Source organism: Dermacentor andersoni, chromosome 8 (assembly GCF_023375885.2).
Source record: "Dermacentor andersoni chromosome 8, qqDerAnde1_hic_scaffold, whole genome shotgun sequence".
NCBI lineage: Eukaryota > Metazoa > Arthropoda > Arachnida > Ixodida > Ixodidae > Dermacentor > Dermacentor andersoni.
In genome coordinates this window covers 113,382,672-113,507,258 of record NC_092821.1, presented here as the reverse complement: position 1 = coordinate 113,507,258, position 124,587 = coordinate 113,382,672, and the positions used below count along the sequence as shown (strand labels likewise).

The following is a 124,587-nucleotide window of genomic DNA, read 5'->3' as shown; positions in this document are numbered from 1 at the left end:
ATATAAGCAGTCGTTGCACCCTCTTCCTGCCATTCTTCAATAAAGCCCATTGACCAAACTTGGGTAGCTGGGTATGTGCAACTAGCTAGTGCCGTCCCTCAATAAAACTCTTTGACAACTTCGGTCCCTGGGTGTGGGCCACTGGAAGTTCGCCTCATTTCAATTAACCTCGCCAACGTACTTGGCTCTTGGGTATGCGCAGTCTCCAGTGAACCTGTTCGACATCAACTTGGGTAGCTGGGTATGTGCAACTAGCTAGTGCCGTCCCTCAATAAAACTCTTTGACAACTTCGGTCCCTGGGTGTGGGCCACTGGAAGTTCGCCTCATTTCAATTAACCTCGCCAACGTACTTGGCTCTTGGGTATGCGCAGTCTCCAGTGAACCTGTTCGACATCAACTTGGGTCAATGGGTATATGCCACAGGGTATACACCGCTCCGATACCACGATACACTCCGATACCACGAACCCCAAACCGAAATCTCCAAAGGAAACATTGACTACAAAAAGCTCTGCTGAAATCCTACCTGCCGGGGGACTTTCACGTAAGGAAAATGTGGCGCCGACGTTACTGCAGCAAGCTGCTACAAAGCCGTTGACCATTGGACCAGTTGGTGCATTATGTTCTGTCGTTGAGGGCAATAAGGGTGGTGAAAAAGAGAGTCTGTCCTGTACACATCTTCTTGCACCCTTACTCTGCTTAGTAACAAGTGACATAATACAAAGCGTATACTACTTTCAATCTCTGAAAAAAGAATATCGCAAATAAAAAATTAAAGAGCTCAGCGCATATAAAACTGCGACGTGAAAGCATTCGCCGACAGATGTGGTGCTCATGTGCAGAGGGGTGTGTTGCTGTCCGATCGTCGCTTCAGGTGCACATTGACGATCTCGCGATAGCGAAAGTGGTTACAGCACTAAGACAATAGAAACGCACAGGACTGGCGTGGGATCTAGTGCCAACTAGTGTTACTTCACACAAAATGACACTAAGCAGCAGAAAAAAAATGAAAGTGTCAACCAAATTCTAACGCTAAAGTCGACGTACATGGTGGCTCAAACGATTCGATGGTTAAATGTTGATTTTATCTCCCTGTTCCATCTGTTTCTGTCTTTCTTTCGTGTTCATTATTCACCCATTTCGCATCATATTCGTATCCCATTTCGCATGCAATTACGTCGACCTTATCTTCTTTGCCATTGAGTTGGTTGACCCAATCCTTTTCATTTTTCTGGAACTGGTTGCAAGGCAGCCAGATCCCAGAAATGCCAAACACGTGTGAAGTCAGCAAAGAGCACCTTGTGACGTTGTCTTCAAAAGCACGCAAACTCGACACGCGCTGCGAAAGTATAGCGTGCGGGAACATCTGGCCTACTCCGTGTGCGCCTGTGTAAAAGCATACTTAGCAGGTGGCGCTAGTAGTAAAATAGCACGCACTCCATTAGCCTCGAGTGCTTAAGGCTAATTACATTCCTTTTAAAACGAAGCTTATTTTGCTCATCCTCCTGCGCCTCTATGGTGATGTGGCTGCCGCCTGCTGCTGCTGCTCGTGAGTTCTCGCCGAATAGCTCACTCGCCTGCGGGACGGCGCCGCAGTCTAGGACAGATGGCTCACACTACTTACATGAGCTGCGCACTCCCGGATATAAGGAGCTTGTGCATCTTGACATTCACCAGGCCTGTCACATCTTGCTTCGTCGGAGGCTATGCATTGTAAGGCAAGCCACCGGGATTCCTAAATGGCAGATAGCAAATTGTGCACGGTGCTATGTCTATACCTTCCATTACTGTTCTCTGCAGGATGTGCCAAAAGAACAGTGTCCTGACATTCCACAAAACAGTGATCAACCTTTTCAAGGACACAGGAGGCATCTTGTAGACCACAGAACGAAACTGTTTTTGGTTATAAGTAGTTTAACTGGAAATGTTGCCTACTGTCATGGAAATGTTGCCTACTGTTCCGCGAAGGTGTTTGTTGCCTACAAGACCGTCTTTGTCCCAAGAGGAATGCACATCCGTCGGACTTGCTAAGGAATGCCCCGATAAAACATTAAACCTAAAGATGCGACATCTGTCTATATTTACAGGTGCTGAAGCTTGCAACACAGTAGACACCAAACTTTTTTTTACAGTGAAGCTGTTTATTTATGGTTAGGGTTCCGTGAAATTTACATATGTGAGAGGAAAAGCTGTCATTATCAGCAATGGCTCATGTCACTGTTCACATGTTCGTCATCGTCTTCCACAGCTGGCTCCTATGGTGCTCATCATGCCAGCGTTCCCATACTGCCCCTCCAATTAGCAAAGGTGCCGACGGCACCTTCGCACTGACGGCTTACTGCCAGTCAGTGCGGTGATTTCGGTCTCAAATTATTTGCATCAGTGCATCACAAAATGAAAACACATATGTACATAACAAATATGTATAACGAATGTATAACACAAATGAACATGAATGTATAAAGATATGTGCGTGTGCACACCTTTCGTCACGGTGACCACCGACCAAGACAATAACTGTGTTCATACCTTTGTTCAAAATTCTGTCACCTTTTTGTCATTTGCTACACAGTTTTGCTGGCCATCCACCTTCACAGAGTGGAATGGCTCATGACATTTTTCTCTCTTTATTGCGCTTATTGGTCGATTGAAGCTCAAAAATACGATGATAATGACACAATACAAATGCAAGTAGAGCATATTATAAACCCCCAAATGACGGCATATTATGTTAGCTGGGCATAGGCTGATGAATGATAACTAATACTCTTTCAGTGTTCTCAGTGCTTCAATGCATGAAAACCAGTCCAGTACATGGTTCTGTAACCGAACAGTTTCTACATAAACACCAACAGATTCCTTAAAAAATTCATGCATGACACACGTGCATCCAGCAGCATGACGCACTGCCATTCTACTTTGCTGGGAAACATTACTATACATCGTATGGGTGTCCACAGTCATCTTCGACTGGGAGGTATATATAATGCCATGTGGGTCAAACGGGAGGTATATGTAATGCCATGTGGGTCAAACGGGAAATCTTTTTTGATGGTCCTCTGAAGGACATCCAAGAAGAAAAACCCCTCCTAACAGTTTGAAAATACATGTTCCATATTCTCCTCGTTTTTACATGGCAAGTAGTTGACACCCCAATGAAAGAGCAGCAATTTCTCGCGCATCTGAATTTTGATCAATAAAGTACTGTAAGTTTAAAGAATGTCTTTAACCCTGGAGTTATGAGCATGTTTTTCACCCTCTTTAAAACATCCATGGCGGGGCATTTGCTGTAATTTGTTTGGTACACATGTAAGTAGTGGGAGGACTGAATCACAGACGTCTCTGTACACTTGATTTCGAGTCACTTCATTCAGGTATGCTCATGTGAAAACCGTGTTGACAGAAATCGACATGAGTTGACAAATTCCTTTAAATAGCTATAAGTGCCTCCTGCACATAACCTGTGGAAACTATGAAATTAGGCAGGGCGTTGCTTAGTGTCAACTGAACGAAAGTGTGCAGGAATGGATCGTGACCCTCTCGAATAAATAGGAAACAGCTAACAAGTTGACGAATGCACAAACGCACATGTACTTCTCTCATGCCAACACGAACTAGTTCCCTCAGATGGTCGCCACATGTTGATGGTGATTTCTATACTACGGCCCATACCCACAATGGGAGATTGGCCAAGAAGAAACCAATATATTTAATATATATAAGATGGAATAAAGAAATATAGTCCAACTTAAAATTTGTGACACTGCATAGCACAGGTGAGTGAGATCACATGCACGCGCCAGATGAACCGACGGAGAACCAAAAGGGGCACATTTACAGCGTTTCATTGACTGCTTCATGAAAGCTTCGTTTCATAGATTCCCACTGCCTTTTTCGCTTCATTGCCCACTTCTCGGAGGTCGGGTGGTAGTTTTGTTTCGTGGTGGGCGCCCGCAATGTATGTTTCGCTGCAGTGCACGTAGCGATGAACTGCTTAGCCAGTGGGGGAAAGGGGGGGTAAGCTTGAGGCACTCCGGATGGCTGGCCTCGAAGGTTTTGGTCACCTCTTCCCATATGCCATGGAGCGTGTATGCAAGCTTGCCAAAGCCGCAAAAAAACGACACTGCATGTTTCAGGCCCAATCGGCTCGGCGCGCGTGGGCGTCTCATGCTGCAACGATCCCCACTACGCTTTGTATTATCTGCGGTGAGACTACCCAGTCATTTTAGAGCAATTTTTGGAACAAGTAAATTTGCGTTTTGGAGCAGTTTGGAAGCCGCTGCAGCATGTACTTCCCTAATGCAGGATTCTTTCGCATTCCATGAAATCAAAGTTTTGGCCGGCACATCATTTCCATAATGTAGTTACTGTTATACCTTTGTATGTAAGCTTGTGTACTGTCACAAACATATGAAATGTGAAAGAGAAATCACAAAGTAGAACACCTTTCTTAAGTAATAACTCGCTAGTACGATCTCTGCCACTACTTATCAGGTTGGCAAAGGTCACATAGGGCTCACACTACTCACGCCGTTCTTGTCTGGTTTATAAAGATAGCATAGGGCTCCCACTAAGCTTGAAGTCAAAATTATGCCGACATTACATATTGGCGAAAACAGACAGGAAAGAATGTGTTCTAGTTAGCGCCATCTTGTTTAACTACCATACTTGTATAGCCACGTACTTTATCATTCTCGTTCTAGGTATGCGTTTATTAAGTGGTTTAACTCTACGCAAGAAATAATCACATTTCGAGACTGTTCCACTGCATTATTTCGTTTACATGCAGTTTGGGTGAAACTGAGAACATTTGTAACAGTAGCTTAATTCAGAATTTGAAATGTACGCATGGCATTACCCCATGCTTAGAAACTAGCTAGCAGTCAACGTCCAATTTTTCTGACTCCCTAGGGGCTGCGAAAACATCTGAAAAAATTAATGCATGCACTTTACTGCCCCAGAAGCTCAAATCCCCAAAGGCATGGCCAAAATAGCTCAGAAGGCATGTCAGTACACTTCTTAGGCGTATAGTAGCTCATAATTCGACAGGAGATGGCGGGTGCCTGCATGTATAATTAAGGAATATACACCATGTTCCATGAGAGTTCCCCTTTACTCTCGGTATGCTTCACTGCAATACACATTGTATGCTTGACCTCGTAACATTCCTGTATTGCGGCGAAGCTGACATTTGGGAATCGGAATTGTAAAACAGTTAATGACATCTTAGTTGAAATCAAGAAAAAGAAATGGGCATGGGCAGGACATGTAACGAGGAGGGAAGAAAACCGATGGTCATTAAGGGTTACGGACTGGATTCCAAGGGAAGGGAAGCGTAGCAAGGGGTGGCAGAAAGTTAGGTGGGCGGATGAGATTAATAAGTTTGCAGGGACAACATGGCCACAATTAGTACATGACCGGGTTTGTTGGAGAAGTATGGGAGAGGCCTTTGCCCTGCAGTGGGCGTAACCAGGCTGACGATGATTGTAAAACATGGCATGCTTTCTGCGCTTTGAAGCCATCAGTCAGGATCCCAAAGGTGGAGTCATGCATTGCTGACAGCAACAAATTCTTTCAATGAAAATAATGGCACCGAACAGCGACAAGCTTGACAGCAAATGTCTGAAGCAGCTAGGCCTAGCGTCCCTGCGGTGGGGGCTGCCAGCGAATTAGCATGCGAGAGCGCTGGTTCAAGGCTGTGATATAATCCAAATGGCAGTGGCTTCGATTACTGCTGTTTCGGACCTGCAGCCACGGCGATAAAGTCTGGAATATCAGACGGCAAAAATTTTTGCGTCCCAAATTCCAGCCGTTCTTACACATAATCTATGGGGCACATGGTTGTTCCGCGAAGGTGTTTGAATTATCAAGCATGTCCAAAAAAGTTGGTCCTTGACTGTCATTACACGTAAAAGGCATTTGTTATGGTACGCATTTCTATTCATGCAAACGGTGCAAGAGCAAAAGCAGAGGCCACAGGAGTAACAAGATAATAAAGCACTGGATGCAAGGGAAAAATAGTTGAAAAAGGTTCTAGTTCGCTCGCAGTACTTCAGTTTACGTTTCGTTGTTTTGCACCTCAGCTAGGGATGCCATGCCACTAAATACAGCCTCCTTAGCCGCTCCAACAGCAGCGACGACAGGTGGGAGTGGCGGCCCGCGCACCGGCCACTTGTTGGAAGCACTGAAAAGTCTAGTGTTAGTCGAACCTCGATATATCGAAAAGTGAGGTGATCGCGAAATAGTTCGATATTGCCAGAATTCGATATATAAAACCACAAAAAATCTTCTGCAAATCAATAAATGAACCAAGGGCACGATCGGGATCGTTGTTCTGAGCGCGCGATAGATTGCGCCGCACGTAATTAGCGCAGGCTGCGCCTATTTCGTCAGCCGTGTGAAGTCGGCGCGGTCTAGGCCGATTGCGCGCGGCACAACCAAACACGTGCTCCAAACGATCCCCGATCGCAGTAAATACTCACTTAAAGCTCCACACAAAGTATTTATTTGGCTAAAAGTACTGCAACAATGTAGCCTGCTTCTTATCGGCAGCCGCGTGCTTAAACATGGAGCCCTCAACCACAAGCGATAGGTTGGTAGCGGCATAGAAGGGCCAAAGCAGCTACAGTGTCAGTTGAAGTCGGGGGCGGGGCAACATCAGCGCTTGCGGGATCAACCTCGGCAGCACCTTCGTTTGGCCACTATTTTTGCTGCGATCTCCACGTCCACCAATCGAAGCATTTTGAAACACTGTCAATAAGAAAGTATGAAGTGGCGTCTGTCAAGGCGTCTGAGTGAGCCCAGTGAACATGCGCTGTTGCACGTCTTTGCCGATGCAAACCGCCATTCCTCGCAAAGCGCAGCAGGTGCAGGGTGCGGCACCGAGGAGGAGTCAGTGCGACAAATGCAATGCGTTGTTGACGTTGACGAGCCAAGCCGCCTCGTGTCTACGCCAAGTTCATAGGACACATTCGGCGCAATCGATGTGCGCAGCAGTCGGGAACACCCATCCCGCCACCGCTATCTTCGAGAGTGTTGTGGGAAAGCTCACTGCCTGTCAACAGAGCGCACGTGGTCTAGGGTGGCAGACTTTAATACATTCATTTTACGTCCGATTGCGTTCGAAATAAAGAATTTAATATACATACGATTTTCCAGGTGATATAGAGAGTGTTCGATATACACAATAATTCAATATATCCCTGTTCGATATATCAAGGTTCGACTGTATAAGCGTGAAAATTACGAGAAACTGTGCGGGAAGCGCCGTCGCGCGGTGTGCAGAATGTGAACGGCTGCACTCTTTTTCGGATAACGAATCCACTCGCTGTTCGCGGCCACTGCCGGAGCACACGTGCCGAAGCTGTTCTGCAGCAGCGTGATGCAATTTCGGTCAATTTTCTGTGTTTGGCACAGTCTGGCGCACGAACTGCCGTTCGTATCAAATGGCGCAACCCCTGCATTATGTAGATAGCAACTGCAGTTGACTCTACTGAACCTTTTATTCACTTTGTCTCGCACATTTTCCAAGTCAGTATGTTTTCTTACATTTTTTCCAGAACATATGAAGGAGGTTCTGCTGTATCTGTACCGAGGCTGCTTCGTATACAGTCGAACACACATAACACTATTCAAGTGCCACGAAAATTCCATTGTTATAACCAGATTGCATGAAAAAATCAACATAGGGGGACGGCAGAGCTGATGTGAGAAAACTATAATCGTGGGGAGGCCGTTCCTCTCCCCACCCCCTTCCTCCGCCTGGCTGCTCGATTGTGTTCACTCGTTTAACTGCTTCATGGGCGCTGCGGTCGCGTGTAACAAGCCGCAGCTGTTGGCGTTCAAGAATGGCACTGCTATAACAACTGCAAAGAGGTGTCACGCATGGCAAGCGATATGTGAGCACCGCCGAGGCATCGCTTTGGTGGCCCCAGGAGGGGAGGGGGCTTTTAAGAATTCCGAGAAGGCTGCCGCGGCAGCCCGTCAGCTTGAGAAATCCAGAAGAACTGTTGAGGAGAGATCGCCACAAGCATCTAGCCACAGACTTCTTACTGGCTTGCATGAGAAAAGCCTATGTGTGTCAGTCTTGCATGCTTTACGCAAAGCTTGCCGACGTACTTCTCCAAGGCATCCAAGTGCTCCACATAGTGCAGCAGAAAGTTCCACACGAAAACGAAGCCCCAGAGGGACTGAATCATCTGTCGGGCCTCCTGTGAGGACGTTGAGGTAGCCTGCTCTACCACGTCATCGCTGCCGCCATCGCTATCTGATGCTAGCACGTTCGCAACGATCGTCTCATCGATTAGGAGCACTTAGTTTCCAAGTCTGTACCCATGCACTTTTGTTTCACTGGCAACATTGTGCATTACCGATGATCAGCGGGCGGATCAGCCATCTTCTGTTTCGGCGGCGAGTCAAGCGAGGCTGAGCAACTGCGCAGCCAAGAACGACTGCAACGCAACCAACAAAGACAAACATGAGCAATTAAGCTGTTCGCAGAACTGCGCTGGATGAGGAGCCAGCGAGTAACATGCGAGCAATCTGCTTGCAGCCCAGTCGGCGGGGTCCATTCGTGTTTTGGAGGGTGGGGCGGCGTACAGCTATGGGTGCAGCCCATTCGTGTTCAGAGGGGTGGAAGGGCGATGGGCGAGAGCTGCGCAGAGACGGCTGGAAAATGAGCATGCAGTGGCTGTTGGAGCAGCTGCCCATCGTACAGCGGCTCCAATTTCTCGTTTTCTTTTCAAGGATTTCGTACTTCACTACCTTTGGGCTTGGACACCTAGCAGCCAGACTTCATTGTTATAACCGATAATGCAGCATCGGGGCATTGTAGTAAGCGGGTTATTTCACCATGGAAAACATACAAAAGTATATGGTGCAGCGGCTTCTCATTGTTATAACCAATATACATGTATTATTAAAACCAGTATCACTATAAGTGGGTTCGACTGCATTTCCAGATCCCAAAGTTTTGTAGCGGTCAAGTCTCTAAACGGACACTAAAAAGGAACACTTGGTTTATATAAATAAAGTAGTTTAAAAAAAAATGTTTTGTTAATTTTATGGTAGGAGGTTGATTACTAAAAGTGAAAATGAGGACCACGCACAATTATTTTTTTACATCCATGCCAAAACCCCAGTGCCAGTACACCAGAGTGAAGTGACGGATATCAATGTATTTTCTTGTATTTGGGTCACTGTGGCGCAGTAAATGTTCTCTTACCCTTTTAACTTCAGTCTTTGGCTACTTCAGAATCACATACAGTCTATCTTTACTGGTAAACAACTATGTAACTAGGCCTCAGCAAATATTGTCAAAATCGATGACATCACGACGAACTGATGCAGGGAGGGTACTTCAAGGCAGCATCCCCAGCTGTCGTTTGCTTCTGCATCTTTTTAGCTGATCAAGCCTTCTATCGTGATAACAGCAGCTTATTTGGCATTATAGAATGCTAATTTGATTAACTGATACAGTTGAACTTATTTGTCTCTTTAGTGTCCTTAACGCATTTTCTATTGCCGACGAGTATAGCTGTCACCAGAATTTCTACAAATAAAGCTGATGACTAATACAGTTGTAATGAGGCAGTGTTTACGGAAATCTCCGTGGAATTTGCTACACTTTTGTTGCATGGTAGAATGCCAGCAGACAGAAAGGAAGCCAGGAAAACCCGAGTAAAAAACAAAGACACAGGTCAAACACAGAACAAAGAAGACACCTTCCTGTCACAGACAGAAAACAGAAACGAGCAAACGGAAATGAAACCAGAAAAGAACTTATTTTTTTTTTCTAGTTTCCTTTCTGTTCACTGGCATTCAACTATGCAAAAGCGTACCATCTCACCCAACAAGTCGCTCTCATCCTGCATTTTAAACGTCCTTTCCAGTGTTATGGAGAGGGTTAAGGCTTCTTGATGCAACTTTTCAAAGTCTAACTTGGGAAGATGATTGCCTCATCTATAACGCATCAACAGAGCAAGAGCATTTTATGTCTGCCAGTAACGCTCATTTCTTGCAATAGCTTTCTTTTTCTGTGTGTTTCTGTATATTGTTTTTGTAACGTATGTCTTTCCCTCTTTTCCCTGTAAAGCCCAACGGCCCTGAGAGAAAATTAATAAACATCAAAATAATATCAGTGCAACACTCCATGTCTGAGAGAATGTATTTTATAATGCTGACTTAAGTATGCGGATGAGTGAGGTGACGGGTGGAGGATGGAAATCTCTTGCAGTTGTCCTAGCTCCAGTCGTCGTTTTCTTCGAAGAATTTTTCAGTGACAGCAATTTGTACTGCCGTCGTCGTAGTCATCTTTTTCACCAGCTTCGGCTTTGGCTTACCTGGAACAGACGACGGTTTTTTTTTTTAGGCTTCGTGACATAAGCAAGACAACAGACAGCACCACCAGCTTACCTTCTTCAGTTTGGCTGGGGAAGGAAGTGAATGTGAAAGTGATTAGGTGTTATAGAAGAGTAGTTATGAGGAAGCTACGGATGGTTTTTCTCGAGTCACACGTACAAGGAATCTTACAGGATGGAGAAGTAGATTAATCCAGGCGAGCCTGTTCGTTGCTGTCACAGAAGCCTTACACGGCACAAAAGACATAGAGGCAGACTAGGGCAAACACTAGGGGCATGCAAATATTTGAAATTTCGAATATAAGTCGAATAGTCTTTGCTATTAGTTTTGTATCTCATTTCGAGAATTCCTGGTTCGAAGTTGTCGATAGCAGTATTTGTTTCGTTTGAACACTGCAAGACAATTGTTGCTGCAGCCTACAGAGAGAAAGACCAGTGAAAATGCAGGTTTGTCTTAATGATTTTGGGGAAGGGCTGTGGTTGCTGCGCAGATGACCCAGCTCCTTAATAAACATGTGGACGAGACCGCTGATTCCTAATAGTTACTAGCAGTTGAGTAAGCAAGTCTTGCCTTCGGCAGCCTAATGTTTGACAGTCGTTATTTAGACAAAGCAATTTATTATCTGGCCAATCTCATCATAATTAGATTCCTTCAAAGTGATGTGTGGAGCTGTAGTGTAGTACTGTCCTTAGCTCAATCAATGAGTACTGCTATCTACTGCGTGCATTTGGGATGTGCTGTCACTTTCTTTCATTACTGTCATTGCCGCTGTGAACCAGATAAGAACGCACTTTCCGTTATTGCTCAATTACAAGCTTCTCAGTTCAGTAGACATTTAGTTGTTAATGGTATTCCAAGTATCAAATAATGTAAACAAGCCTTTATTTCTATGCAGACTCCAGGGAACATTTCATTTCACTTTTTTTTAAGGAATTGGGAATAGTGGATGCTTTATTCCCCATTAACATGTCATCTTTCTTGAATATTTGCAAATTCCATTTAACACACATGCAAGTGGTGCTTGTGTTTGTAGTGCCTACGTGCATTTTACCTGCATCTACATTCTTGAATTCTGTGCTGCACAGCATCTATGACAACTTATAGGATGGCACAGTAAAAGCTGTGACTAATGAAATGGGCAAAGCCCTCTCGTAAGTTAGTAAACCATGCCTAACACGTTGGCCACCCAGAAAGGTACACATGGTGCTTTCTTTTAGGTTATGCGGACTCATAACAAAAAATCACTTGTCCCAGATGCCCCAATTCTGCTGTGTCATCAGCACTATTACATAAACAGGTGGATAGTGTTCTCATAACCAAAAGCAATATTCAATCAACTCATAAGCAAATATAATTTATTCAATGTTTATTTATCAGAACTCCTTAAACAAGCGCACGAGTTTCTAGGTATCTATCTCCAGACCATGTGGGGAAATAAATTGTCGTTACACTCTTTTCTACTTTGCCAATCTGCAGTCATGGACTGATACCACTGCTGTTATGTCCACCATGACGCTATGCAGCTTTCGTATTGACATGGTGTCCAAGATGGGTCTGCTGTGTCCCCCAATCTCGGAGGCCCCACAGGTGTTGGCAAAGCAGTCTCAATTTCTGCCATGAGATGGCACCACTGACACATCCATCCCCAATATTTCCATTTGTGGCATTGCCAGAGGCACCACTTGCGTGTGCTGTCTAAACAAATCTAGCCTGCAGCAATTACGCTTACCGACGCATCACAATAAACACAAGAATGCTGAGGGGATTTTGGGAAGCTGTCAGAAGGAGCAAGTGCTCTTTTCAGCAAAATGGTAGACGTCATATTTTACATACAAGAACGATAATTGGCTAATGTGTTTAAGAGAGCATGGCCCAGCAGACTGGGCAGTTCTATATATTATATTCAATAACTGTTGCAACGGCAAACCCTTTAACTATTTGCAGAATTCCTTACTGAAAGTTACCAAATTAAACGACAAGCTTTGTAAATACAAGCATCTGCAAATATATGAATTACCAACTACTGCTGCACCTGACAATCAAATCAATCAACATTCTCAAGAGCATCTCCCAAGTCGCCCTCTGTTCTTTCCTGCTTTGAAACTTCCAAAATTGCAACAAAGGTGTGCTCACCGCTTTCGTCTTTCGACATTCGAGGGGGGCTGCTAGGTGCCGAAGATGTAAATGAGGCAGATCTGCAGGTACAAAGACAAAGGTTGGAATTGTACAGATACGACAGAAGCAGGAAGAGGTTAATGCCAGATGCAACAGCAATTCCATTCCATGTATTAGTCTGTTCTCTCAACAAAGTCTCAATGCGGAAAACTGAACGGGATGCTAATGGTTGCATTAGCCCCGGCAGGCTTCTCCTGCGGACTCAGTTTGACAGAAGACATGGTATTCATAGAGCAAAGATACAGAAAGAAAAGCAAAAGTATGAATGAAAACAAAGCACGGTGCAAAAGGCTGGAACAAGCATGAGGAATATAAACGGAAAGGGAAATTAAAGAAAGGAAATGACAATCATTTAATCTATGCCATGTGTGAAAAACGTTCAGCATGTTTGTTGAGTTTACATTGGGCTATCATCATGCATGCAAAATGACGTAAAATAACATGAATATGTACAACAGCAGAAAGTAAAGATGTAGCAGTTCCACACAACAAGGATGAATCAACTATATATAAAAAGAAATATCATTTAGAATCAACAAAGACACACTTTCTTAGGTATTCTGCTAAAATCAATCAACTGGTATTAGATGAATGCACCTATCAAAGTGGACCAGGTTACTTGTAAACGCACTACTTATAGACCTTTGACAGCAAGCAGTCTACGCACCATGCACCAGGGGCCGCCACAGGCGAGCAGCCATTGAGCGCCTTCTGAATGGGGAGCGAGCAGGCATCAGCCACCTCCAGCCGCTCCAGCAACGTTCTGCCGAGAGGCCGGGGATCGCTTAGTACTATTTATTTAAAATGCGGAAAAGCCAAAAGGAGACATGCTCTGTCATGAACTTCGAGAACTGCTTCAGAGTCTTGATGGTGTGGGATGAGACTGTGTACGAGCTTCATTGCTCTCAGTTGCAGAAAGAGGCTCGCGTTTGTGACCTTTTGTCATGCACATCTTTCCGCAAGGTGAGCACAACAAATTGAACTACCTGCGCTGGATAGCCAATTGCCGGCAATGCCTGCCAAGCTAACATCGCCTGCAGTAACAACACAGCATTACCCCCCTGCAGGGGCAAACTATCCCAAAATGTTGAACTTCGATAAGCATGCAAGTCAGCACTACGTCCCTCCCACGCATGCACGACTGACATAGTCGAGCAACTTAACTTCATATAGCAGTGAAGTCAAACGTGGAATGACAGGTGGGCCCTGTGCATTTTCTTTCTGCATCGGGAATTAAACAGCGGGCAAGTGATCACTCTCTCACTTGGAAAATTTTTGTTCATGGGTACACAAACACATTTTAATCTGCGCTGTAAGTAATCAGAAAACCACACCCAAGTTTACCTGATAAACACCAGCGATAGGAATCACGCGGGTGGTACCAACCACCATGGTTGGAGCATGTCGCAAACAAGCGTTTTCTGTGTGAGCACACACCTATTCCTGAAGGAACTTGTTGCACATACAATTAATGATGACAAGTGCACGGCTGTAACAGCCTTACAATACTGCTGTAAGGACTAGAATATACAGGGCAAAAGCAATCATTAGGCAGCTTCATTCGTTGCTTTCACTCGGTAAGCTTGCACAAACTATGATTGCAATGAAGACGAAACGGATAAATGAAAGGCCTACTTACACTGCCTATGCAGCTTTGACCAAAGTTTTGTGCCATGTGGCAGAAATAGCAGCTGTCTGAGCCATGCCTAACCACACTAAACCACACTAAACAAGCGAGCAATTGTCAATCAGAAGGCGCTCAATGGCAGGCGCTGTCACATGACCAGATATGGTGGCCCCCATGGGTATGGCGCTGTGAAAGGTATACAAATCCAGCTCTCTGATTATCACAGCTAGAAATACGATTTAATGTCCTTGGGGACAACCACACTTGTTCTACAAGGAGCAATCTGCAAAATAAAGGAACTGTGACGAATTTGTTCTTCAAGTGAGGAGCTTTCTCTGGAATTCGGCGGGCATTATTTAAAGGCCAAATGCAATGAAATTTTGAGCCATGTAGCAGGCCCTGTTTCAGATAGCGTAGATATACAGAGAAGCCTCTGAGCAAAATTGATACTGAAACTGAAAAAAAAAAAAAAAAAGCCGTTACTGTTGCCGGAAGTGGCGCATAATTTAGAACATGTGGCTCATCAGCATGACCTTCGAGACTGGGCGGTGCGCACATACTGCGGCGAAAAATTTCTGAACCGCTAACATCTGCTAACCACCAGCTGCACACTTTATCTGCTTAGGTGATAGTTAGAAACTGCTAATAACAAAATTAAACCCTTACCCGCCCTGCACCTTTGCCAAGATTGCTTCAGTAGTATATACCGCTCATTCATTACAAATTCAGACAAAGTGAAAATTCCTCACAGTTGGCCATTAATTAATGTTCCAGCACTTCAGCTTGTCAATTAATTTGTATTCACTTTACCAGCTGTAAGCCCTCATTACCTCAGTTGGTGGAGTTGAGCTAGTTCCAGATTTCTTTCTTTTTTCTTTTATATATTACGCCGAGATGGACGCTTTACTGAGACATTGCAGGTCATATATTAGAGAGTTTGAGAAAAGGGGCCCCAATAGTGTGACGCCCCAAAGAGTTTTGCAGGTGTTAGCATTGGGACACGCAAGAGTGAAGAATATTTAATAGGGCTTTGCGTTTGCGGATAGGGTCTTGTGCTTGCAGTGCCACTACGGTGTCAAAGAAAAGCTAATATATAAATAATCAGATAAAATATGCCAATTTATTATGAGAAGAGTAACTTTGACTTTTGTGTTTTTGCATTCAATTACAATTACAATCTATTAGCAGCAAACAATCAATCGCACCTAGTTTTGCGTAACCAACTTCACGTGCCTTCACCAGCCACCAGACTCGTAGGCCCTGCTAGGCCTACGAGTCATGAAATCAACAATCGGACTCGGAATCAGCGGCATTAATGAATCAATTAATCTTCATTACAGTTGAGAGAAAGCAATAACCACAGTCACTTCTCCTAGCTTATGAACTTCATGCATTACCACAAATTGAGCCCAGTTTGGGGCTAGGTTAGAGCCCTCGCTTTGATGGGTGACACCACGCTTGCTGATGCAAAGGTTTTGGGGAAGCTTTTGGGGCTCTTTTAGGCAGCTTTTAGCACACCCGACGCAAAACCCAAATGCAGTTTGCATCTCGTGCGTGTGCAGTGTCTTCGACGCTATTTCTTTGGGGCCTGAAAACGCTTGGGGCCCCTATTCTAAAACTCTGTATTGACTCTTATTGCAAAAGTGAGGACTCGCAAGCAATCTGCCTTTTATACGCAATAATTTCGTGCACTGTCTATGGCTGCACTTAAAAAGTTGTCAAAATGCAAATCCAACCAACTAGTCAGATTGACCACTTTGTTGGTTAGTATAACCATGCCTGCCAACTCTCCCAAGACTTTTGTGAAGTTTACAAACTTGAGCTCGTTTTATGATTTCACAATTGCTGCGTCTACTTTTACAAAAAGAATTGTCAAAAAAAGTTTTCAGGATCTTGAAGGATGGTGTCAACAGCAAATGACAAAAGAATGGATACAATAAACAAATTATGGTAGTATTTGTCTCACCCTTTAGCGGCAGCACTAGTCAACACTACCATATACTAGAGGGGTTCTTGTTTCAAGCAAGCAGGTGAAATTGGCAACAACATAGTCATTACAAAGCCACTGTGATCTGAACATTATCCGTTGCATCTCAGTCCAAAGGTAAATCATTCATATTAAAGTATGTACGTATCCCGTAAAAGGTGTGTTCTCAGGGTAAACTTTAATAAAATGCTGGCTTTTACCTCACCCTCCTTGTCCTGTCTGCGAAATTTTTACAAATTTTAATGTCCACAGGTTGACAGGTATGGTATTGCATCTCGATTCAGCCAAGGATACCGATTATGTTAAAGCCAAATGTCTGAAACTTGCTTTACTCCAGGCATTTATAGAGTCTGGGGGCTTGAAAATGGAGCCGTGATGGCTGGGGTGTGAACAGACTAGCAAAATGACAAAATAATGGCACGCTTAGTTGGTAGGCCTGGTTATGTCTAGCTCCATGATGGCGATGACGATTAAACGGGCCTGCCGTTAGTCGCTGTGAACAAGCCACATTGCAATCATTCAGCGACACTCTCAAATGAAAATTCCTAGGTTTGTTCCCTTATAAAGAGTGTCCATGGCATAGCCCTTGTGCAGAGTTTGTTACTTTGAATTATGAAAAGTTGCCCCAACCCCAGTTTTCAAGGAATCTAAGGAGCACGTTTATTTTCAAGTAGTTTTAAGGGCCCTCGAATATTCTTTTCCAAATATGAGGGTTCTCGAGGATTCCAAGGAGGTCTATGAAACCTGCCAGGGAGGCCGATTACAATTCAAATTAAATTCTGGGGTTCTTACGTGCTAAACCCATGACATGATTAAGAGGCACACCATAGTGGAGGACTATGGCGTGCCTCCACTACATTACATCATGATGTGAATCTAAAACGTTCCTTGTTAATACCTGGCTCTTGCATCATGAAACCCCATATATCACCAGTGTTTTAAGAATATACGGGTATAATGAAAGTATTTTGTGCGCTGGAGCTGTCAGCACATCCTTTAAGTTCACTTTTGCTACAATACAACTTACAATATGGAAAAAAAAAAAAAAAAAAGTAGCTATCCGGTATAGTCAAACCTATATATAGTAACATGAATCAAACAAATTAGTGCATATAAAAAAGCATATGCAACATCTGGTTGGCCTTGCCCTATTTCAGCAAGTATTCTGTTGCTATAATGAGACCAAACATGCAAGATCCAAGACAACGTTGGATACAGCGAAGTGAATATATGTTCACATGGCAGTTCATTAACCCTCTGAGGGTCAATGACAAATACACGGCGCTGCGAACAAGTCTGAAAATGGTTGATGCCGCATATTTACAGTGCCGTCTGCACGTTTAAAAAGCGCGCCAATTTCCGAACTTTTTCTTTTCCGTCATGTGCTGCCACTATGTGGGAATACAGGGAATTTTTTTCGCATGCCTCCCCTGGTCTCCCTCTTTCGGTTTTCGTTGCATGGTTTGTTTTAGAGCTAGTTTGCGCCAGCGCGCCCATATACTACCGCTCGTGCATTGGCGTGAGCGTGCAGGCGGCGGTTTGGCTTTCGTTCTGCGGACGGTTTCGGTTTCTTGCGCTTGCAAAACTGATGGCTATCTCGTAACTAATCACTCAAAAGGCTACCGCTCCTTTCTCGCTCGTTTAGTGCTCACAAGGGTGCGCATAGGAAGGATGCCGCCGTGCATGCGTTTCCGTTGCATTTCTTTTTTTTGACACTCGCGAAAACTAATTGCTTCTGGTTGGCGTTAAGATGAAGATTAGCAGAAGTTTGTCAGACGTTTTGCTTTTTTGATGGGCACACAACCACACAGTTTTCTTGAGTGTGGGCACCTAGGCAGTGTGATTACGCTATGAACATAAATATTAGTTTAAGAGCAGCAACAGGTGAGAGTTGCAAAATATTCTCATGTGTGCATTTTCAAAGCCTTGAACTATGTGTATAAGAATGCATCACGTTTTTAATTTTTATAAGTTTATTTCCTGTTTTATTGTTGTTATTGATGAATGAAAAGTATTATATACCAACGCAAAATAGTTTTTTCTCACTTTACGGTCACCCTAGAAAAATTACGGTAAATTTTTTTCAAAATAAGTCCCTAAGAAGAATTGGAATCTGCAATTAAAAAAAGAAACAATTGACCCTGGGCGGTCGCATATGGTGAAAAAAATCAACCCTCAAAGGGTTAAAGTTTATATTCTGGTAGCAAAAAGGTGAAATAGTACTCAGCAGAAGCAACTTCAGGAACAGCACGCTCTGGGTGTGTGTGTGTGCATTTTGGCCAAAAGCCTGGCTCGGCTGACCAGCAGCTGGCAAGCCAACGGACCAATCCAACATGATCACACCGTTGCATGTTATTGATCGTGCAAAGCATATATTTAATTTGATGTTGTTCACATGCCACGTCTAAGCACAGCAACAACAAGCTATAAAAATAGACAGAAGACCCTTTGCTGGCCCTTTGGAGACAACCGGTGTACTTGCATGTCATTCACAAACTTTTTTTTCTTCGCCTGATATTGTGCAGTGCTGACGGAATGCAGTTTAACCTCATAAAGCCACAGCACAATTTCACACCATAAAATTAAAACACCTTTTCACATTTATTGCTGATCCCAGGGAGTATATTGGTTTGACGAAAACAGTGAAATTACCTTTCAGTAAAAATGAATAAGTATAGTAACTACTTAGCAATTGATTTCCTAAACTATCCACAAATGAAAACTCCCTCCAGCACATAAAAAATGGTAGCATGGGCTCTACAATCGGTTTCCAGTACTACTTAAATCAGAGTTTGCAAGGATCAAATACCACTCTTCAATAACGATGGGTTTGGCTTTGTGGGATTAAGCAAAACATTCCATACGTGCAATCACTCGAGAGTACTACATCACGTCAGTATGAATAAGGTCATAAAAGATGACGCAGAGTGTAAAAGCCAAAATTACGCCAATGTCACACGATGTGCTGACAGTGGAATTGAAAGTATGCACATTAGTTAGCCTTAAATTGATGCATTTCATTCCGTGAGCACTGTACAACTGTAATCATTGCTCCTAGATATGCAAAAGACATTTTAGTGCTGGATGTGACCTCACTATTAATGCGGTTCAACTGCAACATCAACATTAGATAAACAAAAATATGCATGCGCTAGGATCTCTTTATCAACACTGTTCTTGCTTTGCAAATATATACCTCCCTTAAAGTTCAGCAAAACCTTTATATTAGTAAAAATCCTGCAGACATGACCCTGAAGAGGAGAGGGCTGGAGAACATTTTTTTTTTAGTTTTCTCTGAGGTACATACCTGTTGCGAGATACATCTACATTTCATTAACCTTTAGGTGTAGCACACAAGGCGCCACAAATGTGAAACAGCATAAATTGAAAAGCACTACACTGTTTTTTAGATAAAAGTGACTTTGGCAGCGACTCTGATGTTGGCGATTTTGTATGCGATAGGAAATTCTCCGAATAAACCTGCTCGAAGCACGTATACCTCTGCTGTCCTTCCACCATCAGAATATTTCGAAGGTTATCCTCAGAGACGAACGAGTGAACCTTTTTCTGAAACAGAATTCTTTTGTAAAACCCTAAGACACGGAACAGAAACATCGGTAAAATCAGAGTGATACCAATTTAGCAAATGTTACATAAAATACGGGAGAGTTTGCAGGCATGCAACTGTTACAGGCGTCAGAGAACTCGGGCACACTTCATGCAAGAGTGCAAAGCAACTGCCGCGAACATCCAAGGTGGCTAGATTTGTAGAGCATATCTTATTTTGTCGTTTAGCTTGTGCTACAACAAAATAAGATATGCTGTACCAACAAGCCCCTATAGCTATGCTCATCGACTTCGTTTGTAGAGCAACTTATGGATGGGTAGACATTACGGATACGCTCAGGGCTTAAAGAACACTAAGAGCCAACTCTGTAAAAGGAAAACAGGAACGAACCTTTTCCGCTTGCGTGCCGTGCTCGAGTCTTCCGTTGTTGACTCCGAGTCACGCGACGAGGGCACTCTGTTTACTGCTGTTGCTGTTGCTGCTGCAGCCTGACGTGACATCCTTGTCATGTAAGCGGTGTAGCTCTCCAGGCGGTAGGGTTCGTGGATCGAGGTCTTGCTCGAGCCAAGTTTCTTCAGAGCTGCAGTTTCACACAGTTTTGGGCATTTCATAGGAAATTGTTGCCAGGAAAAAAAATCGGGGGGTGAGGGAGAGTGAGAATGGCATTATTAAAGGGGCACTAATGGGATACACTAAATAAGGTTGTACGGACCAAGTATTCTTTCACGACTCTACGTGTGTCGATATTGCAGCAATAGGTTGAATATTAGAAGAGAAAACCCACCTAGACAATAAAAAAACATCACACTGGGCATTTGTTATGACTAAGTTTAACAGCCTGTAACTGCTTCAACATGGCCTAGAACAACAATTTGTAGCTTACGACACACTATACATTCAGAATCGATTCAGTGCACTGTACGTTGTTATGCAAGTTGCTATTAATTGGCTAATTAGGCCCTAAACAAAAATCATCCTGTTTTGGATATCAAAAACTTTTATCATTAAAAAACAATTGCACTTTTGAAATCAGCTGATAAAATTACATTAGCTGTGCAAATTTGATTCAAATTGTATAAAGTATTAAAAAAACTTTTCAAGTGTCTCATCTTCCGCTTAAGAAGCCTTATCCTTGTTTGTAACTTTTATACCACAGTGTGCGACTCCATCTGTTGATGCCCTTGATTTTGGTACATAAGTACGACATCACGAATTTCAAACTGGTTATTTTTTGTATTTGGGGTGTTGTGATGTGGTAAATGTTGCGAAAAATTTATAATTTAGGTCTTTGGCTGCTTTACACAATATAGTATGTCTTTACCAATAAAAAAATTTGACTAGGCCTGAGCAGACACCGTGAATATCCGTGGTGTCATGGCAAGCTGATGCAGGGAACTTGAAGGCGGCAACCGCACGTTTTTCTTTGTTGCGCCTTTCCTAGCTTACCAAGCGTCTGCTCCCTCTGCTAAGATTTTTCTTTTTTTTTTTGTATTGTAAAAGGGCTCGTTGTTTTTACCTTTAGTATCTCTTTAAAGAAGGTTATTAAGGCTCTTAGAGCCGGTTGCAATGATGCATTACTCCATGGCCCAATCAACTACGATAAGCAGACAACGAAATCCTTGCGCACAGCTTACGCCTTTCTTTGGTCCCACAGCTTTTGAATTTACTTAGTTTGATAGTGGATGTGCTACTTCCTGCTGCCGTAATGCACAGACTGATGAACCAGAAAATCAGGGGAACCAAGGCGCTTTATTTTTTAGTTACTATCACATGAAGTAGGCAAACAACAAAGCCAGGGAAAAGTATACAGGGCGAAATTAGGTGTTATATTTAATTGAAACATAGAAAATACTGATAAGCTAAGGGAAATAAAAAAGGGCCAAAAGACAACTCCCCACAGGTGGGAGTTGAACCCACACCTGCAATTACGTGCACAATGCTTTACTAACAGAGATACTTTCGTTCACTTCATCAGGCGTTTGTGAGCAGGCCGAGGATCTAGCCCTTGGAGTGTTTGCCAGCACCACCACTGAACAGCAATGGTGGAAGATGGAATATCCTTTTTAAGAGGAAGCTTTAGCTCGGGCCAAACTCCGATGCGGCCTATCCAAATGCATGTAAAACGCAAAAAACGTTTTTCTGCCATAACCCCTGGTCAGATCCTAATGAAATTTGTTGCACTTGAGAGAGAAAGTTAAATTCTAGTGACTGTTGGTAGCGGAATTTCTATTTAGGTCCTGAATTCTGTTAAAAAGATTTTCAAAAATTCGAAGGTTTGAAAAAAATAGAAGCATGACATTTACAGAATCATAGCTCTGCATAAAAAACAGATGCTATCACAGTTCTGTAAAGGGAATCCATTAGATCACTGAAAGCAGACAAATGCGATATGTCATATTATATCTTACGTGAATTTGTTATGTTTTTCGCAAGGGTTCTGCAAAAGCTGTATTTTCATATTAGTATAAGATTATTTGAGTACATTCTGCACGCATTATGAATGGGATCACCTGGCCACGAACAGTGGACGACAAAAGCGGCACACAATCAAGTGGAAAGCATCTCTACAAAATTACAGCCAGTATCTCGACAATTGTCATGCTGCCGCTACAGCGCCTACAGATAGGCTCTGTAAGGTGTCCAAAATTTCAGTAGTACTTATACATTATGTTTATGCAGCTAGTGACGTTGCTGCAGAGGTGTCCAAATTATAGGTCAACGACTGTACTTTAACTTAGGAGCAGGCAATCGGCAAACAGACCCTCGTGTTCTACCCAATAGAATCAAGACTGCTGGAGTCGAGACCCTCGCCATGTAATGAGCGAGAAGAAAGGGGATCTAAGGGGCACAAATTTTGTCTTTATTGCAACTACACGAAATCAAGAGACAATGAAGCCAAGGAAAGCATAGAGGAAACTAGCAGATTGAAGAAAGAATGCGAATGTGGAATTATAAATGACGGGTTAAATTTGCTATGAGCTTCATGTTTTTAACAGACGGAAAGCAGAAGCAAGAACAACTTTCCTACTGGTCGGTGACCACAAAAATCCTAATGCTATGTAGACAATTACGCAGATATCGCGTGCGTGATGAAACAAAAAGCTTACCCTGAGTTGCAAGAGGGCTGCTAGCCATGGCCACAAATGCCTGCGTTGAGTTGATCCAGTGGATGGCTATTTGACCTGAGGGAAAAAAAGTGAGGGGGGGAGAGGGGGGGAATCACAGGAACAAAAAAAGGAAGACAGAATGACATCAGCACTACAAAGCAATGTACTATCACATACTGAAAGCAACTGCTGTGGTGTAATTGCATTTGTTAGGATAATGCACAGGAAAGTTATTCAGTTTGCCCACTGGTTAATCTGTGACAGTAAAGGATCACAGAGGGTGCAAAATTAAATGGACGACACAACAGATATGAAAACCAAACCAAAATGACGTAAAAAAGAGCATGCTTCTGATGCCCTCCATTCTCACCACCGGCAGCTTATGTTATGCTCACTGCAGGATGAAGGCCTCTATCAGCAGTCTCTAATTGTTCTCGTCTTCCACTAGCAGACCACATCTTATGCCTGCGAACTTTCTTATCTCATCACAGCACCTTGTTATCTTCCATCCTCGACTGTACTTCCCTTCCCCTGGCACCCGACATTTAACTTTAGCTGGCGACAACCTAAGCATGCAGTGGCAAATATACTGCTGTCCATTTCTAAGGCTGTGTTCAATACTTGCCACAGACGGCTAAATAGACAGGTAAGCAGACAGTGGCCATGTGAAATTTCGTTCCAATTCTGACGAAGCCGGCAATAAGGACAGCTTCGTGAAAACAGCATCAAAGTAGAAAATGATGCAGGCTACTCTGCCGTCAAATAAAGATGGCAGGAGCGCAGAATGCTTGGAAACTCAAAAGGAAGGTCGTCCATGCACGAGCAAACGCATGCTTAATGTAAACTATGCTGTGTTGTTCATAGGCTTGCACATAAAAATGTTTTAGAGCGCAGCTCTTAATGGCCCGTTCCTGCGGTGAGCGTCAGCGGCGCCTGCATAACCAAGTGAACGAGCGCAACGGTGAAAGATGAAAGAGTAAACGCGGAACGGCAGACGAAAGACATGAGCCACGAATGGCGGAGACCAATGAGAGCAGCCCCTTCAGTGACATGCACGCGGAAAACTGGTTTCCCGTGGACCTGCCTGACCGCTAGATGCGTACTCGTATCTGGTCTCAGCTGGACCACTCGTTAAGTACTACTGTCTGCTCACGTCAGCTCTCGCTCGCGCTTGTTTGGTTTGCTTGGTCTGGTCCTGTTCGTGCTTGTTTTGATTGTCATGGTTTCCAATGGTTTTGTAATCTGATTGCATGCACGGCACAAATTATGTAGTACTTTCTGGAAGCCAAGCGGTACCAGCGATTACACTGGAACCTTCAATGAGTCATGTATAAAAGACGACGCACTTGACCCGCAGGTCAGATTTTCGACGACTGCCCACTCTGCTACATGTCTCTCTCAAATTCTTTGCCTCAATATACTGCGAAATGAAACCGTGTATAGAGCTGCGCTCAAATTTTGCATTAGGGAGTATCATAATCACTGGTGAATTAAACAAAAAGATAGCAATAATACATGCTTTTTCTTGCTTATTTTTATTGGCGCAAGGCGGCGTCAAGTCAGAGAGACATCTTCTGGATGCGTTCCTTTACTTGGGCTCGAAGCTGCCGATGTAAACTGCCTCAATGCTGGCCATCATTGCAGAGGTCGACTTCTTCCAGCGTGAGCGCCTCTCGGGAACAATGCTTGGCAGCGCAGAAACACACTGAGCAGGTGTAGTGTGCTTTTGTGGGCGGTGCTTGTACTGAATTGTTAGGCTGTCACCGATTTTAGTAGACCAGTGGTTGTCTGCTCTACGCATTGTGGCCTGCCCGACTGTTACTTCAAAAAGAATATTGGGCCCTCAACTTGCGGCGAATCCTCCTCAGTGCTCAGTGGTTCACTAAACAAAGGCCACACTTGTGCCACAATCAAAGGATCATGGCTCCTTTAACTACAGATTCAGGTTGACATATAAAGAGCAATCTTTACCTCGGGGCGTACATCAATTTTTCCAATTTATATGCACATGAAATGCAAGAGTGGTCTTGTTAGACAAACGTTGGGCCCATTTGAATGAAATCTATTCTATTTATGAGAGAAAACTGAATCCTGCTTCGGATCTGTGGTTTGGGGTAAAAAGTGCAGATAATCAAACAGCGAAGGGTTCGAGCATCCAAAATTTTGGACATTCTTATACATTGGCTCTATGGTGTATGTGACGGTGTCGCGAAGGAGCCAGAATCATCGGGCACATCCGAAAAACTGGGCGTCTGGAAAAATCGCACATCGACTGTATATGTATCTTTGCTCTAGCTAAGAAAGAGGGGTATGTCAAAGCATGCTCAGATTCAACTACTTACCAACTTCTGAAATGCGAATGTCAAAAGGTGCTCAGAAACACGAAACACTTAAATAAGTTATATTCACTTACAGTCAACATGCATTGCATATTACTCAGTGGGTAACGTGTTGCTTTGCGTACCTTTTTGCTTGCCCTGCAGTTTGGTGCCTGCAATATGCCGACCACTGTGGTGATGCAATCTTACAGTCTTACAGCGATGTTGTATAGGGGATTGCCACAACAGTTTTCGTGCAGCAGAGGCAACATGTGATCGCGTGGTCGATATTGAAGAGGCACAAATGCATTTTACAGAGTGGAAGCGCAACATACCAGAACATGCCTCAAAAAGTGTAAAAATACTAAGCTTGGTTATGGTGAAATTACGGCAGAGCCTTGGGCAGATCACAGGCAGTGGCAAACCAAGCCTCTAGGACTTCTGCAACAATGTGAGAACCCCATTATACACTGCTTCATTGTCTTCTATGTGTGAGTTGCTAAAATTAGCACACACATGCAAAGGTTTTTTTGTTACTGTTCTTTTCGCATTATTTATTAATATTTTAAATTTTTTTTCTGCATTTTTAACACCTCAAACAAAAAAGTGCGACACCTGGTAGTCCTGCCTTGTTACTGGCTTGCTGGCCTCTTTTGTTGGCAATAAAAAAAAACTGCCTAGAAAGAAAAACAAAGGAAACGAAAAGGGGGACGTATCGGCCTTTGCAGTTCCCTCTCTTCAACCAACCCTTCCCCAACTCACCAAAGCTGTTGAACAACTGGTAGAGGTCATTGGCACGCCATTCTGCAGGAAACGTCAGGTGCAAGACGTGGCTCCGAGACGGTATCACTGTGAGCAACAACAGACAAAGGCACCGAATTAAATTTCCACCTGCGGGAACTCCTGGTCACGACACCGAGGAAGTCACAAATGAAACTGTGCTTGAAAATGCTTCTTCAGTCGGCTGTGTATCCCATTTGTCCATACCCGAGGCAAAACCATTCCGAGCTCGCACCAGTCCGTTACTTTTTTTTCCCGAGGTGTCAACGAAAAACGTCAATGCCCTCTGCCAATGTACTCTGCCATGAAATTTTAACGCTGGATCTTTCATTCAAAAGATAAGTTACTTTACATACTAAGCTAGCGGCAAGAGAGTTCCGTCACATGCTTCCGGCACTTTGGAAGCGCCATCACAGGATGACCTGGCGAAGTGTTTAGCCTAGGCATGGACCACCACTCCATTTGTGATGGTTGCGGAGTTTAAGAACCGCAATAATATCGAACACAGTGGACACAGAAAATACATGAGGCCTAAAGGAATAAAGAACTGTCCAAAAGTGACAGTGATTAACATTAAGTGGAAATAAATTTCTATTCTGTGAAAGTAAGCTCTGCAGGTTTTTTCCATTGCGAATGATTTTTTTTCCAGTTGCCCAATATAGCGAAAAATTTAATTCAATTCGATTTTTGTGAATATGGGCCCCAGAGCCTGAAAAATCAGTCAGCTACTGCAGTGACAAAAGGGGTTCAAGAACTTAGGTGCCTCACTGCAAGAATGGTATGCTGGGAACGTAGCTAACGTCCGCACTTGTTAACTATAGAGAGAAAACAAAAACATAATAAAAAACACAACAGACGAAAGGAAGGCTACACAGATGGAGAGCTAATTGACAGCACGGAAATTTTTATTTTTACCCCACCAATAAACATGCTACTAAAGCACATGCAACATTAAACGCACGAGGCCATATATGTACAGACTTGCATCCAGATAATTATATCCACAACTATTCAGTATGAGAAAATGAGAGGTCATGTGACCCTTGCATTTATCGACATGAATAAAGTATGCTTGAGTGATACGTGCGTGTATTGTGAGATCAACTCTTGAAATCGGAATCAAATTTTACTACTATCCCAGGTTGTCATTACAGGTTGATTAATACAGGAGGAGGTCCCAGAGTCTTAGACTGAACTGAAACAAATAGCTCATCAGTAAACATTGAAGTAGGTAAGATGATTATTAGCAGCAGTTTACGAGCAATATCAACCCTGAATAGCTGTGAAAATGATTACCTGAATGCACAGTCGAACCCAGATACAGTGGAATCTTGATGATACGAATCTCACGGGTGTCACAAAAGATATTCGTATTAGCCGAAATTCGTATCATCGAAACACAATCAAAGCTAGCTAAATTAAAGAGCCAGAGGTGAACTCACTCAGGCACACGTACGTAAAAAGCATTTATTTCTCGAAGAAAAAGTCTCCAATGTCCTTCTGCTTCTTTTTCTTTGTCAGGTCTTAGCAGACTTTGTTCAAATCCACAAAAACGCGTGCATGTGTCGTCGCTGATTTCATCCGCGGCCATAGCACGCCTCAGAACGTCGAGCGCGTGCAGCGTTGCAGCCGCCGGTGGTGGTCCTTCACCATCGCCCATGTCTATGTGGTCGCCATCATCGCTAGAATCGGCAGCCTTGCATGTGGCCTCTTCGACAACATCTTCTACCGTGCGCGCACCCCAGGTGGCTAGATTGTCATCTACATACCTGCCAACCTGGCGAGATCAAAAATCGGGAGACTTTATTCGCGCATACGGGGGGGGGGGTGTCATTATTGTTTCACCTTCCGGTGGCCTTAGCAACTCGGTGAAACACGTTCTCCATCAGTGTTTTTTCATTTTTCCAACCATAGACCACTGCACGTCCCACCTTTCTTTATTAAGAATGTTCTCTGGAAGACTGTACGCCTGTAGTGCGGCAAACTCAGCTTCAAGAGAACCTAAAGCGTCTTCAGCAGATTCATTGGCATCTTGGGGCAGCAGCTGAGGGAAACTCTGAATAAAGAAACGAAGACTCGAGAGCGATGCCTGTGAAATTTCAGGTTGGCCACCTCCGATTTTTCCTTAGTTGCGTTTCAGAGTTGCATCTACATCCAAAGCGCTTCGCCTCATCTCATTTTGGAAATATTTTCCGTAGAAGAGGCCCAACGTAGTCGCTGACACTAAGGGGTAGGTTGTGTTCGACGAGGAATCCCGTAAACAGGCACTCCACACGAATGACACTGTCGTCGCACTTGTTCCGGAGGAAGTTCACTATGTTGCCTTGCTGCTCAGCGGTACGAACATAGCTTTGATGCTTCACCGTGGAAATGTGCAGTTTCAAGTCGCCGTTGACACCGTGAGACACGCTGACGTCGCATCTAAACATTCTACAAAATGCAAAATGTTCTCCTTTTCTTGATGTCAAAAAGCACGGAAATTCAGAAGTTGGCAAAAGCTTCTGCAAATACCTTTTCTTCGACTTTGGTAGCGCCATGGCATCAAGCACACGAGAATTCTAACTTAAAACGGTGCACTGCACACACGGCCTAGCCAACACTAATCATACACAAAAGCAGCAGCAACAATATGCACCATGGATAGACACTGTACCATGGAGGAAGGCATGCATGAAATGCAAGAACTACATTGGCTCTGGCTTTGGTCGGCTAACTAGGCGCTGTCGTCGGCTGCTTAGTCGATGATACCGATGGTGCTAGTGCTGCCGTTGTTGGTGATGCCGACAATTGCGATGCGGCTGTAGATTCCGCGGTGCCGGTTTCGCAAAAACCATTATTGCGCGAACAGAGACGAATTTTCGGGAGATATAAGATAGTGATTGTACAATCGGAAAGTTCAGTAAAAAATCTGGAGTCTCCCAGGTGAATCGGGAAGGTTGGAAGGTGTGCATCTACCGTGCAAAAGTCATCAGCTGAGCACTCGACATTAAGCCGTTCCCAATCCTCAATTGTATCTTCCGGCTCTGGGGACACCTCTTCTGGACTCCCGAAGAAGCCGCATTGGCCGAAGCAGTTCACTACGGTAGTCGGAGTTACCCGATCCCATGGCATAGCTATAAACTGGATGGCGTCCAAGAGGCTTATTCGGAAGTCACCTTCGTTCTTTCGATCAATTTTAGCAAGTAGGCGGCCACAAGAAGGCCCTTGAAATGGTGCTTTGCGTTCTTTATAACGCCAGCATCAAGGGGTTGCAGGTGCGTCATCGTGTTCGCGGGTAAAAAGACAAGTTTGACGCTTTGAAGCGTTACTTGCCTCGGGTGGGCGGCACGCTGGTCAAGAAACAGAACAATCTTCCGATTCCTGCAAGCCATCCTCCTGTCAAGGAGCGACCGAAACTCTTCTAACAGCACTGCCGTCATCCACGCCTTTTTGCTTGCGTGATAGACCCACGGCAAATGATCCTCGCGCTTGAAGCACTGGGGCTTTTGAAACTTGCCAACTACCGCGAGCTTAAGTTTCTCCTATCCGTCGGAGTTACAGCATAAGGGAACCGTATGAGCTCTTTGCTTTTTTTGCCTCCTTTGCATGCTTTGCCTTTTAAACAGAAGCTCTTCTCGCATTGCAGGTTAAAAAACAGACCTGCCTCATCAGCATTAAAAACATCACGAGGCTCATACTCCGCGATGAGTGATGGCAACTTCGCTAGCCGGTCGCTGACAACTGCCTCGTCAGCTTTTTTTCGCATCGCCGCAAACGCTTTCATAAATGAGACCGTGCCCGGTCTTAAAACGCTGTAGCCAACCACCTGAGGCCTGGAATCCATCGATGTGCAGAGCAAGTGCAAACTCGTCGGCTTTCTCCCGCAAAACTTTACCGTCAATATTTACACCAGCTACGGTTACTTCTTTAAACCAAGTCAGGAGAGTCTCCTCAAGCTTCACATGCTGAGTGGTCTTCGTTTGCTTCGCGTTGACCTTGAACGAAAACACGTGTTTCACGATAGAGTCTTGCTGTGCAACAATTGTGCTCACTGTTGACGTTGGGAGGCCTAGCTCCTTAGCCAACTCCGCCCGCTTCCTCTCGGGATCTTCATTGACCTTTCGAAGGATTTCTAATTTCTCTTTAAAGGAGAGTGCTTTCCGTTGCGACACATAGCTCGCTGCGACTAGGCAAAATGGCGCAAACACAAAGAACGCGGCCCGAAGCACAGCAACCACTCTGTCCGATGGCATGCAGAAAAGGAGGAAAAACACAAAAGCGCCACTGCTTCAAACTCTTCGCGCCCAGTCGCGGCCTCTGCGCTGTCCAGCACTGCGTCCGTGTCTACGCACCAAAAGAGAAAGGGAGAAATTGCGCGACTGCGCGCTGTTCTCTTTCGCGGCCGTCGGAGGGGCATCGTTTATTCGTATCAACCGACGCGGATCGAAAATCGATTTGTAACAACCGTTCTCTAGCACGTTGCAAAGTAACGGGGCTAGGCCGGGACCATAGAAAAATTCGTATCCGGAACTTCGTATTAGCCGTGATCGTATCATCGAGATTCCACTGCATATTGAATTCAAAGGGGGTTCGCAAAATAGCTTGATATATATCAATAAGTCGATATATCGAATAAAAATTTAATACAAAAATTTTACAGCTATTCCACATTTTTCGTAATCCACAGGGTCATGAAAAGCATGCAGCTACAGATGGATTAGGAATTCATCAGAGGGTTGAGAATTCTCATGTATACAGAATTTGAACTCAATGTGAGAACTTTCTACAGTAATGTCATCTAAGAGAACATCAACACCGTATTTATTCTAATACTATATGTCAACATATCTTTTTCAAAAACATTACCCAAAGTGGGCTACCAACCTATATTCGTGACCGAAAGATCTCAACCTATGTTCATAAACAAAACTAGCAATAGTACCAAGCTAACAAAGTTCCTCCGTCTCGCATGGCGGATCTGTTGGCAAAGATTATCCAGACTGGCTTTAAAAAATTCTGCATATTCAATGCACTCGACGGCATCGAGGACGTCATTTGGGATGCCAAGAACAACTTCTCCGGCAGTTTTGATGAAGACACAGTGTATGCCATTGTCCAACAAGATTTAGCAGCTGAGCTTACGGTAAATAAAGGAGTCACGTTCAAAGCTTTTTCTAAAACGATATGAGTTAACCTATATTTCAATCATTATTTTTTTATTTCTAGGAGAGTTGAAAATGTAGAGGTCTACGTATGTTTGTGCTCAACCTATTTTTGTGTAAACACGGCATTTAATGACCAGCATACTTGGGAATAACCCATGCAGCCACTCGAAAACCATGACTCACACACAAAGCATTGCGAAAAACAATGAAAGAAGTAAACCTGCTGCATGATGACATACCAAGAGGAAACACACAGCTATCTACCTTGTAACTCCTATTAAAACAATTTGAACATAGTGCTAATAAAACATGCAGTGCTGGCCCAATCAGAAGTGTTTCCAGATATAGTATGTGACACATTTTGAATATCATTATTTTTATAGGTGCTTTTGTTTTTTTATGCACTATGTTAGCGTGCCCAAACTGTGCACACAGCACCTCAAGGGGATAAGCTATGACCTTGCGTTTTCTACGCTAGATGTGCTTTAGTAGTGTATTCATTTCCGCAGTATTAGTAAGTATTTCTCTGTCAAGCACCGCTCTGTCCGTGTAGTTTTCCTTTACTATCTAGAGTTGTCTTTCTTTGAGCACTGAAGTTTGCAAGTATAACACACATGGGCTGCGAGAGAGCGAGAAATGTCTTCGATGTCCAACAACGCTGAAGGACTTAGCACCCATCAAATACTCAGTCCACGGGGATTTCGGCATTGCATTGCTATTAGAAGCCACCCACCACAACGAGTTGGCCAAGAACAGATTATACGGCTTTTGTCAAAAGTACACAGGCTACTCCGCACGTTTACCATACGTCATTTGGCTGTGCGCGGCAGTTTCCGTGGCGCTCCTGATGCTCCAGACCTCTAAACAGTGAACAGGAGCTTTTTCTTTTTTTCCATTCCCTAAAACGTTAAACATTTTGCCATTCCACAAGAAGTCCTTTAAACAGCCTGTAGTCAGCATGGTGGCCGCAAGCAACGTAGCCCGTATACTTTTGAAAAGGACTGTACACCAACAGTGCATCAATTTGGGCCGGCCGGTACATACGTGGCCAAGGAAACAGCGCTTTTGAACGGGACAGGAGGAGATGACACGCACTGCTGCCTCGTCTTTCAAAAGCACTGTTCCTTCACCCAACCCTGCAGGAAACCCCCACGGCTGGAGTAATTCACTTACCTTCGTTTCCAGCCATGTTTAGAGAGGGAATGTCTGGAGACTGCATCATGTGGATCCTGACAAGGGAATGAGAAAAAAATGACTGATTGGCTGGATGACTAATTGAGCGACTGATCGAATGGCAACTGACTAGATGATGGATTCATGGGATTCAATGTCCCAGAGCAACAGTGGTGCCACGAGAGACGCCTTAGCTGAATGTCTCCAAATTACTTGACCGCTTAGGCATTTGGTAATGCTCATTTAAACCTAAGCACACCAGCACCTCTGTGCTCCCCCTCAACCAGAATGCTGGTGCCGGAAGTTGCACCTGCGACCTAGTGCCCAGCGGCACAGCACCAAGAACGCCATGCTGGTGTGGCACGTATGAGCAAAGTGAGAGAAGGAGGTGAGCACAGGAAAACTGACACTCCCTTCGCATAGTAACATTTGTCATCATTAGTTCACTGCAACCCTAGGAACGTATTTAGGGTCTCCAAGCATGTTCTAATAAATAAAGCTTTAGGATGATTTCTGTGGAACTGTAAAACGGAGAGCAGTAAAATGATGCACACACACACGTGCACTTCGAACTTTATTTTGTACCTTCTGTAATTGGCTGTAGTGCATTCCAGCAAACATCCACACAAAGCCTTAAGAAATTCCCCTACCGAGGACGACCTTGGTCCGTCAGAACTAAAACTTGCAAAGACAAGTTCAGCTTAACTGTGCATAGGTAGTTCAGATTCACTGCTTTTGTTTCTTCAATGTGCCTCTATAGGTGACACCACAGAGCAGCAAGTATTTGTACTCGCAACGAGCTCTCAAAAATAATGTCACTGTCTTGTAGAGGGTCTGATTGATGAGAACTCCCAACTTTGACCTCACAACAATTAAAGGATGCAAATCTTCAGAGCTGCTTCAATATCATTGTCGCTTGCCACTTCCCCAGGCACATTCCAGCAACTGCTACAAGTCAAAACCCAACAAAGATGCTTTGTTGCTCAATGCAGTCCTCAAGTGATTAGAAGAGATGCATTCGAAAAGAAACCAGGGCCTGGTGCGTAGACTGCAGCGTGGCATTGCGCGCTATTCCTTGCTTTGATGTGTACTGCACAGAGGCCTACTTTTTTAGAATGACTGAAGTCAAGTTAAATGGGCGTTCATCAAAGTGATAGCATCGTTTTTAGTTCTAAGAACACACCTTTTCAGCTAACCTTAGTACTTTGAAGCTCTGCGGTCAAGTTTTTATCAGGCCTGCCATTAAGCAAACTTTCAGTTTATTTTTTTTTTGTATTTTTTTCTTGCCTTCTCCTGAAACAAAAATTTTCTGCATACTTCTGGCTTCTCCTTTGTGTTATATGTTTCTTTTAATGAATAAAAACAATCAGTATATTTAGGTCTTTTCTGCATAAAGTTCTCGATAGTCAAAGGATGAAGATGAAGATTTAGTTTAGGAATTCCCTCTTAAATATGTGGAAATAGAGAAATTGATTTTTCAGAATCCAGTGAGTCGATTTGATGAGGTTTGTTGCACTTGTAAAAATTTTAAACCTAATGACTGCATTAAGGCAGCAGGTTTTCTATTCTGGGTCATCAATAGTTTTTATGAAGTTGTTGAACATTGGCAATCTATAAAAAAAAAATGGGAAGCACAAAAAAAAGACACCTTAAACTATCAAATAAACAGCTGTGTAACTCAGCAAAGTAAAAAAACAAACACACGCGCACAAAAAAAAAAAACATCATAATTCTGTAAACCTCAACCAATACTACATGTAAACTGGACCACCAAACTGATGTGCCATACGGCACAGAAATATATCACCAAATTGTGAGTAGGACTTTTGCAAAACACTCATAAACATCACAACGATTTCGCATAAACTGTCAATTCATATATAAAATTTGTCTGCTTGACATGCTGTAATGATAGATGCTGCTTAGAGAATTGCCATATTTGTTTTTGGTGCAGAGTTATGGATCTGTAAACTTTGTGCGTCCATTTGTTCTTTTGTTTTACGTGCCAATGTTGAAAACTTCCGAAAAAAAAATTCTCTAAATGCTCCAAATCAAAATTCTGCTTCTTAGAATTACTAGATTTTTCACTTTCTTTTTCAAATGCAAGTGATTTCATTTAAATCAGTCAAGTGGTGGTCTCATAAAAGCATTTCTGAGTTTTACATGTATAGCAAACTTCTGCTGATTCGACTTGGGCTAAGGTGATCTTGACCGAAGGTCCTGGCCTGCGACTAAATATTTCTAAGGGTGCGAAGTAAAGTTAATTCGATCCTAAAATTGGCCTTCGGCAAATCATCTGAACTTGACTCGTCAGCACACACGTGCTTGTCCTCAATTATGGCCCAGACAGCGATACCTTCAGCAGCAGCTACTGTTACTGTCTTAGCTGAGCTTAGGGGACCGTGAATGCATCCATCACACACGTCATTCCCAGCCAAAAATGCTTACTCTCTGACTGTCCTGGGAAGGTTCTAAATAGAAAATGGCAGCTCACGATGAATAACGTCAGCATGTGCCCAATTCTAATAAGCACCTTTCTTACCCCACGAAAATTGGCCCGCCAACTGTCTTAGCAGTACAAGTGGATATGGAACCAAAACCATGCAGTGGTGTTCGCAACAGCCTACCAACAGAGCCAGCCTAGCCAGCATCATAGCCACTACCGTCACAAGATGGCGAAAGTAGTAGTTTTCGAAGTTTTCATGTAGCGTGATGACAGGCTGCTTTCAGTCTTTGACTATGAGATCTCATTCAAAACACGGGTTAGTTCACATGCTAAGCTAGCGGCCAGCAGGAACAAGTCGCATCAGGCGTTATTGGCATTCTAGAGGTCGCAGGATGAACTAGCGACGCGGTTACGGTCCCGGTGTGGTCCACCAACACGTTTGCGATTGTTGCAGAGTCATTTGATAGATACACAATATTAAATGCACAATGGGCCGCATAGAGAATGTGTTGTGGTCCCTAGACAACGATAAAGTGCTATCTGAGAGTGATGACAATGGACATTAGGAACAAACAAACGACTGTTCTGTGAAGGCAAAGTTAGCTCCTTTCGCTTGTTTTTCATTGCCAGAGTCGGAGGCATGCTACATTTTGTGTGCAAAAAAATTGGGTGCTCTACTATGTTTAGAAGCGCTAGTGTCATTTCTATGTTAGTTTACTAATTTCAACACCTAGAAAGCATTAGATTCGGATCGTATTAGAATCAGGCAAATATACTGCCATACGGACAGGTGGTGTGTTTCATAGTTTTTTTTCCTACCTGTTGTTTCATTTGATATGCAAAATAGTTCCATCAATTTGATCGAACCCATTAGGGTTGAATTTATGGAAGTTGACTGCATAATTGAAAAGAAAAATCAGAGTTGGCCCCAAGTTAAAGCTTTTTCTGTTTTTATTCAGTGTCCCTTGAAGACGTGATTGATGCCACCCCACAATCCTGCCTATGACAAAAGAACCCACAGAAAACCATGTACCTGTTGAGATATGGCTTCAGGACTGGGCTACTCTCCTTCAGCTCAATGCTATGGTCCTTGTTTTTACCTGTGCAAGCAAAACGACACAGGTCAATGAGCGTCCTCGCAGACCACACAATGCAATGTTTTCGTAATGCACACCGTATTCGCTCGTGCAAGACCCTCGCTTTTCCTCTTCCGGAATCTTGGCAGGGTGTGGTTTACAAAAGCTGGGCACATGGCTAGTACTAGATAAAATGACGAACGATGTCGTATATCATGTACTCAATCACACAAACTTACCGCAAACTACACGCGCATTTGCTCAAAATTTAGACCTACTGATGAGGTCGCGTTTCGTTCTTCATCATTCTCAATGTCACTGCCACTGTGACCGGGGCTTACTACCTGGTCAGCACACACCCGAAGATGACTACTCACAGCACCGTTCATGCTGTTAGATGTTCCAGCAGGTTTAAATCTGTTAGCAACAATATCACCTGATACTGAATGTCACGCATTCGAAACCCAATCTTTGGCGGAAGTTCTTCTTTCCCACAATTTTGTTCGCAAAGGTAAAGGGTGCGGGTCTTACACGGGTGAATACGGGATGAAATGTTTCCGTAACGCACCGCTTGAGGATGGTGCCTCCTTCCTTTGCTGCCCTGAGCAAGCTGTGGTGCAATGCAGTGATAACTGTACATTAATTCCCGTTTCAAGTTCCCTTCCCAAATATGAACCAACACCTACTCGCCCAGCCTTGCAACTGTTATCAACATATTAATTCCCACAGCTTGCTAGAACGTCCCAATGGCTTCCATTAGCTCAGAGGAAAGCGTTACCCTAAAAGTGCAATGTGGACATCACCTATTGGCAAAACTCGTAGCGTAGATTCGCAAAGATACAGCAACAATGCTGTCGCATTTCATGCAGGAAAACAAAAAGATGAACTCTATTCACCTGAATTTTTCTTTTTTTTTTGGCAATACAGGTCAATAGAAATGGCCTTGTTTTGCAATAGTCACTAATGTACAGTGCAAAAAAATGAAACGAAAATGGTACGATAAATAAATATTTATTTAATGGAAACATGTGATGGTTACATACAGAACGAAACATGCAAGAAAATTAGAAAGATGCCCCACACCCCCTCTCCAAAAAAGTGTAATATTGTGGGCTGGTGCCGCCGAAGAAACACGAGAAGGCCGAAATGGACGAACAGCGGGAGTTTAATGACATAGATGGTTTATATACACGGGAACGCCAGTGCCATCAGCAAGTGCAATGTTGCTAGATGAAATGGCAGACAGAAAACCATAAATAACTGAAACCCAAAGTGACGATGCAGCAAAAAAAGTGCTGGACAAAACGGCCAAAAGGCAAAATAATGCGACACGGGACAAGGCGTAGGTAAGAGCGATCAAGATAAGACATATTCATGCTTTGTTAGGGTGAGAGATGACTGCCTTACACGTAGAAACAATAACTAAAAAAACAAATGTTCTAGCCTGGAGACTACTGAATGGTTTAACGCAATAGTGCTAAGGAGCCCGTGTCGCAGAAAGTCCGGCGTCGGCGTCCAGCCCTGCCTCGGCAAAAAGAATTTTGAACCGAATTGCAAATGACGCATACCCAACCACTTCTCTACGACCAAAGTTGCTCATGCCTTGTCTTTCATTCTTTACAAAGGTATTCCTCAGAATTTTTGGAACGGCAACCCACAAACAAATGTAAAAAAAAGAACTCCAACAGCCCATGTCCTCTAGGTTAGCTCCTCTCAGTCTTGAAATCTTAAATGTGCAAAATAAAAACCAGAGATCGACCCATGCAAGAGGCCGCGTTTCTACGAGAGAGCTCACCTTTGTGCATCGTTCGCAGCCAGCGTTTCCCGGTAAACGTTACGGTTACATAAGCTTAATAATATAACATATGCTTACATAAACAGTTGCGGAGAAGCATGAACAGCAGTAAGGGGTGTTTGAATGCTATTGCGTTCCACTCTTAAAGGCGAAGCTTAAGCGTCCTCCAAATTTTTCGAATGCTGAGAGCAATTCGGCATTCGACCCAATGCCAATAGACCAGAAATATGTTAATTTAGCTAACTGCTAATTGGCTTATTAAGGATATAATAAAAAATACCCCAGTTCCTGGAAAATGACTGCTGATCCAACACAGCTGGTCCTACCCTCGTATCGTGTGGCGCTTTTTTTTTACAGCATGGCCCATGTTAACTGGGATATCTTGTGTATCCTGTAGCACCTTTTTTTTTAGTAGCTTGGCTCGTCTTAGCTGGGATATCCTGCGTACATAGAAGACATGTGACACCTACCTAGTTGCTGGCAGAGGCCCATGAAGCACATGCCCGTGACAAATGCGTCGTAGCCAGCCTCGTGGTACTTGGCCTTGTCCAGGTTGTAGCCGTAGCCAGGCTCGGACTCTGGGGCAAGGGGGAGCAGCCAAAGCAGTTGGTGGCACCATTAGCTGCGCAGATGCCGCTGGGCTCACAAGTGCACAATGCGGGCTCCGCGAGTTGATCAGGACAGAGCTCTACACAGGCCTGATTTCGGTGCCCAGGCCTGGCCAAGGCATGCCCGTCTGAAGCGCAAGCTCGGCCCGGGCCTGAACCTCCACGATCAGGCCCAGGCCTGGCCCAGGCATGCCATTTGAAGCGTGAGCCTGGCCCACGGAGCAAGAAATATTTAGGAGTGGAAACTCCGCTGTTTGCGGCGACCAGAAAAGGTCACAAGCCCGCGGATATATTTTCATGCTGGCGGCATGGGAACAAATTACCGTCGTTTCGGTTGCTAGGGCAACCGGTTGAGCGTGTTGCTCCCGTTCGGCCGCGCGCGCCTGACTTCTACTGAGGGCACTCTGGCGCGCTTCTTTACCGCTTGTAGCCCGAAGAGCAACTGCTGCTACGCTTCAGCCATTTGAGCACAGTAAAAAATAAAACGCGTTTTCCATGACAGCTATAAAATGATACGTAGCTTCTGGTTGTAGCCAGGGCTATCTTGCTCCGTGGCGGGCGGTTTTTGGCTTTTTGCGCTTGCGAAACTGATGGCTATCTCGTTCCTAATCGCTCAAAGGGCGACCGCTTGTTTCTCGCTCTAGTGCTCACAGGGGTGCGCATAGGAAGGATGCCGCAGTGCATGTGTTTCCGTTCCTTTTCTTTTTTTTAAGACTCGCGAAAACTAGTTGCCCTAGCCGCTTGGCGATAAGAGGAAGATTAGCGGAAGTTTGCCACACGTGTTGCTTTTTTTGATGGACACGCAACAAAACAGTTTTCTTGAGTGCGCGCACCTACGCAGTTCGATTACGGGCGTGCCTGCTGAAGCAAACACCCGTGTCGTCTGCTTGTCGTCTGCTTTGAGCGGGCGCCGTCAGAGTGAGCGCCGGAGCTGCCGGAGCCGCCTGCCGGGCGCTGCTGTTTTTTTTTTCCGCTGCGGCTTCTACGACGGGCCGCATGGTGCCGCCACTGCATAGGGTAGCGTCGGCGCATGCAACAATTGTGACTTTATCTGGTCGCCCGCGCCCGCTCGCGCTGACGGGAGTTTCACCTCCTATATGTCTTACTCCGTGGCCTGGCCCGGGCCCGAACATCCACGATTGGGCCCGGGCCTGGCCCAGGCATGGCGTCTGAAGCGCAAGCCCGGCCCAGGCCCAAACCTCCACGACGGGCCCGCGCCTGGCCCAGGCATGCAGTTTGAAGCATGAGCCCAGCCCGGGCCTGAACCTCCACGATCGGGCCCGGGCATGGCCCAGGCATGCAGTTTGAAGCATGAGCCCGGCCTGGGCCTAGGCATGTCATTTGAAGCACGAGCCCTTCCCGGGCCCGAACCTCCACGATCGGGCCCGGCCCAGGCCCACCAAGGAACTCAATGCGTACATGGCTTTAAAAACATCGTAGCTTAGTTGGTATAACCAAGGACATTGCCAAAAGACTGCTGCGACAGGAAAAAATTGCCATAAAAGCTTTTTTCAACAGAGCAAGTGTACAGCTAACACGAGAAGGCTGAAAAAAAATGCAAAAGAGTGGTTTTGCCAATTTTCTGAAAGGCATATTATTTAAAGCTCCTATGTATGCTTGATGCTGAGAACAATAGGATACACATTTGTTAAACAGCTTTTGATTCATAAACAGTTCTTGCGGCCAGGAAAAGCTTAAAATTATATATTAGGTGCACAGCAAGCAAAAGCTGCTGAAATTTCAAACATGCATACAGTGGACTGTATGACTCAGCGTTACTCGGACTACAATAACCCAGCAAAAGAAGTGCATCATATCCGAAATCCGTTTCCTCCAAAATTCGGGTCGCGCTAAGATGTGAAATGGCACAATCTTTGTATATATTGCTGTCTTATCCAAAGATGATCGTGAAAGCAATGAAAACAAGAAAATTAAAATGATTAAATGCTAATAGATAAACCCGTTTATGCGCTAATTGTACAACCCAATCGCACGGCCCATTGCTGTCTGCTGTTTTCAGTACGCTGGGGTTGCCGGCAAATGGCAGTTCTTTCTGCACTAGAGCATATATATTTACATCCATGCAATGGCAAGACTGAATATACAGAATGTTTCAGCGAACACTTTCAAAATTCTTTAAATGTTGCCTGTGGCAGATATCGCAACTCTAGTTCATGAGCTGGTCTACTCAAAGCGGCCGACAATACTTGCAGAAAAAATGTATACAAAATTTACGAATTAATAAAAATTCACTAATTAAGATTTTAACTAACTACATTGTGGCCCGTGTTGCAATTTACAAATTCTAGCCGTGGAGTTCGCAAGGGAGATCCACTTGGAATAAATTTTCAAATGACACCAGTTTCTGGATATAAATTCCCAAACCTTGCAGAGAAATGCATTGGTGTTGCAGTTAATTTGTTAACAAAATGTTGTTTCATGCATTGAAGCACACAAGTAACTGGAATGCCAATGCATTTCTCCGCAAAGTTTGGGAATTTATATCCATAAACTGCTGTCGCCCCGAGAATTTGCTCCAACTAGATCCGCCTTGCGAAGCCCATCGCTAGAACTTTAAATTGCAATATAGGTCATAATTAGCTAAAAAGATAATTAGTGAAGTCTTTTAATTAGTTGACTTGGGATTTCAATTTTTTTTCAAGTAGTGTCCGCCGCTTCGAGTAGACCAGCTCATAAACTAGAATTGAGCTGTCTGCCACAGGCAACCTTTAAAAAATTTTGGAAGTGTTTGCTGAAACACACTGTATATGTTCCCACACAATAGCATACGTACACCCACAAACAGCAAGATTAATGGCTGGCACAACTTCACTGAGTACGGACAATAGATGCCAAGCAAAGAACAACTTCTACTTTCCCCCATTCTTAGGAGTCTCAGCGTTGTATAAAGCTTCCTCTTAAAGTAGGCTATCATGTGCTCTCTGTTGATCCTTTTTCTGAAGCAACAGACTCCCAACAATATTAATCCCTCTGATGTCTTAGTACCACAACGAAATAGTAATAATAATAATAAAGAAGAACCTTACAGTATTGGTTGATAAGCTAAGTCAAGCAACTCACCCACGGGTGGCACACAGGATGTCCTGCTGCGAAGTTGCTTGAGCAGCAACTCTAGGGCAGTGCACGCAAAAGTATCCTTGAAGGAGAGGGAGGGGGGGAGAAGTGGTATAAGGACAAGCTAACCATGCATACGATAGAGCCAACGCTGGCATTATTATCTTAGGCAAGGAACAAGAAGGGGAGTAAGGAAACAAGAAAAAGATCACGCAGGTACGCATGCACTCTAGGAATCTAAGCAAGGCAAAGCATTTTGCAGACACTCGGTTGTCCAGCACAGGTTGGGTTTCTGCTAAACCATATCAGATGGACCGACGCATTTGTGTAAGGAAGGCAACCGCGCGTGTGGCGTGAGAGTGCGTGAAGACAGCGACAAGACAACTACAACGGCGACGACTACAGTGTGACGGCCACGGCGATGGCATGGTCGATTATTTTGTGCTCCAGTGAAGAAACGTTACGTGTTCTGTTACCTGGACTGATCACGAAGGCAGTACAATGTGTCGCAGCATCTTGTGCGTAGTGCGGGGTACTATGACGAAAACACATGGGCAATGAGAGCCAATCATAATCAAACACCGTGTCTGAAAGTGCTAGCTATCACAAGGGAAGATTGTAAGAAAGTGGCAGGCGACTTGATGCACGCGAAAGACAGCGGGAACGTTAGCTATTGTTCGCACATTTCGTTTCTGAGCTTGAGGCCTAAATGAAACTGGCTCATGTGCGCATGTTTTCGCACGCAGGTACTTCATCTCGTGCTTGCTATCGCGACAATCATTTCAAAGGCCTGACCACACAACTTTCTGTCCCCCCTCCCCCTAAGTACAGCACCATGAGGATGACGGACAACTAAGAAATGACGACAATGACAGCACTCCGAAGAGAATTCCAAGAGAATGTGTAGTGACAAACATGCTGCACACCATGGCTCGAATGCTAAGGGGCAGCAAATAAACAGATAATGCTCTTCTGTGATGACTCCATCTGGCAGTGAAATGTCATCACCTGCGATAAACAGTGAAACATGATCAAAATACGCTAAGCAGCTATCACTGTAGAGTTTAGGCGCCCTTAGCAGCAATCACCGTAGCACTGAAGTATTCTTAGCAGCTGTCAATGAAGCATTTGGGTATACCCCTAGCAGTTATTATTGTAGGATTGAAGTGCCCTTAGCAGCTGTCACTGTACAGAAGTACAGCATATTCTCTTTAAACAGAACCTCAAGGAACCAGGGAAATTGGTTCCATTTATCAGGATTTCCATTTACTGAGAGCCAAAGCTGAACAGAGTAGCATCAGTACAAAACCAACTAACCATGAGAATGGTGTTCCGTTTAAGGTGCAGTTCCGTTTAAGCGATTTCCGTTTATTGCGATTCCACTGTACTCTTAGCAGTACCCTCTACAGCTATCACTGTAGGGCTTAAGTACTCTAAACAATTATCACTTTAGAAAATGAAGTACATTTCGCAGCCATCTCTGTAAAGGTGAAGTACTTTTAGCCGCTACTGACGTAGAGCAAAGTGCGGCCTTCATAATGGCGGATGATGCAAGTGCACAGAGAAGATGGCCTGAACAATAACGCCGTGCCGCTGCATAATCATAATTGTCATAATGGCGAATGTCACTCTTCATACATCATCACGCCTTCACTGCAGTGCTCCTGCAATGCTCGTCATCTCACCTTGATGGCGCTGTCACTGGCCAGCACCTTGGTATCTACCAGAGATGGGAAGGCAGCCCTCACCATGCTCTTGAACTCATTGTAGTCCTGCAAAAACAACTCAGTTAGATTCAACCATACTCAAACTCTACTCTCAGGTCTGTGAATGAAGCAGTGGTTAAAAAAAAGGTGCCGTTATGAAATGGCATGAAGCGCGTGAAGTGTCCTGATAATGCAATTCACTGGTCATGTTTAACATACCGAGGCAACACATGAGACGTGTATTAATGTTGACCACCTGAGGTTCTTCAGCATGCAATGAAAGCACGGTACTTGTATTCTTTACAATATAAAAGTGTGAGACTTAATGTCTCATAGAATTACATGACCCATTCCTATAACTTTCATTCACATGTACCGCACTAGTTTTTGTTGGTGAATGCGAAGAGTGCGAGAACTCACTCTAGCCTTTGTAGTGCTTTCTGCTATGCATGAAATGAAGTATAGAGAGTAGTACTAGACTTTACTATGGCACTGTAAACAGAGAAAAAGATGGAAATCTAGCATTGGCTGCCAATAACAACATGCCAGATGATGTGACAATCAGAAGGCAGGTTATAGAGTTAAACGTGGCCCACACCATGGATGTGCTTAACCCTTCATGTGCATAGTATGTGCTATCAGGCATCACACTTGTAACATGCAAATTGAAAAATGATGGGCCTGAGTGCAAAATTACTGAGTGCAAACCGAAGTTTCTCACTCATACATAAAGCATGATACCAAAAGTTCATAGACTGTTTTGTCGAAAATATCCGTAGACATAGCATGGGCCAACTGGTGATTTGGATACCAAAAATTCTGACATAGATAATTCCAACATTCTCAAACTCACAAATGGCAAGGTCGCCGTTTCTGCATCACACCGCAATGCCCAGCCACTCCAACGGCAAAATGCATGCCGCAGGAGGGATCACTCCTGGGCCAATTTTTCACTGCTCGCCGCCGCGGCAAGTGAGCCACGAGTGGAGCAGACCAAAGAGAGCAGCCTCTACAGTGACGTAAGTGCGGAAAACTGGTGTCATGAGGACGCGCCTGACCGCTTTATTCGTACTCGCATTTGGTTCAGCTGGACCGCTTATTTCGCACTACTGTCTGCTCACGTCAGCTCTCACTCGAACTCGTTTTGGTTGGCTTGGTTTGGTCTCGTTTGCGCTCGTCTTTTTACAATGACGAGTCTAAACTGAGACATCCCGATGGAAAGATTGTTGGTGACAGTGCGCCCTATCCGATTCTGTAAGACAAGACAGACCCTGAATACAGTGGAACCCCGTTCATACGTTTTTCACCGGACCGAGGAAAAAAAACGTAACAGCCGGGAAAATGCAACAGTGAGGAAAGCTCCGAAAATGAATTAAAAAAGTGCAGCTTCAACTATAGACAATTTATTTCCACAGAGTGCGCTTAGAACTTAAAAAAAGTCTAGAATGGTGGCTTGCCATTTCTTTCGCTCGCAAGGAATCACCACACATTTCTCAATAGCCTGGAAGGCCACATTGCTGTCAGCGTCGCTGTGAGGTGCGACGTACCTGCGGAGGAAGTCCAGAGCCGCGACGGCTTCTCCAAAGCTAAGATTTGGCAACTCCCCGACATCATGCGGATCGTGCTCCTCGTCGTCACCGCGCCACGGCAATGGCAACGGACGAAGGAAATGTTGCCCTCTTTGGCGTAATCATGCTAACGTGCTAACGATTGTTTAGTATTGCTGCGGAGCGCGGCAAGGTGTCGCGAGAAATGTAAACAAGAGGAGAGCTGGCCCGATAGGCGTAGCGACGCCATGAGCAACGCCAACTTCCGGTTTCTCTTTAGCTATAGCTTCACAAAGAGTGACGTCAGGGCCTCTCCCGAGTTTCCTTCCTCCGCGAGTCGACCCGTCCAACAAACCATGCGGTGACCGTAATCACAGTAATGATAGTGAGAGCATTTTTCACGAATGGCCACCTAGTGGCAGCCTCTCGAACTGGCATGCGGCTTTTTGCAGCCAGTTCCATAGCCAAGCCCGGTCAAAACTCGTCAAAAGCCAAAATGGCGGTTGGAGCGCGTTACCTACTTTAGCCCAGGCGGGTTCGGGCTGCGACGCATCATGCGGGAACGTTTTCACAGCTACAACGTAACAGCGGGGTTCCTTATACATTGGATCCTATGGAAGCTATGCCGGGACCGGATGAAAATGACGTAGAAGCCGGGAAAACGCAGCAGTGAGGAACATAACAGCGGGGCTCTACTGCACAAGGATACGAAGGTGACACCCAGCACCTCATTCTCCTTGTCTTCTGAATGCGGCACTGAATGCGGCGATGCTGCAACAGAAGGGAGCACACCAACATGATTAAGATCAGCCGCAACGTCCTTGTCATCTTGATAAGACATGACGTGTTGAGAATGCAGGACGAAGAACGTAAAAACAGTGCCTATCTGTCAGCAGACGAAGTAAAAAGTATGCGAGCATGCAAGCACGCAGGAGGAAGCAGCGACAAAGACCCAGTCCGGCCTCGGCAACCCCGCTGCTTTGGTGGCAGTCTTAGGTGGCGGTAAAGCCTAGCGCCATCCATCAAGCTGGCGGGAAGGCAAACCCACTACCTTCCTGCCCTTCCTCGCAACTACGCTCCTCTCGCCCTTCCTCTCAACTCCCTCCCCTTCGACTGCCTCCACGCGTGCCCACCTTCGTGCCGGCGCCGCCAGCCCCACCCGCCCGGCGCCAGCTTAGCCCGTTCCCAGAAGTTTCATTTTTTTTATTATCGGGAAGCAGGCGTAGGCTGGCGTGGGCAGTTTCTCGTGTTCCTCACTCGCTGTGTGCTTGTGTGTCGTGACATTTCCTGACTCACCGTACGTGCATCGTGGTTTGGTGCACGAATACTTCGAGAAGAAGTCCTTTTATTTCGAACTTCCTGTGATCCGAACAAATTTTGGGGCCCTTCGAGTTTGAATTATCGAGATCCGTCTGTAATTCGACTGCCAAGCTGAGCAGAAGGAGCTGGATCGCTGCGGCACATCCTTGAACCCAAACTGGCAAAACCTATTCAATACAGTAGTCAACTGCGCTCAAACCACGGGACAAGCCAAGCAAAGCAGCAAAGTGGTAACGGTCGCACTCGCAATTTGTCGCGCAAGTTGCACCCAACCAGTGTTTGTTCCTCTATGGGTTAAATAGCAACACATTCTTGGGTGACGGCTTTCATTGCCATTATGAATTTTTCTCGGCATTATTAAGTGGCACCAACTTCATTGTCAATGTCTGCGCTGACAAGAGTAGCGATTAAGTGAGGGAAGTGCCGGTCAATCATTGTTGCGAAGAAATCTGCAATCATTCAGCTATCGGAGTGTGGTCAACTCGTTTAGGCTGCCAGAGGATCGAGATCTGACATATGCGTTGACTGTACACTTGTCTATTTGTAGTGACAGTGAGACAATGGTCGAAATACGAACTGACCCTGTCATAAGCAGGCATAGCGTTCGCAGCAATGCAATGCTTTTTTTTTTTTGCCACTCGTAGCACGAAGCTCCCGTTTCCTGGCGAATCCGACACCGCGCACTTCCCATTATTCCGACCTGTAGGTGGTCTATATCGAGCACGAATTATCAGTCGGCAACCGCATTCTTGTTTTCTTTGCCCACCTTGGGCAGGTCGTCCACGAACTGTGAGAGCAGGTGCATGATGTCGAGCAGCATGTTATGCCCCACGATCAGCTTGCCGCTCGAAGCCAGCAGCTCGAGGACTCGGCTGAAGCCGTGCGCCAATTCGAGATCCTCCTGCAAAAGCGTGAGCGCAATACAAGAGGGCCATGAGGTATTCATCACTGTTCTGTGCAGAGATCATCACTCGCAAGCTTTAGACCTGCCAGCTTTAGCAGCTGAAAAATACTAAAGTAGAAGTAAGAAAATACTGGTATTTCGTGAACAACATCGCTCAAGCTTGCTTTATTACTTCCCTTCTTTAACATTCTTTAACTAACAAGTATTGAAACTCTTGCAGTCTCTGTGTACTTCTATTATTTACTATTGATAAAGTGACCGCTGCTGGGTACCGGGCGGTGGGGCCAGTCAAGCTACATATATGTAGCTTTTTCCCCACTTTCCCAACCACATTTCACGTTCAATTTTATTTTGTACTTTGTGCATGGTAAATAAGATCAATCAATAAAAATCAATCAGATCAATAAAATATGCCGACTGTTGTATTCAAGAAATTTGGAAACTATATTGCAGAAACATTGCTAGAGGCATCTTCACAGCAAAAATGATCGGCGCTATAGATGAACAAAAATTTTCATATTAATTCATGAAGCATTTACATAACTGCAGCCAATATTTTGGTTCCCGTTATGTCAAGAGGTGGATGGCGGGTAGGTCCAATTAGGCTGCAAAATCAGTTTAAGACTCTGTCTTGCTTTTCTTTTAGAATAAGTTTTACCCTGAATTGGACGCAAATGAAAAAAATGTAAATTTATTCTTCTCAATACAACAGTCATGAACATGAAATCTAAAACCTAAGTCTAAAAACCTGAAGTTTCTATATAAGATTGCAAAAGTTGGCAGGCATGTAAGCTTGGATTACATCTACGCTGACTCCATTCACATTTTCTTATTGCTAAACTAACGACATGGTACCACAGCTACTATATATAGTATCAGATAAAACAAGTGTAAAGAGGAGGAGACAGAGTATAGGGAAATATATATAGGAACTCAAAAGCAGGACAGCAAGAGAATAAAAAGACAGAAAGCTAAGTAAAGCAATAAGCACAAGAAGGGGGACAGAAAGGTTGCTCATGGGTAGCCATGGATGGAAGAGGAATTCGTGCGAATTTCTGCAAGACAATCACTGAATGACTGGGAGACACGATGCTTATGCCTTACGGCTGAGTGTGGCATGAGCATCTATAAGTTCTTCAAACCTGCATTTGGATAAATAGCGAGTGAAAACTTGAGATTTCTAGCCATTGTTGGTCGAATGATTCCTGTAGGAAACGTTTCACAACAAATATCTGACAAGGAGAAAAACGAACACCGACGCTACCTAATTTTACAAGTCTTTATGTGGGCAACTATGATTATGTAACTTGTCAATTTGGCGTCGTAGACGAACGTGGTTCACCTGATATTTTGCAAATGTCAATATGTCATATGGCATATGTCATATGCTCATGTTAAGCATCTGCATAGTACCTTTGGAAACATGTTGCCAAAGGCGCACTATCACTAGCCTTGAGTGGGTGGGGGGGGGGCATAAAAATAATCTTCAAATAATCTGTGGCCATATACTTCACAATGTTATTACTGTGGGATAATAAGTTTGAAGAACCACACACTGCCTCCAATGTCTTGATTTTTTAGCATTTCATGAGAAAAGCCTCTGACATGTTACAAAAACTGGACTGACAAGTTTTTCTTTAGTATCACTAATAATTTGTTATTTGGATGCACATGATATAAATTTCTCACTTCAGTGCAAAATTCAGACGAGAAAGAATTAAAGTAAGAATTTCCCCTTTCTAGGCCTGTCAGCGTGATTGCACACATTGGTAATAAATTGAGGCAGAAGCACCACTGCTGAATGTAATGAGATTAGGCGAATTAAGGCAACAGGCAGATAACATAATTTTTTTTATGATCAGTGTGGCAGATAGTATATTAAAGTGCTTTCTTCGGTCTAACAAAGGTGCTGCACTGTTCCAACAAATTAAGTTCCGTACAGAGACTATGTTTTTTCCGATTCATGCTTGATATCTACAACCACACATCAGTTTTGCAATTAAACTGCACTGCGGCTTGTTGTATTAGAGAGTTTAGCATGTCTGGTATTCCCCTAAATGCAAAGGAACTGAGCATTATACTGGATGAGTGGAGGTGCAAACGTGAACGGCCTGCACAGTGCAACCACCTGGTGGTGCAGAGCTCAACCAGGTAAACACAGCTAATATAGCAGTAAAGAAGTGTCTCATACTTAGCTGCTGGTGTAAATCTTTGGCACCAACATGATTACGCTACTGCCAGAAAGATTCAACATCAGCGAAGTAGAATACACTTGGTTACTGCAACATTAGCTCTGCGCCACCAGGTGGCTGCACCGTGCAGGCCGTTAATGTTTGCGCCTCTGCTCATTCGGTATAACGCTCAATCCACCTGCACTTACCGGACATGCTAAAACTCTCTATCAACACTATCACTGCGGCAGCATATTCTGAGGTCCCGGTACCCGTCGGTCATGACCCAACTGCTAGATAGGCACCTTCTGCTAGATGGCCACCTGGTGGTGCAGAGCTCAACCAGGTAAACACAGCTAATATAGCAGTAAAGAAGTGTCTCATACTTAGCTGCTGGTGTAAATCTTTGGCACCAACATGATTACGCTACTGCCAGAAAGATTCAACATCAGCGAAGTAGAATACACTTGGTTACTGCAACATTAGCTCTGCGCCACCAGGTGGCTGCACCGTGCAGACCGTTAATGTTTGCGCCTCTGCTCATTCGGTATAACGCTCAATCCACCTGCACTTACCGGACATGCTAAAACTCTCTATCAACACTATCACTGCGGCAGCATATTCTGAGGTCCCGGTACCCGTCGGTCATGACCCAACTGCTAGATGGGCACCTTTTTATTTTTCTGGTTCTCCACAGTAATTGCACCATCGCACTTGCAATGGAAAGCAATGGGACACTTGTTCACTTGCGTCAATCCTATGCCAAAGGACATCCCCTTCAGGCAATGAAAATGTAATTGCACAAGATTTCTTGCGCCTTCGTAGTCTTGAAAACAATACAGCTGCAGAAAAGATTAGGACTTTTGAATTCATCAGTGAGTCTTTTTCAAGTTTACAGAATGCAAACTCCATGCAAGAACTCTCTATGAGAATGTCAGATATAAGAACGTCAACTATTTCCCTTCTCTTCATACCTACACCCCAACTCCGGAGCGCGAAGATTTGGAAAAGTGTTTAACTAACTGTCGCGCACATATCGGTTTGTATCCTAATTTCCACAAGACACTACTTGATAGTACTACTTAAGTGTCCTGCTGATGACGGCATTATTATCATCACCACATATTCCGCCGGATCATGTGGCATAGCATATTTATCAAGCACGCTTCAACAGTATCACCTACGTTGTTGTGTGTTGTATAGCTTCACTGTGCTATTGGCCACGTTCCACAGGTGACGATGGGAAGCACCTGATGGCATATACTTTTACCTTCAAGCTCCAGGTGACCATTAGGTGCGCAATTTCGTTTGGGACTTTCAAGATCTTCAAGGTGACCGAGATCTCAAACAATATGGATGGCAGTGAGGACAGCCAGGTTTAGAAGAGCACCAGTCAGGCGAGCTCGTCAAATGAAGAGGGCACCAGAAGCAACGAAGACAGCAAAATAAAAATGTTCCTAGTCATCGATTGCCAGGGGTTGCGTTATTCTGTATAGAAGTCTGAGTGCAGTTTCAGGTTTCAGTGAGTAGCCTGTCTCTTGTAAAGCTCGCACCCTTTAAAAGATAAGAAAAACTGTGCAGGCTTCACGTGAGGGAATACGCTATGTTGTGGTTGCGAATGAAGTTGCTGCCATTAAAATTGTCACCTGCTCCCTCGTTTTCCTCGGACGGGCGGTTCTTCGGTCTCCCGAGCGCTGTTTGGCCGTTGTGATGTCTCGAGCGACTTGACGCGAGAGCGCAACGTTGGGTTGCTGGCCTGTCGTCTAAGAAAAGAAACTTCTTGACGATACAGCGAGGTTGATACGGTAGTCACGAATGATGTCAAATTCAGTGTTATCATACAACAAACGACACGGTTAGCCCCTCAGGGTGCTGTTCATACTAATAAAAAATTCTGGCATTTTACATGCTAAAACCCCGGTACGATTATGAGGAGGCACGTGGGGGCTCCGAATTAATTTTGACTACCTAGGGTTCTTTTGACTACCACATTGAATGTGGCCACCACGATCAGGGTCAAACCCACAACCTCGAAGTGAGCAGCATAACGTCATAGCCATTAAACCCCCGTAGCGGGTGCATTGTGTGTTGTAGATGTAATGATAACACCTTGAAATCTGGATTGCTAATCAAACTATTTATTTTTAAGATGCCCTGCATACAACTTAAGAAACATTTGATCGAACCTGCGAAACTTCTCAAGAAAGAGGTGAGCACCAGCTGTCTTAACACTTGTTTGTGATGCTAGTGTGCAGTCATATTGTGGGCCCCCTTCTTTGTTTCGCCGGCGTGAATGCACCGTTAAGGGGCATTCACACTGACGATTTGCAAAGGACAAGGGACGAAGTTGGTCAGAAATGGTCGCTTAGGTTGGAATGCCCAAATGTTTTGGTTCGCTACTCAATCGTTCAGCTTGCTGACTGCAGTTGCGAAGCTGCTGAACCAATCCCTGGCACAGGAATGGAACGTCGTAGTTTCCTAATGCATATTTCAGTAGTGATGGCATTGCGAGCAGACGTTCAAAAATTTTTAATTAAATTACGCGGTTTCACATGCCAAAACCACGATCTGATTATGAGGCATGCCGTAGTGGGAGACTCCGGAAATTGGGCCACCTGGAGTCCTTTAACGTGAACCTAAATCGAAGTACAAGGGTGTATGAACAGTACCTCTGGGTACTGTTCTTTCTTTTTTTAACTTTGGACGTTCGTCGCTGTCTTTGCAATAAAATTGTTGCACATCACAAAGAAAGTTTCGGAAGTGAGGTGTTTTGGATATTACACACTTGGAATAAAACGGACATTTTTTGTCAGATTATCAGGGTCCGTTGTAACAAGAGTCGACTGTACTTCATCATATCGAGGTTTAACTGTATCAGGAAGAGAACGCTGCGAGGAGTGTGACTGGCATGGACAATCTGTCTCATGTGTCGCGGCGCAAACGGCGCGAAGTGTGGCGTGGGCACGATTCACAGCAGTTGCCGCAGACAAGACCTCTGCTCCTGCAGCACTTTGTTTCCATAAATAGCATCAGTGGACGCGCTCGCCACGTGCCATCAGTGAACAGACAACAGCGCGCTACTCTGGCCATCTCGTAGTGGTGATTGTCGCAGAGTCTGTCTTGTGCGGCACTACGCTTTTCTTCTCGCGCTTTTGCCATACACTTCTCCTCCGCTTTCCTCCTCGCACTATCTTTGCTACCGTCGTCTCTCATCCACCGCTGCGCTTCGCGTTTGCTCTTTGATCCTTCACTATGCTCGTTACTCGGTTATGCTGATGCCGACGCTCAACGCAGGAACGGGTGCCAAAGAACTGCCCTCTAAGATATTGAACTTACACTGCTCTCAGGCGCAGTAAGCCAATCTTTATTTCACTTCTCTCAAAGCACTCATCCTTTGACGCACTGTCAAAAACTTCAGCCAGTTTTGGCAGAAGCATTGGTGGGCCACTGTTGTGGGCCTCTGAATAACTTTTATGCAACGCTGTAGGCATGTTGCTAGTATGGCCTCTGTGGTGCAGCATGCTCGAGACGAACAGGCAAGCCATCACAACACACTTGAACCCGCCTGAACACATGCATACAAAAAGCAAAATGGAGACCTCAAACCGAAAACACTGCGACTTCTCGCCCAGGCAACCGATGACGATAATCGAGCGATGCTTTTTTTGTAGCGGATATAAATTGGACGCCACAACGTAGTAGTAAAGAAGTTGTGGCACCCTTTAGTTACTTACTGCGTCAGTTCATGGGTTTAACTCTTTCTTTATGAAAACCTAAACTATAACACCAAACCATACGGTGACCTTCAATCGTGGAGGCACCCATGTCACGAAGGCCACACTGGCAACCTTCAATGCTGCTGCCCTACTGCTTACCTGGGAGCTAACATTGGTACTAACAGTCGCTCGACTGTTAATACAAGACGTGATTTCTTTTAGAATGCTGTCATCAACAGTTCCTTGTACTTGCAAAAAAAGAATAAGGGAAAAAAAAGTAAAGAAAACTCACGTATTGCTTGCGCCAGCTCGCATGGTTTTATGCACGCATAAGTCACACCATTGTGTAAAACGCACTGGCGAAATGATTTGAAAAGAACCCCAACTTACACACCAGGAAATACGGTGCATAGCTCATGGCACTATTTCCGTGGGTTCTGGGAGAGCAGCGTTTTGACAACAGTGTGCACCCGTGCAGTCATTAGTGGTTAGAGTATACTTCTAAAATGCAGGAAGAGGGTGAGAAAGCTTCGCTTTAAATGCAAGAGGGCCTCACCCTTTCCTTCTTCTGCTTGAGCTCGAGCTTGGCCCGCTGTTCTTCCGGCGAGCCAGCAATGCGCACGGCTATGTGAACCATCCCCTCCGAGTCTGCCTCCGTGTTCAGCTGGACCTTGCCGCCAAAGCGCGCGTACACCTCCTGGTAGATAAGCTTGCGTCGGAAGCTACTGCACTCGGACAGGTGCAGGACCCTGCTGTCCTTGGCGGAGTCCTTGGCGGAGTTCTCGGCGGAGTCCTTGGCGGAGTTCTCGGCGGAGTCCTTAGCCGAGTCCTTTGAGGTGTTTCCGACGTCCTCGTCCATTTCGACGTCTGACGTGCTGTCCAAGAACTCCTGCACCTTGTCCCTGTTGACCAACGAAAGTTTAGAGGCATTATTCCCAGTCGGTCACTTCTGAGACTGTCTGTGAGATTTCGTGTGACTATACTTGCGCGGGCACTTTTCTGTGGCTATGGAGGCAGAGCTATGAGGCAAAGTGCACGCGATTGAGAGCGCTCCTGAAAGCATCCCCCATTTTCATTCATCCGGGGAAAAAACACAAAAAAAAACATGTGCATCCTACAAAAAACAGAAAAAGACGCAATACATCACCAAGTGTAACATCATACTTATTTTCCAGCTTTTCTGTGTTTCAGCTACTGCAAAACTACTGCATGCATAAGCTACACTGCTTCAGTGTCTGTTCCAAGAAACCAAAAGCGTTACCAAAATCTGCCAGACTACTTAGCCCATTAACAGATGTACAGAAGCTCTGTTCCAATAGTTTTTGCTTCACTGCCGTAGAAAGTTGTCCGCAAGTATACAGTAGACCCGACAAGCACGTCTGACAACCTTCTTGGTACTGGGTCAGGAACGCCGTCGCCTGTAGACATGAAAACATCTAGTGCTAGGCCTGCGAAATCTCACAAACATGATTTTGTCCCCCCCAAAGCAAACGACTGATGACATGACACCAAGGTGGGTTATGAGTTACTGCCCAAGAATCGAATACTCGCGTGATTGTGTTAGATGTTGGGAAATTTGGGAAATGGTGCACTCAAGTGACTCCGCGCATGAGAAGAACGCGAAGATTGCTTGGGTTCTTTTACACTTTTCTTTGCATACTTATGCATGCATTCTAACCTAACCTTACCTGATCTAACTTTGGGTCCCCTGTTTCCAGAACTCCCTCTTTGTAAAACGTCTACAGTTTTTTTATTACAGGCTCATAGATTCTCAACGGTGCTGCTATATCTTCAGCTAAATAAGTCAAAATATTAAAGTATCACCACTTTCCTTGATATTGAAAGTGGTGACACCTTAATTTGATACTTTTTTTGTATTTAGAAAGAAAGAATAACCTTCTTCAAAACTGGCCAACTTCACATAATGAACATTAATGCAGATCATAACTGCACTCCCCTTGGCTTGCTTAGGTGTCATCCCGCCCCTTGTTTGGTTTCTGCTATAACTAACTATGTACTAGCCTGTGCAACCTTGCAAACACCTGAACTAGAGCATACTTGTTGCCCACCATATTGGAATTGTACCATATTGACCTTGTTAAAACCCTTGAACATATCTGAGTTTTCAAGACAATCTTCATGCGTGAAGTTATCGACAATTGAAATATGAAGTTAGGGCACACCAGAATGTGCTTTGTTTTCTGCTTTTGCAAATATTAATATGTAATATCGGCACAATTTTCACTTGTACGCTTCATGTGAGGCCTCTACCACATTTGGCAACCAGATAAGCATTGGTGCGAGATCATGTTCTCGAGGTATCACTTGCGAAAGTTGTTACATTTTGTCGTTTCTCCTTCATGTTTCACTTGTCCATGAGCGTACCCGAAGAAAATACAGTGGTTGTATACAATTTCTCTCATAAAAGGCTTCCATTTCCTTTGCCACTCGCAAATCAGGTTCCTCATGTGTCATCAATCCCACTTTGCAACATTAAATAAATAATTTCCTCTTCCATAAGCCCAGGACTAATTATGACAAGTCAAATGCAAAGTTTTCATCAGTATAATTTTGCAACTCTTTTCTTGCAGGCACGAAGAAGGCATCTATCGAACAATATAAAAACAACTTGTGTTTATACAGTTACACCCAGATACAACAAACTTCAACATAACGAAATTCTCAATATAACAAAGTATTTAACTTTTTATAACTGCTTGTCCATAGAACACCATGCATTTAGAATGTCAATGTAACAATGTGTTTACACGATTTCAATATAACAAAATTTCACTGCCGCTACAATGGAATACAGAGACAATAAATGAAAACTTCCGCGGACGCAGATGGTGAAATTGTTGAATTATAAGTGCCTGCTTGCAAACCCACACTCTCGAGTCGCGCGACCATGAGCAACTGCCAGAACGGAGCAGCGTCATGTTCCTTATAAACTCCAAGTGTGATAAGATCCTCACGCCCTCCGCGCTGCGTGCTTGGGGTGTGAGTAAAGGCACGTGAGGGTGAGCCCAGAAGGATGGTGGCTTGACGAATGCCATGTTCCACCAGCACGAGTAAGGGGAAAGGGGTAGGGAGTGAGCTTGTGGTAACGTGATCAACCATGCGCGAAAGGATGAGGTGTGTGGGGGAGGGGTCACATTGACATGCGTCTCCCTTTTCAGTGCGGCTGCGGCGGCACATGGCTGCCTGCGCAGCTGGGCACATAAGGACTCCCATACTATTAGTAATGGATTATTAGTACTATTAGTAGTATTAGGTTGCGTAATCTCGAGTTCGTGAGACTCGCTGTAGCGAGAGGCAGATGAAGCATTTGCTACCCGCTGCCGGTGCTTTTCACGGTGGCGTCGTCCCACTGCGGGCGACACTATAAGCCGCGAGGGTGGGGTGGACACGAAAGCGTGTCTGGCTTCGCTTTGTAGAGCCGATGCGAAGGTATCGTCAAGAGAACACGAAACCGTAGCTTTCGTAGCCATCTCTTGAAATTCCACAATTTTTTTTTTTTCTCATTCAAATTTGCGTTTGTCGATTTCCCGAGAACTGTGAGAATATTGCGGACCCTTTCGTGTAAAAAAAAAGATATGTCGGCAACTGTACTTACTTACATAAAAGGTTGAATTTGAATGTAATGAAATTTTGATATAACAAAACAAATAGCCAATTGTACTGTCTTCGTTATATTGAGGTTTAACTGTATTTGTTAAACTCATGACTTTTTCATATTGTACATGGTAACCACTGTTCCATGTTTTATATAGTCACGCATGTTTACTTCCGACTTCCATCAATCTATTGTATAATTTATTTTCCTGCGTTTACTACTGTTGACCACAACGTAACTTTCCTACGTATGGACTAACAGGAGGTCTCACTCTTATTCTCACGACCTTCAGACCTTATGTATTTATGCATTACGTGCAATGTATGACACGCATTCGGATAATAAATCAGCAAATCTCGAGAATCTGGAAAGAAAGTGGCTCACGGATTTCTTGCGCACACAAGTTAAGGGCCGAAGGAACCGCCAACTGCTACCGTAAGAGCGAAGAGATCGCGGTGACCCCCCGACAAGGGCAGTCCCATCGAGGGGCCAAACTCACAGGACTTCGTCGACGAAGCCTTGGCTGTCCTTGGGAATGTCGACCTTGGACATCTTGGCCGGGCCGTTGTTGGGCGAGCCTATCTCCCTGAGCTGTAGGGCATGCCGCTCGCTCAGCGACTCACGTAGCTGTGCTGCTTCTTCGGCTCTCAGGTACGAGACACCTGCGACATGGCAGAGGCTTGCACGAGACGACGACACGTCCGACAAGAGTGGCACCGGTACAGAATCTAAGCTCAGGATACTTGGTGCTTACAGGGATTCGCGCTTTCAGTAAGGTAGTGAGTAGTAAGGTATGCCACATTTGCATTGTGTTTTACAAAATTTAAAGAGGACGGCTGCACAAGAACAATATAAAGTCGTTTCTGTACCATGCTAACTTCCGAGCCTGTGCTAACGTGTGTCCACAAAGTGGGGGGGAAACAAAAAAATTGGTGAAACAAGCTGCAATGCCACAAGATACATTAAACGTTACAGACACGTCTACAAGACCCTACTGACTCAAGGAAAGCCTTATGTGGGTCAGACGGGACGTTGTATTGACAGATTGCATGAACAGTGGAACCTGCCTGGCACAGGCGAAAATTCGCCGCTGCATTGTAAAGAGCATTTTTTTCCCCTTTCGTTTCCATTTCACTTTATTTCGTTCTCTGTTACACACGTCTATGTACAAAAAGAAAGGTTGCATTCCCATGCTGAGCGACGATTGAACAAGACAAAACGCAGCTCGAGTACGACACTGAAGAAGCATACGACACAGAAAACTTGGGTCGCAAAAGATGTGTAAGCAGGCCATCACTTTCATCATTTTCAATGTGAAAAGAGAGTAACTATCTTGATAACGGGTCAGTTTGATATAATTTTGTTGTTGCTATGCGTGTCTGTCCCAACTGGTGTTTCTTCAGAGAAAAATTCTTGAAGAATAAAGTTGCAAGTGCAGTGCCTAAGCTGTCTACTGCTTCCTTCTGTTTTGTAAGCGTCTGTTCAATTGTTCCTGCTCACTATGACGGGTTAGTATATGTTAGCTTGGGTTAAGCTCTCTGGTTTAGGCTAAGCTAGCGTGCCTTATGCTTGTCAATGTCAGGAATAGTTGTGTTACATGCAAGAGAATCTAGAAGATGGCATGCACGTCGCAAGCACTCCCAGCAGTGCTTATTGCATGCTGACCGGTTTACTTATTATTCTGATCTTTAATTGGGTTACGTTAGCATAGACCCTCAGTTACCCGCCTGAAAAGCTTGTGATGTGCAATAATAGTCCCCGCAGCATTTGCGTCGCCTGCTCACTCTTCTGCATCTTTTGCCCTGTTTACAAGCATATGAAAGTGCAAAAGAGGCAAATGTTACATAATGAAAAAGACTACAAACAGAGGTTGAAAGTGAAAGAATCCCCTTCTTTGGTCACTGTACGAGAAGCAGTAAATGTTCGCCACTTATCAGTCAAACAGAACTTCTCCAAGATAAACCTGAGAGCGAAATACTAGAGGTATGTGTATGTGTCATCTATCTTTTAGTGTGCGGTGCCGAACACACCAGTCTCAGTAGAAGGTCGAAATTTCTGGAGAGAGGTGTTCTCAAGAACAAGCTAGGCATGGGTCGCACGTAACTTAAACGCATCCTGCTAGGCGAGCACAATAAATTACTTCAACTATCCACAGGGTTCGTACAGAATTTCCAATGCAACATTCAAAGACAACTCAAGGGCTCCAGGTTACTGAAGAGAAAAATTCAAGGAGGCTGAAACAAACTTCGGTCACACAAATACACTGAAAAAAGTGTTCAGATCTACTACTTAGCTGTGATTCTTCACACTAATTTGCGCAGACGTTTCAAGCTCTTCAGGTTGCTTTTCAATGCCAAATTTCCCATTGCAACTACGGCAAATGCCTTGTGGCGAATCACACACTTCCCTCTATGAGGCTCAGCAGTGTCTGACTTTACCCAAAGATACCTGTTATGTTAAAGTACTTCACTCAAGGCACATTCTAGAGGCCAGGCCTCAAAGAAGTAGCCATGACGGCTGCAATGCAAACCAACTAGGAAAACAACAAATTGTTGTAGCACCACGATGGCAATGGAGATTTAGACAAGCCTGGCGGCAGCGGCTGCATGCCGACGTGCCAGACTACAACTGCTTAAGAAAACTCTCAAGAGATAACATACAGGATCGTTTCCCGATAGATGGTGTCTATGGCATAGCACCAATGTGGAGCTTGTTAATTTTAAAGCTTAAAAGTTGCTGCAAACCCAGTTTTTCAAGAAAATCAAGGAATACATCTATTTTAAACATTTCAGAGAGTTTCAAGGGCCCTTGAATATATTTCTTTTTTTTTTTTCAAATTCAAGAGTTCTCAAGGATTTTAAGGTGTACGAGCCCTGTGTCCAGTCATTTGAGGTAATTTATCTCATCACTTTGGGTGCAGCTACTATACATATAGATTTAATATCAAGCAAACAGCACCAATGACAATGTGACTAAATACTGCCTGACCACTCTTCGACAGCTTTGTTTGTAACACAGTGCAAATGCAATAGTAAGCCATCCATTCAAGCAGCACTTAAGCAACAGGACGTAGGGAAAAGGAAGACAGCTCAGAGACAGCAAACGTAACAAAGGTAATGATCATTATTGGCAACACAGTAAAACTTCGTTAATTTGACCCTTGTTAGTTTGGAAAATTTGATAATTCAGACCTTGTCCCCTGGTCCCGGCAGGCATATGCATTATTCATTGCAATCAAGCGTTTGTTAATTTCGAAGTATTTGGCCACACATTGGGTTATTCGGGCAACTGTCAGAGCTCGGCAAGTGCGGAGGGCCACACGAAAGAGCAAAAACAGTGCTAGCGTCTAATCGAAACAAAGCAGTGGAGTCCTCAGTGCCCTAGTCATCAGCTAAAATCGTATGCGAATGACAACACCGGAACGCTTCGCCTCTACCTGTGCCTATAAAGCCTTTCTTTGCATTTACCGCCATGCGTAACACCGGGTTGGCGGCCAGCTAACTGGCAAAAGAAATATAATCAGGACATGCACGCAGTAGTGAAGGGCACGTCTCAGACGAAGACGCGTGCTGTAGTCACACTGCAAAGGAAGTCACAAGGCCTTCACAGCTACAAGCGCTAATCAGCTATTAGATGACGAGAATTGCTGCTTCCAGCGCTGCTTTTGTACAAAATATAAACAGGAGCTGCCGATTCATTCAGCAAATAAAATTGCGTTGATGTAGTAAACATTTGTTTATTGTTTTCTTGATACCTTCGATAATCTGCCATTTAATCAACTCTGACATTTCTTACGGTCCAGTTAAATACGTATTAACAAGGTTTTACTGTACTTGAATTAGTACTTTGGCGTGCTTTAGGATGAAATAGAGCTTTGCCAAATTTGCTGTGCAGCAAGAAATGCTACCAACTTATACTCAGCTTTCCGTGTTGTCAAGCTTTAGTGAACAGGCTAATGCAAATGTCGCGAGATTGCTTACACACAATTTCTTGCTTTGGCCAAAAAGGAAGAATGTGATTTATCCCTACATATTCAGGAATACAGTCAGTGATTACACCCCCCCCCCCCCCCCTGTCTAGTAATGCGCTGCTGAGAAGGGCATTATCAGCTCTGCCAAGTAGTCTTCAAGAAAACGAACTGCTTTTCCTTCTAGGTGGTGATATGCCTTTTACGCTACCAACACTAACAATGTTACTAATTTAGCAAACATTATCAATTTACCAACTGCTGCAATGCAGAGGCAGCACTACGGCTGTTATCAAGGCTTATGTCATGATGAAAGAAAAAAAGGATTCTCAGACCCTGACTGAAGAGCTTGTTGAAGTCAAAGCCATGTTGACTCAGGAACTGTAAGCTGCTAGCCTGCGAGCGGTAAAGGCACAAACAATCAGCAAAAAAAGAAGAAAAAACAAAAGTCATAGAAGCAACAGTAAGAAATGCAAAAATCAGCACCTAAATTTGAACAATTTGCAGCAGAAGTGCACCAAAAGAAGCTCCCCCCAAAAGAAGCGTTTCGTTAGAAATGCTTTGTAGTTGAACTGTCACATAACAAAGCTGCATATGCAATCATTCTAGCATCGCTCAAATCTTAGTACATGCGTACTAGGTGAGGACTTCTGTGTTCCTGCACCCCAAAGAGCTGATTACCCATAAAGCGTAATTGTGGTTACCTACATTTTAGTATATGAACTTTACTACTAGAGATTACGGCCATATTTCAGCAATTTATGAAGATTGCTGCTAAAGATGAAGTGTCACGATGGGATCAACAGCAACTTTCCTTTGTCAGACACATATGACGCACAAACGCTTCCACTAGGCAGCTATTATATTCATATTCGTGCACATTGAATATGAATTCAGCAACCAGATTATTAGTTTAGTCTATTGAATTTACAGGCTACAGGCAACTGCTGGGAGCAAGCTTTTTCAGTTTCTTTTCTTTTTTCTTACGATTTCTGAAAATTGAAGCACCATGCTGGCAAGTTTGCGACGCTGAGAAAAACAAAACAGAATAATAATGTCAGAAATCTTAAACTAGCATTTATTAGGACACCAGCTGGCAAACTCATCCACAAGGTATTGGCACTGCTTATCGCTATACTATCTTAATTTTGTCCACTCTCAACGTGATAGCAGTTGCCCTTTACAGAATTGTGGCATCACTCTTTATTGCACAACCACCAAGTTATAAACTTGCCTGCTTCAATTTTTTTAATCCTTTTTCTTAATTCGCCAATTTCTGGCAAACATTTAAGAGAACCAAATAAAAAGCTGCTTGCAACAGTCACTAGAATTCAACCTTTCTTTGAAGGCAACAAATTTGATAGTGTGGCAAATTCACTGCAAAAAAATGTAACAAGTTTATGGAAGCCACTTGCAGTTTCTACTTAATTTAGGACCTTCCTCTTCCTGTTATTCCTACTGTGTATTATTACGATACATATTACAATACAACTGATTCAAATACAAATCAGTTCAGCCAGCATTTCTGCATTTCGTACGTACTTGAATGTGAAACATGAGCTTTTCACTTAAAGTGGTCCTGAACCACCCCTCGGGCTTGGTGAAAAAACACGCCGTGCAGATAGCATACGCCGCTGCGAATATCTCAGCCAAATGTCGCAGTAGTGCGCAGTGCATGCAGGTCGCAAGCAGAGCGCGAAGTCACCTCTTTCTCAAACGCTCCTCTTTCAACAGACACCTGCTCCTCACTCTTTTCTGGATGCTTTATTTTGTTACATATCAGATTCCCATATATGGCTGCTATTGGCCAATAGCTGACATCAATTAAGGTGGGCGTTTGGATCAGTGCGCACCTTCCTACTGTTGCTGTGTATATTTACTGATGCGGTTTAACAAAGAGGCTGAAGTAAGCAAAAATCTGCTTCCGAATTTCTACCATAACTCCGTACTTCCGAAAGAAGCTGACTATCGTATCGCCTGGGTAGGAATTAAACTTTGGCTACACTGCTAACGGTGCCGTAGCCATCGGGCCTCGCTAATGTCAAGTAGTTTCGAACACTCAACTAACCTCGAACCAAGCAAAACTTAAGGTCAGACCCCCCACGCTTGCCAGCCCGTGCTCACTCCCGGCCTCTCCTGGTTAGACACACCTTGGCAGACTTTGCTTTGCACTGAGCTATTGACAGTGCTTCAAAAGGCGCAAGTTGGATGTGGCTACTATCCGATGGTCAAGCTGGTGCAGGACAAGGCTGGCCCGCGCCACGTAGCATGGCCAGACTAGAGCATATGGGAACAAGCAAGCATTCACACTACAGCTGGATGCAGCTGCGGTATGCTACGTAGCGTAGACGCCGGGAGGTGCCGTGGCGAGTCTGCAGGGTGAGTGCACTGCGTTTTGCCGCGCTACGTTTGGCACGTCGCAGGCGCTAGAATGGGAAGTACTGGCATCTACGTGAACATCCAAAATCAAGTTTCAACTGGGCACCATGGTAGGCGAAGCATTGTGAGCATGGCCCGCTCCACCACGTAGCCTTCGCAGTGCAAGTCATTGAAAGGGCAGAAGCACCGCTTAGGATATTGCTCGACTGCCAATAACTACGCTTGTGCTAAACGCATTGAAGTGCTTTTTTGCGGAAAAGTATTGCTGAAATATTCTATTTCAACTTGAAATGCATTTCTCGACTTTGATAAAACGTGGTTCAGGGCCCCTTTAACCAAATTTCTGATGCAATCGGTTAGGTATCTATAGTTATGCCCCTCTGTCCTCACTTCTATGTGCGGTGGTCAGCGATTCAAAATGTGAGAACTGGCTTGCATGGCAGCCGCCGCTTTTTGCACCACTGGGGAGCACTGGGCAATCACTGGGGGCCAAGTGCACCCAAAATGCATCACAAAGGTCCTTGCTTTCATTGTATACCACAATCTGTCGGCTCGGTGTCCCCGTCGCCCACCGATGGTGCAAAAAGCGTCGGCCACCACGTCGGCCAATTATCGAGTTTAAGTTGCCGAGCACTGTATACTTGCATTTTCTTTTTTGTTGTAACATTCCTTTCACCTCTGTTTTCTCACTCTGTATCTTTCCCAAAGAAGCGGTAGGTAAGCTGTTCACTGAAAAGTGAAACAGTATTGATACCCACGGTCCTTAGGTCCCTCCTTTCCTTCCAGTTTTTGATGCTTCTAACTACAATAAATAATTACTACTAAAATTAACCCATTGAAATATTCAGCCTATTTTAATCCTAACAATGCCTCCACTATTACTGTAAGGTTCAGCTGCAAATGGAAATTAAGCAAATTGGAAACATTGTCGATGACTTGCCTGGCATTGAAACATTCTGTCGGGCGCGCCCTTGACTGTTTGTTTTGGACAAACATAGAAGTTGAATGCCTTGTACTTGTACCTGCAATCAAAAAAGTACAACTGTTACTGGCAATGAAAGTTTTACGCCGCACATCTAAACAGAGCAGTGAAACTTGACCCTATTCACATGTGCGCCAGAACAGAGCATTAATGATAAATTTTTTTTTTATGAGGCTGTGTTTTCTTAAAACCCAGCCACTTGGTTGTACACCACTTTAAAGGGTTCCTCGCTAGGCCACATAGCAAATTTTGGTTATATGATCGAAGTTGTTACGTGCTGTCTTGGGAGCATGCTACAACAAGAATTTTTCAAATTGGTTCATTAATAGCCGAGATATATTTCAGTGCTGTGAACCCATGATTTCAGAAGGCAAGGGCTACCGCCAAGTGAGACACTTTCTCCACTTGCCCCGCCTAGCCTCCGCAAGCAAAATTCCTTCCCTGCGTTCTACCATAAGTCACAGGCCCTGCCTTCATTTTATTTTCTGTGCTTTCTTGCTGAAGGATGCACTTCCGCTCACACTCACGTGTGTGAGCTGTTCCATTTGTCTAACTTCACGCATCGAACAATTTTGCGCGCTTTGCATGAGAACACCTGACTAGCGGTACAAATCAATGTTACACGAACACTGACGCCGACGCAAGCGGATTACAGAGCATGATCGCGCACTGGAACACAATAGAAAATGGCATAGTTTCGCTCTCAGCACGTGCGACTGCCCGACGTGGGAACAAGCAGACAAAACAGAAGTACACCTCTCTTGCTGCAGCGCGAAGTAGAACAAAATAATGCAGACGTTTAGTTTGTGCATTTTATTATTTCTCTAAGCTTTAATTTATCTATTGATGAAACAGATTACAATAACAGATGCCGGCTTGAATTACTCTCAAAGTCACATGTCACTACGAGCGACGTCACAGCCTATACATGTACATAGGTGCACTTACTGGTATAAGCCATCTTTTCCCCAGTCTTGAAGCACAATGTCCGTGAGGAGACGGGCAGACGGCGTTTAGTTTGGGATTTCAGCTCTTCCCATGGCGCGTACCGATGTAATTTTTAGCAGATACAATCGTGAGCGTGCACTGCTATTTGAAGGGCCACTCACCAAGTCTGGCCATATTGAGCTGACAAGCTCACTGCACTTGTCAGCTCAAAATGGCCAGACTTGGCGAGGGGCCGTTGAAATAGCAAATAGTACAATAATGACTGGAGTTTTGTGGCAGCAGCTAATCGCAAATGGCAATTACAAAAGAGAAGTGCTGTGAACATATGCCATGGTCTAGAAACTGGTTGGCCATTTATGAAATTAATAGCGTCCTGAAACACAATGCTCCATTTGTTAAACTTCATTTTTCAGTCGCAACTTGGCTTCTTTCTCAATGGTTAAAAGGAACACTAAACGCAAATATTAAGTCAAGCTAAAGTGACAGGTCAATGCTCGAGATCACCTAAGGTGTCGATATTATTGAGAACAGAACTTTAGTAATCAAGAAATTTAAGTAAATGCACGGCGTGATTCGAGACTTCACTGAGACATTCAAATAGTATCCCAATGACACAGCGACTTCTCATCATAATTCTCTCACTCGTACTCAATCACTCATAATAAAGAGACCATTTGATTGCATTATAAGATAGATGAAAATGGTACTGGTCTATTTCTATTCGATTCTCAGAAAAAATAACTTTCTGACGTTACCCTTGATAACAACACGAACGGCCAAAAGGTTCTGTGTTCTCTCAACTCTGTGCCGCCCTCACTTTAAAAAAAACGTTTCAGTAGTTCCGTCTTTGTGTAGTGCTGCATTAGTTTTGCTGGTTCGCAAAACTTGCCCAAACTGCAAGTAGCGCTGAACGAGGCCAATTTCCACAAGCGTCGATGATCATGCTTATGATTCGGCACGTGCTTACCCTTCCTCTTTCACGCTGTCGGCACTGTCTTGGCTCGATTTCAGGCCCTGTTGGTGCGTTTCGTGCCAGAAAGTATAGTGCCGGCTGTCGGGCGCCGTTTTGCTCACCGACGACAGTAAAGGGCAGCGATGGCGTATGTAACGTTGCAGCTCCCTGCTTGGGGGCAGGCGGTTTGAACTGTGCTAGAGGTGTGCGGACCTTTTCAGACACGACTCTCTCCTAAACTGTCTTTTCTTGGTACAAAACAAGGGCGGCGAGGTTTCTGGAATGGCATTTTAGCCGTCCACATTGACTTATATTTGCCTTAGGTGTCCCCTTAAAGGACGTATGGCAGTACATTGCACCTCTTCTACGAAACCTTCTAAAAAAGCCGAACTGACTACAACACATCAGATTTGACAGATCCCACATTTTGTTTGGAGGCGTTATTAACTTTGTAAGTGACATGGTCTACATTGGTCTGAACTGGTTCCAAATGGTTTGAGTTGTGTTTCGAAATATACAACCAGTCGGGCACAACGAGACTTTTAATGTCTGGCAATAATAAAGAGCCGTGTATGCCAGACACAAATGAGAGAAACAAGGCAAGTTGCAGCACTTCCCACAAACTCACAACAGGCCAACCTGGGCTCATTCAAACACCGTGGGAACGGTGAGGGGTACTGTCTTTGGATTGGCATTTGTTGACTGGCACCCTGCACTATGAACGCGTCCCTCCAACTCAGTGACATTTCAGTTGTTAGAAGCTCAGTTCACTTCTCAGTTGCTCAGTAGCTTTGCACTGATTCATTGCATTGACAAGGGAAATCGCTGAAGCTCACAATATAAAGATTAGGGACAAAGCGTGTATCAGTGAACCGTCCATCCCTCTTCATGATAAGGAACTGTGTTACCTATGTCAATTTTGATTATGCGTCAGTTTGTCACAGTTGCCTCGATGCATCTCTGTATCTCGTGCATGTCATGGTTCATCAAATGGCACCTGTATATATGTTAGAAATATCTTCAATAAAATATCAATTGAGAGTCAGCGCTGTGTCGTCGTTTTATACCTTCGTTTGTCCTTGTCTTGTGTTGTGCCATAACAAACTTACTTCTGATTCTACGAAGTTGAGCAGAGTTCAAAATGCACTCATGTTTTGCACGCTGCTGATAGTGCTACATTTCTGGCACAAATTGCGTAGCTGAACAAAAGAAAAGTGAAGATTACTTGCTGACTAGCAGCTCTATCTTTCTATGTCCTAAACATAGAGGAAGGAAATTAACTAGGAGGTAGCATCACAAGCCAACTCCTCGTGAAGACCCCCCCCCCCCTTTTCGTGTGTTTTTGTCTCTCCTTAGAAGTATGTAAACTAGGGCATACGTATTGGTATTCCATTTTAGCCTTTTAGCGGAAAAAAAAAAAAGAAAAAGGAATGAAAAGACAATACGTAAAGTTGGTGAATATAAGACTGCAAGAGTGCTGGAAGTGAGCGTTTTGTCGACATCTTTTATACCGTTCCCGTGTTCTTTTTGTGTGCTAAAAGGCTAAAATTATCTCTCCCGTTTCTCCAAAAGGTCAGCCAACACATAACCCTGCATTTGGCAGACTGAGCCCAGCATTTTGATACCCAGTAGCTTTTAGGTGACGCGCACTTGTTTGAGCACTCTCACGTTTTCTCCATTTAAAAACTTGTGCAACATTGTTTGCTTTTTGTAGCACGTAGCTTCTTCCTTGTTATTCGTTGCCATCACACCTGTTGTCTTTTCAGAAGAGCGCTCGCTGAAGTGGCCGAGAGCGGCGGTAGGCGACACTAAAACCTATCGCGACCTGATGACCAGTTTGGCCCAATTTTCCTGGCTTCCATTGTAACAAGTCGTACTCACTCCTAGTGCTTACTTGGTCCATGGTTCTTACCAACTCGCCAAACAGTACTCCTGCTAATTACACTCCTTAATGTATTAATGCCACAACTATGTGGGGTTGCTACCAGCAGCAGTTAACCTAAAGGGCAGTGATTTACTGTAAGGGCAGTGATATGCTTGTAAATCTGCTACTGAGCAACTGTCACTACACTCCCATGTAATTAGGCCTGATGTGTGCCACTTATCAATGCCACTCTGTTCACGTTACAACTTATGTTGATGGTACATTCCGTAACAGGATGCAATTCAATCAAATAAAATAAACTACGCTGCCCACAAGGCAATGTTCTGCGTCAACCACTTCAATCTGCAAACTGAATGCCCAGATCAGCCATACCTCATGGTATCTAGTGCCGCTAACACTTCCACTTACTACAGAAAGTAACTGTGGGCAGTAGTTTGCCCCCAACCTAATGCCACCTCAAACATGTAAAACACACTTTACAAACGACAAACAAGCAATAACGAGCTCCATACAGCACCATGTCAAAGTAGAAGTAGGCTAGCTGTTGAGGGCCCACCACTTATAGCTACCTGTCAATACAATGGCATTGCTACGCAGTAAATTTTTTCACTATCATGAGAATCAGTGACACGTTTCAACTGACGCAGTCTTTTGTTTTCCGGTACCATCGCTGGAACAAGGACTCCATAGTTCCGGCCGAAAATATTCAACCTGGACCTATCAGGCCAACTAGATTACTAGTCCATCCCACTATGCAGCCAGTTTTAATGAGCACAAGCTAGTAAACATCGCAACTACACGCAGAGAAGGTAAAGCCGCGTTTGTTAACTCACCCACGCTTTTCCTTGTCGTACTGGAACGTGCACACGCCAACTTGAACCACCAGAAAATCTAAAGATGTCTACAGACACAAAAAAGAAAGAAAAATATAATAATAGTGAGCAGACAGATCGGTCGTGCGAACATAAGCGTAGAATACGATCATGCTTCGTAGAATACGATCATGCTTTCGGTTTCTGCACATCTGTCACGAGCTACTCGAAGCGATTGTACACCGACGTTAAGCCGTCTGCGGGGAAAATTCGGGCATAAACCACACTGCCCGATACCACAAGTACTAAATGACAGGACACGCACGTCAAACACGACGAACGAAAACAAACCTCTCTTAGCTTTCGGTAGCGTTCCTCTGGAGTGTCATACGCATGGGTACTCCGATCCAAGTGTAGACCTGTCAGGAAACGCATGACCACATCGTCAACGTGTGAGCGATCTTCCCTTCGCCTCTAACCGGCTCGCTTACCCGTAAATTCGCAGTCAACGGCGAGGAACGATGCATTTTCGACGGCCGCCTTGAGCTGGCCGAATTGCTCCTGGAAATCTGCCGTTCGGAGAGAGCCGGCGTATCGCGAATGCAATTCGAAAAGGGCAATCAAAGCGGCGGCAAGAAGCTTCGCGGGATGGTCAAGTTGTACACTCACTTTTTGCGGTCACTTCCATGGTCGTTCGTGGGACGGCAACGTCAACGACAAACCGAAACGGCAACCCGTTGTCGTCGCGCTTTTGAGTCCCTCGCTTGTCTCTTTTCAGGCGGCCGCCATCATTGCCACTGCCATGCCACCGAGCGCAATGAGGCGATGCACCGAGCGACTGAGTCGTTCGACAGTCGCGTGCGGATTTCACGTGAGAGCACCCGTATTTCAGGTTTACGGCATGGCTTGAATATTTAAATTACATTATAATAAATACTTTAATGCTACAAGAACGTGCCAGTGATAAAAATTGTTTATAATAAAAAATCACTTCCGCTGGGACGTGCTGGCTCGTTGGTCTAGGGGTATGATTCTCGCTTAGGGTGCGAGAGGTCCCGGGTTCAAATCCCGGACGAGCCCGTAAATTTTTTCCCCTATTTTTTTTTCTTTTTTTTTATCTACATATATACACGGAGCGTACCAAGTATTCACATAAATCCTTCAAGGTGGAGTACATTTTCGATGGTGGTGGTGATATGCATCCCATTTGCAACCAGTCTTCATCAATTCTCTCGAATTATTATTCATAACAGGTCGAAGGCGTTACCATCAACTACAAATTGTTTTTGTTCAGGGGCTGTTATCGAAACTTGAAGTTCGTCGACCGAACCTTATTTCTCCGAAATCTAATTCGTTCAACTGATCTTTGATGATATTTTTCCACAACACGCAAAACTTCTTCCTGCGCGCATACTTTAAGGTCTCCTTCAAGATCATTTTAATCAATTTCCGTCTCACTTGATCATTTCAACGGACGCATCACGAAATTTAGAGAAGGCCGGTGCTGGCATCTTTTCAATTCAGCTTAACTGGTCTTTTGCTCTCCCTCTCGCCGATTACAGTCCGGTATTCTTTGCTGTATTCCTGGTGATAATTCTGGCGATCCGAAAAATTGGGTCCAAAGGCAATGGTGGTTACAAACGCTCTTTCAATCTGTACACGTTTAACTTCCACTAATCGGTCACACCTGTTGAGCATATTTTCGATTCTTCTCCCGGACAATTTGCCTGGAGTGCGCTTTGTCTGGGTCCCCGGACATAGTGGACTCTTCTTAAATGAATCAGCTGACTCGCTCGCATCGTCGTCGCTAAATGGTTCGGTTTTAAATGTTCTTCCTGATTCCTCTTTTATAACAGGAGCCATATTCAAACGTCTTTTATTGTTAACTTGTAATGAAGCATCCATACTTTCCGCAGATGATTTTCAACATCTAAAATTTCAGTGGAACACGAGCAAATGCCTTTTACGCCAATACGAGGTGACGTTAGCAAGTTTCCAGTGTAGAGTTCCCCGCCTAAATTCTTACCTTCATGGATCTGGGCATAACTAACCTCTGCTCTTTTTGTAATGAACCAGAAACTATATTGACCCTTTCTTTCTTTCTTGCCGCCGCTTCTCCGCCTTCTACAAAATGTTCCTCATATTTCAAACTGAAACACTAGGCTTAGCACTAATCATAAAGCCAAAATAAAACCATTTTGTCTTCTGGTGATGTGATGATTATTTTCTTGTGATGTTAAAATAATATGATTCTGTGACTACCTCTCTTGAGTTGGATGTGGTTTTAGTCTTGTTCAGACAGCATGGGAAAGGCCCATTTGCCCATGAACCACTTGATGACAAGCACATGCCGTTTTTAGACATTAACTTACACTAGGCGAGTGATGAGACCACAAGTTGTGTCATACAACCACCGAATATACCATTACCTAGAAAAAGGTTGCAAAGTGGTCTTTTCTGCTCCAGGCAAGCTCTCGAGGTTTTGTGCCGACATTTTTTTGCGAAATGCGAAGCCTGTGTGTGGAAAGAAGTACACCAGGCCTTTCCGCGTCGCGCTGTGTGCACAATCTATGTGCACACAGCGCACTGACGTAAAACTACACCCTCGCTCATTATCACTCAGCTTGCACAATATATTACCTCGTACAAATATATTCCATGTTCCTGGTTGACACCACCGCTGTAACGTATATTTCGGCGTGAAAAAAGAAACATTCTTAATAATATGGCCCCCCGGTCTTACTGAGATGTCCAAGTCTAAAGACGTCGGCGTCAAAAAAGGAAGGCTCTTTAGGTCAACAGCCATATAGATTTGCTGAAGGATGCTCAGCAAGCGGGCCTTAGCTATAATGTGATTAAAAAAAAGCCAGCCGTGCAAAGACAATACACCGACAGAGATCGTCCACGATAGGTAGGATTTGGTAGGAGAGATCAACAGTTTTTTAGTGAGAAAAAAACGAGAGCACACCTGTCAATGGCAGGCCCAGGCTCCCAAAGTCGCGAGCAAAGCAAAGGACAGGTCTAGAAGAAGCATAGGCTGGCTGCCCATTCTATAACAACCGCAAAGTTCTTTCGGTTGTTTTCTGTTTTCTATTGTCACATCTGCACTGCAGATTGATTTCGAAAACCACGTGGCACGACAAAATTTGCGGCTTGAATATCGCAACCTGTATGGGGTTCGAAAGCGTATGCTTGTCTTGCAATGAAGAAGGGGGGACCTGTGCCTGGTGATAAATTTTGTGAAAAAAACAACAACAGCATTCAAATTCAACGCAAGAAATTTCGCATGACCTTTTTCTCACAGCATACGCATTCCCTTTATTACTTGTTTATTGCAGGCACTGCAACTTATGCACATCAACTTTGGTATTTCGTGTCAACACAATAGCAAATTCACATGTAGGACGAATATGGTGAATAAATTGAATTCTACCGTTTCTATGTGCCTATCTGTCTTGGCGCTCTTTGGCCATACCTGGCCCTTGCGCCACTAAACCACACACATTCATTCATTCTATGTGCCTAAACCACCATCGATCTGATTATGGGGCACGCCGTAGTGGGGGACGCCGGAATAAATTGGACCACGTGGAATTTAAAGCGCCTCTTAATCTAAGTACATGAGAGTTTTTTTTTTTTTTTTTTTTTGGCATTCCGTATCCGCCGAAGTACAGCCGCCTCCAGGTTCGAATCCGCAGCGTTGTAGTCAGCAGCGCAATGTCATAGCCACTTATCTTTGAACAAACTTCTGATTGCTCTAGTTGTTTCACTCTGGCATTGTAATAATGCATACACGTGCAAGTTAGGTGCAAGTTTTGCATGATAAATGTGTTACTATTTTTGCGGCTCTCCGACTCCAGAACAAGTATACTCAGAAAAAAGTATTGTTCGTGGCTCTTATGCTGCTACGTGTGCTGCAAGGTGTGTGTCTTTGTGCGTGTGTTTCGTTTTCAGGCAATACAGAATTTTAAAGAATCGGCTGTTGCAGACGGCACAATTCTAGTCCTTGAGCTGCATTACTCGCAGAAGCGGACTCTACTTGCGAAAGGATAAATTTAACAAAAAAGCATATTCGACTGATTACCGAAATTCCACAGGATAAGTTTTCCACCGAGTGCGTTACGGCACATGTTGAAATTCACGAATTGCAGCCGCTGAGTTCGTACGGCGTATTCGCTTGGAACGAATTATCCGGACGACACCGGTTTTGAGACATTCACTCCTAACGTGTGCAAGGAAGTACACTGGCGTCCCAGTTATGCTTATGCTTTAATCCATAAAATGGCATTTTGCTGAAGAAAGTAAGCGGAACAACATGCTACAGATTTACTGCCAATTCGACGGCGCATGTCTCGAAACTGCGGCCATTTTCACGATTCGTTCCAAGTGCACGCGCTGTGCGAACACCGGCTGGTATCCGTAACTTGCGATATGTACTATAAGCAATTAGTTAAAAACTCAGTGAGTGAAATGTTGTTATTTAGTCGAACACAATTAGAATTGCTTAGATTGTCTAACTCGATCACGTTGAAATCAGCTACTTCACAGACGAAAACTCCAGTCGCAGAAAATCAAGCATATGATGAGCAGGACTTCAATAGGCGGTGGCCACCAGCCCCTTTACCCCTCCCTCCAGCCTCCCGCGGCAGCTACCTCTGGGTAACGGAAGCTGATCTCGAAGGTCATGCCTTCGCGCCCTTCAGGCGCCGGAACAGAGCCATGACCACTACATAGTGGATGCTCAGCAGGTGGACCTATGAATACCGGTGCATGCATGTCACGACCACTATATAATGGTCACGACACCTACGCACCGGTATTTTTTTGCAAGTGCTATAGGGTGTCTATGCTGGCAGGACACCAACGCAGAATAGGTGATACCTAAACCTTAACGTCTATGACGTGTTTCCGGCTTCCTAATTGCTTCCGGCGCATTTACGCAGGCAAAGCATAGCCTTCGAGCATGACCTGTTTTACGTTATCCAGAGGGAGGCCGTCGCTGGGCCGGCAATTTGTACACCTCCTGTATCTGGATGGATGGATGTTATGAGCGTCCCCTTTGTAACGGGGCTGTGGGTTGCGCCACCAAGCTCTTGCTATTATATACTGCCTAATGTCCTACCTAGGTTAAAGAAAGAAATAAAGAAAAAAAGCCAATATGAACTCACAACCACAACCAAATTTTCTGATCACCTATTGCGAACTTTGCTTTTGTATTTCTCCGTTTTCTGTTGTTTCCCTATTTTTGTTCCACCAATGTTCCAATCGCCTCTTACTAATCTCTATTGCGGACATGCTTACTTTCCCCCTGCTCTCGCTGAACCCAAGGGCTTCAAGGAGGCCAGAGATGCCTAAATCGACCGCTGGGCAGATGTCTTCACATTCTAATAAAACATGCTCCATCGTTTCCCCAGCTTTACCGCAGCAAGCACATGCTTCTTCTTCCTTCCTATATATCGCTTTATAGGTGCGTGTTCCAAGGCATCCTGATCTCGCTTCAAAAAGTAATGAGCTTCCCGTTGATTTAGCTGTATATTTCAGTGCCACCTATGCTATGACATTTAACTTATGGTGGCGAAAAAAGCACAAATTCCAGAAATCACCGTCACCCACACCTGTTCTACTTAGCTCCGTTGCAAGACGAAGGCCACTTCCGGCGATCTCCAGTTACGTCCGTCTTGCGTTATCCCACTTCCATCATGTGCCGGCAAATTTCCCCATCGCGCATCGCTCAATCTAATACTCGGCACGGATTTCTTTCGACGCTTCGCACCCATTCCAGAAGTAGGCGACCCATATTCTCGCTATAGTACAAACGCATGTCATCGAAATCCTATCGGAGTGCCTTTCTTTTTTGCGCCAAGGCTGCCGAGACACGTGATATCCTCGGGAGAGCCGAGACGCTCCCGTAAAGGGCTTTCTCGCCGTCCTTCTTCTGCACCGTTTTCTGTCACCCACTCACCTGACAGCGATACCTGCGTAAGAGAGCGGTAAGAGGAGCAACGGAACTCGGCGCACTCCTCGACGCTGTGTTCCGAGTCGGAAAGAAAGTCGCGACTTCGTGTTTGCCCTGCTCTCGAGGGGAGCTGTAGTATAGAAAAGAACCCGGGTAGGGTGGGCGATGCCCTTTGGAACTACATGAATCTTGCGCCGTAGAGCAAGGAGCCGCGTGCTTGTTCTTGTTCCCTAGAGAAACGGCACAACCAACGCTGGGCAATCAGCCATGAATGGGGCGGTGAAGGAACTAGCAGCATTAAAAAAAAATTAGGGTGAAATGAAATAAGCATCTGGCAGATGGGATTTTAAGTGTCTACTGTTAAAGATATGAGCAATCAATTACCTAGATATTTTGTGAGTTTTGTAAACATTGTAAGTATTTAGAAGAATTCTAACCTGCAATTCGTTTTGTCTCACGCAGAAGAAAGCAGAGGGGTTCACAAACGTTCCTGTGGCTGTAACCCAGTACGGTAGCCCCAAAGAAAATTTACAGGAAGAGTCAAATTAGAGCCAAGATTTTTGAAGGGTTCTTCTAAAAATCTTTTCTGTTGAATAGTGAAACGGTGGCATGTGAAAAAGAACTGTCCCAGATATTCCCAATTAATATCACCATTAATTGAATAAAGGGCACAAGGGCGATATAGCCAGACCAGACCTGTGGAGGTAAAAGTTCAGTGAGGGGTCTGGGCACCGCAGTCTTGAAATATTTACTTGAGTTTTTCTAGAGGAGCACCATTTGTTATTTCAAGGAAATATGAGATGCAGGAAATTAGATGTGGCCAATGATAACTGCGCGAACTTATATGTTATAATATATTTTCTGAATCGCGCCGTAGTGATGAATGTTGACGAAGTTAAAATGGGGATTATAGCGCCATCGTGGGATGCTACTGCGAGTGTATCAGCATATTCGTTTAAGGCTAGACCTTTGTGGCCTGGCCCCCACACTAAACGAACGAGACGTAAGTGCCTTGGGGGAAGAGAATAAGAAGTTTTTAATCTGACAATTTGGGTGTGGTTAGAGATGAACAGACCGACAGGCAATCAGTTAAGGTTATGGCTGATGACAGAGATGGTGGTAATTTGCGTAAAGCTAAGACAATTGCCAATAATCTCACCTGAAAATAGGCATGAAGTCAGGTACCCGAATCGAAAAAAGACCAATTTAGATGCGGTGATAAAATGCCCACCTACCTTTTCTTCACAGACGGAAGCATCAATTGCTATAACGGTCTTTGTATGCATATGTGCAAGGTGGTCTTCCTGTGTACTATTCATATAGTCATAGGGAAGATGTTTAGCATTATTTGGAAAAATATCAGATTCAATTTTCGCATGTGGAGCCGAGGAATTTAGTAAGACCACCTCACATAACTAGGTGAACGTTTACTGGGTCCCCTATTTTTTGAGCGAAAACAACTCGAGGGCAACATGAGCGATACCACTGACAGTTAAAAAATGAGGCCGGTTCATTAACGAAAACATATCGTGGTGTCCTCTGTGGTGCTGCATATATATTTAGAATAGTTTGTACTGTTAGGATATGAAATCGCATGAGAAGAGAAGGCAGGCGTACTCCCTGCTATAAGACATCGTTCGCGACAAATTTAGGAAGCACAAGACATAAATGTAATTCCCCTCTCGTTCTAATAGAATGAGAGGCTGAATTTTGTGTGCGGGTCCACTAGAAAACGAAACGCAGCCAAACTTCATTATCGGGCGAACATACATGCAAAATAGATCGTAATGAGAACATGCCGACGCCTCGCTGATCGATTGCTGCGGAGTCTACGCAGCATTCCTACTGCGCGTGCTCCTTTTGAAGTAATATGCTATACGTGGACTCCAAATAAGCTTATCGGTGTACCTTACTCCCAAATATTTAATTCAAATCACCTGTGGGATACTGTCTTGTCGATAAATAACCGAAATTTGCACAGGGACGCCTTGAGGGAAAACTAGGATGGCGCTTTTTCAGATATTAACAGAGACGTCAATTCCATCAAGCCACATTTCTTGGCGGCTCATATAAGACTAGAGTTTGATACAAAGCATGTAAGTCTACCGATGCAGCAACAAATGCAATGTCGTCGGCATACAAGTACACATGCACACCCTGTTGCAGAAGTAGCTAGAGTACTCAGTAAAACATTAAACAGCAATGGCGATAAGACTGTTCAATGTGGTAGTCCTCTTGACTGTTGATAAGTTGATGAAGACAATCCGCGTAGAGAGCAGTAAAATTCCCTGCCATTTAAAAATTCATAACTCCACGTGACAAAATATTTTGGCCGACCAGCATTCTGAAGCGCGTTTATTAGGCTTACCTGTTCTACGCTGTCATACGTACGCCTTAGGGTTATCCAAAGTGACTAAAGCTGCATATTTTTTCTGACCTCGAGCTAGTTGAATACGGCTTTCTAGGTTGACATGGGGACACCAAATCGAGCACCCACGTCTCAAGCCAATTTGGCATGGGCTCAAAATCATGTTCTCTATCAGCCAGTTATCTATGCGGTCGTGTAAGATTCTTTCGAGGAGTTTTACTAGGTTAGATGTAAGAGATATTGTCCTAATGTTATCTAATTAGTAACCGGCACCTTGTTTTTTTTTAATAATGGGATAATTTTTGCAAGTCTCCATTCCGGGGAAATCCACGAATTTTTAATACAATGGTTTACCACTATTAAGTAAATCATGTGATGATATCTTAAATAAAGTTTTTATTATTGCCGTAGTAATGTCATTAGTGCTTGGCGCTGAATTAGGCAGCTGGCTTAATACATTTTCTAGCTCCGAAATCGTAACTTTTCCGAAGGTACGTTTTCGACCATGGGTAGGCGGCGAAGCGTGATTGGCCAAAATCGACTTAAAGCGATATTCTAGACCTTAAGCAGTATCTTCCTGTAATTTTGCCAATTCGCAGGATGTTGGAACCACAGAGTTGACGTTTATTTTTCTCAGAAATTGAAAAAGTGCTTTCTTTGTGGTGGCCTTTGAAATAAATTCGAAGTATTCACAATCCAATTTGTGTTTCCAATTTGCAACTGTCTTTTATTTGTTGCTGCCGCGAACTTATATTCTCTCCAATTGCTAAGACAATGGTAATGTACGGTAATTTTTTAGATGAAATGCCTTTTCTGCTGATAACCAGGTTTCTTGCAATGCAATGATATAAGGTGAGTGTTGGCTACAGAGGTTACATAAGTCAATAGCAGCAGGAATGGAACGGCAATGCCACTGTAATACTTTCAGCGTACCTATGTTGTGCTAAAACCGGCAGCAGAAACTGCCTTGTCGATGATGCTATGTTTAAAAAAATATTTTTTAGAGCTATTCGCCTTCTGGTACTTTTTAGTCTTCATGTTATGTGTCATTGTAGATCCCTGAGCTACAGGAGATGAGTGGCGTTTAAGAGCACGGGAGTCAATCTCCATGTGCGTCTCCTGCGAGCCACAATCTGAGCTCCAATCTGATTCCTGTGCCGCATGATACACAGGAGAGGTCTCGTTAGGTCGATGCTTTGAACGGCCTGGGTTGGTGGATGTTTTTGCATCATTCGCATTTGAAGGCGCTAGAAGTTTAGAGGCCGTGGTTGGGCGGGCAACCACCCGAAGGAGTTGAGTAATTTGGGTGGTAACCATTTGGGCTAATGACTCCGATAGGCTCACAAATAGATTTTCCATTGCCAATCTGCGTTGACCTCTCTACTGCCGATGCTATGACATCAGGAAGCGATGAGTCAACTGCATGAGGTAATCGATTTGCTGCACCAGCATACCCGCGAGATCGCTCCGCAATGATAGAATGGGCTTCCCGTTGATAGCTCGATGACTTCAATTTTTTTCTCTACCTCTGGATACGCAAGCGTTTCTTAGCCTATATGAGATGAAACAAAATAAAAACATAAACGAACGAAAAAATATATAAAGGAAAAACAGTACCGACACCATTCTAGAAGCGGGTTCCTTAGACGGTCAGGAGGATTCGATTACAGCCACTAGAGATCCGCAAATACCAAAGAGCGGTGGGACAAGCAGCAGAAGCAATTGATCGCACCGACGCAAATACTGACACTTGGTGCACTTACATGATAGATAGATAGATAGATAGATAGATAGATAGATAGATAGATAGATAGATAGATAGATAGATAGATAGATAGATAGATAGATAGATAGATAGATAGATATGAGCACTAAATTATGTTTCTCAGTTGCGTTTTGCTTTTCTTCACCGGAACATATTCCTGGAATAGCACCTTTTGGAAAGAATGCCCCAAGCGCACCTTTGACGGCTTCAGTGTTGTCGTTAACTGTACGCGAGTTCCTGTCGCGTGGACGTTCGTGATGACTTCTTTCTTTTTTTATTACGCCCGGCAGACCATTGTAACCACGCACGAAGGCCTGCCCCCCAAAAATTCACCGAAGATTACGATCCATTCTAGTGTGAAATTTGAGCGCAGGTTTATACGTGTTTTCAAGTCGCGATATATTAGCTGACGCGGACAATCTGCCTCGTGCGGCGCGTTGCAGATGGAGCGAAAGTGTGGCGCGACAGCCTCGCTAATCGGGAGATCGCGAGAGGAAGCGCGTGGTTGACGCGTGGGTGCGAATCACAGCAGCCGTTGCCAACAGACCTCTCAGACGACGCGCGCTACTCTAGCGCCATCTCGTAGCCATCACCGCCGCACTACGCTTTTTTTCTCACCCTTTCGCCACATCCTCCTCCTCAGCTTTCCTCCTCGCGTCTTTCATCCACCGCTGCGCTCCGCGTTCGCTTTCATCTTTAGCTATGCAGGTTCGCTGTGCAGGTTCTGGTTTTGACCTTAAGGTCTGCGTAGGTCTCGCGCTCGTCTACACGCAGTTCTTAGAAACGAACATTCCCTTATAGGTAGTAAGAAAGGTGAGCGTTCGAACCTATTACTGCAATGAATTTTCATCTCACGATGATTGTCGAAAAGCTGTCATGCCTACCCTATAAGTTGAGCTCGTACAAACACCTCGTTCTTCCTGTTTTGAGTATAGGGTAATCACTCCATCAGACTTTCCTGTCCCTTCCCGAGCTATTGTGCATTAGGAATACATGTTAACGCCATCAGTAGCCCCAGAAACCAGTTGACAGAAACCACGATGACAATAGTCGACGGAAACCAGCCCCAGAAAACACGATGACAATAGTGTCTCAATAATGATACTGGAAATTTTTTTGCTGGTAGTTGTCATCAATTCCATTTACTTTCTATTTTAAGGCGAAAGCTTTGGACGATTCGTGGGGCGAAAAATTAGATGTCCGGCGTTACGCCGTCTAGCGGTGTGGCACCAAAATTAACAGGGAGTCCAACTCTCGCCCTTTCGTGAAAGTCGAACCCAGTACCTGTGGTGTTAAGCCGAATTTAATTGAAACCCCCGACATTTGGAGCGAGTAAAACCCTGGATCTTTGATGGGAGTTGAACCCACGACCTTCGGTGTTAATTAGGGCAAATTAGGCGGCCATCAATTTCTTTATAAGAATTAAAGCGTGAAGGCGAGACGAAGAACAAGCTTCAACATTACCTGTGGGATTAACTAAGGCAAGGTTAATTAAGGTACAGTTAATAAAGGTAGAGTGAATACGGTACTCGAACCCACGACCTTTGGTGTTAATTAGGGTGGGGTAATTAAGACATACTTAATTATGACAGAGCTAATTAAGGCACTCGAACCCCCTACCTTCGGTGGGAGAAAGCAACAGGAAGTAACAACGCATTAGAATGAAAATGTCAGGTAAAGTAATGAACGTCAAGTGAGCGGGCAGGCTTTCGCCTTCATCCTCTTTAGCGTATGCTAAAGTGACTGTCAACTTTGTACCTCCCTAAGAAGCGCCGAAAATCGTCATCGGTGAGCTGTCATGGCAACGGTAAAACAATAGATTAAGAAAAAGAAGCAGGGAGTCATGGTTTGTTCTTCGTGGCATCCTTGGGCAGTTGACGTTTTCTTTAACGTTCATCATTTCGCATTCAACCTTCAGGTGAATGCGGGCGCCTCAACAAGGCAGTCGAACCAGCCCATCGTGGTTATCGCCATTGCAGGCATTCTCATAGCGAATTCCTGGCGATGGATGCACATGGTGTGAGGTAGTTCAGCGCTTGACGTCGTTGTCGAGTGCGGTTGGTTCAGTCCCCGCAAGTTGAAGTTTCGAGTCGATCGTAGTGTCCTTAGAGGAGAAGTCCTTATCCGCTTTCCTGAAAAAACAAAGAAAAAGAGAACGAAACTATGTCTTGTTTGCGGAATGTATTGACATAAAACGGAATGCAAATGAATCTTTCCAGTAACTCAGCCCAGAGACCGTCAGAACACCGTTCCATCGGCACTCCGAACAATGATAATTGTTATAACACTCTGTAAGGCTCATTGCCGTGACTAAGATCGACAGGCACAACACCCGGCACAGGCTTCTGGAAGCATTGACCGCACTAAACATTGAATTCGCATTTTGTAGAAGGGAACTGTGCATTCCCTACACAACTGCTATGCCACCTATGCAGTACGCCGAGTGCTTCTGAGAGTAGAGCTAATCGGACAACTGGGCGAAGACGGCGGAAGCTTACAACCACCCAACCGTCGCAAAAAATTCATTCAGCTTTTAGATGTCTTTCTTTTTTGTCATTGGCAGTTTATACACAACCTGCGCACTTTTGTGCCCTTACAATTTTGTGGAATGGCACACCTAAGCATTTTCTACTGCCAAACCATTCGGAAGTCGATGGGCCATCACAGACCAAAGGAAATTGACTCGTTAACGACTGCTGCCTGTAGGTTGTATAACACATTTTCGGTAGTCAAAAGCGCAAGCCCTTAAGTAGGCATCTAAGGCCAGGGAGAGATAGAGATAGAGAGAGAGAGAGAGAGAGGAATGTTTTATTAGGGCTGAAGATGCCAGCCTAGCGAAATGGTGGACACGTTAAACAAAATGGTTATGGTGAAATATGAACTAAAAATAAACGAAAGAAAAGAAGAAAAGAATGAAAATACGTAGTAAAGCAGAAGGAAAGAATGACAAATGTAATCAGTAAATCCAAAAGCATGTCAGCACCCTTTGTTGTGAAAAAAAAAATAATACAAATTACATACAACATTGCGTTATTGGGTCGCATTCAGCCTAATGTCGGTTTGGGCAATGACATTTAAGTTCAGCAGTACACCCACCTGCGACGTACCACACTTCTAGCGTAAGATGAAATTCTAGAGTTTAAGTAACGTCTTCAAATTGCGCCTGGTTATGAGGCGCGTCGTGGCGGGGGCCCCCGAAATGTTTTCGACCACCCGGTGTTCTTCAGTGTGCACCCAAAGCCCGACACGAGATCGTTTTTGTACTCCACCCTCCTTTATAGAAACGCGGCTGCCGGGTGGTTGGTATCCAGCCCACAATTTCAGGTTCAGTAGCGAAAAAAAACGACAACCAGAAAGCCACCAAGACGAGTACACGTGATATTTGAGAGGAACGTGTAACACACGCATATTCAACCAATCGGATGGTTTGGAGGCGTCGCGTTCGGTGGGGTAGTGAGTTCGCGGCATCGGAAACAAAAGGACGCCTATAAAGAAAAGGTGTTGTTAAGTATCGTACGTTTCGTAAGTTCAAGGAGTCACATACGTAGTCCATTTGACCTGTGGGTAGAAGCGAACGTTGAACAGTACGATGTTATCAGACCTTAAAGGGAATGTTGCTTCCGCTTTGCGCATGTGACGAAGGAGATCTTGCCATTATTAAGATGCACGGCCAGTATTCAAATTCCGTATGATTCACTCCGTTTGCGCATTGTCTCTGTCAAAAAGGCAAAATCGTCTACCGGATATATATATATATATATATATATAAAGAGAGAGAGAGATACCATTCCATAAGATGGTCAGTAAAGCTACTTAGCCGTCATTCATCCTTGACAGCGGTCGGAAGCCCCAAAGATGACGCACATAAAAAAAATTCAGGCGCAACGAATGATGTGACAACGGGACAGCGCTTCTCTACACTTGTCCTTTTTTTTCTTTCGTGAGCGTCAGCTGCAGCGCTTCCTAAATATTTATACGGAAAATCAATCAACTGCCTAAACTGTCTTACGAACGCTTCTTTGCAGTGTGCTTTGTCACTACTAATCCAAGCAGCACAGCAACGAACAAGCGGCGCCCGCGGGTCTTATTTCTATCGCACCGCTTCCGAAGCACGCACGAAACGCTCACCTCGAATTCCCCAGCTGTTTGGACTCGCGTATCGTGTCCGGCAGCGCAACCCGTAGCGTCTCCGGCAGCAAGAGCATCAGCGATGAGGCGAGAACAGAAATGGCTGCCAGAGTGGCCATGGGGATTGAGTCAGTCAGGTAGGTTCTCTGCAAACAAATAATTTGAAAAAGACAAATAAATAGGAAATTGAGCAACCATTTAGCCGCGAATGTGAGTGAAGTGCGGTTGCATTGCGTCGCACGTCTTTCAGCTCCCGGATTCTCGATTGCAATCGCGTTCACCACACTGAAAATGTTGTCTGGGAGCTCACTGCACACACGTCGTGCCTCTTCGAGGAGCGAAGTGCAACTGACAGTCATCCCTAGCGTACCACCACCACCAGTTGCACTATGTATATATATACATAATTTGGAAACGTGCAGGCGCGCTTAGAAAAGTAAAAATAAGCACTTGTTTCCGAACTTTCCACCGGGGCACGGGCTTCATGAAGAGTATATATATATATATATATATATATATATATATATATATATATATATACAACGTACCTGACTTCCACACACTTCAAGTACACGTCTTTCCACTTTGGCACTCCTAATGATTACAAAATTGCTCCCTCTCCCATAATCAAAAGTAGATGTAAGCATGAAATGGCAACCGGCATATCACATTGAAGTAGATGATACTAGTCACAATCTTAAAGCAGGTGTAGTGCATGTTCACAGCGGCACACCTCACCACACCACACCACACCATGCTGTGCACTGGTCCCTACGGACGCTGCCAAGCTAGAAGAAGATAACCGACTGAAGGCGGCACGACAGGCAGCCACACACGTCAGGAAGACAGAGCGCACTGTCCAGCTAGAAGAAAATCGACTGAAGGAGTGCCACATGCAACGTGGCGCCATCTCTCGAGGTGACGAGAAACCCTGCGCCACGGAACTCATGGACCGCTGGCGTTTAACACAGGCAACCCTATTTCAGTGCCAAAAGATGACAATGAAGTGTATGGTGCCCTGTATCTGCCTTTTGAACATTGGTATTGTAGATGACAAATAAAGCTTCAGCGTACTAAAAGTTACAGCTTGAGTGATATTGTGAACAAACATTAGGAAGAACTCGGAAGCAATATTTCTTGTAACTTGTTTGTAACATGTAATGCGATCCTGTACAAAGAGGGTGGGGACCAAAGATCAGAATTTCTTAAGCTTCGACTGGATGCTCGGATTATCTCGTTTTGTTTTCGCATCTTGCTCGGATAACGGTTCCGGCTTTTGGCTCAAGGTCACTTGAAGGTCGCCGGCAATGGGAGCTAAAAGCATTTCATGCTTAAAAGATCAATCGAGGAGAAAACATCAGAGGATGATTGTCAAGATCAAGCGATCAAGCCCGGTAGGTTCGCTGAGATATACGCGTCTGGATGGGTGCTGTGACCTACGTGGCTAGGCCGGAGTGAACTCGGCATGCTGCACTAATCATGGTGCACAGTCTTCAGCCTCAACGCGCTTCGAGACGAGGGACGCACTGGCGTATTCATATTACCTGCTGAAGTGGTCATTCCGTTAGATACAGGCTGTGGACAGCAATCTTGTGAAGCATTCCTTTTCTCGCTCAGCAAAAGAGCCATTTTATTTTAATGCGGCGTTTAAAGGGCAACTCCGACGTTTATTTTTTATTCACCATATTAAGATGTTAACACTTTCAAATGCATTGCCAGTCCCGTCATCGGTACGGGGGTTCAGTTTGCTTAAAAACTCCTCAACAATATTATCTCGCCAACAAACGGGTAGCTGTTTTGTGTGACGTCACGATCAGTCGACGACATTAGATCCTACAATACCGTAGAATGTAAACAGGAAGAACGCGTGCTAAAGACGCAGTACACGTGGTGCTGATGCGAAAAACAAAAGCAAAGCTGACGATGTTTCCTGATGACGCGGCGAGTTTTTTTTCCAGCTCATTTCGAACTAGACAGCGGCGATTTCGGCGACTGCATGAACTCAGAAGGATCGCCGTCTGCTGCTTTTTTTGGCCATCCGCTGCCCCGCGAGGCAGCTGGCGTGCCCAAGCTCAACACATTGCGCTGTGGAAAGACGAAGAGAAGTGCTAATTATCACGTCTGTCAAAACGATCAGTGTCGACCATCGTCTGGTAGAAAAACGAGCCAGCTTCGTCGTTTCGGAGCGAAGTGGCGGTCTAGTGTCTGACATCACAAACACAGGGTGGCCAGTAAAAAGTAATACATTCGTTGGAATGAGTTGGGAACGCGCAGCCAGTCTTTAAAATTCATTTTCAGGAAAATTATATGACTTGTAGCCATACGGTTTGGTACGGATATTGATAGTGCAAAAACGAACGTATATTCAAAATTTTATTAATCTCAGTTCACATCTGAAGATGGCCGAAGTTTCCCTTAAAGTGTTCCAGCTTATCGCGTCCTGATCGGTAGAGGAGCGCTGGGAGTCACGTACGCAGGGCTTGCCCAGAACACGCCAGCTCTGAATTATCTTAGGCAGCCATATGCAAGCTGCAGCTGCGGGGAACAGCACACCGAGACGTTGTTGTCGTAATTGATATCGTAACAGTCGGAAAGTGGCAGCTGCACACGCAGGGTGCTGCACTGACAACGACTGCAAGGTATATCGTTGCGCACGAACCTCCCCGACGAGTGTTCTCCATACATACGCGGCAGTGGCCTGTTGGCGTGACGCAGCTCGGGAGGCAACTGCTGCTGTGCAGAAGGAACAGCGTCCCGAAAGCTACCAGGCATCTCACTACGCTGGCGTGGTGGAGCGCCACCAGTGGAAGTGAATGTAATACTTAGATTTTTTTTTTTAATTTGGCATCGGACCACCACCGCCAGTACGTCAGTGCGACGTCCTGAAATATTTTTTTGTGGTGGGGGTGGGGGTGGGGGGGAGGGTTTAAGGGGCCGTTGTGTCCGAGCCTATTAAGCCTGGGGCTGTATTGAATTGCTATGTAGTCCATCTTTACTAGTAGAAAATTAACCAGGCACCGAGGTATTGTAAAAATGCCTGACGTCTTGTCGACCTGGTGCGGCAACTTAAAGACGACGTCGCTACCCCGTCTTTCTTTTTGTTTTTGTTTCTGCCACTTTCAGGCTTACTGAGTCTCATCTCAAGCGTGCCGTTTTCCGTATTGTAGACGTGTAATTCGCTGATGCAGCTCGAACAACTTTATTCGTATTGTTGTACCTCAGTAAGTTGTCGGTCGGTGAAAGTAGAGGGAACATTAAGGAAATGTGCTCCGAGTTGTGCCGGCTTACCAGTTCCAACAGAAACGGGGCCGTAGAAGAGCCGACCCGGGTGCCCACCAGGCAGGCGCTGACTCCGACCGTCCGGTACAACGTCGGGAACACTTCGGCCGCGAAGATCCACACCAGCGTCAGCGAGGCAGAGGCCAGCATCTTCCCACCGATGGCGCACATCTGGCGAGGCACCACCCACTCTAGGCAAGTTTTGGGGAGAATGCAATTACGGGGATGAACATCCCGAAGCTACCCACGGGCGGCTTTTCAGTGCATTGGTTCCTTTCATTAACATTATGGTCACTTTTATTGCGAAAGCAATACTGCTCGCACTTTCGGCCCATCGGGGGTCGTGGCGCCTCCTTACTCAGCTGCGCGTCACGTGACCGTGTGACGTCACGCCAGACCGAGAGACGGGGCCCCAGCTCGCGGCATCGATGGTGGAGGCGAAGCCTTGCGCGCCGCTGCTGCAGCGCTACCGAGAGAGGGCGTTCGCTGGTGTGACGTCACGCTAGGAGGATGAATGGGGCTACAGCTCGGCTCCTCGCAGTGGTCGGCGCGCTGCCTTGCGCTATGTCGGATGATGTATAGCCATAAGTTTAACAAAGGGCAACCATGTCCCCACCATCAGCCGAACCAAGGCGCAGCCAAGGGTATTGCTTTCGCAATCTTCCAGGCTTAAGCAAGCTAAGCCTTCAGCCAATTTTTTTCTTAGTTCGAGACCTGTCAACCCTCGTTTCCAACTATGCTATTCCATGCTCCGCTGTCTCACTCACGCCTGCTTTCAAGTGTGATAGCGTTTCATTGGTTACTTCCCAAGAAGTTGCCATGTCGCAACAATGAGTGAAGGATTGCGAGGAGGAAAGTAGATTGCTGTAAAGCTGCGCGCACTCTAACGTCACAGGTGAAAAATACCCCCGTGGCCTTTCCGCATATGGCGAGATGACGTCACGCTAGCTGTGGCTTAAGCGCTGACACCGTCGCTGCTGTGCTGGGCACAGGAAGTTTCCCAACTGCATGCATGTTCTTCTCTAAGTTGGCTGAGTTGCCTTTTGGAGCGAAAAAGAAAGTGTTTCTCATTGCCTTCCTAACCATAAAAAAAAAACACGTCTCCCAAAGTCGAACGGAGAAAACTACTCTGCGCTGAATTTGAACGTCGCCGCTACGCTGACGAAAAACGAGAAGTTATAGACAGCGTCGACGGCAACAAAAATAAAGAATCCGTGACAACGATGCAACACATGAAAGAAGATAACGACGTGGCGCCTCTCTGACTAGCTACAGCATTTGAACCTAACGAATCGCATGTAATTAATTACATTTCCTCGTTATTTATATTTGATTGATTACCTTTTTTTACTCAGTAACGTTCACTGCAATTGAATTGCTTTTTTTTCCCGTAACCAATTACACGTAGCCAGGTACTTTTTTCACGACACAAGCTGTAACAAACGACTCAGCATTTAGTAGTTGAATTCGGTGGGACATACAGTAGAACACCCGCGGTCGCACCACGTGTAGCAGCCTCAGGAATGCACATATGCAGACAGCCCGTCCTGGGCACTCGGTTTTTGGTTCCACACTTTAAAGCTCCCCCAGTGTTTGCCACGCATATTGAACCTGTGCTCCTATTATGGCTTCATTACAACGATGTTTTCGGATGTTGGTGCCAGGAAATCGCCTACGGAAGACTTTTACAGTTTTTCACTGGCCCCATACCGGGAGCGCGTTCTCCGAGCCCCAGCAAAAATGAAGCACTGTGCTTCATAGAAGACTCAGACCCAAGCATCGCGGCACTGAGTGACCGCAACATTGTGTGCGCAAAGTTTTTTCGCCCCTTACAACAGCCCCGTCTCCCCCCACTGATACAGAGTCCTTTAATGTGGTCAATTTATTTATTTACTTACCCTCAGGGCCTTTCGTCATTAGAGAGGGGAGTGGGTTATACAACAAATAAGAGGAAATATATTACTAGCCTATACACAATATTTGCTAATTATACAATGCTAGCTGAAAGTACGAAAAATACAGTAATATAACATGACATATAAAAGTAACATTAAAAAGAAAACACCAACAGAAGTTGGTACAAATGTTTGCTATTATACAGTGTTAGCTGTGTTCTTCGAAAATTATCTTTGTTATTAATGGAAACAATATCAGAAGTTCATTCCAATCTTTGGGCGTACGTGACAAAAATGAGTGTAAAACATATGTCGTGTTACATGCAGCGATCCTAACTTTATGGTTGTTTAAGGAAAATGTCAATTATTTTTGGCTGAGCTGGATTTGCAGCAGGAAACTTTAGGAGACCATGAAAAACCGCTCTTTCTCTATTTCTCTCTTGGAAGTAACGACCACTCCTATACGGTGTTTTCTGGCGGAATTCAAGTATCGTGGTTTAGGCCGTCGAATAGGCAATCAAACGTACGAAAGGTGATTAAATTCGCGAAAATTGTGAGTATCAAGTTCTCCAATCTAAGGATTCGATTTGTACTGAAACTTTCGAATATTGTCACAATCTCTTTCGTATTATCCACAGTGCGTTCGCTTCTATCGGCGTCCATACATGTTGACTTTGGATTTATGCGCTGCGAAGCGGGATCTCATTTTGCATAAAACCACATACCTCATGTGCCCTCATATCCATATGATCATATGAGTTCCTGTATGAAAAGCCGTACGGTCCAATACGGAGAGATACAAATGAGAGAAGGGTAGGGAGATTAACCAGTATGGAACAATAGAAACACATATGACCATACGGGAATTACGCTATGGAACAACTGAGTCGTGTATTCATTCCAGAAAGGATGCGACGACCGGCCAAGCACCAAACAAATCAAGCCGATTATTGCACACGTTGGTCCATGGACGGCCACTTCGGCAAGCTACTACTGCAATTTTTTGCATGAAGAGGGCCGCCAAGCCTTCAGTTATATAAACCACAGTGCCACAGGGCAAGCTTCACAAAAAAAAAAAGAAACGAATCGCGACTTTAAAGGGCCCCTCACCAGATTTGGAAATCAGAAGCAGACCAGCATTTCGCGTAGAGCATGTGGTGAGAATCGTGTCAAGAATGTATCAACGGCTGCACGGCACTGAAACATCCGAAATTTTACAGAAAAAGCCTTGCGCCCTCCCTCTACGAGGAACCACGCTTCTAGTCGGACAGTCAAGGTCACATCCACAAATGCCTTTATGCAGGACGCACAGTCCACGACATCACCGATTGTGGTCTGTGACTTCGGTCATTCAGGTTATGCAGAGGAGGAGGAGGAGGAGGAAAACCCTTATTTGCTCTAATTGGTTAGAAATTAGCGGTGGAAGATGTGGTCGGCCGTCTTCACGGTCTTCTTCCCCATCTGCGCAGGGTCGACGCCCCTATTCCAGAGCACCACTGCAGGTGGCTACTCGGTGAGCGTGCCTTACTAGTCCATGCTGGACTTTCGAGTCGCTGCTGGAGAGCACCCTCTCCCACTGCTCCGCACTCGGGTCTTTTATTTGAAGGATTATGCAGAACGCGCAACACTGTCACTGGAAGTCCGCAACGGCGCCGCAAAAGTAAAAAAATACAAACACGAGAAACATTCCACGGATGTCACACAACACCCATTTCTTCTTCCCGATTGGCCGCTACCCTGGGGTCCACACTTAAATATAGAACTGGAAAGTGAGGTCAATGTGATGGTTAATTCATTGCGTAGGGGCGGATCAGTATCATCCATGCTAAATGTTCCCAATGCCTTACTTCGACATTAAAATAGCATACTCTGCACCCATCTTACACGGTTTTTCCCACACGTTGGAAAAACGACTCTAAAGATTATTAGCGAAAGGTCTTCGTATATGCCTAGCATTTCCACGAGTGACTTCTATATGTAGCTACCTGGTTATTACCTAGGCTTGCCAATCACCATTTTCAGCTCCGAGAATTTCAGAAATATGTCGGCATTTTTTTTCGGCTTTAAACCCAACATGAAAACCACTCATTGACTTTAGACGCATTGAGCATGGACAAAAGTCGTGTCCACAAAAAAACTCGAGAGCCTCTCCATTTCCTGCCAAAGAATGAGTTTTGGAAATCAGATGTCGAATACCCTCCATGGCTGCTTACGCTCCCGAAAATAGAGTTGGCGGTAGTTTGTATAATTAAAAAACGACACACCTTCATTAAAGTGGCTCAACAACTAGCACTATACCAAATATATATGCGGTATTCAGGAGGTACGAATTTAAACACGAATGACGCCAGTATAACAAACTCTTCAACTTCATCATTTGTCAGCAACACTTCAATAAACAAAAATCATTTAGGTTATCTAATACAACGTCGGCTACAATGGCTGAATTATTCGCTATCCTATGTGCCTTAAAATTTACGACTTCTGTACGTGAGGCTCCAAAGTAGGCAGACTTCAGCGACTGCCCAGTAGCAATCACATCACTTTGCAGCACTAAGTTAAAACAATTTTTGCTGTAATAATTTAATGAGAGACTCAAAGAGCAACCGAACCCAGTAGGCAACCGTACTTTAAGGACATAGGGCCGCTGTAATATTCAATGCAGCACAGCAGATGATGCAGCAGAACGATAACAACGTCTCAGAGACGATGTGACTTCCCTCACACTATCAGGAAATGAACTGCGCTGCATTCTAAAGGCAACATCATTCAAAATATCTAAAAGGATGGTGCTTTACCAAAATTCTAAGGGCTTTGATACTGAATTCGACATTCCACTACCTTCAGATAGAAACAGAAATGCTTATCCATCGGTTACGACCGGGAACTGCCTACACAAAACACTCTTTTGCACAGAACTGGCCGCGCTGAAATACCTCAGTGTGGTTCTGGCTTTGTTGATGAAGACACACGTGGCCTTCTAAATCTCCCGAGTCATGAAACTCCAAGAAGCCTACTTAAATAGCATTTAATCACGTTAGAACGTAAACCTGTCAGCTTAAGTAAAGACATTATTAGGCCCGCGGCAAATAAGAGCCATACAAAAGTGCGTTTAATAGCGTTGAAGAAATGTCGTGAGGACAGCGGCATTTTTAGGCGTTATTAACGCACACACAATCTTGTGGTGTTATTTTTATTTGTATGTGATAACATAACTGTATGTTGTATTTACCACTTTTCAAGAGCTAACGAGCACCGGCGCTGCATTCGTGCACTAACATCAACTTTTATCATGTTAATATATTTAAAAGAAACAGTAGATCGGAAGAAGGAGACGGGTCTTAAGACGTAGTCGCGACGCGATCCTCCGGTGTGAAAGAAAGCAAGAGAAAAAAATGTCGCTTGGGCACACTAGCCGAGGCAGAAGGTTCAGAGTGCCTACGTTGGCAATAGAGCTCGCCTCCTGGCACCATGGAAAAGCGACATTTCGGTTACTCCCTTTATCCTATAATAATCAACCAATTTGAAAATTTCTTGCGGTCGAACGTTCCACAAGTGGCAGCCCACAACTTCCAGGGCACAGCCAATATTTGAGACGAGGAGCAGCGAGGAGGCCCCTTAATAGGCATAAGCGTTCGGTCGCATACCTGGCGGCAGTACGGCGACGCTGATTGCGCATGCTCCAGCGATGCCGTACACGGCGAGCATGGTCCAGCGCCTGCGGCACCACCGGATGGCCGCGTAGCAGATGACGACAACGGGTAGCTCGGCGACCGCGGCGAGGACGAACGTCAGGTACGGGTCACCGCCTAGGTTGGTCACCGAGAGCTGCAGGCCGTAGAAGATCATGCCGCTCGCCGCACTGCGAGGAGACAAGCATGGATTGGTCATATAAGTGGCTACTTCCTCCGTGGTGCTGCAGGCTATGCGCTGCCTCGTTCCAGATTTAAAGGCACAATAAAAATTGGTGGCGCATCCATTCTTAGACCATGAATGGCGATGTTATTGCGATTAGCTGTCGTTCTTGTGGTGGGTTTATAATTTGTGTTGATATGTTGTATATGTTATGAGGATTCTTTATCGCCACATCAGCAGACACACGAAGGGGCAATCTTTCTGACAGCCTCAATTACGAAAAAATTACGGCAGCACTCGTCTCCCGAGGACTCTCGACGGTAACGCGATTAGCTTTCTTGCAGTGCACCGACACACCACATTAATGAAGTCAAGTTTGTTTAACATGCGTACTTGTCATTCTGAGACCTGCGTTTTCTTTGGTTATGCGTGGCATGATCCAGTTTCCTCCCATGTCGCTATGGCACTCGCTTCCCAGAGTAACGCTTAAGCATGGTGGCATGACGACATCGCAACGACTGTATGACACCAATGCACTAACTACTATGGAATGGAAAAGAAGGAATGACGTCGGTGGAACGACAACTGCAGTAGCATGACAATAGCATGATAACAATGGATAACTATTCTTTGAAATAATAACTTTGGTGCAACGACGACAAGGTGACGACGCCGACATGAGGACAATTGGATGTATGACGGCTTGGCGTGACTACGATGCCCTGACGACTACGACACGGCGACGTTATACGACGACAAATGAATGATAGCGGATGTCTGAAGACGACGCCACGACGACGATGGCATGACCCACGGCGGCATAATCACGACCGAATAGTGGCCTCAAAGTTATGATTGAATGAATAAGAATAATTGATATCGATGGAACAACGAACGCAGCATGACGATGACGCGTGGATGATAATGGGATGAAATTACTGAAGTGACGGCACTGGTAAAATGACAGCGACAACGACATGACAACGACATGACAATGGTATGAAGACGACTGTTTGACGACGACGGCATGATGAAAGTTTATCACGTAGTTAGAGTAATCTAGACAGAACGACCGCGACAACATCACGAACACGGCATGACGGCGAATGCATGATGACGACACGCGGACGACGATGGCGTGACAATGCTATGAGGACAATCGGATGACGATGAGTGTATGACGACAATGGTATAACGACGACTGTATCATGAAGCTTATAGGATGACGATGGTGACGACGACGGGTTGGCGACGACTGCATAACGAGAGGTTGTTGACGACACTAGAATGACGATGTCGCAACGAGGACGACGGAATCACCACCACAACATGACTAGTGGTCCAAGCTATTAGTCAACTTGCCCCACCGGGTAGGCGTAGAAGCCATGACGACAACGGCATAGCGAGAGACACGTGACAAAGATGAAACGACAATGACGGCATCAGAACAACGAGCATATACATAGTGAACGAAGCTGTTAGACAATTTCGCTCTCTTGGTCGGCGTAAGGGGCCAGATAGATAGGAAAGATAGATAAGCTCAGAACGTCGGAAATAGACGAAGAATGCTGATCGCATTCGTATTGATTAAAGGGACACTAAAGGGAAACAATAAATCAGTTTAGACTAATAAAGCATTGTTTGAGAACCCTGCAGGTAGTCATTTCAAAAAGATAGTTTGAATATTAGATGAGAAAATGAAGGTTCAAGTATCAGTATTTGAATTTCGCGCCGAAACCCCAGCGCCGGCACGTCAGCGTGACGTCAGGGATTCCAAAGTATGTTTTCGCATTTGGGCCGCGTTGGCTGAATAAAGGTTCCCGAAACTTGCCATGTTTAATGCTTGGTTCCTTCAGAACACAATGAAGTCAACCTGTACCGCTATACATAATCAGTAGGGCCTAGAAAATACCATCAAAATCCAAGACGTCACAGCCCCCAGGTGCGGGAACTTAAGTAGGCGTCGCCACCTGTATTTCGTTCTTGAGCTTTTTCTGGCTTACCAAACATCTTATCGTTGTAAGAGTGGTGTTTTTGGTGTTGTAGAACGGTAATTTACTGATGCAGAAGAAATAATTTTTCACTTTAGTGTCCCTTTAAGAAAGGTGTCAGGCAGACGACACACTCTCTTCCATGTACTTCACTGCATACTTAAAAGATTTATTCAAGCGGTTAAACTGGTATGGGGATTAGAAATGATGATCAACATGGACCATCTCAGCAACCTACGTTTGCAGATGACACTATCCTCATTATTGATTCTGGAGAAGACTTGCAAGAAATGATCGAGAATGTTAGACGTCAAAGTGCAGGAGTAGGTCTGAATATTAAAACAAAAAGTATATGGTAATGTTCGATGTTCTCATGATAGAACAAGATTTGGTAATACTCTGTCAGCCTCCACAATTGCTAGAAGAATACCTTTATCTAGACAGGCCACTTAGTCAAGGAGATTCGGATAACAAAGAAACACAGAGAAGGTTAAAAAGGGAGATAAATTGCATAAGGCGAATATTGCCAAGTAATCACAGGCAGGTTACCGCTATCCTTGAACAGTGTGACTGTCCCCGCGGCATTGAACTTAGACGATCGTTCACCAGTACGCAAGGTCGCCTGGACACTGACCATTATCCGTTCTAAACATATTAGTATGTCGATCTCGTAAGCCATCGGATCAACTTCAACAAAGACAATTCTATATACACTTTTTTAAGCCCTACGGACCTGCAAGAATGCTTGTAGCCAGAATTCGTATTCATTGTGTGGTGTCTGTGCTGTGATTATGTGCAGTGGCCGTGACTAGTTGCGATTGTGTGTCTGTGCTCTCTGTCTCGCTCTCTGTACTTTCTTCTTGCCCCTCCCTCTGCCGTTCCCCAGGGCACGGTAGCAAACCAAATTTTCCGCTCTGGTTAAGCTCCCTGCCTTCCGCCTTTCTTGTTTCACTCTCTTGGACCAGAAAAGCGTACAATTTTCCGTATACCGCGAACTTCTGTTATAGGATAGTAATGACGTGTCACTTACGAAGCGTAGACCAGAATGCAGGTGTAGAGGAAGACCCTCCGACTCCTCACAAGGTCCAAGCAGCCGGCTTTCTTCTTCGCCGCTTGCTCTTGCTGAAAAGTTGCGCAGCAGTACAGGGAGCGGAAGAACAAGGTCGTCTGATTTAAGGAACGTAAGACAGCTTCATCTCAATACACCCTGTTATTAGGAAATGAAACGGAACACAAATTGAAGGGTCTGAAGGGTTTTGGAAAGGCAGGAAGGTCAGCATGACCCACGTCTGGTTAAGAGACCGAATGAAAGAACGTGGATATAATAATGATCGTGTTCTCATCCTAAAATACACATTGAGACAACCGCAGTAACCCCGAGCTCTGTCGACCACAGCTCCGACCTCACAGCTAAATATGACGGACAACAAGGTATTCCTAAGCGTTACAGCTTTTGAGGTCGTTCGATTCAGTGACTGGTGCGGGGCGTCACTTCAATGGACCGTACTCTCGTAAAACGCAATTCGCTGTACTGAGCCGTATGAAAGCGTGAGAACATGATGATTATGATGGTGATTTTTCAGCATTCCTTTTGAAACAGAATGGTCACAAGTAGTCATCAAGCCTCTTTGAATTATTCGGGTGTGCTGCATATACTTTTCGTTCAAGAATTTTCGTATACATCACCTTATCGTTTTACTCTTCTTCAAAACATCGCATGTTCCTTGTGCCACCTGTAACGGGTACTTTAGATATTTCTTATCTCGACTCTTGACCCGTTGATGCTCCGTACACTTTAAATCCGGGTACTTCTGGAAAGTTTACGTTACCTACGGGCCTCATTGGGCTGATAGCTTCGTATTTCATTAGTATGTGCACGGAGATATACGGGTTTTTGCTGCAGCAGACATGATGCCACATCTTAGTTGCGAATATTTGTTCGGGTTTGTTTTAGTCCTTAGCCAACCAACTCGAGCCTCAAATAGTAAGACACTCCGCTTCGTGTTATCGTAAAGATTTTCCCTTCTAATTTCTTCCTCCCCATTCTTGTATATCTCCATGGTATTTTTTTTAATTCCATTCATTGCATCCAATTCACTGTCTCTGTTTCTGTCACTTTCTTCTTGAGGGCTACTGGTCATCTATCGACACTGACAATTACCCTTTACTTGGTTGCCAACTTTCTTGGCCGATTCCTAAATTCTGTGACCACGCTTTTCAGGCACAGATACTTGTGCACTTTAGCCGCCCACTTATTTTCATCCACGTCCCTGAGTCTTACTTCAAAACTAATTTTGCTCTGCCCTTTGACTTCAGAAGAGGCCCCACCAGTGTTACACTTCAATGCCTCATTTGTGGTTTTTCCTTGGGCTTCCAAAGCTAGGCGGCCTACCGATCATTGGGTAACTTCAAACCCCGACAATATATCCGATTTCAAGCACGGGATTCCATTTGTGAACGTTAGAGCCGGCACCATTACTCCTTTCCAGGTTCCATGCACCAGCTCATATTTATGGCGCTCCCAAAGTGCTCTACATTTCATTATTGCTTCAGTCCGCTTCCCTTTTATTTTCAGACTTTTTTTGAGTGATGGAGTAAGTCTTTCCTTTATTTATATATACGTATGCGGTATTTATATCACTTGACTGTGGGTATGACTTGCCGTTGAATGGATACCACATTATTACTTATGTCTTCATTAAAGATCATAATTCCCGATTTCTCTGCGCTAACGCAAGGCCCCGATTTGTCTCTGCGTTGCCGCAGATATTCGAAACTCTCTGTAAATCTATTGCATCGTCCACTAGGAGCACTATGCCGTCCGCATGCATCAGTACAGGGACCTTTGCTGCACCCTTTGCCCATTACTCATGTAGGATAAACCAAACCATAATTCATTGTTTTCCCGTCGTCTTTCTATGCCCTTAACATGAAGCTTAAACAACAATGGAGACGGAGGACATCTTTGCATCAGTCCTTGGTAAACTTACTCCACTTCACTAAGCTTTCGTCGTTCCCATACCATTTGTACTCAGTTGCCCACCTTATATATCTCCCTCACCAGGCCCACAAGATTGTCATCTATACTTTCGTGCTTGGGAATATCCCTTAACAATTCCCTATTTACCTTGTTGTAGGCTCCCTTACTATCTAGAAATGCTATCTATAAAGGCCTATTCTGACCTACTGAAATTTGTATGCACTGAGCTAGTACAAACATGTAAGAGAGGGCTGCAGAGTCATTTTGCGGCTGTGACTACTTGCCTAATGTTCGACGATTTGTATACTTATGGTTTGGCAGAAAAGTAAGATGCTCCTGCAAGATTATGTGTAAAAGTGCAGAAAAAATGTATATTTAACTGCGGCACCTTCCTATCTACGTAGGAATAGCTGGCGTTCTATTAGCGCGCAATCTCCTAATAGACTGTAAAAAAATATACTTATACAGAAATGTCACCTGCAAGATTTTTTTCCTTAGTTGCCCAAGCACCGAGTCAATGTCGTCGACTGGCTGTCCGTTGTCAGCGCAGGCCTTCAGTATGACCTTTCGGGCCGCAGTCATTTTTCCCGTGGCAATCAACCAGCGCGGAGACTCCGGCAAGTACCTGAAATCATTACGCAAATAGGTGTATTACACACATGTTTAAAATAGGGGCAAGCTTAGGTCACCCCAGTGGTTAGGATATTGTCATTGCTCATGTGCTGAATGCCAACCACCCTTCCTTGGGTTTGCGTTCATGTCATTTCCCGGCTTGTGTTAGCGTCACTCGCCTGCAGCGACTTTGCGGCAAAAGGAACACAGTCACAAATAATTACAGTACGTGCACTTTGTGACACGCTTAAAACTCTAGCTGAAGTCGCGAAGTCGAGCTCGACTCAATGCAACCGCAATCGTCGGCAAGGCATTCTAAATAAGAGTGCACGCCGACCGAAATCTTTCCACTGTGGTCGTACTTGGCCTCGCGTTAAGAACGGATCGTGAAAAGAGCAGCGGTGTCTTGTGGTTAAATATTTGCCATTTACATCCGATGAGGAGAGGCAATAGCCCACACCATAGTTTGCTTGTTACGAACGCGACGTGTTACTCAGAAATCATATAAGATTTCGTGCTTGACGCGGAGCCGTTGATTCGATGGTTGCCGTTAGGCACGTCAAGATGCGTAATCACGCATTTCTTTGTTACTTGCGACAGCAAGTTCTGCCTAGTATTTGCACTCGTTCGCGTCATGCTGTCTGAATCGCATTGCGTGTTATTTGTCTAATAACGGGAAAAAATATACGACTTAAAAATGCGAAGATGCACTACAATCTAGAAAGTAACAGCCGGTAATTGGCGAGCACGTGCTGGAAGAAGCCGCCATTACATGGTGCCACAGCTAACTCGGAGACTTCACCAACCGCCCAGTATCCTCACCAAGATATCCTCCTATCTGCGCCTCGCTTGCACGAATTTGTCGGCAAGGACCGCAATCGACGATCGGTGAGAGAGAGAGAAAGGCAAAGGAAGGACAGGGAGGTTAACCAGAGATTATCTCCGGTTGGCTACCCTGTACTGGGGGAGGGGCAAGGGGACGCGATAGGTGAGAGAGAGGGATAAAAAAAAACTACACACACACGCACGTACGCACAAACTGTTTCTGTGGGCACTGTCACGCAGTCCGGTGAGCAAAAGCATTAGTGTCAGCTGCACTATGAGCACCATCCACCTGACCTTTCTATCGCGAGTCCTTTCAGTCGCAGTTTTACGCGATGGGCATTGAATTGATTTTTTTTTTACTTACCAAGACCAAACGACGAAGAACAGGAGGGGCACGCTGATGGCGCCCTGCAGGGACCTCCAGTCTTGCAGTAGCCACGCGAAGCCCGGGAGCATGATGATGCCGATGGCGAAGCCGACGCTGAAAGCTACGGCCGTGGTCGTCCGCTTCTGAGGACCGATCACCTCCATCACTGAAAACACCGGATTTGCGATCGTTTAACGTGGCGCGCACACGCGACGTGGCCAAATTCTTGCAAATGAGCAGTCGTCCCCTTTTGCGTGCGCGATTTTTTCAGCGTCCGGAGTTGTCGACCTTTCTGCGCGAAATTTCTCCCGCGGCGAGAACGGGAGACCGGCGACAACCAGGCTGGCGAGGCACTGTGGTCTGCCTGCTCATTAACATGTCGTTGCGGTTCCCATATAATAATGCAATCAATCATCAGAAAGATTTACAAGAACAGTTTCTCATATTTGTTCCTCTTATCGCTGAAGCGAAGTAGACGAATCTACGCCGGCAATCATCGGGCGTTTCTCTCATTTGTTCGCCGCGATCAGTGGATATGGAACGAGAGCGCGTCCTCATCTGCAGTTGCCGCAGTTTCGAAAACACTCGGTACGAAATCGATCCCCGTCCATGGTCTTAAGAGGAAGCTTTAGCTCGGGTGCTCCTATCTAAATACATGTAAAAGGCGAATTCGTTTTTCTCGGCAACCACTGCACCAAAGTTGACGAGGTTTGTTGCATTTAAAAGAAAAACTTGAAATCTGGTGACTGCTGCTTTCGAATTTTTGAGTTAGGTCGTCAATTTTTTCTTAAAAAATTTCAAGAAACGAAACTATCAAGTTTACAATTCTGTATCTCAACAACGAAAAAGGATAATACAATTCTGTGAATTGAATCTAATAGTACATCTAAAGCGGACAAAATTGATACGTTACACATGAATATCAAATATTTAGTAATGTGGAAATACAGCTTTTGCAGAACCCTTGTAATCAACGTAACAAATTCACGTAAGATGTAAAGTGACATATCGAATTTGTCCGCTTTGAATAATCTAAAGGATGCCGTTTACAGAACCGCGCTATCTGTTCTTGATGCAGAGCTATGAATTTGTAAACTTCGTACTTCTATTTTTTTTTTCAAACGGTCGAATATTTGAAAATCGCTTTAACAAAATTCAGGCCCGAAATCAAAATTTCGCTTGCAGCAGTCACCGGAATTTAACTTTCTCTCTCATATGCAACAAATTTCATTAAGATCGGTCCTGTGGTTATCTCAGGAAAACGTTTTTGCGTTTTACATGTATTTGAATAGGCCGCGTCGGAGTTGGGCCCGAGCTAAAGCTTCCTCTTAAAAGAGATGGTCAAGAGCCCTATTTTCCTGTACTACATGCAAAGTGGCTGGATATACTACTTAAACGGAGATGGCGCACCTAGCACGTCGAATGAGTGCCTGCAATGGCGCTTACGAGGCAGACTAACATCATCCCAAAAATCTATGCGACCAGCATAGATTCTTCTGCCAACAGCTCTGTTTCAGCAACTCTTACGATGAGCTCTCAGTACCAGCCGCTCTTCTTCTGGCTCTTCTAGGGTTATGAAACAAGCTGACGTTTCATTGTTCAATCGGTTCCAGGCAACACGTTTTTCTTTTTGTACCTTTTACAATCTCGATCTCAGTGATGGGTTCTCGCCACACAATTGCTTCGTTGATCATTACACGCCACCCCCCCACCCCCTAAAACACTTAGGTCACCGTCTCGACGACGTCAAGCTACAATCTACGTTGATAAATAAGTGTAGTTCCTCTAACAGACCTAATTTGCGTGTCTACTGATTAGCTTGTTTGCTCGCTTCATTGGTCAGTCAGTTAGTCGGTCGGTCATTTGGCTGGTTGGCTGGCTGGCTGCCTAACTAGCTTGCTTGTTTCTTAGATAGCTATCGTTAGTTTGGTTCATTGGCCTTTGAACAGTATACACTTAAGAAGACGGGGAGTCCATATCTACGGTTTTTCTTATGAAATAACCATTGCGTTAGCCCACTTGTGTTTTTCTTGGCTGACATTGAGCGCTTGCGTATGCAGGTGAAGGGAGCTCAGAAGTAAGCCTGGGAGCATTGGTGAGGGTGGGAAGCGCAAGGTCCGACAGCGTTAAGCAGAAGGACCAACAGCATTATGCAGAAGTTCCGACAGCGTTAAGCAGAAGTTCCGACAGCATTAAGCAGAAGTTCCGACCGCGTTAAGCGGAAGTTCCGACCGCGTTAAGCAGACGTTCCGACAGCATTAAGCAGAAGTTCCGACAGCGTTAAGAAGAAGTTCCAACAGTGTTCTCTCGCACGACCACCACCAGGAGCTCACGTCAACGCGGGAGAAACTTGGAAGCGGACTCACGGAGGCAAAAAGATGCGGTCTGTCCCAGTCCCAAGCCGAGGCCCAGAAGGCCCCTGAAGAGCAGCAGAAGCGAGAACCACGGGGACACCGCGACGCAGACGCTGCCAACGAGGCTGGTCACGTAGCCAGCGATCACCATGGGTCGTCGTCCGAGCCTACAGAACGGCGGCAAACCAAAACTTCCCCTTAGACAAGAGCACTTCAACGATTTTAGAGGGCACGTTTTCACAAGGTGCTTGTACGGGCTGGCTCGTAATTATAAGATTTCAAGCACTAGTGTGCGAAACGACGGCAAGAAATCAGGGAGGTCACGAAAGTTCACATTGCAACCTAACAGCTCACATTTCTCTTGGTGGCGCGAATGGAGTTTTTGGTAAGTCACAGGTGAAAAAAGAAGAAAAGCACGAGTATAGTGGTAGCCAAAACGTTCACTAAGAAAAATACAAAACGTCGACGAAACTTCACAGCTGGAAGCTGAAAAACGCAAGGATAAGAAATAAAATGAACCTTAAAGCAAAGTATATTCTTTTTCTACATAAAGGTGTGTGCCTGTGTTCTTGTTAGTGGTGTTGTTGTGTGCGTGAATTTGTTCGTGAGTTCCCATTGTATGCAAGTATGGGTGTGCAACTACGGTACCTTTGGGAGAAATGCGCGACGACGGGCTAGTATGTTCAGCAAGGATTGTCACAATAAAGAAATGTCAGAAAAAACAAAACAGAATTGTATCTACAGAATGCGTTTGCTTGTTTCCCGAGAAGGCCCTCATATACGATGACTCACTTGGGGTACACGCCCGTTAACTTTGACATTGTCCAAACGTTTATTCGTAATGTGTCTATTAGCGGAGCATTCGCGCGAGACCCTCATTTATTTATTTATTAATAATTTTTATTTATAGATACTGCGATCTGAAATCAGATGATAGCCGGGTGGGTATACGTAGAAATATGCCAGCATGTAAACACATACGAAATTCATCAGATATGCAGGCATTTTCAAACATTGGTGAAGAATACATGACATACAAGCAAATAAACCACACAAATTCACAACATTTGCAAGCATTTTTCACACAAAGTTATAAGCAATTCTGGGTAACAATATCAGAATTAAGATTACTCCAGTCTGCTATTGTCCTAGGAAAAAAAGAATATTTGAAACAGTTATTCCGCGCGTTCGTGGGTGCTATTGATAAAGCATGCCTTCGTCTCGTGTTATAACCTGATGAGTATGTAAAGAACTTGGAAGTGTTAACCTTCCAATGGCCGTTTACAAGTTGAAAGAGGAACTTTAATCAACAGATACGGTTGCGCACAGTCACCGGGGGTAATCGACTGTGTCTTACGAGCTCACCAACAGACGCACGGCCGTATGAATTAAAAACAAACCTAATTACCTTATGCTTTACACGTTCCAGTTTTTTAATATTGGTTAAAGTGAATGGGTCCCAAATAATTACGATGTATTCAAACAACGGACGAATGTAGGAATTGTACGCCTGTAAACGAACACTGGACGTAGATGATTTCAGTGAGCACCTCAAGAAAAACCGTTTAGGCAAAGAATTTGCAACAACAGCATCTATGTGCTTCGTCCAGGAAAGCTCATTGGTTATCCACAGGCCCAAATATTTGTACTCTCTTACCCCTGATAGAGATACGTTGTCAATATTATACGCAAATTGAAGAGGTTCTTTCTTATGTGTGATTCTCATAAAAACAGTTTTTTTCAATATTAATAGACATTTGCCATTGTTCGCACCAAGCAGTGACTTTTGCCAGGTCATTATTTAGACGCACCTGATCATGAACAGAATATATCTTTTCATGCAAAATACAGTTATCTGCGTAAAGTTTCACGGAAAATGAAAGTTCTGCGACTGTGTCATTTATAAATAACTGAAATAAAAGTGGTCCCAAAACGGATCCCTGGGGGACTCCAGACGCAACCTCTGCATTGTTAGAAATATTGTTTAACGTGACGAATTGGTGTCTGTTAGTAAGACAGGCTCTAATCCAAGTAAGAATCTGTTCATTTTTTATATAATGCCCTAATTTATGAATTAATTTGTTATGTGACACCTTGTCAAATGCTTTACGAAAATCTATGTACACAATATCTGTTTGCTTCCCTTCATTAATCGCCTGTACGAGATCGTGAACAGTCTCAACTAATTGAGTACATGTAGAAAATATATGTCTGAAACCATGTTGGACATCTGTAAGTGCCTTGTGCTCTTCTAAGAAACCTAATATACGTTTATGAATTATATGCTCTAAACTTTTGCGTGGTGTAGATGTAAGAGATACTGGTCGGTAATTCTCTATGTGTGTTTTTTCCCGGATTTATGTGAAGGTGGGATTTCGACCGTCCTCCAGTCCTCCGGCAAGGAACAATCGCGTAAAGATCTGGTGAATACGACATACAGGTACTTAGCACACCATTCCGCATAACGCTTAAAAAACGCATTTGGTATATCATCTGGTCCTAGTAACTATTTAGTATCAACGTTCAATAGCAAATTAAAAACGCCGCTCTAGGAAATAACAACGTCAGATATAACAGGAAGCGATATGGAAAAGTTGGGAAGGCAACCCTTATCTTTGGTAAATACCGACTGGAAGAATTTGTTAAAAGCAGAACAAACGACAGTCTCGTCACTTACACGTTTGCCGTCTATCATGAACCCACTGGCGGAAGAAGATTTAGGCGTGATTTGGAGCCAGAATCACTCGGGAGGCGTTTTAATAAACGAAGGCAGGGTCGTCCTGTTATATTTTTCTTTGTCGCAAATTATTTTCTGTTTTAGTTGTTCTGAAGTGCCTTCTACAATAAATTTTAAAGTTACATTTGTTCTTGATTTCGCTTTCAACCTTTTAAGCCTTCGCTGTAAGCGTAACGTCGCACGACCAATCCATGGGTTACGGTGCACAGATTTTGCAATTTTGGGAGCGAAACGGCGGATACAATCAGAGACAATTCTCCTAAAGGAAATCCATAAGTCATTTATATTGCAAGTGCTGTTTCTGAAGTCATCGAAGTAGAATGCAAGCATATCCGGAATATATTCATCATCAGCACGAGAAAAACTGGGAAACAAAGGAACACCGTCTTTTGCGACCAGTGTAGACATTTGAAAAGTTCAACAGGGCAGCTTTGTGATCAGAAATGCCGTTTGTGACTTCACAGGTTATCGCTTTTCGGATGGCGCCACTTACAAAAAATAAGTCTAGAATTGAGCCTACGACTCCCTGTACTCTCGTGAAATTATTTACCATTTGCAGTAAGTCAAACGTGAATACAATATCAAAGATCCTCTTATCAATACTGAGAGCAGAATGCAATGAAATGGTGTGCCAATCAATGTTTGTCAAATTAAAGTCCCCTGCCAGTAGTATTCTGTCATATGATTTTACATGGCAGTGCATATATTCCCTTAAGTTTTCTAGTGCCGCAACAGAAGAACTTGGAGGCCTATAATAAACGCCAAGGATGAAGCGGACCTTGTTGATGTATGCTTTCCAAAAGACAGCTTCACTATCTTGCGCATCGGGCATACTAAAAAGTTGTATTGATGATTTGTACAAAATGTCCACTCCTCCACCTCTTCTGTTGCGGTCACCCCTGAATACCTTATAGCCCTTAGGAACAAACTCACTGTCAAATATTTCACTGGTAGTAAGCATGGCAACGTCTGCGTCATGCGAGAACAGCATGCTCTCAAGTTTTGCAGCTTTATTGACGACGCTATACGACAGTTTATGTTTAAGATTTTGAATGCAGGACTGGTCTCTTTGAGGTGTCATTTACGGTTCTTCGGGATTTTATATCGTTTGTTTTGTGCATTATCCCATCCAAACATATCACCGTTAATGCTTAACTTATCAAAAACCAGGTTAACGTTAGCACCATTATCCTTTTCGTGTGATGCGCTTTCCCATGATTTCTTTCTGACATCACGAATTCTTTTCGAGTAGTCTTCGCTGATTGAATATTCTGAACCTTTCCATTTCGGCAGTGCCTTCATTATTAAAGTCTTATCTCGGTAGTCATGTAGATTTATGATGACAGGACGATTCCTGCTTGATTTCCTACCTATTCGATGGCATCTTTGCTTGCTCTTTATCGTAACTACAAGTTTTTCGCTAAGAAGGTCCTTTGTTATTTTGTCCGTATGTTTCGTCTCTGTTTCCCTTTCCTCTTCTTTTATGCCGTAAATAAGTAAGCTATTTCTACGCCTTCTATTTTCCAAGTAGTCGGTTTTAATTAACAGGTGTGACACAGTGGCTTCCAGTTTATGATTAGTTGACCTCATATGCTCTACTTCTGCTTTTACGGTGTTGATAGTAGCCACCACATCTTCCAAATTTTTTATTATCTCGGTCCAACCATCTATTTTTTCCTCAAAAGAGCCCTGTTTTGCAAGAATGTCACTGACCGTTTACCCCCGTATCAGCGTCATTCCCCCCTTTCGTGACGTACTCCACGCCCGTTGCTTTGACATGCACTAACCCAGTAATGCTGTCGCAATCTGAGAGGGAAGGCTCTGCGCAGTTATCCCTCTTGTCTTCGCCACGATGGGAAGGCTTAACGCTGTGGACTGATTCTGCGACGATCACTTTCGGCGACACTATCGGCTCGGCCTTCAAGCGCGCGCTGATTGGCTGCTTCAGCCACACCGGATTAGATGATTGGCTGGTTGAGCACTACGTCACGCGAAGGCGATAGTACCACCGAAAGTGATCGTCGCAATGCGTCCCCTCGAGAATACTAACCTGTCTCCCAGTGACGACACCAGCGTGCCGACGAGCATTCCGCTCATGGTGGCCGTCTGCACCAGGCTTCTCGTCCATGCTCGATCACACACCAGGTCCCACTGCATTTAAAATTCAGCCATCACTCGATACATTGCTAAAACTCTGTACACCACAATCAATTCACCCCACCTTAAGAGGAAGCCTTAACTCGGGGCCTACCTCTGATATCCTTATTCAAATACATGCGAAACGCTGAAACACCTATATGAGAAAACCGCTCGCACCATTTGAGTGAAATTTGTGGAAGATGAGAGAGAATGGTTAATTCTAGTGACTATAGAAAGCGAAATTTTAATTTAGGGCCTCAATTCGTTAAGCTCCCCAAAATCAATCACAATTCATTAATATGCACCTAAATATCCATGCAACCTAACAAAAGTGACATCTTACACAGCGCTCTGAAATATACAGTAACTTCTGCAAACCCCTCGTAAGCATTTTAACATTGTCACGTAAGCTTAAAGCTGTATCTCACTCTCCTTCACCTGGGATTAAAAGATGCAGCTTACAAAACTGCGTTATCTGTCTTTTGTACCGAGTTTTGTAAATTTTGGGCCGTTTTTTTTTTTTTTGCCACGCCACTTTTTAACAATTACAGTAAACACTTTAAGGCCCCAAATTAAAGTTCTGCTACATAGCTTCACTAGAATTAAGTTTATCTCTTAAGTGCAACGACTTTCCGGGAAATCAGTCCAGCACTTCTCTCGTAAAAGGATTTCTGCGCTTTACGGGTATTTCCATGGGGAAATCAGAATTCGCCCCGACCTAAAGCTTCCTCGACAATGAAAACTCTAACTTCTATCTAAATATATGGAACGGAGAAATCGTTTTTCTCGGCAACCACTGAATCCAATTTAAAAGAAAATAATTACACGTGGTCACTGTTCGAAGCAGATCTTTAACTTAACCTGTGGACTTTCTTAATAAAAAATGTTGGGAAGTGGAGATTTACAAATGAACAAACTATAGAGTTGACAACTCCGTAACTGAGCAATATATAAATATATCAGAATTGCGTAAACTGCACATCATAACGCGCCTATACAACACAGAAAATACATGTATTGTGCACCGCTCTGGAAATTACCACTACTATGTGAGTATAACCGCTCCAAAGCCCATGTAAACGTCGTGGTGAATTAACTTAAGCTGTAAATTTGCATATCAGTTTTGTCCGCTTTAGCAGATCTAGCGGTTGCAGTTTACGGAACTGCGATATATGTTTTTGGTTCACAGTTACCAACTTGCAAAACTCGTGGTTTCATTGTTTGTTTGTTTGTTCGTCTGTTTGTTTGTTTGTTTGTTTGTTTACTCATCGATTTTCGCAAACAATTTCAAGCAATAAATTAAAATTATGTTTCCTGCAGTCACTCGAATATATCTATCACTCAAACGCAGCAAATTTCTTTCGGATCAGTCCACCGGCTGTCCCATAAAAGAATTTCTGCGTTTTACGTGTATTTGAAAAGACAAATTGTAGTTGGCTATTTCATACCCTCGCTGTGGAGCCCATTAATGAATGGGGTCGAGAACATACGAATGTGCAGCTCGCATCAACATGTCATTTCTAGGCTATAAGTGTTGCATTATATTTATTGAAAATGTTTTAAGCGCAGACGACTACCATCACCAAGTAAACATGCGCTTCAACGTCCCGTAAAACAGTTCACTGCACTCCAGTCCAGGAGTTTCACTTACCCGGAGAGAGTGAAATGAACAGAAGTATCGAGAGCGAAAGAAAAAGCAATGTTTTCTCGAAGTAAACTCAAGGCAACCCTAATGGTGAACAGCAGTACTTGCAAGGAGAAGGAGGAGGAGGAAAAGGAAGGAAGGAAAGATAAGGAGGTCAACCAGACGTACGTGCAGTTTGCTACCTTAAACAGGGGAAGGGATTCAGTAATTGCAAGAATGTACCACGTACAAGCGTCGTACCACAAAGCTGAACGCATACACCATACACCAGCGACAAAAAAAAACGTATATGCGCAAGACGTCGTAAATGTTAACATTGAAACTAGGCACCAATAATTGCCGTCTCATGACTCCTTTTGAGAGAATGCAGTCCATCAATGACGACTTTTTCCACCGGAAAGGTCTTCTAGTGGAATACGGCCCCCGATCAGGGCAAGTTTGGATGGCGAGCAATCGCTGTCGCGGCTGATCACGGTCGCTTCAACAAGTCCGACGCATTATAAGAGCGCAGATATTTCTTCCTACTTCCGCGTGTGGAGAACATAGCTGACTGTGGAGCACATATACTGCAGAAACAGCTACCGTATAGGCTCGCGTAAGGGCCGCATTGTTTTGCACAATTTTACGAGATCCGGCCCTGAGACGGGGCAATACCTTTTGGTCAAAATGGAGTTGGCGCAGCCGGCGACTTGTGCATAACGGATCCAGTCAATCAAAGCTCAACGTGTAGCTCTCGCCATCTGGTAGCGGCATGTGGAAGTACGCGGGGGGCGAAAATTTGCCGATGCTCGCGCGCGACATCGGTGCACAGGACGCGATTGCTTCGCTGTCAGAATTTTTTTCTCAAAATTTTGGGCTACCAAGGTGGGGGAGCAGCCCTAAGTGCGGCTCTTAGACGAGTCTATACAGTATTAGGGTCAATTCACTGAAGCGTTTTCTGTGGAAGCGTGTTCTCCAAGAAACTCCAAGGTGCCATCCTATTTCTTACTTTTTCTGCGCAAACTCATTCTGAACACATTCTGTGCGACTGTGCTGAATATAATTTTCAGAGACAGTCCCTGGCGTCTGTTCTAGCGCACCTTGACAATAGACCGATGTCAGTTGAAACGATTTTCACATGTCGCCGACAGAATATACCGCAGCTGAAGGCGACGAAGGGAGTACTTCGGTTTTTGAAAGAGACGTGCTTGGACAAGCGGTGTTAAGAATGGCCGTACGGGCCAGCTTTCAGCCCGCTGCACGTGTTCCAAGCCCACCAGACGGGGCGCCCTTCAGAGAACTGCGAAGAGCCGGCAGCCACGTGGCGCGCGATCAACTCAGGAAATTGGTACTTGGCCGAGCCATCCGGTACGGAGCAGAGTTCCACGAAGCCCTCTGACGTCGGCACTGAAAGCTGGGCGGTACCGAGAACTGTCCGGCCTTTTCACCTGTGTGTGCGTGCAACACGAACATTTCCGTCCACGGGGCCCTCGAACGTGTCAGCCTTTGTGTGTGTAGGATCGAACGTGTGTGCCTTTGTGTGTGTGGGCCGTACTGCGGGGCGGCGGCAAGTTTACAATGACTGGACGAGCGTTTCCGTCCACTGGGACTCCGTCCATGGGGACCTCGAAGAGTGACGTCGAACGATGACGTCGAACTATGACGTCAAGCGGAGAGCTTATAAGCAGCGTTTGCCGGCTGCTAGGGCGTGCTCGTGTCGTGCTCGTTGTCGGGATCAGAGTGCTCTGTCATGCTCGAAATGTAGTAGTGAGCTGTGTGCTCGTAAACTGTTTGCTGTATGTTAGTTTTGCGGGCTCCATATGGGAGTCGCGCTAGACTGCCAATGTATCCTGCTTAAACTGTTAATATGTAAATAAATCCTGTTCACCGAGTTCCTCTCTGCGACCTTCAACTCCTTCAAATGGTGGCAGCGGCGAATTAGTCCTACGACTCTTACATCTGGTCGACAGCTGTAGGATCGTCCGACAAATCTTACAGCGGCTGCGACAGTGATGTCACGTACCACGCAAGAGTGACGGACTGTAACTGACGATGTGTGTGCTGTGCTATGTGCTCTCTCTCTCTCTCTCTCCTCCCCAACTTTCATCCCCCCCATCCCGCTCCCATATGGAGGGTAGCAAACCGGTTGAGCTATACTGGTTAACCTCCCTGCCTTTCCTTCTCAACTTTTTCCTCCGTTCCTTCCTTCTGCACAAACTCACTGTGGCATACATGGCAATGATCGAGCAGACGCCGCTGCCCGATCTGCCCATGACAGCGTCAACTGCTTTGCCACTCCTCTTTCGAGAGCTGACGCAACGAAAAAACTTTCCGCACTTGCGCGTGACTTGACATTAGCTCAATAGAATTCATCCGAGTTCACAAGTGCACACCTTCATACCCTGGACCCTAATTTATAGCTCCGCATTCCTCCCGAGCTTCCACGACGTGACTGCACCCTTCTAGTCCGTCTGTGGCTTGGAGTAGCACTTTCAAATGCGCACTCTTTTTTTATCGGAATGGCCAACAGCCCACTTTGTGACTTCTGCGGGTGCAATGAAGCAATCGCGCACCTTCTTTGTAAGTGCTGTCGTTTCAACCCGCAAAGAGCAAACCTCTCAGCCACCCTAGACAAACTGGACAAGCGCCCAATGACAGAAAACAAGATGCTTGGAAACTGGCCTACGCGAACATCAGCGCCATCCGCTATGAAGGCGCTGCTGCGGTACTTAAAGGATACGGCACCTTCTGACCAATTGTTACTACAACTTGTGACGTAGGATTGTATGGTGACACTACGTAACCCACAAACGACTTTGTGGGCTGCGTGACATTTCCCACAGAAACAGCTTGTGTCTACTTGCGTGTGTGTGTAGGTTTCTTTTTATCCTTCTCTCTCTCACCTATCGCATCCCCTCACCCCTCCCCCAGTACATTGTAGCCAACTGGAGAGAATCTCTGGTTAACCTCCTTGTCTTTCCTTTGCCTCTCTCTCTCTCTCTCTTCTGCAAGAAGAAACATTATAGATTTTACTTCTTTCTAGTTAGCAGCACTCGGCTAAAAAGCATGTGCCGCGTAGGGAATTTTTAGCCTCCATTGTAAACGATTCATATTTGTCACATCGGCTAAAACTTACCTTGAAGAGATATCTCAGTGGCACTTGAGCTACTAGCCAATGTCTACCAAATGGCAGGGCGCCTGCTTCCCACTTGACATTGCCATGTCCCGAGGCAATGTTCAAGCTCATATTTTGGCATTCGCCGTGCACTCTGTCTTCCGCGGCTTTAGAACAGATCGTTTTCATTTCTTCTAGTCACTTGTTCGCGGGTGGCCTTCTCGTGGTTTATCATTGTGTTGCGGGTACCCTATTTATGGCACGAGATGATTACAAGGATGCAATGTATACGTGGAGTGAATGGGCTTGTCGCCTGTCAGTAGTACACGTGTGCGTATCTTTGATACTCCATTTGTTGATGCTCTTGCATCCACGTGATTATTTATGTGACTAAACCTGGTATAGAGTTGTGATAGGTGACTGTTGAGAAACTGCAGTCCAACGGTTGTTCAATAAATAACATCTGGTGTTATAACCAGAAATACCATGCGGCATCTTGCATTCATTGCAAGATGTTAAACAAAGCGTCGCTTCGCACATTTATAATCACATCGAATCTGCCACCTTTTTTTGCCACAATCAACATGGTTTTGAGACGCAGTTACTCGGCGTTACAACAGACATCCACTTTAATATGAACAGCTCCTTTCATACTGACTCCTTATTTATTACTTTTCTAAAGTGTTCGACAATTTGCAACATTTCCACTTCATTTGTAAACATTCTACGCTTAAATGAGACTCCCGTATTTTGTTATGACTACGCAACTTTTTTTTCTAATCGCCAGAAATTTACCTCTGACAATGACTTTGATTCTTTCCCACCTGAGGGAAGAAGAAGACCACGGAGTGCGGGTGTGCTTCGTGTCGGCTCCTCTATTATCCTATTTTTGGTGCATTATCGAACTTCTCGTGGTAATTCTTCTTACCAGCGATCGGGGGAACCTTCAGGAGTCCCCCGACACCAAGTTTCGCCAGGTGGGCCCATTTTCTGGCCGATAAGCAGCGCCTTTTGTCCCGCCATGCAGGCAGGGCAAGCTAAGCACAGCTTATCCACGTAGGCCACCATTGCCCGGCCGCCGCGGCGGCGAGGCGTGCCAAGCCTAACGTGTCGCCAGACCTCATTGGAGCTCCCAGTTTCCGACGGCAAAGTGCCAGGCCTTTCCTGACGTTAAATGGAAGTTGTCCAGGTAGAAGGAACAGAGATTAGGCCGGAAGATTTCGGCGAGGGAGCGGGTTGGTGCGATGTCAGGAGAAAGAAACAGGCCGGCGGTGCGACCGAGTCGGGGCATAACCAACATGTGCACATGCAGCGGCGGACGGTAGCCACGTCGACTATACGGTAGTCACCACAGCACAGTACAAAAGGAAGTACACCCGTCAAGTGCAGCAGATTGCCTTGGCGAGCCGAATGCCAGAGTTACCGCATGACGTTTACAAAATCGTCCTACGACCCCGAGGCGGTTTCAACGTGCGCGATTACGGGACGTATCGCATTTACTGCTGCCTACGTAACGCGGCGGGTGTAGGCAGAGAAGCGGCCGGGAAAGATAGCATCTGCCTCAACGCTAAACAGAACGTCGTGGTGCTCAGCACGCCGTCTGAAGACAGAGCCAAACGCTGCGGAACCATTAGCAAGCTTTGCATCGGAGACCGAGAGTTCGAGGCGAACGCCTATCAAGCCCTCCCGGAGAACACTTCCAAGGGCCTGATTAGGAACATTTCAAAGACCGAGAGCACGGCAGAGGTCATCGCTGATCTAGTGACGCAGCGCAACCCCGGAGTGCTCCACGCCAAGCGCATGGGCAGCACGGACAACATAATCGTTTTGTTCGACGGATTCCACATACCGAGATAGGTATATTATGAACCTATGCTCGTTAGATGCTCCCTCTACAGGAAGCAAATCGACGTGTGCTACGAGTGCGGAAGGCTGAGACACCGCGCCGACGTGTGCCCAAATCCCAACGACAAGGTTTGCCGTGGATGCGGACGCAACAATCCGTCGCCTGACCATCGATGCGAGCTGCGGTGTCGACTGTGCGGCAAGGGACACTTCACGGGAGACCGCAGGTGCAAGGCGAGATACAAGACCCCATACATAGTCAAGCGTCGCCAACTAGAGCGAAAAAGACAAGAAGAGGAAGAAGCAGCCACAGCGTATGGCAGCGGTTACAACAGCAGCAGCGACTGTCATGGCAACGCCGGCTACTACCTCAATTTTCCAGAGATAGACCGTCATTCAGTCACCGACAACCGAAGAGGACGCTCGACTAGCCGCGGCGGGAAGGGCGACGCGGGAAAATCCCGATCCCGCTCTCGCAACCAGGCACAGAGGCCGAGAAGCACGTCGATGACGCGCGGTGGCGCCGGTCTGGGCATCGCAGCTGTCGGCCACTTCAGCAGCAGCATCCGTGGCAGCAACAACAAGGTCACAGGAGCACTGGGCAACAGGTGAGCTGAGCGGCTGTCGCCGCTTCTCCCGGCGGCAGCGGTGGGAACGAGCTCGAGCGAGCGATAGAGCGAGTACTACGACAACGCCTGGAACCATTAGAATCGATTATTGCCGAGCTTAAACGCGAAAATGCGCTCTTTAGAGAGGAAAATTTCAAATTGAAAGGCGGGGCTCCACAACCGCAGCAACCACAGCAACGTCAAACGACGATGCCGCCGTCCTCGGCGCCTCGATCACCGACTCCATCATGGCCTGAGCCGGCCGGGATGGACACGGAGGACGAGGGCAACTCGGTGGAGACGGCGGATGAACGCGATGATCGTCCAGTTACCGCGAAAAGGATCGCACTAGATCCCGCAAGACCCGACACCAAACAGCAATGCGGCCGTTAAGAGAAACTACAGAAACGAGTAGACAGCATCGAGAAGAGCCTCGAGGAAAGTTTTACAAAACAGACGGTACATATGAACGAAATGTTCAATAACGCGGTAGCTAAGCTATCTGGACAAATAACACAAATGTTCGCCGCGCAGTTGGCGCGCATAGACGACATAGAAGCGAGGCTGCCGCCAGCTGCAGGCAGACCAATCAGAACGATGAGCAAGCCGTACGCTAGACAGCAACAACGCAATCAGCAGCAGCAAAACACGCTCACTGACGTAGAGACGCCACCGCAGCTGCAACCGCAGCAGCAACCAAGTCGCCTCGATGGCGACGGGTTAAATTAAACACAAGCATAACCATGGCTACACACGCAACGAAGCACACTAACACTGGGAAACAACAATACATAATCTGGCAGTGGAACTGCCGGGGCTACAGGAGGAAGTGGGGTAATCTCCAGCAATTCATATGCAGCCGCGAGACGGAACCAGACGTGATCCTTTTACAGGAGACAAACCATCCGGTTAGACTAGCTGGCTACAAAGCCATAGACGTGACCGCGACGGAGAACAGGAAAAGAAGGAAACGGGCTACACCCCACGTGGCGAGTGGCGCGGGGCTGGGGGCGATGGTGGAGCGCCGGCCGTCTCCCCCGTCACGCCCGTCGCCGGTCGCCGCCGTCCTCCTTCGACGTAACGTCACTGTGGCGCAGCGAGAACTTCCCTGCGTAAAGATACCTCACGTGATCGTAGAATTATTTCCTAAGAGCGGCCGAGGACTCTTCGTCCTTAACGTGTACAGTAAACCCTCGCTGCAGCACCTTCGGGGACCTGCTGCGGGGCGCGCGCGCGGCTTCCGGCGGTGAGGCTCTACTTGTTGCGGGCGATTTTAACGTGCCTCACGGAGCCTGGGGCTACACCCGAAAAACACCCAAGGGCATACACCTTTGGGAAGACTCGCAAGACCAAAGGCTTGAACTGATCGCGAATCCCGCCGATCCTACACGCAGAGGGAACAGCGTGAGTGCCGACACGCTACCAGACCTTGTGTTTGTTTCGAATGTAACCACAGCGCACTGGCAAAATACGCAGGAAGACTTGGGGAGTGACCACGCGCTGGTCGATATCACGATAGGCACGGGCCCGAGCGGTCGTGGGACTAACCCTCAAGGCAAAGGCCGTAAGCTCTAACTCGTGAAGTGGGACACGTTCCGCAAGAAACGAGAAGAAGCGGGACGAGGCGACGAGCCGATTACGGACACAGGCGAGTGGACCGAGACGCTCAGAAGGGACGTAGACGCAGCAACGAGCGACGTTCCGCCCAAGGCGAACCTCGAAATAATTGGCAGCAGGCTCCTACACATGTGGGACGCAAAGCGAGCCCTCCTAGAGAGATGGAAATGCCAAAGACATAATAAGCCTTTGCGCAAACGCATACCACAGTTATACAGAGACATCGAAGAACACGCACTCCAGGTATGCAGGACACAATGGGAAGACACGTGCAACGGCCTCGAGAAGCAGATGACCGGGGCGAGCGCTTGGCGCCTCTTTAGACTCCTGTTAGATCCGGAGGAGGCTCGGGCCGCTCAAGGCCACAAGACTCGTAGGCTAGTAAGAGATTATAAAGGCGATAACTTCCTCGACGCAATACGTGACCGTTAGTTTAAGAAGGCCGAAAGCATCCAGCACGCCGAATACGATGGCGTCGCAAACGAGAAACTGGACACGGAATTTAGCGAATCAGAAATTCGGATAGTCCTGTTCGAACTAAACGCCCGATCGGCGCCCGGCCCGGCTTGGGTTACCAACAAGACTCTCCGCAACCTAGACGACGAGTCAATCTCCCGACTCGCGGCCTACGTCAACGAGTGCTGGCGAGGGGGTTCCCTTACCGAAGCGTGGAAACGGGCCCACGTTATCATGATTCCAATACCCGGCAAGCAAGTTAGGCTCGATAATCTTAGACCGACTTCGCTTACGTCTTGCGTCGGCAAAGTCATGGAACACGCAGTTCTCACCCGCGTGACCGACTTTCTCGAAGACTATGACGCGTTCGCGCACACCATGCATTAGAGATTTCCTCGCGAGCAGGCGCGCATGCGTCGTCGTCGGCGACGAGGAATCGCCGGAATTTGAGACGGGTGCGTGCGGCACACGCAAGGATCCGTCATACCACCATTTCGTTTTAATTTAGTTCTACTCGGTCTACCCGAGAAATTAACAGAAATAGAAAGATTACATCACAGTCTTTACGCGGATGACATCACCCTCTGGGTTCCCGGGGGAGGACGTGACGGTCACGTCGAGCGAACGCTACAGGCAGCAGTAGATGCGGTTCAGAATTACTTGCGTGGAACGGGCCTCGAGTGCTCGGCTACTAAGTCCGAACTCTTACTCTACAAGCCCACAAGGAGAAGTCGTAAAACTCTGCGCGACGAGGAACCGGAATACGCCAAAATACGCATTATATTGGCAGATGGTACTCCCGTACCGCACGTGGACGAAATTAGAATCCCGGGGTTACACCTGCAGGCAAATGGCCATAACGGAGAGACGGTGCGAAGACTTCGTCGTTCCGTAGATGACACGATCCGACTCTTGCGTCGCATCACGTATAGACGCAATGGTATGCGTAAAGAGTGCGCGATCCGTCTAGTGCAGGCGTACACGATAAGCCGCATAACGTATGTTGCCCCTACCTGAAGTGGATAGGGTCCAAAAAAAAAACAGTCGAGTGCATGATACGAAAGGCTTTCAAGAGGGCGGTCGGCGTTCCGCTCAATGCGAGCACCGACAAGTTTGTGGAGCTCGGACTTCACACCTCATTTGACGAGTTAATCGAGGCGCACGACGTTGCGCAATACGAACGGTTATCGAAGTCAAAGACAGGTCGATGCATCCTCGAGTCGCTCGGCATCACGTACCACACTCAGCATGGAGAAAAGACGGCGGCTGCGGCCTCGGTCCACGACCGCCTGATCAACCCGCCGCTTCCCAAGAACATGCACCCGAAGCACCACGCCGGGAGACGCAACAAACGAGCAAGCGACCTTCAGAAGAAGTTTATTGACAGCAACGAGGCGGTGTGCGTAGACGCTGAGCGGAATGGAGGAGGGAGAAGCGCACACCCGATCGCGGTTGTAGACCGCATGGGTAAGTGTCTCGCGAGCGCCACAGTGACCACGGGACACACGGAGGCGGCCGAAGAAGCCGCGATAGCCCTAGCACCCGCCGCGGTGCCGAACGCTGCGATCGTGATCAGTGACTCGCAGGAGGCAATCCGCGGCTTCGGGCTCGGTCGCGTCTCGCGGGAAGCGGCCCGCATACTCCAAATTTCTGACGACGGCGACTCGTCATCGCCCTCGCAACCCCAAAATTCTACGGTCTTCCTCCTCTGGACCCCGGCACACACCGATGTCCCGCTCGCGGGCAACGAGGCGGCCCATGCCACGGCTCGAGGTCTCACACGCCGAGCCGCTGCTAATTATGTGGCCGCCGCCTCCGCCCCCGAGAGCGGAGCATCGGATCTGCCGGATCGGGACACTACGACAGAAATGCAGCAACAAGAAACACAGTGGGCGTGGGGCGATCGCCGAACCACGTTCAGAGACCTCACCCAACACGACAGACTCGAAAGACGCACATTCCCGCCACCGCACGATAAATTGAACAGGAATGAGGCCGTCACTTTACGCTTACTCCAGACACACACCTACCCTAGCCCCGCTGTCCTACATCACTGCTACCCGCCGTGGTTGCGCAGTGGCTATGGTGTTGGGCTACTGAGCACGAGGTCGCGGGATCGAATCCCGGCCATGGTGGCCGCATTTCGATGGGGGCAAAATACGAAAACACCCGTGTACTTAGATTTAGGCGCACGTTAAAGAACCCCAGGTGGTCGAAATTTCCGGAGTCCCCCACTACGGCGTGCCTCATAATCAGAAAGTGGTTTTGGCACGTAAAACCCCATCATTAAAAAAATTTATTACATCACTGCTACCCAGGTTTATATCCAACAGATGCCTGTAAAGTTTGCGGACAGCGAGCAACGCTGCGACACATGCTCTGGGAATGTGCCGGCAACAACGGTAATCGAACCAGCTCCGTTCGCGACGCGTCCATAACCGCGGCCGTTGCCTGAGTACGGGAAGGCTCGAGCTCGCTTCTTGCCGACGCCGCCCTGGATGCGGGAGCCGCCGGCGACCTTCTCCGTAGGCGTCGCCGTCGCTGGGAGGCGGCTCTCAAAAGTTCAGAGCTGGCAGGCCAGCTCTGGGCCGTCCGGCAAGCCGAAGATGCCGCCCGAGTCCACCCCAACTTCGAGCCGCCGCGTGAGGCCACCCCAACAAAAACTGCCGGACTATTCTCTAATAAAGTTTCTTCTTCCCACCTGACGTAACTACTGCCGTCCCACAAGGCAGCGTCCTCGGGCCTTCGCTATCTTTAATCCACATTAAAGATTTTCCCAGCAACATACCTTCTTGCATAGAAATACATTCGCCGACGATTTCATAATGTATCGTCCGATAAATAACAGCGATGATCATCCAGCGCTCCAACGAGACATTGAACTTCTTAATGTATGATGTAATACGTGGCTCATGACTCTAACGGTAAAAAAGGCTGAAAAAAAATTTTCGCTCGTAAACCTATCACATCGCAGTTTTTTCTGCCTCACTAACAACAGCCTTGTACCCCCCACTACACAACACAAGAACCTAGGCGTGCAACTCACACCGAATTTATCATGGTCTGAGCACATTACGTGCAACTCTGCCAACCCGTACAAGTCATTAGCATTTTTGTTGCCTGGAACTCGCGCTGTGCGCCTTCTGCCTTGCGTAAAGTGGCCTATGTAAATTTCGTTCGACACTCATTTTGAGTGCGCCTCTCCAGTATGGTCACCACATAAAAATAATATACCTTATTGAAATGTTGAAAAATAATTCAAATTAGGGCGAGTCTTGTGTATATATCTATATATGTTATCAAAACAAAAAAGTAATAATAAGTACCTTATTTCTTATAATTATAGCGTTCAGTCAAGCACAACTGAAATGAAAATTGAACTATCGTTACAATCCTTGAACACTCGTCGCGGTAATTTTTTGCCTATCGTTATTACATAAAGTCAGTCGCTGTGATCGTTCATTCCTACAATGATTGAAACGTCACGTCTTCAAATCGCTCCGCGATTAAACAACTTCAGCTGTGTCCGTCTATATGGTGTGACACGGGCGGGTAACTTTTCACCACAGTCATCTTCTATCCGCCTCTAGAATAGCTTCTACAATGAAGTTGTTTCACTCACGAATCATGACTCATTCAGTAATGACCTAGCCATACACTTTCTTGCTCCGAACCGGTTGTTCTTGTTTTTTTTTGTTTTTGTTTTTTTTTTACAAACTGTGAGCGCATATATACTTGCTTGTAATTCCGATGACGCGTCATTTTGACCTTTTCCAGTATGTCTATCTTGCTTCTCTTCCATTGTTTTTATTAACACCGTGCGAAGTGTCAGTAATATGTGCCAGTAATATGTCATTGTCCTCTTTCAACTGCCATCTTTGCTTTTTCTTGTTGTTTTCATTACATTATTTCACAGGCAGTGGAAACCGTTTACTTAAAGGTGATCTGGTAATGCCCGTAGCGATAATTTTCCTTTTCGAGTGCTTTAGGTTTCTGCCTTGCGCTGTTGCTTTTTTTTTGTTCATCGCTTGTCATGCCATATTATTGTAGATTGCGTGATTGCACTTTTATTTGCTAATCTTTTGTACCAGAAATGTCATCAAGTGTTGAAGTGCACCCACACACTTCCCGCACTCAATGCCTGTCTGGAAGCGTGTGAGGAATTCCTAAATACATAAAAAAATGATGGAGTTTTACGCGCCGAAACTTCGAACTGATTATGAGGCACGACGTAGGAGGGCACTTCCTCATTTATTGTGACGACCTCGATTTCTGTGACGCTTAATGTGCACCCAAAACACGGTTCACGCGGTGTTCTTGCATTCCGCCCCCACTGGAACGCGGGTTCGGGATCGAACCGACGACCTTCCGCTCATCAGTTCAAACCATAGCCACTGGGTTATCACGGCAGCTGTCTTGGTATGTCGTTCACTCACATTAAAAGAAACGTTAAATAAACACATTAAATAAACATATGTGCGAAATGAGCACAATGTGAAAGATGGACATTTATACAGTTTAATACGATATGTAGTTTTTCGTGAAGGACGCGGTCTAATGCGTCTTTCCGATGTAGAAAAAAGAATAATGTCTTCCTTACCGGGAGCATCGAGAGTCGAAGCAATATCGCGCACTGTGGTTACGTCGCAAAAGGATGGATAGGTGCGTTAGTTCGTCATGCATTATTATAAAAACTTACAGCGCTGTAAGTATACAGGAAATAGAAAAGAAACGCACACCACACGTGCTGACTCCCTTTTGTAGACATTTTTTTCCATACGTGCATTTAAACATCAGTTGTGAGTGAGCGCATGGGGTGTGTGTAGCGCCTCTCTACGTCCTCTGTGTTTAACCCGCTCTAAGTTTCTAAATTAATGTTGTTACGTCATCACACTTACTGAATGCGTCTACTGTATAGTACGCTCGCACTCGTGATATACGTGTGCGCGCGCACTCTCCAACGTCAATGTTAACCTCTTGTAAATACACCATCTCGTGCCATCATTGATTATATACAATCTTCGTGTGTTTATATCCCGCTAATACTGCGGATCAGGTGAGAATTTGTTCATGTCCTCGCAGTTGGCTGACTAGCAATGTATATGTCGTATGCCACGTAGATTCGGAAGGTTTATTGAGACTTATTCCAGCCCTGTATATAGCGCACAGCACTTAAAGAAGCTGTACTATTGTATCGCCACGATGATATTCTGTTTCTCTCGTGCAATGCAATACTGTGATCGTTATGTGTAGAATTCAATTTTTTATCTGAACAAGTATCTTCGCGTATTTTCAAAGCTGGCCGACTTTGGCATCATCGCATCACCAGTACGCGGGTACTTTTTCAAGTTGCTGATAGTCTGCGCACACTTCCGCCATCTGCAGAGACGAATAAGGCGCGGCGGCCATGAAGCATATAGCCGGCTTCTGGTCCACATGGATTGTCAGTTAGGCATTGGAATATCCACACCGATTGTTGATTATGACTCGTCCTTTCTTATCTTTCATTGTTGCAGAAACGCGCTATGACTAATAAAACAACAGTGATACATGTATAATGGCCGGGCCTGTCGGCAATAAGTTTGCAGCTGAATATACAAGTAGAGAACATAGACAGACACAACTCTAACTCTCAGCTGAAGGTTTTAAAAAGTGCACTACGGTATTTCACGTTTCTACCCCACACGATCCTTTCGCTTCGTGCTCCTGTCTTTGAATGTATTTGCTACATGTAGCGCTATTTTAAAATAAAATCTTCATCTTAGAATGGAGCTATGTGTTTTAATGTCTACCTTCTCGTATGTACTATATCGCGCTGAAAAAATAAAACAAAAAAGTGCACTACATACATCAGCAAGGGTTCGAAAATCTACACTGAGATCTGTGATTCGTGTTGGCAAAGCGAACGCGCAAAAGTCTTTTCGCATGCGTACTCACCTCTTGCACCAGGGAACTTCGGTAGTAGCTCCGACCGTACTCCCAGCTGTCGCAGCGCACCGTAACGTTACCGAACTCTGGAATGCCTTCGCCGGACAACTCGAAGTCAAACATCCGGCAACGACCACTGTGAAGCGACGACGAGTATGCGCCAAAGGTCCAGTTCGACGACAGCACCAGCGATTTCCACTGCTCGGACGTCACGTTCGCGGCCAGGCTGTCCGGCCTCGCGCACCAATATTCGACCGCTGGCAGGAAGAAGCTGTAGATGACCAAATGCAGGCCGTTGGGAATTCCTCTGAGAAGACAGAACAGGTAGACGTTCCTCTGGAACTTGCCGTAGTCTCCGATGACATTCGTGACGTCAATCTCGGACATCTTGGAGCACCGCCGTCTCGCCGACCTCTCGACCCTGTATATAATCAAACTGACGCTTGCATTTCCACCACTGCCTTGAACAGCAGGCAGTGGAACGTTCACCTATGAGTTCCCTGCGTTTGCTCTAAGGTACGGTGCTTGGTTCCTCAAAGGCACAACAAGGCACAACAGGAGCTCGCGCCGCCAGGGAAGCTGCTTGCAGGAAACGAGTCGCCGCCGAGTTCAGCACGTGTAGACAAGGTGCGGGGCGCACACTTGCCCTGCGCAATCACTCAAGCGCGTTATCGGCACGAGTTGCTCCGAAAAGACGTCTAGGCGCTGTTTCTTCCTCCGCAGATTTCTCGTGTCAATGTTTCCATTCGTTTGAAGAAGAAAAGAAAATAATAACGGAAGCGCGTGCTCGAAGTTACAATACTGTACCAATCTTCTAACTGTTGTTTTCATAAACACTCAAAGACGAGTGATCCGTGATCGTTTCTTTCGAAAACGATATAGAAACAAACGAAAAAAAAATCTCCTTTTCACGTGAGCTTCTCAAACGGATGTGGACGACGTGCCCCTGTTTATTTTTTTTTTTGGTCACAGCAAAATGCAAGTGTGAGCTACAGCTTAAGGCCCATCTGTGTCTATTCTAAGGATCTCACAAACCACACAGCTCTTCTGCCTCCGGTTTTTCGTTGTCCTGTTCTCTGCATATGAGAGTACGAGCACTTTTGTTATGTTCCCGACTCCCACTCGGGCTCGATCATATTTTTGTTCTCCTGCGCCTGACAGCGCGAAGCCAAGCAGAATAATGTCGCAAACGTTCCTCACCAGAAATTGCCGTAAAGTGGTTCACTAGCCGGTTCTCTTTCCCTCGTCACGTCAAATACTGTCGGAAGTTGAGAACGTAGGAACACAACCGACCAGTCAGGTGCCCATCTCAAACAAAACAGCACCTTGAGAACACGGTGCGATCCAAAAGGAAAAGAAAAGGGCTTTCTCTGAAGTCACTGTCTCACCATCCAGGGTTGGCTTTTCCGATTACAAATGACCGCACAGGTATGAAGAAATCAGCTTGTCCCGTGTCCTTTATCACGTCTCTTTGTTTCGATCTAGGACTTTAACAGAAATTTCTTGTGCATCGGCCTTCTCATCACCTGGCCACTCATTGGTCAATCCCGCAGCGCGCAGGCATCGTATAAGCTCATGGCCTGCTGTATGGCCTCGTCGCATCTTATCTCGATTAAGTTATGGCACTGTTCCGCGAAGCCACGTGGACGGTTGCTTTCATTTAGGATGCCCAGGCCATTTTATTTGTATTTTTTCATCCGCGTTCCCACGTCATCGTCCAGACGTGCTGCACGGCCGTATCTCTGCGAGGCTCAGAAGTTCAAGGCTCTGACCCAGTGTAGACTTGGTTGACATTCACGCAAGGTTACCTGCGTGCACGTAGTAGCTAATGTTAAGGAGTCGGTCCGCTTTCGGCTGCCAGACTCTTGTCTGCTGGTCTACAACGTTAAAAAATTCCTGTGCAGGAAAAGTGTGCGGGGAGCAATCGATGACCTTTAATTCAGCGATTCAACTGAATCTTCATTTTGTTTTTTTCAGACATAATTTTTACCGCTAAAACTCGCAAGAATGACTGTCCTCTACGAGTTATTGTAACCGAAAAAGGGACTTGGCCGATATCTCTCGCTATGTTTCTGCTGAGTAAGCTTAATGTAGTAAATATTGACGAACCTTGTCTGGTAAGAGGCTCGGACGCTGTCATCGGCTTTTTAAAAGGAAACGATAAGGGTGTGGGGGTTTTTTCTATCGATGTCTTCCCTCCCACATGATGAGATGCTAAGATGTGTAGAAAGTTGCACTGACAACTCTGGATGGATAACATTCAAGAACGAGACAGGAATAGCGGTTAGTGGGTTTTTAGAATTGTTGTCATTTTATCCTAAGTCTACCTTTGCCTCTCGGGAGAAAAGCCAGTCCATTCAAGAAATGGAAATTTGCATAGGTTGATGTCATGCGCCTATACTCAATGATATTTACCTCACGGTAAAGCACCTGCACGGAAAGCGGCGGATTGCCCAGTTTTTGGAAAGCATTAGCAAGCTCTTGTCTTTCTGAGGCATATCGTGGACAGCGGCACAGTAGGTGGTTGATATTTTCTTCGGTGCCGCAGACCTCGCATGCTGCACTGTCGGTCACTCCAATTAATGTAGAGTGTGCCTTTGTGAAGACAACTCATAACCAAAAGCGACAGAGAAGCGTAGCTTCACGTCGAGGAAGTCGAGGAAGTTTAACTGATTCAGTCGTGTAAGTCTTAAGTTTGGCGATTTCCTCTCGGTCAGTGAGTGACTGCGTGCCAGGTGTCGAAGCTGCCTTGCGTCGTTTGTCCTCGAAAGCGGAATTGGAACGCCCTGCTCTTCTGATGATGATGTGTCCCACAAACTGAAGAGGGTAGGACAACGCACTGGTATTGCGGTTGTTTTTTTCCGCTCCGGAAAAACTAGCAAAGCTTCGCAAGTTTACTTCACAAGCCAGACGCGGCCGTTGTACTGTGAAACACAGGAAGGGTTTAGGGCGCTGCATAACTGGCTTGGTGTACGGAATTCCTCTCTCTTGTGGAAAAAAGTACGTTGGACAGACAGGAAGGGGCTTAAATGAGCGCCTCAGGGAGCAACATAACAATGTCTACAACCCGGTTCAGGGCCATCGGGGTATTCATTGCCGCGACCACGGGTGTAAGCCCTACTTGGAAAAGAGCGAAGTGCTGGCTCAACATAGTTTACAGCTGACACGTTAAATCACTGAGGCAGATTTCATTAGGCAGATTGATAGCTCGTGCGTCAGTTCTCCTTTGATTGCACTTCCATCTCGGTAAATGGCGTGTCTTGACAGGGTTTGAATGGCAAGCATTCCGCGTGCTCAGTGGGCCCGTGGCTATCACTATCAGCATTGCAAATGATGATCCAGCTATTTTGCCTATCATTCACATATTTCGCATAATATCACCCTACATATTGTTCCTTCATGTCTTCATGAGTAAACTGTCGTAAGTGAACGCTGTGTGCGTGTCGCTCTCTCGTGTCCCTGTCTTTTTTGCCCTGTGTCCTTTCTTCAATGAATCAACAACAAGCCCAAGCTTACGCGCTAAGGCAGTATGACACTCTCACACCCTAGGACAAGTACGCTCGTGCAAATGCTCTAATTAAGCTACAGAGATAAAAAAAAAGTTATCATTCGTTGTGCATGACCCGCCCTTCCTACTTCAACAAAATATAAGTCCCATGCTTCGCGCTGTTCACCAAGGGGACCGAGAAATAGCTAGCACATGCCGCGTCTAAAGTATAAAAATTGGGAGAAGACGAGCATTAAGTAATTATTTTTAAAGCAAATAATTACACTAGACGCTTCTGATTTTGTGCGCATGTTCCGGATAGAGCGGCCCCTAATAGAGTGACCCCCCTCGTCGTTTCCCAGTCGTTCCCCGTCGTTTCCCCGTTTTCCCCGTCGTTCGTGGTCATGAAAAACTTTTGTTCGTTACGCGTGCTAATAACATTCGAGTAGCTCTCGGGTGATGTTGTAATTTGTGCTTAGGGACAACATCAAAAAAGCGTGTTCATGCGAAGC

The 124,587-nt window shown here is 45.3% G+C and overlaps 2 protein-coding genes and 1 non-coding gene across 5 annotated transcripts; 1 reads left to right on the top strand and 2 right to left on the bottom strand.

Moving 5' to 3' along the window:
• Positions 1–10,154: 10,154 nt before the first annotated feature.
• On the bottom strand, positions 10,155–68,970 carry Mybbp1A (MYB binding protein 1a). 3 transcript variants are annotated; one of them, XM_055069680.2, is made up of 20 exons: positions 68,814–68,970; positions 68,636–68,713; positions 68,496–68,563; positions 68,166–68,233; positions 63,506–63,587; positions 60,522–60,582; positions 56,719–56,881; positions 53,160–53,505; positions 46,579–46,713; positions 42,925–43,011; positions 41,246–41,321; positions 38,027–38,134; positions 35,719–35,785; positions 32,240–32,295; positions 25,905–25,991; positions 22,825–22,899; positions 20,108–20,297; positions 12,494–12,555; positions 10,415–10,428; positions 10,155–10,341 (listed from the first exon to the last, which is right to left on the bottom strand). In XM_055069680.2, exons 1-20 carry the CDS (start codon positions 68,830–68,832, stop codon positions 10,318–10,320), a joined length of 1,866 nt encoding a protein of 621 aa, XP_054925655.1. In that variant the 5' UTR covers positions 68,833–68,970; the 3' UTR covers positions 10,155–10,317. The 3 variants fall into 3 exon arrangements, with proteins under 3 accessions (XP_054925655.1, XP_050032756.1, XP_050032757.1); XM_050176799.3 differs by lacking the exon at positions 10,415–10,428 and having other exon boundaries at positions 68,814–68,969; XM_050176800.3 differs by lacking the exons at positions 10,155–10,341; positions 10,415–10,428; positions 12,494–12,555 and adding an exon at positions 13,670–13,756.
• A 182-nt stretch (positions 68,971–69,152) lies between these two features.
• Positions 69,153–69,224, top strand: TRNAP-AGG (transfer RNA proline (anticodon AGG)). The gene has a single exon. It is a non-coding gene; the product is annotated as a tRNA-Pro (tRNA).
• Positions 69,225–76,844: 7,620 nt separating this feature from the next.
• On the bottom strand, positions 76,845–122,131 carry LOC126529204 (organic cation transporter protein-like). The gene is made up of 10 exons (XM_050176801.3): positions 120,598–122,131; positions 105,307–105,407; positions 100,532–100,686; positions 98,163–98,331; positions 96,839–96,986; positions 94,412–94,503; positions 91,183–91,397; positions 85,650–85,831; positions 82,362–82,507; positions 76,845–80,365 (listed from the first exon to the last, which is right to left on the bottom strand). Exons 1-10 carry the CDS (start codon positions 120,973–120,975, stop codon positions 80,263–80,265), a joined length of 1,689 nt encoding a protein of 562 aa, XP_050032758.1. The 5' UTR covers positions 120,976–122,131; the 3' UTR covers positions 76,845–80,262.
• Between the last annotated feature and the right edge of the window lie 2,456 nt (positions 122,132–124,587).

Bases quoted from the DNA above. Each gene is read 5' to 3' on its own strand.
- LOC126529204 (XM_050176801.3), bottom strand. From the start codon at position 120,975: ATGTCCGAGATTGACGTCACGAATGTCATCGGAGACTACGGCAAGTTC. The intron at 105,408-120,597 runs GTGAGTACGCAT...TTTTAAATGCAG, and splicing joins GAAGTTCCCTGGTGCAAGAG to TGGGACCTGGTGTGTGATCG. The intron at 94,504-96,838 runs GTGACATTTCTG...GCAACTTTTCAG, and splicing joins TAAGGAAAAAAATCTTGCAG to CAAGAGCAAGCGGCGAAGAA.
- Mybbp1A (XM_050176799.3), bottom strand. The intron at 20,298-22,824 runs GTAAGCTTTTTG...GTGAAACTGCAG, and splicing joins CAGCCCTCTTGCAACTCAGG to CTCTGAAGAAACTTGGCTCG. The intron at 12,556-20,107 runs GTTCGTTCCTGT...TTGTACCTGCAG, and splicing joins ACGGCACGCAAGCGGAAAAG to ATCTGCCTCATTTACATCTT.